The following is a 121,896-nucleotide window of genomic DNA, read 5'->3' as shown; positions in this document are numbered from 1 at the left end:
TAGTGGCATGGCTCATAACTTGGAGGGGGGCTGTTACATTTGCCCCCCATGGTACATACAATTTCTCTTGACCGAATAAAAACATGACATTGAGATGAAAACCATAGATTATGAGGGTGAAAGGCATATGAAATAAAACCCAGTAAAGGTAGCATGGTTCTCCATTCTTTAACAAGGTATATGACTGTTGGTGCCATGCACGAGCCTCTTGGATAGTAAAAAAATGCAACATGAACAATGCAAAAGGACAGCAAACATTTCCAAGATGTTAACAGGATGTCTATCCTTTAAGCAGGCACATTTTCAGCACAGTGGCTGCAGCTGCAGTTATGCCTTTTAACTGTTTTACTGCATGCTACAACGAAGTGGTACAACTCTTGCACACAGAAGGCCCAAAGCTCATCATGATCCAATTACTTCGAATGAATTCTATTATGGAGACATGGTGTCATGAAGCTATCTTTACAAGCTAAAAAAAAAATCCCGAAAATAGCAACTTGTGTTTAAACACTGCTTGATCTACAGCAGGCATTCTAGTCTTCCGTCAAAAGGCATTAATCTCTTGTAAGGCAATGCCAATCCTCGCTATGGATGCCACTATGAGAATGCTGCAAGAGGTTTTGCACCACATTCCTTATTTCCTGGAGCTAGCACAATCTGATTTTCATTTTTAAGCTTACAAGAGTGTCCTTAATTATTTGTCAACTCTGATGAGGCCGAGGCTGCAGTGCATGACTGGCTAGGAAGCCAATCTATGCAGCCCTTTTTTTTTTTTAAAATCCAACAACTCGTGTGCAGCTGGCATAGGCACATTGAATAGTGTGGCCATTATGTTAAATTCAAACTAATTTTTAGTAGTGTCTGCAATAAACCGCAATACTGCAACTTTTCTGATTCCTCTTCAGCTGCCTTCTTGCATTAAAAAAAAAGTGTAACTGTGAATAGTTCTGCAGTTTTAAATATATCAAGCAGCATCTTGCAGTGCATTTTCTGCTCTAATCAGTTTCACCTGCTACAGATAGACCTAGCATCATGGCTTATTCCTTTCTTTATTGTCTCTGCACCCATCTGCCATAGCTGTGTCCCTTATGCTTGTCAGTAGCCTAAATCACCTTACACCTGATCACTGTAATATTTTGCAAATAGTATAGCTCATGACACTAGGTTGTGCTTAGTTTGTGAAATCATACAACCACTTCTCTTACCCATTCTCCTGTACTGCAGTGTCAAAAATTGTAATTGGCAGGTGAAATAATGTAAATAGTTATTTTGAAATATTTTTTTTGTGCAATCCATTGGCGTGTTCACATTCATTTCTCTTCCTGAGATTGCATTTTGCAGCCTGTTTTGTTTAATAACATACCTGGCATCTGTACTTGCTTGGCTAGCACAGACCTGGTGCTAAACCACAGTAAAGTACGAAGCTTGTTATCAAAAATTCAAGTCCAGTCAGCCAACACAGAGCCATACGTAATGAAAGTTCGATGCATAAGCTTGGTTAGGTATCGGTGCTGCTGTGGTGATGTCTTTCAACATTGGGACATGCTTCCACTCAAAACTAGAGGTTGTACTTCCAGCCGTTGCATGAATGAGTGCCCAGGTGAGTGCTTAATCTCAAGATTATAAATACAGAAACTGGACCAGATGCATTAAAACCTTTTATGTTCCCCACATTTGGATGTAATCAAATGAATGCTGACCAGTTCAGATTTTTCACCAGTATTAAGTGTGGCATCATGTGCTTCCAAAACTGCAGTGGATTAATGCTTTTGTTCTTAACAGGAATCGATATAGCCACCCTGGTCTGTTTGTAAAAAAAAAAAAAAAGTCCTAATAATGAAGCGGTCACAATTAAAATTTTATCTGCATGCATTATTCCAAAGTGCTGCTGAAGGCAATGTATTATTTCTTGGAAGTTCACATTGCTAATGTCAAAACTACTCGGAAGGGGGCATATTGTTTCCTGTCTCAAGCACTATGCACCATCTGGTAGCCCAACTGAAAAATTCTTCTAAAACATATTTCCTTTGAGTTTCCAAAGATCCCCTTTAGCAAAACACAAATGGCTACTGTCTGCAAGACATGGGTTGCAAGACATACCAATTGATGTTCTTTATACGAACATACCTTGTTCAAAGAAGTTAGTGAGCATTTAGTGATCTTGAGGAATTAATGGGGATCAAAAACCTTAAACCCAAACCAAAAGACTGTTGCTGGGAGAAGATAAAAACAAGCAGCATACAGAAAAGCTGCAGAATTTTTTAAATGTCTTTTTTTATGGCAAACTGCATCACAATTTCAATCTGCTTGGTGTTGTTTCAGCTGGCTGGGCTCACTTTTCCATGACGAGATCTGTACAAGCATAGCAACTGGTGAACCACGTAACCAAAGTGCTAAGTTACCAAAAAACTGCAATAACTGAGATGATCTAAACAAGCCAGAGGTGAACAGAACGAATTTCTGCAAAAACGCTCAGCCAAAGTTGCAAGCCTCTGCAGGAAAATGCAGCAGGCTACTATGACTCTCATATTAGCAGCCGACACACTGCACATCTCCAAATCATTACTGACATGCATTCCTTTGTTTTTTAGCTTTGACTCATCTACATGTGAATTTAAAACAGAAAGCAAAGCTTGGGTGAAATGTAAGTTAAAGCAAAATGTTTCCATGTTTTTAAGATCTTGGTGAGTGATCACCGTAATCTTTTGTGCAACATTTTTTGTATTGAGGTGTAAATAGTATGCTGAGTATGGACGTCGTGCAGCGCCACTTGTTGATACCCTCAGATGTACTACAAACTTTCAAGCATGCCAACCTTGCAACACAACTTTGTTCTCGGCAAGCTAAATACTATAAACATGCGACATGAAACATAATCAAGATGAACCTGGAGCCATCAAGCACACAAAAGCAGTACTACTGAACATAAATGCCAAGACACGTGTAAGAGCAGCAGTTCAAGGTGTGATGCATTTTAATTGAAAGCACCATATTGTTTAAGAATTGCAAGTTCCCTTGAACTTTTCTTGTGCAGGATCGGAGTGGATGTATGTAAAGACACAACATAACAGCATAAAACCAGCATTCAGAATCCTTGGCATGTGCTCGCATGCTCCTTAATGCATTTCAGACTGGCAGTTAAATAGTACATACTAGATGTGCAAAATGACATACTTTGTTCTCAGCCTAGACTTGCTTTGCCATGCATAGTGTTAAAATTGCAATGCTGCAAATGTTAAAAAAAAAAAGCATGTGCAATTTTCAGGCACTTCTGGCTGTGAATGCAGCAACCAGTCAACCTGCATGTAATCTACAGCACGCATTGTAAAGATGCCACTTTCTGATTATTTTTATTGTGCCTTCCGTTGACTGTGATACAGGCAGCAATATCAGCCTCCAAGGTGAGGTTTCTTTTATGCTCAATTATTTGTACTGCAAATAACACCACTTAGAAGCTGCTATCACTGCTTACATCAAAACAGCAAGAAGAAAACAAGTGTGGGCTTTCATGAGACCTATATCCATGCAAGTTGTGTTGCAGGCACACTGGAGCAGTTCTGAACACATCCATTCAATTTTGAGCGGAACCAGAAAATAGGGTTATAGGTAATGAGCTGCACAAATAAACATGGATGTAGGAAAAACGACAAATATATGAGGTGAATAAAACTTAAATGTTAAGAAAATAGAATAGGGAAAGTATCAAGACTCAGTGAACCCTGTTTTTAAGTGACCATCTTGGTCAGTCTGAATTCAAAAACATGAACATACAAAGCTACTTTTAAGGCAGAACGATAACTAAATATGTGTGTACCTGCAAATAAAATTTAAAATAAGATCCTTTCTTTTTTGTAATGGCGGCCATTTATCATACTGCTTTTAATTTCTGGTTTCCCTTTTTCCGTGAAGCACTGCAACCACTTCCTTTTTCAAAAGCTGTTCACAAAAAGGAAACTAGTCATGGAAATGGGCTATGGTACAGTACTGCAGGAACACTGTGCAATGATGTGCACAATGGTATTAGTCATACCATATTGCATTGCAATGTTTCTGAATCGATGATCCATGAATCCATAATTTTTGTGTGCACTAAGTCAAATGTCACACAGCATTGGTGCCTACAGCCTCCTTTCAACAATCATTCAACTCGTCTGCTCGTGACACTAGCTGCAAAAGTTCTATGCTACTATGGACCACAACAAAAGCTACTGGTGAGAATTTCGCGAGAAAGTGTAACGCAGCACCAAAATGACTGCATATAAATCACAAAAAAGCCTGGTTCTCAAAACACCGCATTACATCATAGAAATACAGCTGTACATCTCACAACTACATTATTTTCTGTCAACTAAAAAAAGATGTGCATTTGGACGAGTGAAATTGCATAAAATAGTAACAAGGACACAACAAATATTGTAGTGAAACACTAGAGATAACATGGAAAACAGCTGCAGGAAAGCGCTGCTGGACAGTGCTAGCGTTTCAGCGTCAGCAAGGCCTCTGACTAGCTGGACCACAGAACCATAAAGATCATAGGCCTCAAGTTTACAATCACAATAAAGGAAGGAACATTATTATCCACAACCTTTCTTTGAATATAAGAACAAAAATAAAAGATCAAGGAGCTATACAAAGCTGAATGAATGGAATGTACGCGTGGCCACAACAGCCAAAATGAACTAAGCAGAACAGCAACTGCGTATCAAACTGCGGCTAACTTGCATCTTTAACAAGGCCATCTCGCAAATATGACAGAAAATGCTGTAAAGCCATTTGAACACCCTGAAATGGCTTGATACCTACTTGTGTAAATCGTGCAATATGAAACTTTTCACTAGCCTTTCCATTCCTCTTACATTCCCAGTGTAAATGCTCAAAAAGATAGAGCTAATTCAGAGCTCCAGAATAGTACACTTCTTCTGCAACACACACTATAGTTTATAAATCAAGCTTTCAGCAAAGCAGCGCTTGTTCTTATGTTGCAGTTACAGGCTGCATGACTGTCACTGGGTGCCTGAGACTATTCCAATAACCAATATACGATCAAATTTCATGAATTTTTTATAAATACGCAACTTATGCAGTGACCTGGATGAGCTGGGTACAAACTGAACTAATCTTTTCTGAATGTGCAAAGTGTGATTGCAAATGTGTTGATTTGATTTTGTAGTAAACAAGTTCACAAATATACAAAAAGAAAAGACTGGCTAATTCTACTCTCTCCATCAGGGACATCTCTGTTAAGGCACTGCTGCTGTCGACCAACACAACAGTGCTCTGCTACTACCATAAGTCATAAATTTGATTGTAGCAGACAATGACATAACAAAGCGTCAAGTCACAGTCTAGGTCAGGAAAGAAGAAAATAAGTCAATTCCTCACAAGCAATCACACTTGTTTTATAATAGCTGCAATGCTTCCAGCTTGCGTTACTATAGCCCCCAAAACATGGCACCTATACTTACAAGCTGTTTTAAAACGTATCTAAAGTGGTATTAAAAATTTCTATAATTTTGATGCACCTACTTGTTATACACAGCCAACAACCGATACAGCAGGACTTTGCCACAGTTTCCTTCTGGTTTAGATGCGCCTACATTTTATCCCGGCCCATCTCTTAGTGGGGTTCTAATCACTTTGTGTAGCTGCTCAACATGGCTTGTGAACATTGCTGTATAACACCTAAAATTCACAGTTTGGCCTGGTTAAAGACGAGGTGTTTATTTTGTCTGCGCAGCATTCTAAGTTAATGTGTCACATGCCATGAGCCAGTGTTGCTTACTTGGGTGTTTCCCACTTCTAACAGCACCAAAGGTGAGAGAAACTCATGACAAAAACTTCTGTGTGCAACAACTGTGAGGTCCTTATGTCATGACTGCTCTGCTTTTATAGCACTGAAACTGCACTGACCAATATGCGGTTAGTCTGTAATAGCATACATGTGGCTGTCTACCCAAGTGATGTTCAGTACTCTGAAATTTAACATTAACTTGATTTTCTGCGCCATGTTCTACAAGGCACCATGGAAAAGAGGATGCAACTGTCTAAAGTATGCATACCTTCAGAGCAGTATGGGGACAGGAAGCAGGCTGATAGCAAAAAAAACGAATCTGCACTCATATTTTCTGAGAATGTTTAAGACACCCACTAAAGTGCAAGTTAAAAGATCCTACTGCACATATTAGAACCAGCATCTAAATACTAAAACAACTGAACAGCAGATTGGTGTTTACCATAAATACCAGAAGTGGAAAAGAGGCAAGCAACATATGACAGAGAAAAGTGCAGCCTAACAATGCACAAGGAAACAAACCATAGCCGTTATTTAAAAAAAATGCGGAGAAAAAGAGTGCTCTCCAATAATGCTCACAGCTGCAAAGAATGCTTTTTGATTGATTGGAAATGAAAATGCCTTTAGGCCTTCACAATGTTAACAGGGCAAACTGTTTGTGGCCTACCCACAACCTGCTCAATGCTGTTTGGTTCTTGATAAATGATGCCTCAAGCAACTTGAGGCATCTGCCATGTTCTTTATGTTCTTCAATGGCATATAAACAAGACAGCACTTTTGAAATGATGAATGAGTAAGCTGCATGGTCACAACAACTTACCTCTTCAAAACACACATAGCATATACCCCCTAAAGACTTGCTAAAGCTACAATCATGTTCAACATCTCATACTTTACACAGATTAGTGTGCACGATAAAGTTGGCAATGGCTCACATGCTCGGTTTCCATTTCTAGCCAGAAAATGCAAAAGAACACTTTTTTTTTCTGCACACTGTGTTTGAATATGGCCACAACACCTGCAAAAGTGGAATGAAATACTTCGTGTATAGGCAGTATAAAACAGAATGAAGCCTTTTCTGTGTGCTCAACAACAAGCTGCTGAAAGCATAAATGCCAAGATAATGATAACCACACATGTGAACAAGATACAGCCTTCAAGGCACATTCAGTCAGGACTTGACAACTGGTACAACTGTCTTCCTGCTCCTTTGCTAGCACTAGACATGACAAAGTCCACCACAACATACAGCCAATGTAATGCTATTTGTTCTTGTAACCTGGTATAATAAACATTAACTGATAAGAATAACTCAGACCAATGAGCATTTGCAACTTTGTTAATGCTTCATTTGGCTTTACTGTGAAAAGTGTGAATGGAACGACAGGTAAGGATGAGAAACACAAGACGAAGTTAATGTCTTGCGTTTCTCATACATCTTCTCCTTGGCGTCGTTCACACTGAATTGTACATAATTTCTAGCCCAAGCTGCTACTACAGTTTGTTTTGGAGCCAGTATCTTGGTTTAAAACTTCAGCACATTGCGAGTTTTGTTAGTCTTAATGCCTGCAAAAGCACGGAATTTCTTGTAAGCAATGAAAGCAACATTTTGTATCCAGCACGTATAGCATTAAAACTTGCGTGTGTGTAGTATAATGTGGAGAATGAATAAAAATGATGCTCGCTAAGGAAAAGAAGTGTTACATGTGACCATCAATGAGGAAAACATATATTATCCACTAATGAGTTGGTTCCAAGAGCTCAACAATGCGACACAGCTATTACACGGTTATGTGGGCACATCTGTTAGCTAAACGAAACACTACACATATAGAAACTTCCACTGAAGATGTAAAAGCAAGACATTCATGCTTTACGCAGAGTTTTAAAGGGCAAAAGTCACAATTTTTATTTCTACGCAAAAACTACCCAGAAGTCCGGAAAAAAAAACATTCCCTTTAAAAACATAAGGCACCTCCCTTACACCCCCTAAAAAAACACCAGTGTTGTGATGCCAATTTATGACTTAAAAGAGCAATAACCAAGCATGCACTTGTGAACCTATTATGTCGCGGCTAGGCTATGTGAAAATTGTACGTGTCAGTTAGCTGCCATGCAACAGATGCGTTGTCGTAGCTTTTAAGAATCAAAAATGCTTTACAAGGAATGGGTTCATTTTGCACAAAAGCAAGATTTCTTATAGCTTGTGTCTTGGCAACGCACAGCCAGCACATAATACTTGTTTGAATAGCTCCAAACCAGACCTGGTGGAGTGGAAAGGTGGGAAGTGCAAATGAACAAGCTGGAACAGGGTCCTGGCTTTAGTGGTGCCTGCTCTTGCGCACTAAGAGGGCCAGGCTGGGAAGACCATTGCTGGCTTTGCTGAGCTCCGTCACCGAAAGTGTGACACGGTCGTAGTCAATCTTCTGGGCGAACTCCTGATGAGAAGAAAACAAGCCGATTTCACTGATGAAACCACAAAAGAATAATCTCAACACAATCACAGATAGTTCAATTCACAAATGCAACAAATTTTTTCGTCTTGTAGGCCTACAAATGTATTTAAATTAAAGTGAGTGATAAAATCAGCAATTATTTTTTTATTAAGTATTTTTGGTCTATAGGTTGCACCCCCTCCCCCACATATACTGCACTTTTCAAAATTTTAAAAATCTTACACATAACTCGCACCTTTGTATAAGCTGTCTTTCGCTGTGCAGGAGACTGCAATAGGACTGCACTGATAAATGTGCGTGTGCATATTGTCATCAATATAAATATGCATGAGTGAAAATTGTTTCTTTTTCACTTGCGAACTACGATGGCAATTAGAACACTGCACACGCTAGGGCCAGGCCAGAAGATGTGCCGTTTCACCAGGCCTGTGTCTGGCTTTTGATTCATTATTGCAGGGAGAAGTACACTGGAGCTGATCTAGCATAGATGCCGATTAAGGGGAGATGTGGGGACCAGATCATGAAAATCGCAGAAAAAAAATCGATTTTTGGAAACCAATCGTTTCGGTATCTGCAACGCCTAATCTATGTTGTATCACAATAGTTTAGCTGAAAACGCACCAAAAGTTTCATATTAACATGGTCTGCTGTAAAAACAAACTGGAAGCTCGAATATTGATGGCACTGTTACAGCTAGAGAGAGCAAATTAGTTCCGTGTAATTGAGCTGTATCGGCTGGAGCACATCCGAAACTTCTCGTGTCTTACACTGACCTTATGGGACGTGAAGGTGGTGTGCAAAAGCCCGATAAACCTAGCAGGACCTAAATTTAGCGCTATCTGAGCCTCTTAAAAGCAGTTTTTCTTAATATGTACGCTTGAAGTGAAACGAGATAGGATTGGATGCCGTCACTTGCCCTTCTAGTCATATATCGGGAGAAGGAACCAGAGTCATGCCTCTCTGCACATTAGGCAGTAGCAGCTCATCATCACCATTAATCATTTATTATGTCCTTAAAGGCCCCAGGTGGGTCATTGCATATGGGAGGGGGGAGTAACGCATAAAAAACACAAAAATAGATGGACAAAATGAAGCAATAATCAATTAAAAGCACTCAAGCAGTGTACACTGGGCGGTAGCCTCGAAACTCTTCACTTTGGCCAAGGCTCTTGGTTGCTGTAACAGTATTTTGGCGCAACCTTGGCACAATTTTGCCAAAAACCACTAATTTGTAGTAGCATGTAGCAGGTTTAATACAATGGCGCATGTTGGCGCAAGTGGTGCAACGCTCCCACCACTGAAGTGTCACTTCACAGTGCAGTGTCCAAGTAACTTCGGACATATATGCCCAGCCACACTGAACAATACAAGAGAAGTTAAATTGTACTTTTCAGTGATTGAAGAGCAGCAGTGAAAGACTACTTTCACAGATTCTAAAGAACAAAATCTAAATAAATAAAGCAGCAGGCTGCACTACTGCAGCATCCTTAGCTGAGCATTGTAACGCCTGGCACACGGCTCATTTGAACAAGCGTGTTTGTCTACTAAAGTACAAGGCACCACTGGCTTGGGTTGTTTCAGCTAGCAACAAGCACACGCTATCGGTTCTACCAAAAGGTGCTACCAATCGCGACGGGACACTTGATGTCTGTCTCATATGAACCACTGGAGAAGAACTCTCACTTGATTGCTTTGTTCCAACTTACACTCTGCGTCTTCACCTTCCCAACACGAATCTATAAAAAACACTATTGGGAAAGAGCATACTAGCAGTTTAGGTCACTTCGAGCCTTTTCAAGGGACACTGAGGACACCTCTATCAAATTTTTTCTGGTTAGCAAAATCCGATAGTTCGGTGTTTTGTGGCTTTGTTGTTGCTTGTTCAGTGGCAAAAAAATGCATTTATTGCGAATAGATTTGGATTCGAAGTTGAAAAACTTTTTCCCGCCACTCTCATTCAAACTTGGGGCTCTCTGATGATGATGATGAAATTGCCAAAACAAAAAGTAAACTGACGTAGATGTCGACTCCGTGATTGCTGGCAGTGAGTGATGCAGCCCAGCAGCAGCTGAATGAAAATGACCAACAGTCGCACACTGAAGGCCTCTGTCAGTCATCGCTACCATAGCTTCATTTATGTTTCCATCAGCGTTATGGTGGATCCCATTCCTAATACTGACAACGGATTTCTTGCTAAGAACTGCGGCCTGCATTTCACCAACATCAATCCCACACAGCATGCGATGCCTCTGAGGGCTAAGGCAGCAGGTCTGACAGCATAGTCCAAGCGGCGAGGAGTCGACAGCAAGCCAAGCTACTGGTGTGGCAGCTGTCACCATCGAGCCATCGTCACGACTGATGAGTAGAGACTAGCACATACGGACATATTTAAATTCTGTAATATAACCCTCACAGTGCTCGTTATGCAGCCCAGTGCCTTGATACGTTGAAGCGAACACTCTAAGTGGTGTGTTTGCTTACATAGAGACTCATGCAAGGTTAGCTAGCCACAGGTGTTTTCCTCATCAGTTGCGTGCCGCAGCAAGAACTTCGTCCGAGGAGCACTTAGAGAGACACTTGGAGGTCCTCTGCTGCTCCGCCCTTGTAAATCGAGGCGCGTCAAAAACAAAACAACACGGGCACGCAAAGTGCACAGCCGTGAAGCACTAAAACATACCGAAACTCAGCTGGCCACCTGTTGTGCCACCCAGTATAGGTTTTCGTTAGTGTCCAACATTCAGGTTGTCTTTTTTTCTGTCTTCCTCGTGGTTATGAGCTAGTATTGTGTCGATAAAAGCCAACTTTAATTTCTCCTCACTGTCCCTTGATGAAACATGGAAACCAGGCTGCAGAGACTTGGACGGTAGCAAAAAAAGAACCAGCAAAGTATGTGCAGTTTAGCTTGAGGGGAGCGAGACCGGCATGAATATGCCAAGAACTGTTCTAGAATATGCACATCTAACTGGCGACTACTAAGTGAGAGGGACTTGCTCTTTATACTGGCACTTGAAATAGATGAGCTGTTAGTGACAGACTGCAAAGACGACAATTTGGCACCTTAGCCTGAACTGATCATATCAGCTAGAGCGCAAAATAAACTTTTTTTAATGAACAAAACCAATTTGCCTGCCTTTATTTTTTGCAGGTCTGCAGTGGGTCAGTTTTTCAGTAAAATTCGTGCTGGGCAGTATGATGACAACCAACACAGATACAAACAGCCTGGGTGAAAAATGAACTGCCTTCTGCTGACACATATTTGGTAATGACAGTACGCATCTGCAGATTTATCAACACAGTTTAACTGAGACGTGTGAGGTGAATTAGCTATGTAATTTTACAGAAAAAATGGCCGCTTATGGGGTGCAACACAAACACCAGAAAATAGTAGATATTTGCTTGGTAGATTTGGCTAGCTTGAGAGATAATTTCTTTGACAAATTGAGGCATGAGTTAAAAACAGAGTTCCAGCACTATCAGGCATGTGATTGCTACAAAATACCATACTCTACATGAAGTGTCTTCTAAGGTTACCTGAGGACAGAAAGGATACTACTCTCTATGCCCAGCAGCTGCCAAGCAATGTCCATAGACAATCAGCTTTAAGATCCCATCTTCTAAAATGAATCCAGTCTATTAGATGGTTGAAAATTTTGATTACTTGGGCAGTTATGAGGCACTGCCCAAGAACCATGCTACCACAAAGATTTTTTGAAAAGACTTAATAAACCAAAAAGTTTAATCACATTTCTTTGTAGTCCTGCCCTCTCTGAAAGGGATTCTTTAATATGATGGGCAACTTGTCTCTGCAAGTGTTGTCTGCTTCCAAGGTAGGGACAGGTCTACATTACAAGTCAACGTCATGCAGCCCGCCTGCAACGTGCTAGGCATGCGTTTACACACCTGTCGCCACTAGTATGAGTCACACATCCTGCTACATTAAAGCACCACTGTTATAACAGCAAAGCTGATCAGCATGGTAAGGCTCTGGCACTAGCACATACTGCAGATGCAGTGCACTAGCGTGCATGCACTACAGCAGCTAAGCGAAAAGAAGTAAAAGAATAAGAATATACAGGCTTTATACAGAAAGGCAATGAGACTACAAAGTGACACCAAAATGCTTGCTAGTTTGCAATCGAATATGAACATTGCAAGAAAAGAATACCAACACGGTGCATAGGCGACCAGACACCAAAGAAAGCACATCACTCATCAGTCACAGTGATGGACAAATCAAAATCCTAGGGTCTCTTGGGTAGCAGCTATGGACATTTTTTCATAATAGTAAGATATAACTTAAATCTGCAGTGAAGCTCCACCGACATACAGAACCGCCGAACACAATTCCTCCACGACAAAAAAGTAGTCTGCTGTTAAAATTTTCTTGTTACCTAAACAAGACGCTAATCACAAGAAAGAAAATTATAACCTCTATATAATTTTGATACCTGGCTTGTTTAATATAGTAAAACATTAAGAAGCTGACTTTGTTTACTTTTGTAATTGGCAAGCGCAGTAGTACAGGATGCCATGGACCCTGGCCCAGTGTTAACAACTGCTGTTTTTTGAAGTTGTACCCTACTAAAGAGAATGAAGATGTGGTCGAGGCAAGTAGCTGTATTAAAGGGGCCCCGAAACACATAATCAGTGCATTGTCTTGCCTGTTGGGTTGTATAGAATGAGTTATACCGATGCTATTAGCACTGGTCGAACCGCATATACTCCCGTTTTTAATATTTTAATTAGCTCACAAAAACAAATTCATGGCACTGACACTGTCACCATACAGTGGCGGTGGTTAGCAGTGGATATGACATCACTGGGCGGGACCTTGATGATTGGACGAACAGCACGTATGCTGCAAATTGTGCTAATAAATAGAATACGTTTTGTCAAGTTTTTGCATATTATATTACATCAACAAAACCAACTTGTTTGCCTTAGATAAAAGCGCTGTAAAGCAACTAAAACAAAAATACACCGCCAGAGGCTCTGGCTATTTTTTTTGCTTCGAAGGACTTGACGCCTCTCTGTACACATCCTACAACCTAGTGCACAGCACTTAAGGCTATTCTCTATGTATCTGAGAATGGCTTTGTGGAATCGATCCGATTGAGCCACTGCACTCTACAAGCGTTCATTTCGGTCCCAAGGAAGGATGCAAACAAAAAAGTCATTCGTTTCACATTTAGCAGTGCACACTGTCGGCTTGTGGAAGATCACATGGCAGCGGCACCAGATGGCGCCATGTTCTCGCCAACAGTCGCGCGCCTTGCTCGCCATGACCAATCAGCGCGTTCCTAGTAGCTGCCATGGCACGCAGTAAGCAGTAGCGGTACACCCTATCCTAAAAGTATCTAGTATCTTGCGCAGGGCGCCACTCCGTCGCAGTATCTCGCGCTCGAGTTCGGATCCATAAGTCAAGGAACGTCACTGATCAGTGCTCCCTTCTGCAACGTCGACGTGACGATGAAGCATCACTGGGTCAATTGGGCGTCGAGTGGTTGCTGTAACCATGAAAATGACGCTACCAGCCTTGGCAGGAACAAGTTACAGCGATTAGGCAACCATAGTCTGCAAACTTCCGCGACGTGCTCAGATAGGCTGTTTTGACTGGTCCCTCCCGGTGTTGTCATTGGGAGAGTGAAATAGGAATGGGACGCCCGGCGAAAATCGAGTTGAGGGCAGCGTTTTGTTTGCTTGTATTTTGAAATTTATTCATTGAATAACTCCCATTCCTATGCATCAGTTCCTGTAATTCTTTTTGAGTCAGCATCTATGTGACATAAAGAATCCATCTGAAGTATAGCCAGCATCGGTTCAAGCAGTGTTTCGCAGCCCCTCTAAGAAGGAATGCAGGCAGACTTTGGTTTAAATTTTTGCACCCTTTAAATAACTGTGCTGACAAAAACTTACTGAAAGCAAAAGATGAAAAGCATAGCCTTCGAAGATAATTTTACTGTGGGCCTACCTGATTAGCGGTTGGAAACTCGTGCCTGTGCAGCAAACGCCCATTGATGTATAAGCAGCCTGCTGCTCTCTCCTCTGGCAAAGTCACCGTTTGGTACTGGAAGGTTGCTTCTCGCTCCACTTGCTGTAGAAAAATTCCACATACATGCTTAGTAAATGGTCGATTGATTGCTGCGGCTTGCAACAAGCAAATAATTAAATTCAATGTCTACTCCCGAGAGCAAAAGGCGCTGCAAAAATGCTTCATGGAAATTTACCTTTATTAGGCAGACAGTAGGGTGCACACAATTCTGCCTGGTAAACTATGAAAATGGATAATCTGCAGCATAAATCTATAATTCAATACCAAAACCTAGCCCTGTGTATGGTGCCTTTTACATGTATATCCCAATATGTACTGCTAGCAAATAGATCCCAAATACATGGATTGAAAAGAGGTCTTGCATACCCAAGAACATGCTTAGATAAAACAGAGAATGTAACCATATAACCTTTTTATGTCAAGTAATGAAATCAAAACAAAAACATTAAGTTCAAACATTAAGCCAGAATAAGTTTCTTTCCTGTGGCCGTCACTTGTTCACATCCTCATTACGGCTCTCACCTGCACATAACATCTGAAGCAAGCAAATGGGAAAATAAAGAAATGTGACAATGCTTAAAGGAGTATAGACACCTAACTTTTGTGTGCGTGTTTTTTTTTTTTGTAATGATGCGTAAGGCATGCTACACATGGATTACCACCTGGTATTCTCCTGCGACCACTGAATAATTTATAATCGCATTTCTTTCTCACACTCTTTCGTTTCGGTTTCAACAGCCGAATGATGACTGTGACGTCAACGTGTGCTTACAGGTCTCATGAGGCATGAAAAAACTGCAATATAATCACTGCTTCCAGATTCGTTGTCATTCCAGCTCTTGAAGAAGGCTGGCTTCAGCACTGCAGTAAATTATAACGATGAAGCAGCGATTATATGGATGTTTTTCCATGCCTCACGTGACACAAAAGTACTCTTTGACGTCACAGCCATCATTCGGCTGTTGAGACCGAAAACGAAACAGCATGACAGAAAAAATTCGATTATAAATTATTAAGCGGTCGCAGACAAATATCACATGGTGATTCATGCGTGGTAGTGTCTTCCGCATCATTGTAGAGAAAATACATGCCACCAAAATTAGGTGCCTATACTCCTTTAATGGCCAGGTCAACAGTAAACAGCCCAACAAATGCCTGGCCAAAGCTAGCACCAGGCTGTGGGGTGTCTTATACAGAGCCCTCGGTTGCCAAAAGCCGAAGACATTAATTCTTTCCCGACCGTGCCCACTGACCATCGTTTCCCTGGTAATGATTGATGCGAATGCCAAATTCAAATGCTTTCTTGCTGTTCTTGAACATACTGTGCCATAAGCTTTGAAGAATACTACAGTTTACTTTTCTTTTTAGTTCATCTCTGTTCAGCGTGGCGGTGAGTTTTGAACAGCTTTTGAAAAGAGTAGAGTGTAGGGGTTGAGAATTGCCGCTTCCACCAGCTTGGCATGCACCCTGAAATGCGCCAAATCTGATGATTCAGCTGCTTCCATGATCGATTTTGTTGATTATCCAAGTAGCAGTGACTCTAATGTTGCTGCCTCATCATCTGAGTTGTCCATCTTCTTTGTCCCGTCTTTCGTGCTGTTTCTCAAGGTCATCTGACTTTATTTAAAGGGGCAAAGAAAACCTTAGGAACCAACCCAGAAAAATGATGTCAGCACCTCGGTTAGTTTCTTATTTGGACCCATTTTGCTTGACTCAGTGGCTTTCCTGAAAAGGGTACTGGTGTTACAGATGTTATTTGTCTTATTTGTAGGGTTTCTGCATCATATGGGCAAGAATTGATGCTGCCTACGCTGCAAAGAGAGTTCAACCGATTGTTTCGCCACTGGGCATACCTAACTATAGGTCTTAAAGTGATTGTTTTCTAGCAGGAAAACTGCATGAGCTGGAACTTTGATTTCTTTTTTTTTTTCAAAAGATATACTATTGATAAGGCAAACATTTTGTACATTCGAAAGTTTCTTTAAAAAATTTCTTTCTTTATGAACACCAGCATATTTTTGCAAGTTTTGTTCATATTTTATCTAAAAACCTTGATTTCATCAATAAAATTTGGTAATAAGAGACAAAACACTTCAATGAAGCTTTATTATTAAAAGAGTGTGTTTAGTTGGCTTCATTTTGATGTATTCCATTCAATTTGAAAGGTCATAATTCTTAGACCCTAAAAATATAACAAAAATCCACAAAATACAGCCATTTTTTCCACAGCAGAGAAAGAGGGACAATCCACCACCATTCCTGGAATTTCAGAACGCCAGGAATGCTATCTGGATAGATAAGGTTAACAATTAGCAGCTTCTCCATTAAGTCAGGCTGGTGACAGTTGCCACCTAGCTAATAAATTTAACTCTAAACAAGTCTTTTTTTTTTTTCAAAATCATTATGACAATTTCCTTCTCCCCTCTGCTAAACTCTCTTCCACCCTCTATCACACCTGTTAATTTCCTTCTGCTTATTTTTACTTTCTGAACACTGCATACATATTTGCTGCTTATAAATCTCAAATCATCTTAGATCTGTGTGGTGGCCTTGAGTAGTGAAGGACGGAAAGCCTTACACTGCATAAAAATATCAATATACCCTGCCATTTCCCTGTCTTACATACGCCAACAGCAAAATCAACTTTTTTGGTACTAGCATTTTGCCCTCATGCCTTCAACCCTAGCCTCGAAATATACAGCAGTTCCCTTGATACTGCTAAAAAGATGTCTCCTAAAATTTAATCTTGAGCCATCCTGCAAAGTTGTAATGTTGATCTACGTAGCATTTTCTTTTGCAAGTGAATTTTTTTCTGAATCTTTCACTTTACTGCTTCAAAGCTATGCTATCTTGCCTTTCCCTTTGCACTTATAAACCACCAGGTTTTTCCTCTGTGCAGTGTCAAAAGCATAGTGGCACAAGTACCTGAAAACTCTTGCTGTCAATCGCCTCTCTTCCATATGCCTGAACCAATCGTCACACTCAATCTTTTTTGCCTTTTATGCCTCAACATTAATCAGCTGATTGCTTCCTTGAACTTCTTCATCACTCATGCAAACATGTGTGCTTAAAGCTAGCCTGGCAACTTTATTTTAAGCGCAGAATTAGCATCAGGACAAAGGCACATGACAGAATTTGCAAATGTCTAGTACAGCACCACTGCACCCTCACAACGACACTTTCTTAAAATGGCTGGGGACTAAGAGCCCACTTCTCACAGCTGTTTGGCAGTCAGTGTGACAAGCACCCATAAGCAGTCTTCATAGCTCGGCTGCTGACCTGAAAGATGCGGGTTCGATCCTGGCCGTGGCAGTCAAATTTCGATGAAGGCGAAATTCTAGAGGCCCGTGTACTGTGCGATGTCAGTGCACGTTAAAGAACCCCAGGTGGTCGAAATTTCCGGAACCCTTCAATATGGCATCTCTCATAGCCTGAGTCGCTTTGGGACGTTAAACCTCCATAAAAACCAAATCTTAGTCCACAAGCTATTTCCTTTATGTGGCCTGCCACTCAAGTTTACACAGAATCATTTTTTTTTTCTTCTCATCACTGTGAAGTACTCAGTGCAAAAGCCATACCCTCTTAACAGCCTGTGCTTCTGGGCTGTCTGACAGACAGATGACATCAGGTCCTGCCATGGAGAGAAGGGCCTTGAGGTGGTTCCGTTTCGGCAGTTTGACAGGTGTCACCGGGAACTCAGGGAATGCTGCAGCCAGTGCTCGTGCACCTGCCTCATTGGTCCGAGGTGATATGCCCACAAAGAATTCTCGACCTGTGCCATAAACTCTTGTTTCATCACTGAAGTCAGGGCTCCGAATATAAATGCACAGCATGCAAGAATTTGCACTCGCTGAAACTCCACATATACTGCAAGCTCAGCATCACATAATAGTTGCATCATGAGAATGATATAAGAAAATAATATAAGACAGAAGGGCAAGAAGAAACACAAGTCAAGATGTGATCATTCAATCAAGTGCTATTGTTTCTGAAACACAATGAAGTGTGCTTTAAACACAACTCTTGAAGCATACCTGTGAACAGCACATTTCCACCTTCAATGACAGCTTTTGGGTCCCGGATATCAATTACAGCTATGCCCAATTCCTTCTTAATGGTCGCCCGGATTATGTCCAACTGCAATAAAAAAAATATAACTGATATATATCTATCTATATATAAGCATACAAGAGAAGGGAAATGAAGGGCTCGTTATACATACGAAAGAAGCCAACAGCCACAGAAACCAAGAAGCACAGGGGATGCTTTTTTTTGTTTTAATTTGTGATTTTCATCAGACGCGTAATTTGGAGGTCGTGGGTCTGGATCCCACTGGCGGCATGTGGTTGTTTTTTCTTCTGCTTTTATTTATCTCACATTGACTAAAATCACAAATTAAAACAAGAAAAGGAAAGAAAAATACGTCCCTATGCTCTTTCATTTTTGTGGCTGTTGGCTTCTTTCATACACATATACAGGGTGTCCCAGCTAACTTTATAGCCAACGTTTAAAAATACACCGAGGCACTCTAAGATGACGCACCCAAAGTCACTATTTTTTTATTGTGCTTAACTGCATAATTAGCCAAGGTTAATTAACCAACTCCGCAAGCAACCAAGATAGGCGAAAAAGTCTAATAAGAAAGATGTCAAGGCTTCCGCAAAACGTCCGACTAAACAGTTTTCAGCTTTTTTTTCGCCCACTGAAAATTGAAAATTGGTTTTTGGGGAAAGGAAATGGCACAGTATCTGTCTCGCATATCGGTGGACACCGCAGTAAGGGAAGGGATAAAGGAGGGAGTGAAAGAAGAAAGAGGTGGCCGTAGTGGAGGGCTCCGGAATAATTTCGACCACCTGGGGATCTTAAAAGTGCACTGACATCGCACAGCACACGGGCGCCTTTGCGTTTTGCTTCCATCAAAACGTGGCCGTCACGGTCGGGTTCAAACCCTGGAACTCCGGATCAGTAGCCAAGCACCCTAACCACTGAGCCACTGTAACGGGTTAATACAGATGCTCGCGAAATACAGAAAATACCACGTGACATGCCCGCTTACTCGCCGCGATTGCAGTGCTCTCGAACGTTCCGTGTATGAATGAACAGATCATTTAGCCCGGTGTGTTGCCGCCTAAAAAGTAAGAGGGCAGGGACGAAGCAGCTAACTGTGCGATTTACGCCAGCGGTACGCTGCCCTCGCGGCGCTTGATGATAGCGACAAGCAGACACAGCCCTTATCGCTTGCGTTCTCGTAAATCGCATAGCCAGCGTCTGCGTCGCAGCCCCGTCACCTTTTCAGCAGCAGCAAACCCGGCTAAATGAGCTGCTGGTTTGTTGGGCGGAACGTTGGAGAGCACTGCAATCGTGCCGCGCAAGCGGACATGTCATGTGGTATTTTTCTGCATTTCGCGGGCATCTCCAGAGAGCGAAAAAAAGCCGATACGTAGTAGATAGAAAGTTCGAAACTGTTCAGTTGGACGTTTCGCGGACCGTTCTACAACTTTCTCATTGGAATTTTTCGCCTATTTTTGTTGCTTGCAAAGTTGGTTAATCAATCTCAACTAATTATGCAATTAAGACCAATAAAAAAATAGTGTGAGTTGCTCCATACAACTGCCAGCAACATGAATTTGGTCGCGTCGTCTCAGGGTGCCTCGGCGCAAATAGAAATGTGAAAATAGAAAAAGTTTTGTCGAGCACATATTCAGGGTGAAGACAATGAGATATTTGAACTGCAGAAAATGCAAAAATGATTATATCCTCCAAGCTAAAGACTGCAGGTATTATTTCTTGGCTTTTCTTAATGATGCCAGCTTAGACAATGCAGCCGCATGCAATGAAACTGGTGAAATGCGTATGAGGTGACTATCAAAGGGTGATGGAGCATTGCACTCCTGGAAAAACACAAAGACAACTCGAGAAATAGACGAGGAGTGACAGCTCAGTCCACAACGTAAGCAGGACCACCCTTTCTATGTTCCCTCACAATGCCTGGAAAGAAGCAACAACAGGGAAACCCAGCTCTAAATGCTAAATACAGAATTCTCGATGACATGTAGCCTGCTTGAGCTGTCACATTTGTAAGAAAATCAGTGTAGCGACATTAACAGCAGTTTCGTCTCAGCATATCAAGACCGCATTACTGATTTGAGCCCTTAGCGTTGGCATAGAAATTACCGCACTGTTGTAAATGGTTCAGTAGAGTGACAGTCAAATCGAATGGCATTGAAAGCTTGCTTTTTGACAGCTCCAGCAAGCTTCAGCTTAAGAAAATTTTCAGAAATTCTCTGAAGGACACTCCGGGTCATTACAGGGTGTTATTTTGTTACGTAAGACTGTTGATACATTCCATCATGCAGTGAAAAAGTGAGGCGGGTACGCACAACCTCTGGCACGAAAATGAAACTATGACGTAGTGCTCAAGCAGCGCTGTACGACATACAATAGCGTGAACTCGCTCCATGACTTTTGTTTCATTCGTCCACTTTTTGTTTCCCACCTTAAAGGATTCAGTTTCTGAATTTTAACTGATGAAAACTGTGTTTGCTGAAAGCAGTTGTTGTGAAAACATCACTGAAGTGCAAGCGTACCGCAGCTTCAACCGCTCCGCTATCCTCAGCAAGTAGAAAATAGAGACCTACAGCATAGCGCACACCGCCAGAGCACACGCGCTAATTGGTCCCAACGCAGCGAGTGCTCGCAGCTGGGCAGCACCTAACGCTCTCAAGGCGTTCTGCGCACAAGCACTGACGGCGTGCGCTACGCGGTAGCGGTACCCGCTAAGCTGAAAAGAGAGTAGAGAGTTATAGCCGGCTCGGCTACAGATCCGGAGTTCCCGGGTTCGAACCCGGCCGCGGAGGCTGCGTTTTTATGGAAGCAAAACGCTAAGGCGCCCGTGTGCTGTGGGATGTAAGTGCATGTTAAAGATCCCCAGGCGGTCGAAATTATTCCAGGGCCCTCCACTACGGCATCTCTTTCTTTCTTCCTTCCTTCTTTCACTCCCTCCTTTATCCCTTCCCTAGGCGCAGTTCAGGTGTCCAACTATATATGAGACAGATATTGCGCCATTTCCTTTCCCCAAAAACCAATTATTATTATTATTAGTTATAGCATAGCGTGATCACCTACCGCGAGGCACTGCTGGGCGCACACTGTTTGGCCCCGACGCGGATGGTGCGCACGCAGCTGACTAGTGTTCCTGTATATGCTCCCTGCTGTATATGCTCCCGCAGGGAGCATATACAGGAACACTACAGCTGACGGCACGTGGCACCACCTGGCGTCCTCAGGGCGATCTGCACATGCGCAATGGCACATCGCGGAAGCGGATCGCGCAATGTTATAGCTCTCTAGTATTAGAGAGTTATAGCATAGCGCGATGCACGATCTGCTACCGTGAACAGCTTCCGCGAGGCGCCACTGCGCGTGCGCAGAACGCCTTAAGGGCGCCAGATGGCACCACATGCACGCTATCTGCGTGCACACCTGCCACGTTGAGACCAATCAACGCGTACTCAGTGTTCACGTGTCAGTCTGACAGTGGTTCTTGCGGAACCGCAACACGGTGACGGATCGCGCTATGCTATAACTGTAATAGCGTAGCGCGATCCGCTACCGTGATCCGCTTCCGCAAGACGCCACTGCGCATGCGCAGATTGCCCTGGGGACGCCAGATGGCACCACGTGCCCGTCAACTTTAAGGACACTGAAGGAAAAGTAGATTTCAAGCGGGTAGAATAACCAAGCGAAGGTTATCCGACTGGTGGCTAAAATCAAGACAAGAGTAAAATTTCACAAGTAATGGCTAGGTGGCTTGAACCACTGCCCGATTTAAGGGGTTCAGCCTTACCCATCCATCCATCCTGCGTGCACGCCAGCTGCATTGGGACCAATCGGCGTGTACTCAGCGGTGTGCCGCGGTAGTGGATCGCAGACCGCACTATGCTATAACTCTCTAATGTCTCTTTTAGCATAGTGCGTACCACACGGCGTCAGTGCGCATGCGTAGATGGTCCTGACGCTGCAGCTGGTGGGCAAGTGGCGCCATTTGGCGCCGTCATGGCGATCTGCGCATGTCAACTGCTGGCGTGCGGTAAGCGAGAGCGGTGGCGGTATGCTAAAGGTTTCTAGCACCGTTTGCGTGCGTGCCGCGTATATCTTATCACGGTGACCAAAAACTCAAGGAGCAACTGGCGCCCATTTGTTTAGGGGATGCGTCCGCGGTCACAACGCGATGGCGTCCCGCATAGTGGTGCGCTTTGTTTTCCGATCCACTAGAGTGGCTGCCGCGGCTGTCGATCCGAGCGCGATCCACTTCCGCGGGAAGCCACTGTACATGCATAATAGAGAGAGGCGGGCTAGTTGGTGATTTTTAACATTTTTTTTTTCAGATTCAGATTCAGTAGTAGAATGCATCTTGAAACCGCGCAAACAAGACAAGAGATTCCGCGCTCTGTCCTGTTGGTTTCTTCCACGTCCCTTGTCTTTTTTGCGCGGTTTCAAGATGCATTCTACTACTGTACATGTGCAGGTCATCCTGAGGGCACCAGCCAGATGCGCGCACGCCTGCCGCATCAGGACCAATCAGCGCGTGCACACTGGCGGCGCGTGGAAGCGGATCGCGCTATATGCTAAATCTGAGACGTTACAGAGAGTTATATCATAACACGATTACAGCACTGCACGGGCTCGAGCTTACCCGAAAGCCCGGACCGGCCTGGGTACAGAGAGTTTTTGCCGGGCCTGAGCTTAGGGTTGCAGGCCCAGGCCGGGCACAGCAAGTTTGTGCCGGGCCTAGGCCGGGCTTTGGGTTGCAGGGCCGGGCTCAGGTTTATGAAGTGAACGGGCACTTGCACTGAGCGCCTGCTTATGTTTATCGTGGGGTGTACAAATGGCAGGTCAAAACAATTAGAGCCAGTTTTCAAATATTTCAGTACGAACTTATTAATATTCGGTAATATGTCATGTGATATGTTGAGCATGCAAGAAAAAATTAAAACAATGCAGAAAACAATAATACAGGCAAAACAGCATATACAGGGTGTCCCAGCTAACTTTAGCCAGGGTTTAAAAATACTCCGAGGCATTTTAAGATGACGCGACCAAATGCATGCTACTGGCTATTGTATGCAGCAAGTCACACTATTTTTGTATTAAGCTTAATTGCATAATTAGATGATATTAATCAACCAACTTCACAAGCAACGAAGATAGACAGAAAGTATAATGAGAAAGTTGTAGAACGGTCCGCGAAATGTCCAAATGAATTCTAACTTTCCATCTATTACATATCTTTTTTTTTTTTTCACAAATTGCAGATGCACGCGAAATACAAAAAGGTACCACGTGACATGCCCGCTTGCGCGCCGCGATTGCAGTGCTCTCACACGTTCCGTGTGAGTGACTTTATGTGTGAGAGCACTGCAGCGATTCAGCAGCCGACTGTGCGATATAGGCCAGCGGTATGCTTCCCTTGGGGCGCTTGATAGCGACAAGCAGACAGTCCTTATCGCTTGCGCTCACGTAAATCGCACAGCCAGCGCCTGCGTCGCAGCACTGTCACTTTTTTAAGCAGCAGCACACCGGGCTAAATGATTTGTTCGTTCCTACACTGAACGTCTGAGAGCACTGCAATCGCGGCGCACAAGCGGGCATGTCACGCGGTATTTTTTTTTTGTATTTCGCGGGCATCTGCAATCAGCCGAAAAAAAGCCGATACGTAATAGATGAAGAGTTAGAAACTGTTCAATAGGACGTTTCGCGGACCGTTCTACAAGTCTCTCATTGGACTTTTTCGCCTATCTTCATTCCTTGCGAATTTGGTTAATTAGTCTCAGCTAATTATGCAATTAAAAACGATGCAGAAATAGTGCGAGTTGCTCCATACAATAGCCAGCAACATGCATTTGGTCGCGTCGCCTTAAAGTACCGCAGCATATTTTTAAACCTTGGCTAAAGTTAGCTGGGACACACTGTATACCACTCTTTGCATAACTCAATTTCTTAAGCACTGAAAGTCTTATCAACACAGTACTTTTGCTCGCCACCTTAGCTTCGCAAAATCGCTATGCATGAAGCGTAAGTACGGCGTCCACACACAAAATGAAACATTTTGCTTTGCTTTAATCATTCGGATATAGCCTGAGACGAACAGGAAATGTGAGGCTATCTTCGCTGTTTGGGTGCGATTTGATTTTCAGCTCCGAAAGCATTACACTTATCACCTACCCCAGCATGCGCCTTGGCTCTGTAATGCTCCGCGCTCTATATTACCGAGTCGTATTTCCTGATAACCTTAGTATTATTACTTCTGTTTCGTCGTGGCACTCCGCCGGGTTTTCCGGAGTATAGCGGAGGCTGCGCGTGCGGGCAAATCAGGGCCTTGGTGGGTGCATACAATAAGTGCTTAGCTCATACCACCTGTGTAGTGTGGTTTTTGCCCTTTTGGTCTCTGGGTTTGTGCGATGCATTTTTTCATAATTATGGCACAATATTTATGAGACTTCTCTCTTTTTTGTCTGTCAATTCCTCCTTTTTTTACCATTTCTGTGCCCTTTAATTCTACAAAAGCTTTATAAACTAAATGACTAAGATAAGACAACATTAACACTCAGTTTCAGCGAAGTATGGGGCCCGCAGAAGTTGATATCTTCATTGCGCAATATATCCGAGCCCAGTTGATGTTCATGTGCTTTGCTTGTGCTTCATGGTAAGAGCCAAGCGACAGTGGGAGAAGAAGCTGTTTGAACAGACAAAAGCGGACACATTGCTGCCTTTTGGTCTCTCGTGACTTCTTGCGTGTTGGTGGCAAACCGATCGCAATGTTACAGGCTGTTTGATAAAAGGTCCATTCGATTCGATTGCACTCGCTGCACCAGTTCTGTAAAGTTCTGAAGCGGTGCCGCTCCGCGAGTGTGCAGCGCCAGTTCCGGCAGTTCCAAGTGCAGCTTGGTACTGACTGCTTCCAAAACGAATAGTCGAGTACAGGCCTGGCCGTCTGCTAGCCTTGGCATCGCCCACCTCAATGGCCGCCAACATCCCGAACCACGTAAAAAATTTCGAACACAACACCGCAGCGAAGTGCTGCCATGAACCAGTCTTGATCGATGCATGTGCACCTCGCAGCAGCTGGTGCGATACGCATGTGTGTTCTTTTACTCAACACACAGAGGTGTGCGCGCGCCGAGCGACCGTAAATAGCGGCGCTTCCGCCGCGATTGTGACGGCCGGCGGGCGGGCACTTTCCCCACTTTCGCACCGTGTTCGCGCGCCTGTCCACGAGTAATAAACGTTGCAGACGCCAAACCGCGTCTACTTGCCCGATACACCAGAGCTTTCACTCTCTAACCAGGTTCAGCGGTAGCCAAACTATACGGCTAATTGTTATTCGCTGCGTTAACCTTGCACCAAAACAGTTTAGTTTAATGGGGGTTTACCGTCCCAAAGAGACTCAGGCTATGAGACACGCCGTAGTGAAGGGTTCCAGAAATTTAGACCACCTGGGGTTCTTCAACGTGCAACTGACATCGCACAGTACACGGGCCTCTAGAATTTCGCCTCCATAGAAATTCGACCGCCGCGGCCGGGATTGAACCCGCGTCTTTCGGGCCAGCAGCCGAGCGCCGTAACCACTCAGCCACCGTGGCGGCTCCTTGCACCAAAACAGCTGGAAGACTGGTGTAAGACTATAACAGACCGCAATAAAACTTGTACATATGCTGCTATATAAGAAGAGGAAATCACATCAAAAACAAACAAAACCTCTCTTTCTGGCGACGAACAACGACAAACTATTTTTCACTGAAATTCACAGTAACAACATTTGCGCTTCTGTAGCGCGTTTACAACTTTTGTGTTGTTTCAGGCTGAGCCGGGGGCCCGCACGGTCCGTGATCCGCTTGTGCGAGAGCCACTGCGCGTGCGCAGTTATAGTGCCTAGCACATACTTCTAGGCAGTGTTGTAGGTGTTACCGCCCTACGTTACCTACAAAAAATGTAACGCGTTATCGTTACGGTTACCGAAAAAAAGTACCGCACGTACCTTTGCCGTTACTTCATGGATATAAATTTTAAGTTTTCGTCACCTTAAGAACTTACGATAACAAATTTATAAAGCTCACATTTCACATATAACATCTAGCCCAAACAACGATTTTACGCGATATCCTGATTTAACGAGAATAGTTTGCACAAGTGTGCAGGAGCTTAGCAATGTTATTGTGGCGTAAAGTTGCCTGTAGAGTTACAAGTGTTGGATTCTAGCTCTGTTGCACATGGTGAAGCCATCTTCTGAATGTGGCATTAAACACAAAATGACACTCCATCATCAATTCTAACTTCACAAAGAAAACATTGCTGAACTCTCAACAAATTTAGAGTAATTCTGAAAAATGTGATGTTCCAAAATGCTCGGCATGCTTCCACTCTGTAGAGTTGTGTGAGTGGTTTGGGAAGGGGAGGTAGGTGAAGGCAAGTGTGTGAATGCGTGTTCATGCACGTGTTTTATGGCTATTGTCTTTTTTCTAGTTATTTGCGTTGTCAAGGGCAGCTGTTTTCTGGCATGCATGCGAGCCCCAACAAGGGTTGTCGGGAGCAGCTGTACATTTTGTTTATTTACATCACTTTAGGTGCTCTGCGCTTTTTATTTCTAAAAAAGGGGGCGGAGTGGGTCACAACTGGAACAAAAAGTATCTAGTAACGTGACACCTCACGTTACCGAAAAATGTTAACGTATGTTACCCGTTACAGTTCCGAATTGGTAACGAGTACGTTACTAAGTTACCAAAAAAAGTAACGCGTTACCGGTAGCGCCGTTACCGACAACACTGCTTCTAGGCACTATAGCGCAATGGCACTTGTGGGCGCCAGATGGCGCCACGCACCCGTCAGCTGCAGTGTTCCTGTACGTGCTCCCGCAGGAAGCATTATACACTAGTCAGCTGTAGGGTGCCTAGATGGCCGGGATCAAGGCACCCTAGTCGGCTGCAAAAAACACAGGAGCCTGGTCAGCTGCGAGCACGCCTGCCGCGTCAGGACCAATCAGCGCGTGCGCAGTGGTGCCCCGCGGAAGCGGGTCACGGTAGCGGATCGCGCTATGTCAGCACGTACAGCGGAGCTCCTACGCGCCCAGCGCCGCGCCGCGACGGGCGTCGAAAAAAGGCATTCACCTCCATGCTCCCTGTGCTGGCGCGTTCCCCTCACGAGCAGACAGAAGGAATTTCAAGCGTGGAGAAAGTGGATTTGGTGGTGGGGGGGGGGGGGGGGGCGCTGAAAGGACAACTTAAACCGCGAAGAAAAGTTCCAGGAACCTGAAAGAGCTTCAAGCCATGAAGAAAAGAGTCCCCGAGAGAGCCTCGCGGTCCTCCTATTGTTGTAAACCGCACCCCTCTTCTGACGCGCGCGCGCTCAGGCGCGGATATCTGACATGTACAGATATCTGTGCCATGCGCGCGCGTCGTGCTTTGCGCATGCGCAGACAGGATCCAGCGTACGCCCGTGCGCGTAGGCGCTCCGCCGGTACGCGTAGGATGTGTCCATCGAGTTGGGGCTTTAAGCCCCAACTCGATGCACACATCCTAGGCGTACGGCGGAGCGCCTACGCGCCCAGCGCCGCGCCGTGCCAGGCGTCGAAAAAAGTCATACACCTCCATGCTCCCTGTGCTGGGGCGTTCACCCTCTCGAGCCGACCGAAGGAATTTCAAGCGTGAAGAAAGGGGATTTGGGGGGCGCTGAAAGGACAACTTAAACCGCGAAGAAAAGTTCCAGGAACCTGGGATAGGTTCAAGCCATAAAGAAAAGAGTCCCCGAGAGCCCCCGCCGTCCTCCTATTGTTGTAAACCGGACCGACGCGCGCGCAAGCGCGCGCGCTCAGGCGCGGATATCTAACATGGACAGATATCTGCCCCTGCTCGCGCCTGCGCGCGCGTCGCGCTTTGCGCATGCGCAGACAGGATCCAGCGTACGCCCGTGCGCGTAGGCGCTCCGGCGGTACGCGTAGGATGTGTCCATCGAGTTGGGGCTTTACTGTGCGTTGCCAGTGCGCACGCGCGACTGGTCCCGAGGCAGCAAGAGTGCTCGCAGCTGGTCGTCGGCACCTGGGGTGATCTAACGCGATCTGCGCATGCATACTGACGTAGTAGGGTGCCTCGATGGGCTTTCAGGGTCGAGACACAGCTTCCGCCGGGTACATGTTGGGTCCCGTTCGGCTGCACTGAAAGCAGTGCAACGACGGTCCGTTTGTAGCAGAAAGTTGCGGTTAGTTACACTCGGGGACAGGGAAGGAGGCGGCCCCATGTCCCCGAGCCGTGGGGCGTGCGTTGTTCGGGCTAGGCGGAGGGGTGAGAAGGGTATATTGGAGAGACAATGGGGGGCCCACTCATCCTCATCCTCACTTATTGTACCTTAAAGATCCCGTCTGGGACATTACAAAAGGGGGGGGGGGGCAGTGGTGTAAAGCGGTCATACAAAAGCAGCAAAACAAAAAAATATCAAGAATAACAAGTTTGACGTGGTATTAACGTCAGGTTGCATTGCTGCATTGCTAAAAAAAAAAGCTGTCCCCAAATACAGTACATGTAATTTGGTGTATTTTTTACTCCAACAAGGAGTGGTACCACCAGGCATTTTTGGAACAGTGAATTAGAGTTAGCCATGCAAAAGTAGGCAATATTTCTGTTCTTTTTCCGGGCAACTCGGTGCTCTGCAACAGTCGTACCTTCGCGTAACGAACGCAGCTGAAAATTACGAACTTTTCCAACAAACAGGACGACTGATTTCCAGCTGCAGCAAAAGCCGCGCCTCTCCCTCTTTCCTCTCGGTATAAAAGTAAAGGTGGAAAGAGGGGAAAACGGGCTCGTCGTTCACGCCACGACCACATCTCCAATGGAATTCGCCGGGCGTTTTCGTGCCGTCGTCGTTTTCTGCACCGCCGGCTGCCCCGAGTGGCAAAGTGGAGAAGTGGAAATCCTTCGCTCCTCTTTCAGGGGAGAGGCGGGATTGGGAAAGTTTGAGGGAGAGGGTGGGTGGAAAAGAGCGGAAAAAGGGAGAGGGAATGCCCTCTCTACATTCAGGGTAGAGGAGGGAGAGGGAAGGAAAAGAGAAGATGGAAGGCGACGGGTGGCCTACAGTCGGATACAATTGAAGTCTGCAGTGAAGCTCCGCCCACATTCAGGACCGGCGCACAGAATTCCTCCACGACAAAAATGCAGGCCGTTGTTAAAACTTCCCTTGTCACCTAAACAAGGATCTTACCATGAGAAAAAAGTTATAAGCTCTAGAATTTCGATATCTGGCTTGTTTAATAAAGTCAAATATTGAAAAGCTGATTTCGTTCACTTTTGTGACTAACCATGAGAAAAAAGTTATAAGCTCTAGAATTTTGATACCTGGCTTGTTTAATAAAGTCAAATATTGAAAAGCTGATTTTGTTCACTTTTGTGACTGGCTAGCGGAGTAATACAGTACGCCGCGGACCGTGGCCCAGTGCTAACTGCTGTTTTTTTTTTTTAAGTTGTATCCTAATATAGTTGCTTGGGCGTCCTCCTGGGCTGCGGGAGGTGGTTGGTTCGAAACCACGGTGTTCAAAACCCATCCCCGGACAAGGATGGGTAGTAACGACCCCCGGCCCGGCGTATTTCTTTGCTGTCATACCACAACTAACGCTCAAACATTCGCGTTTCACATTCGCAGGGACTCCGGAACTTTTTTTTTCAGTGTGTGTGTGTGTGTGGGGGGGGGGGGGGGGGCAATATTTCGAGCTTATTTTGTTATTTATTTAATGCTAATTTACATAATAGATTTTATATTTCCATTATTTTTTATTTTTCAATGTTCAATGGTTGATGCAAACTGTCACGTTGAGGACACTCCAACAGACAGGAAGACAACGAAAAGGCTTCCAGAAGAAACTGCTTAAGGGGCTGACTCGCGCCCGCTAATAACTGAATGACTTGGCGGCGGCGATAGCCACAAGCGTGCTCGGCGGTCATCGAACTGAATACTTGCAGTTTTTGGCCGCGCTCAATTTAAAGCTGGCAAGGAACCTTCGAGATAAAGAACCAAAAAGCAGCTACAACAGTCTGAAAAAATGTGGAAGCGTTTGCACGTGGCCACGATCAATGGAGATCAGTCCGGTCGCATCTCGCATTACAAAACAAAGTGATAAAGCCGCGTGCTGGCGGTTTTGAGTGCGAACGAACTAACGGTGCAAAGATTTACGGCAATATAAAACGAAATCAAATGGGAAGCTTTACGCACGAGGAGTGATCAATTGCATCTAAAATGTTTATGCATGGTTTGTTTAAATTCTGCTAATCATGATCATGTACGCGGGTCAGACAGCCGACTTCTGTTGGGACATGACTGGTTAAGGTCATTCATATACGAAATGCTTTACAACTGGCTACTAAGCCAATTAAGTAGCTCAGCCCAACTGTGCTTTGCATTAAAAGAGTCCTAGAACTGAAATGTTTCAATTGTCAGAAATCGAATCCAAGTGCAAGCAATCGGAGACGGGGGGGGGGGGGTGCTGTTCCCTCTGGAAAAATGCTGAGGGAAGCGATCGCCCCCCCCCCCCCCCTCCCACCACCCTTGTTCCGGGGTCCCTGCACACTCGTAACCATCCTCCATGTTATTTCTTCTATCAGCTGACAGCAGTGGGGATGAGAGATTTATTGCTGCGGACGACTCTGGACGACAGACGGTTCAGCGGAAGCGATCGAGGAAGGCGGCCTAGTTCCTCCAACATCCAATCCCTTTGATAGTTTAGCGCAGCGTGTTTGAAGGCCCTGCACACGTGGAGTAATGAGCCACCTCTTTGGGCTCTTTGACCGAATTCCACCGTCACGCTGCCAGAAGAAATGGGTGCCGGGTAGCACGTCTTTCACAGCCCGTGCCAATTTTGCGTCCGTGCGTTCCCACGCTCGCTGCTGGGACAAATGGCCGTTTATCGGCACCTGCGTGAGCTACGCTGCTGATCATCACTGTTCACGCTCAGGGTACTCTTTGTGCGGCGGTGTGAATGTGGATACACCAACAAACGGCGCTAAATGCGTCTGCGCGATTAAGTTTTTGGCGGGTGACAGCATCTGAGATGTCGCAATGAGTTTGGCCTGGGAATGGCTTCTTTGAGTCGGTGACCAGAACCGAAAACGCACTCCCTCACCAGAACAGGATTTGACCACAACGTTCTACGAACAAACCAATTACGGAGTGGATTCCAAAAGAAGGCAAGCGTAGCAGGGGGGCGGCAGTAGGTTAGGTGGGCGGATGAGATTAGGAAGTTTGCGGGGATACGGAGGCTGCAGCTGGCAAAGGACAGGGTTAATTGGAGAGGCATGGGGGAGGCTTTTGCCGGGCAGTGGGTGTAGTCAAGCTGATGATGATGATGAAACACTAAATACACATATTTTAGCAGTGCGAAAAACGAGGACAAGAGCCAAAAAACGTAACACGACACAGGTTACGTCTCTGGCGCCTGTGCTCGTTTTCCGCCCTGCTAAAATATGAATCCGCACCAACTCGCCCAGTTTTCGGTCCTTCCTACGTCTTGAAATATATTCGCCACGTGGGAAAGTGCTCTTTTTTCCACGATATTTGATTGGATGAATTAAAACTGCATGAGATCGAAATGAGCTAATGACAGCTGGCTATAGTGAAGGCGGGGATACTTGGGTATAGAGACCCCTTGTACTGCTTTTTTGCACTCAACTTTTGTATTATATGTTTTATGAATAAATGAAATAAAAAGAGCTTGTTATAGGCTGATTTCGCCAGGTTTCTTAGTGAATCAATGACAGTTTACTCCTTTGCGTCTTTGTATCTTCTAAATAAATAAATAAAATAAAACCTTTTGGTGAAATTGTCATCGCGTAACACGACTCGTCAGCTACGAACCACGAACACGCCATCTCATCGTATCATCTTACTTCTAGTTAACATTACCCAGCGGGGAAACGCAACTATGTGCATGATTTTGTTGCTGGACAAGCCACATACAAAAAAAAAGAGAAATTGAAAAAAAAGAACAGCGCAAAAATAGTTACTGCGCAGCTCATCCTTCGTGTAGCTCATATGCCGCGAAACTGGCCTTGTGAGCAGTCGTAACGTTCGAACAATGAGTGTAATATAACCCTACATAATTCGGCGATCCGAGCACTTATATTGCAAATACGGAGGAAAACGAAACAGCCGCGGTCAGTTTTCAATGCAGCCAGCCCGTGATAGCTTGTCGATTGCCGTGCAATCAGAGCGACTGCATCGCGCAAAAAAAAAAAAAAACAGACGGCAAACCGCCAGAACATGCGAAGCAGACATTCTGAATCGTACAGGCGCTGTCAAGGCGTACAGAGGGGATTACCCTCCCTCCCCTCCCCGCCTCCACTTGTAGGGGAGAGGAGAGAGACGCCGGACTAAGAATGGCTCAGCAAAAATGAATAAAAGAAGCGATTACGACTAGAAATGGAGTAAGAACAGAATCGGAACTGGAACGAATTGGTGAGTGAAAGACAATGGAATCAGATTTGGAATACAATCAGAATTATAATAAATTGGCGAGTGAAAGAAATATGATGGCCGATCTGCGTCAAATGCGAATTAGGTGCGCTAGCAGTTCGGTTTTCCCTCCGGTTCCGGTATTCAGATCCAGTGTTCACGGATTGGCAGTTGTTTGGACAGCGATAATATAACCATATATGGGGAGTTGGTCATTCTCTACATCCATAGATCCATTGGAGTCTTCCTACCACTTCCTGGCGCAGTGTTACAGCGGTCAAGCGATGCGCCACTGCCCTTCCATGGCTGGTTCTGCCATCGGCGGGACCGGTCGCTTGGGGTGGGTTGCGACCTAGGTTGCTCTTCTCGAATAGCCTCTCACGATTAAATGAGCTGCGCGCTTGACGCGGTAGGCAGCTTGCTAGGTATGTTGTGTGCGACAACATATATCTTGGCAGGTGAGCAGCCTGCCACAAAACAGCCTTCAGACAGAAAGACAAACACACAACGGCTAAATGCGGGGAATGGCCACAAGTGCCATCGCCCTTCCTCCGCACCAATCCAGTTGATCGCCCAGAATTTTTTCTAGACGGTGGGCAGACTGACGGCTACCAGCTCCGATGCGCCATGACGCGACATCGTGAAGTGATTAAGCGGAGAATGTATCACGATGCGCAGTTGGCACCCCGCAGAACTGAATCGTGGCATCACCAGTATGGCGTTTCGCACAGTATTGTTTTCATGAAGCGCAGCGTGTCGTGTTGCAAGGCCAGATGACGCCGGGTCATACATGCGTAGCGCCTAGGTGGGTATGCTGTACAACAATCGCGCTTGTTACGCGCCGTTTACGAAATAGGTTCAACCTGGTCCATGAAAACATGTCATAAAGTGGTTAATCGGAAAAGTTCAATGATTTAAGCTTGCGATGCCTTCGAGAAAATCACCACGGAGCTGTATTCCCGCTCAGTCAAATAGCACAGCTAAATAAGCGCAACTCGCGTACCAACCGTAGGCTTTCTACTTTTTAATCAGTATACTATTGCTAAACGGGCGAGTTGGTCCCGTCTTTTGCGCTGTTACCCTCAAGATGTGAATCAGTATCAACGCGACAGCGTTAAGGGCCCCAAGTCGCAGATAAGCCGGCGACGTCGTCGGCGCCGTTGGCCGCGAGCGAAAAATCCCTGGAGAAGTAACAGTAACGTTTGCCGGTGCTGTTGGTCCGGTGGTTTCCAGAAACTGGATACACCGCTTGAAGGTTTCTCGATGAAATGACTTGCAGGCGAAGCGATTCAGCGAGAAACGAAGAATTTTATACAGGCTCTTTACAGATGGATACACAACTATCCCCGGCCGGCCTAGCCGACCGCCTGCACGACTGGTCGCGATAGGTCACTCGGGAAGAGCAACCTGCGTCTCATTAGCCCCACCGGTGGCAGCGCCCGCCATCGCTGGGCAGTGGTGCACCGCTTAATCGCAGCGCCAGGAGTGGTGTGAGGACTCCTAGGGATGTACGAATGTAAAGTAGAGAATGACCAATTCTGCGTATACGGGCATCAACTCATTAACGCTAACTTATACCTTTAAGGCGAAGAAGGCCGAGGTGTCTATTTTATTGGTTGGTAGCCTCCAGATCCTTGGCCTTATAAGGACGGCTGCTGAGGTTACCCGACCTCCTTTCAAGCTTTTAATACTAGCCATTTATCAATCTAGTCTTCGCTCTCTATACTAGGTACAAGGAAATAACTTTTGAAACTTTGTACACCGCTTTTTTTTTCTTATCTGTAAATTCTGGCGAAAATATTTCCTATACCTTGAGCTTGGCGCATGATAGCCTTAGCTGCTTATGCGCCATTAAACCCAACACAACACAACACATTATACCTTTAAGGCGGAGCTTAAGTGTCCTTTCCAGTTCTTTTTTTCTGTATATCTGTATTATTTATTCATCTTATTTATTCAGCATCCCACAACTGGGCTGGCTGTCAGAGCACTCGTCTCGCATGCGGGAGATGCAGGGTTCGATTCCCAGTGCCGCCGGATACCTACCGGTGATAAATGTGTACAAGCTTCTGCCTGGCCTGGCGCTCAACTTCTTTGGGGCGAAATGCTTGGAAATGGGTCTTTGACCCCGCCTTGAGTATAGACGACAAAAAAAAAAGGGCCACAATGGGCTGTATTTACAGTACAAGGCGAATTTCGGTCCATCGCGGATAGATTTTCCATCGAGGGAGGGTGATGTTGTCGACATTTCACCCCAGAAGAACCAGACCAGGAGAAATCTGTACCCATTAGAAAACCGGTGGGTTCCCGGCGGCACAGGGGATCGAACCCAGCACCTCCTGAATGCAAGGCGGGTGCTTCCGAAGCGGTGGCCCTGAGGTAGAGCATCCGCCTCGCATTCGGCAAGTGGTGGGCTCGACTCCCACTGCCGGCCGGGCACCCACCTGTTTCCTTAGACAGATACAAGCCATCACCTTGCAAGGTGCACGGCTTCCAGGGGTTGGATGGCTTGGGATAGGAACCTGCGCCTTCAAATCCCGCCACTGTGTGAGCCTGGAACAGGCACTTCTCCCCACTGGATGGAAAATCTATCCGCGAGGGACAGAAATCCGCCTTGTGCGGTACAAGCCCACCGTGGTCCTTTTGAATGCTGCTGATGCTTCTGTGTACCAGCGGATCAAGGTCCAGAGAGAGCTGTGTGTTTTGTCTCACAGGCGATGGTGGGTGCGTCCAGCGAGAGGGGAGGCGTTGTCGCAAAGACACCGTGCCGCTGAGGGGAGTTGGACCACTGACGCTGCGGTCGCCATCTACTCTGCAGGTGTGGAAGAGCTGCTTGATCCTCACGGAAAAGGAGAGGCCGTTGAGCTAGTGCGTGCGCGCCCAGTGACAGCGCATCGAGGCTTTGCTCGCGTTCGAACCGCGTCTGCCGAGAGGTACCACCTTTAGCAGCCTGTGAGGTCGTTCGAAACTGGGCTTGGCCCGCGAGGGGCGCAGCGGGGGTTTACGGCGCTCCTCCAAAGCGCACAACCCTGAAGATGGCAGGGCGCCAGGATGGGGGACGCTTGTACCAGTTTTTACCGGTGGGTGTCCGGCGGCGAGTTTCGAGCCAACTACCTCCTGCAGGCGAGACGGGTGCCAAAGCCAGACATACTAAGCGCTACATCTTATCCCAACACTGCTTCACACTTATGTGCCACTAACCGGCTCCCGTTAAGGATCACGTTGAGGTACAGTTGCAAACACGCGAGGGAGTGCCGTAGTGGGCCAGTTGAGGAAGGAGTAGGTTTATGGGTCTTATTTGAACCATGTATTTGTTGGACTTTCTTTGCCGAAAAAAAAAATGGGGTTCAGCATGGTTTTCTTACGTAAATCACCCCATAAATCCAGCCCTGTACTGAGGAACGCTAGAAACTTTTCAATCGGGGGCATACGATCCCTCCCGACCCGCTTGTCGAGAGCACCAGCGACCACCACACTGGCGTTACCCGGGCGAAGGGCTTTTTTTGGCCCGCGACAAGTTTCCGCCCGCGCAGCGCCAGAGGTCCTCAGACGTGACCGAAGATGTTTCCGCCGAGCGCGGCCTCCCCTCCCCAGGGCCGCGCGACTCGTTCATCGACAGGCTGCCGCGCAGTCCGCGGCCGCAACGAGCACTGATGAGCGCGCAAGGCCGCTGCACACCGAGCGCTCGCCCAGGGGGACCCCGCACGCCCGTTCCTTTCGGCGAGACCGGAGGGCTGCGCAGCATTTCCACCAGCAAAGGTCTCAAAGGCGCCATGGCGCTGGAAAGAGCGCCGGTGTGGGAAGCTCCAGTGGAGCGGTGGAACACTACGCAGGCTGCTTTCCGCATGCCCCGGCCCATGTCTCGACCACGCCGAGATATAAACTTCTCCTGACAAGGCATTCCCCTCTGCGTTCCTGGTAATAATAAAAAGATCACGCGGATCTTAGGGTGGACATCGAGCAGGCGCGGTGACGGACCGTTACAAAGCCTACTGCGCATGCGCGCGCTTACCGCAAGCAGTCAACCATCATCCGCGGCAGTATATATGGTAGGGGTAGGGACCATGGCTATCAGCGGCGCTGTCTGCGCGCGACAGCCAGCTTTACTTGCTGCCTTGAATGGCATTACACCCGCTCGCATTACTTTTCCCTCGTGGCATCTATTCTCTCTCTAAAAAAAAAAAAAGCCAGACTGAAAAAACCTTAAGAAAGAAACAAAGAGACATAAAAAAAGCTAAAAAATAAAGAGACGTACTATGGAGCTGCAGGCTGACATTTTCCTTTCGCGGCGCGCTCAGTTTTTCTGTACCTCACAACGCAACCTTGAAACAGAGATCTAAGGCTTTCGCCTTAAAAGTGACAGCGAAATCGAATTGAAAGACTCCAGAAGCGCCACCCACCATCACGTCCCCACCCCACCTCCCTGAGTCAGGGGTAGCCCGTCCAACCACCGCCACCCTCGACTTACGTTCTCCATGAAGAAGCGCCGCTCACCAGCCTCCAGAAAAATTCTGTCGCGTGTGTGAAGCCTCGGCAAAGGCATCAGGGTAATAATAACCGAGGGTTATAAACCAAACTCGGATGTCGCGTCAGATGTCTGGTCGTCCCGTTAACCTTTTTCGTTGCTTCTTACATATATAAACAAGTGTGGGGAGGCTTATACCGGCAAGAACGCTAAGCAGTGAGCTATGACGTTTCCAGCTCTGACAAACGCGTGTGTTCGGTGTAAAACGTGAAAGGACGAAATCGGGGCGATTTTGAGTGCGCAACGCTTTGGTTGAATGGCTATTAATTTTGTCAATTTTTAGTTGGTTTTTAAGCGGACTGTTGCAACGCATTTTTTTTTTTTCAGGATAATATAATTTTAGCGGCCGGGTCGCCTATCCTGCGACTAGATTTTTCTCAGCAGCAGAGTCCTCCGGTGTTAGCCTGAACATGTAGACCGGCGGCTAAATGTCAGTGCAATTACAAGTCACGTGCTGTACCCCTTTCTTTTCTTTTTTTTATAATAAATGTACTAGGTAAGTGATATTTACGAATATTCCGAATGGCCAAAGATCGATATGCGAGAAATTATCAGGAACTATTTCCCCGTTTGCGCTGCTCTGTATCCTACCGTTTTCTCATGTTATTACGTAGTATAAAAACACTATTGATACTGTGACTGCATGAGTTATGAGGAGTGAACACGCGCATCAAACACTAACGCACTGTAGTATCCTGAATACCACATTAAAATTTCGCGCAGCTCTTCACCCACAACCTTACATCGCACAGAAACCGCTGTAAAACCGGCTTGGCGAACCAGCGCTAAGGTGAAACTGACCACGTCCTCGTTAAAAACTAAGTGCCTCCGGCAGATCTTAACGGTGCGTAAAAGCAACTTGAGATTAAGTTCCGATTTTCCAACGTACGCTGATCTACGGGGAGAAGAGGGGCAAACGCGCTGGTCAGCTGCCTCTCTGACCAACTTCTACGCACTCTTTTGAAGACCTTTCTCCGTTTCAAGAAAAGGCGGAATCCGGGGCCCTCTGCTTGGCGCAGCTGTCACAGCCCGTGGCGCCGATCAGGTGAAGCCACTTGCCCCCACATACATGCAGCGAAACACCGTGGGGCGACGCAAGAGGACTGCTCCTCACGCGTGCACCGCGCCCACGCGGCCGGAGCATGCACCACAGCTCGCACGGTGAATCGCGGCGGCGTGGCGCAAGTCTGCTTGTGCAATCGGCAGAGCCACTGCCCCTGTAAAGCTGTTACGCCAGGTTCAAACCCCGGAGCACGACGAATTTTTCTTCACCCACAAACTTTCTGTGACAGCTGCATACAGCGTTCCTTTGCAGCCGCGTGGGATGCCGAACCCTTATTTCAAATCTACTCCACCATAGGGAGTAGTAATGCACTGATAACGGCGTGAACACGGGACCGCATGGCTTCGCGCACGTTGTCGGGAGCACAAGTGTCATGCAAGCCCTGCTGCGTGGCTCCTTTGGACGTTTTGGCTCGTGCCTGCTCTGGCCCATCGAGCCACCAGGAGCGGGCACGCTCACATCCATCTAGGCAAAAGCGGATGGACAGCACTGGTGGTATACAAGAACGCACTGCGCATGTACGATGGTCCCCACGGCCCCGTAAGAATGCGCTGATGTGTTCCTATATACACCACGCGCTCTCGGTCACAGTGATAGAATATAAACTGCACCAAGCGTGAAGTGGGCTCATGCCAACAATCTTCAACACGCGCGCTCTTCCTCGGCAGCGCATACGGGTCTCCCAGTTATGCTTTATAATTGACGTCCTTGATCGCGAGGCACGCATGACAGCGACCACCTTTTTACGGCAAGTGCTTATCCAGCTGCTACGCCTAACGCCCGTTAGTGCACGGCTATCAAGAGGTCACGACGTAGAGACGCGTGTATGTTCGCCCATACTCGCTTTCCATGTACGCACACTCGAGAATCCCTGTGCTGCGCTGTCAACTTCGAGGAGGGCAGCATCTTTGGATTTCTTGGCTTAAAAATTGAGGGTCACTGCGTTTCTTTCCACACAAAATTTCTGGTTAAAAGAAAATAACGAAAGGATGGGGGTAGGTTGGCTCCCATTCCCTCTCCACATAAATCTAGCCACGAGTGACGATCCAAACGGTAGCTTAGTTCGAGTAGCACGAATATTTTGCCGTGCTTCTGCTGCAGCGTGGCGACGTGAGGCACTGCTCACCACGAAGGCAATGCAACCTGTCGTCTGGTCTCTAATGGTTTTACGGTTAAATGCAGTACAGCGACTTTATCCACGGCGAGTATAAGCAGCGCACAACAGTTGTGAACACGCATCTGCAGAAAGGATAAATTTCAGCCATTACCAAGATCACGCCGGTCCAGAACAGCCAGAAGGGCATTTTGGCTCCTACCCAACCGCCGCCTCTGTTGGGATCGGCCACCCAATCTGCGTCTCAAGCGCAGGCCACACGCTGAGTCGTGATATATGAACACAGCACAACGGAAATCTTCCTGTGGCGACGCACTCGGACTGCTCAAAGCGATTGAGCTGTCGACTTCGCTGGCGAAGAAAGAAAGAAAGAAAGAAAGAAAGAAAGAAAGAAAGAAAGAAAGAAAGAAAGAAAGAAAGAAAGAAAGAAAGAAAGAAAGAAAGAAAGAAAGAAAGAAAACGGTATGCATGCGAGCCAAGACCTCATGCGTTCTGCTAGGGTCAGGTAAAGCGGCGTTGTTGGACGATCTCGCAGGAATAGCAGTATGTATATTTCCTTAATTTTTTTTTTTGCTTCCGCGTGTCCACATAAATAACAAGCAAACATGTTTGATTTTTGGGTACACAATGGTTTATGGGGGTTTAACGTCCCAAAGCGACTGAGGCTCTGAGGGACGCTGCAGTGAAGGGCTCCGTAAATTTCGACCACCTGGGGTTCTTTAACGTGCACTGACATCGCACAGCGCACGGGCCTCTAGAATTTCTCCTCCATCGATATTCGACCGCCGCGGCCGGGATCGAACCGGCGTCTTCAGGGTGAGCAGCCATAACCGCCATAACCGCTGAGCCACCACGGCGGCTCTCTTGTACAAACAATCTAGCTCAGAATCACTAGTGAGCTTCAGTTAGAAAAAAGAATAAAAACCTCTCAGCACCCCAAAGCCCACTCAACTCATATGGGTGGCCACGAACGCGGGCCACCGCTCGAGCGTACGTCAACCGAGCAGAGCAAGCCGCCGAGCCAGGGAGCGCCCGTGACCGAATGGTCACATATATACACGAGATCTCACGCCACTGCACGGAGCGACGAATCCACTATCCTCCGTCTCTCAAATCAGTCAATAAATTTGAGCAGGTGACGTGGCGCCAGCTACAGTCTCGCACCTTCCTCTCCCCCGCCCATTTAGCACTAATTCACACAGGGCTGTTCTCTCCAGTTCTATGTGGAGCTGATTTCCACCACATACTCTACATATGCCCCGTGTTCCAGCCGCCATCAGAGTGGCTACTCACTGACCTCGAGCGATGGGTATAGTCGCGGTGTCCAGCTCCGACCCAGCTGTCCAAAAACAGCTGGTGGGCTGGGCTTTGGAAGTCGCCAAGCGTCACCAACTGCTGGCCACTCCCGAGGAACATAAGGCTCAATATTTATTAAAGTTTACCACCACTGCGATGATCGTGTTTCTTCTGTCCCTTGGTGTAATCTAGCGCTGTTTTAGTTCGACGATGAAATGCCAAATAGTCCCGGTCCTTGCTCTTTCGTCTGCACGGCGAGAGGCAGTAGTAATTTGCGGTGACAACACGCGGTTATCCAGAACTTATGATTCACATCCCAAAATAACCCACCCAACCATCGAATAGAAACGAAACGAATGGCGAAAGCAAATTTTCAAGTGTCTCCTTTTCCACCCAACCATCATCACATCTTCACACATCAGTCACTACAGCAACTAAATGTCCCAGACTTTTTCGCCGCCGCTGGTGCAGGGCAGAAGGCGCACGTTCAGCTACAGGCTCCTAGGAAGTGCCGAATGACATTACGGAGCTAAACCAAAGATAGTCGACAAAAATTTTACGCAACGCCATGCACAAGGACTCCTGGGCTGATGCTTAATGGCACATACGCGATAAAGAGTATACCGCGGTATTTCGCGTCTTCAAGCTTTCCGTTATAGTTGGATACGAGTAAACGAAAAGATTTCCCACAGCGGAACATAATTTAGAATGCAAGCGTTGTGTTTTTTTTTTTTCTTGCACATGTTCCTGCGTTGTAAAGCATGGGGCGTCCCGCAGGAGCAAACCGTGTGGAGTGCAACGCGCAGCTAGTGCAGTTGCCATTTATAGAAGCCAGACAAAATGCATCCTCTTTACTAAACTAAAACTACACGAAGAATAAGTGACTGAAGAAAGAGGACGACGGCAGGATGAAGCTTCATGCGTAATAAATGAGCGCATTTTTCTGTCTTGCTCTCTTTGCGCAGATATTCGTCGTGCAAAATTAAAGCGCTCAATTAAGCATCTTGACGAAAAATAAAGAAACAATAACATAAGGCATAAGTCGCGCCGTCAGGCCGGCCGAAAATCACACCAGGGCAAATTCTATGTGTTGTGCCCACTGGCGACAACACTTGTGCATCTACGAACGTTGCAACACTCGTTCGCGGACCACTTGTTCGAAACGGGTGGGTGGGACCATTCGCAACCGTGAAAGAGTCGCCAGTCCACACACTGCTCTCCCGTTATCTTGCGAAAGAAGAGCGTAGACTGCGAACGACGGGGGCAAACTGCCATTCGACCAACCTTCGGTCAAAACTATGCCACGTGGTGACAACGGCATACATACACTAGGGGCACGAAGAGCTTCCGTGCGCCCACGAAACTGCCCACTAACTTGGCGGCGGAGAAATTGCCAAGCACGGTCGGCCTTCGTCGAAAGGGATCGATCTCTGCTATCTCTTATTTACTCCCACCATTGCGCGTTCTACCGGTGCTTATCGTGGCAGCAAGTATCGCGACAAATAAGCGATTTCATGTCGCCAGCGCGGCCGAAAGGACACCGCTCGTCTGCGGCGAAGCCACTATAAAAATGATCTCGTGGGAATAGAAAACATGGGCCACAGAAACACGATGTGTCCCTTTCGAAGATCCTGTTCAAGCTCTCCATATGAAAAGTTGTGCCATCGTTCAACGCGGAAAAGAAAGCTGACATCGCTGCTCTTGAGCAAGGCTTTACGTGCTGCGAAGCAAGCTGTCACATTGATGCCGTCACTACCGGCGTTAGCCTACCGAGCGGAGTTGGTGGTTGGGATTAAATGTGGACATTTATAGAAACAAGGGCGCTGCGGTGGTTATGGCGCTTGGCTGCTCTGATGCGGGTTCGATCCCGGCCGAAATTACATGGAGGCGAAATTCTACAGGCCCGTGCACTGCGCGAAGTTAGTGCACGTTAAAGAACCCCAGGTGGTCGAAATTTCCGGAGCCCTTCACAACGGCGTCCCCCATAGCCCGAGCCGCTTTGGGAGGTTAAACCCCCATAAACCAAACCAGAAACAACTCAAGGTCGTCTGCAACACGTTTGCGACATGCGTCTGCAACATGCGCATTTTCTTTTTTTTTTTTGCTTTCTGCGCGAAAGAGCGTGAAGCGTGAAGAGCTGGGCGAGTGGGTACATGATTGTAGAAATAAAATCAGAGCAAAGGACGGAGACACAGAACAGCGTCGTCCTGTGGTCCTGTTCTGCGTCTGTTCTTTGCGCTGGTTTTCTTTCTGAAAATGGGGTATTTGGCCCCGACCTATGACGAAGACGCGCCTTGAACGGCCACACACTGTGCAAAACAACCGCTTCGCGGCCGAGCGCGATAACCGAGGCAAGGAGTACCGGCAAGAAAACGGCAGAGCGTCCTCCTTTCCATTTTGTCGCCATCGTGTATCGCCACAGTAGGGCTGGAGGCTACTGACGCGCACCACTGATCTGTGACGCGCACTTCTGTTCCCATTTGTCGCGCTCGCAATGGTACCCTCTCCAAAGTTTTCACCGGACACTTGGCAACCTGTAACTGTACTCCGCCGGGGGGTTTACTCCCACCTAAGCACTGATAGTCCGGACAACTTCTTCGGCTCGCTGTTACCACAAGCGTAATGCAGTGCATTCAGCGCCTGTGGATTGAGCATGAGCTGCTTGGTTACATCCCATGAAATCGGCACCGAGAATGCGATAAAAAAAATTTCTCGAATACTTTCAGAAATAAGTGTTCGATTACCTTTCCTGAGCAGTGGTCAGAATTCCTAAGAACATAGCCTAGACTCGGAATGTTGGCCCGGTGTTATGCCTCACATTCAAAAGAAACACAAAAACCATAACATTTACAGACATTCTCGACTGATTTATCAGAGAGGATTTGCGTGCAGTGCACGCTGAGCTTCGAGCCTCCTTCGAGTATTCAATCTGCTATTTAAGTAATCCTTTTTTTCTCTTGCGCTTAGTGGTGCACTAAGTAGAACACATCCTCTTCGCTACAGAATATAATTTTTGAGAGCGTTTGTAAACGCTTGAAACAAAAAAAAAGCTCAAGAAAAAAACAAAAATCCTACCATAGCCTTCCTGCTCTCCCTACAGCTTTCGCCAAAAGCTCTCAAGTCGTCGACCAGGGAGGCGGCGGGGAGGGGGGTGCTTTAATGATAACAGCACCGATAACATTCCACGTCGAGGAAGATAAAAGTGCATTCCCAGCAGGCGCGGTACGCAAGCACGTAGAAACGGTCGCCGATGTTGCGTCGAAGGCTTCAAGCACGAACCAATCGTGACTGTGCAGCTGCTACGATAACATCACGATCTATACCGTCAGCGCATATGAAAACAGCCAGTCGTGCAAGCGTGATTCACCACACCCAAATAACACGCTGAGATGTAGATGCGCGCGACTTTCGAGATGTGATGAATGGGTGTGTCACCTGGACACACGAACTGCTCCAAGGTCTAGGATATCAAACATGCGTATCACTGTAAGAAATATCACCGCAACCCGAGCATAGTACCAACAAGGTCGTTACTGACTTACTGCCAGTGACACACTGAAAACAAAATTACAGTCTACACATTCGACAACTGACAAGAGTGAGAGCTCACTGATGAGGCAGTTAGAAACGAAAAGCGACCAACGCCACTCCTGTGACCGCTCCACTACTACAACGGCAGAAATATGCTTATGTTTCTTACTTCTTTCTGGCGCTGTCCGTTGGCTGGCCTGCAGATTAAGGCAGCACCGTTGCAAATGATAGCGGTGTCATCAACGAATGCGCAGTCCGGTGTTGACTCGTCGGCCTGCAGTTCGATGACATCTAGGTCGAGGCTTCTAAGCGTCTTGCAAAATTCCTCGTGCTCTTTTCTCGCCAATTCAACGTTTATGTCGCCTATAACTCCCGACGCACATTGCTTGACGCTGTTCGGAACTCGACACACTATCGCATGCGTATACCGCCCGAACGCCATTTTGAAAGTGCTTGTGTTGGCAAAACAAAACTCGCCCAGTAGGACGCAAAGCAGTTGATTACTTACTAGTACAAGTGAAATCATATTTGTATAAGTACAAAGTATGGTGCTCACAAAAACTTGTTTGCGAGCAAATATATTGTAAAATATGCATATTTGTTAACATACCTAGGCACAATATTCATCGGCCTATGATCACAGGCAAAGGGTTTGTGGACAAGCCATCGTTATCAGCATCAATTGAATTGTGTCAAAATGGAAGCTATTCACAAAGCGCTAGTGCAAGAAGTCGAAAAATACAAGACTTTGCAGAAAGGTGAGTGATCTGCAAGACTCACAGTGTTGTAAATACGTAGTTTACACATCGCCTTTTCGAGCCAATTCGGTTACTACCTGAAGTCGGGCTGCTGTATAACATTGCTTGGGTTTGACGGAGACGTCTGCACGCGGCCGCCTCTGTGCTGCTTTGTAAGCTAGGCGTGCCAGAGACGTATAAACTCGACGACTGTCTTAGCGATCCAGAGGAGGATTCACGGCACAGTATGGCATGCTTCTCCCTAAGCACGCGTTTTATTTTTTTCGTGTGCATCCTGTGAGAGCTGAAGTGATTGTGGGCTGATGATGAGGTTCGTGGTGGTGGAAACTGATTAAAGCGAACTCGTAAACTAATAAACGCAGCTTTGAACTAATTTGCGAAAGTGCTGGGCAAGATTACATTAAAAGTGAGTTATCTGTAACCGTTGCCTATTTCTGCTTTATTCATCGTCTGTATCATTTTCTGGTGGCCGCCCACGCGGTAGTGTTGGCCGATTCCAGGGCTGCGAAAGTGATCAATTAGCCTGTCGATAAATGGACTAATCCGTTAATCAGCAGTCAAATTTGCAAGCCCGTCGAGTCATTGGACTTTTTTTGCAAGAATATTTTCAGGGTTTATCATCCTTTTGGCACTGCTACTGCGCAAGCAGCAGCTGCGTAAGGTTTGTTCGGCGGGTGTGCAACATGCCATAATAGGCAAACGAGAACGACGCTGTCTCATATATTCTTCGGAAGGTTGCATATGTTATTTCTAAGTGACTGATTAGGAGCTCGTTAATGATTTTTATTGAACGGGAGTTTCAATTATTTTTTGCTTCTCGGCTTCGTACTATGAGTTTATTTTATTGGCACTGCGTTACCGTAACACGTTACTGTATTCTGCAGTCTTGAATATGACGGCTTTGTAAAGCACCATACTAACCTTTCTTGCTGATCTGATGTCATACACTTGTATTAATTAAATAATCCTTTTCAGCGTGTCATTTCTATAGCAGTTGCTAGCACTTCCTGTCAACAAAAAAATTCTGTTCCTTGCTGTGCTCATGTACCAGCGCTGTGAACTGAATGTACGCCAGAGGTACTACTGATGGCATAATGTTATGTCATTGGTACCATGATAGTTCACCACGCATACTTCCACTAAGCTTTCACGGTGCATGTGGTGGTATATGGAGCTGCTTAAATTAACTTACCAGTTTAAAGAGCCTTTTCACATAGAGGTATTGAGATTCACTTTCCATTCCCTGTCTTAGCTTGCTTGCAGTGTAGTGGAAGGTAGAAGCCTGAGGCAACGGCCTCCACAAGTGGGCTGTTCGCGTGTGCTCACAAATCGACCATACTAGCTGGCCTCGAAGCCATCGCCTCCCACTCATAGCCTCCACCCCACTGTTGGCATGTTGCGAGATAGAGTCCACACATGTACACACACACGCACCAGTTGAATGATTTTTCTAATAATGTGTGAGGGCACTTTTATGTTTAGCACAGTGCAGAGAATAGTAGTCCAGAGTAGGTGTAAAGTTTTAACTGACGTTGTGGTACCGAATGTTGCACAAAAATTGCTAGTCTAAAGCATGTATGTTTTTATATTTTTCCTGCAGACTTCCAAAAGACATTCAATCTGCGGCAGAAGTTGGACTCCCAGTTTAATGAAAACTGCGTGGTAAAAGAGGTAACACTGTTGCTTAATTTCATTGATGATGAACACCTGTAATGTGCATTATTAATTCTGATTGATTGTTCGGTAACAGAACTGTGTTAGTTCGTTTGTGTATGTCACACTTTTTGTAGCTTTATCTACATTACGCTAGCATTTCGAGCCTTCAGCGTGGCGGTGCCATGGCAGTGGCACCGCCACCATGTGGTCATGTGGTTGGTCACGTGGTGCGGAGAAGCTGCTGGCGGCACGCTGGCGAAACCGACTGGGGCGAGTGGTGAGGGAGAGAGGAGGGGAGAGAGGGAATCACGTCCAGGGACGAAGATGAAGAAGGAACGCCCAGCGAAATGCAACGGCGAAAGACTGACTTTGCAATTCTACTGAGCGAGTTCCACTCAGCCAGCTGTAGCTATCTCGTCACTCCAGGTTTAACCAGAGCTATACCACAGCCATTTTTTTTTAATGCAGGCATGTCGAACATTACACACTCATCTGAGCTCCTGAGTAGTATGCTTCATTGCACAACACCTCCACCTGCTTGCTTTTGGATTTGAGGTAGCTTGTCTCTGGGCATACTCAGCATGTGCTCACAGTCAGTCTGTCCTGAACCCAGAAGCCAGCAGTAGGTTACACTGACACACAACAGAGCATTCTGCTTGAGCATTCTAGATGAGTGTGTCGTCGTCTGTGCTTTTGGCAGCAAAGATTACTGGATACAAAAACGTCAACTGGAATGCTTTTTGTGTGTGTGGTTATTTATACCCCTGTCAAGTGCGCAAAATAAAGTGCACTTCCAAAGAGTGTCACTTGCTAAAAGTGAACTCTAGCACTGCTAAATGGCATAATTTAAGTGCACTTGTCGGAGTGCGTTCACAGGGCACACTTTGAGGCCCTAGTGTGTAGCCTCGACGGCAGTGATTTTTTGGACATAAAATGTAATATATAACACAAGACACATGCAAGTTGATTTTACCTGTTACATATATATTTTATTTGTGTGATGGTTTTATGATAGTGACCAGCAAAACACATCCAACAAAAGTCTGTACTCCGCCATGTTGTTTGCTGTCAGAATTTTGGGTCTGCTAGGAACTTGTCTTGACCTGCTACACTATTACAATTAAATGCATTCATGGCCGAAGATTGAGTTCATTTTTATGTGCTGTGCTGCTTTAAATGAGCATAATTCTGCAGGTTACGCTTACAGAGCGTCAGTTTGAAAAATTGCGTTTTTAGCCAGCCTCTGTATTCGTATCTACAAGCACACACTGCTTTCCCATTTAGCATCGCATAGTGTAAAGTGTACTGAAGGGGCTTAAGCATGTTACTCATAAGTGCACTTTATTTTTCGGGCTTGACAGGGGTATTAGGTTCATATTTACATATATGTGCCAGGTACGTGCCAGGTTGCTTGTTCACGTACTTTAATAGAACCCTACATAATGGCTGAATGGCTTTGACATTTGTCTGCTGACCCCAGGGCCACAAGATCAAATCCTCGCCATTATGGCAACATTTAGAGTCAAGTAAAATGCAAAACATTAGCAGACACACTTAGGACTGCCTTCGTGTGGGGATGCGAAGGCATTACTGTCTCTGGGTGCATTGACACTCATCTGCACACATGCGCACATGTGCATATCACACTACCTGTAAAGCTGTGCGACAAACGGTTGCATCACAGTTTTGGTACGAAAGTCTGGGAAGGCATACAATTGAAGGTGCGTGTGTCATCAGTTCGAATCCCTGTCGCAAGCTAGCCTCCAACTTGACTATCACATGTAAGCTATAGACCAGAATCAAGAGCCGCTCTCAGGCGCGGCCATTTTCTGCCGACTGGCGCGCCGCGATGCGGCCGTTTCACTGGGGACTGCGGGTCTGCGGCAGCTCCACGGGCCGCGCCTGCATATAACTGTGAATTACTGCCCTGCGGGCGCTATAAAAACCTTTCCCAGCATACTTCCACAGCGTGGTTGTATTGCAGGAAGTCTTGGCATTATCAAAAGGATAAAAATTGATGACATTTAGTTCGGCATTCACGATAATTGTGCCGCCGCTTAGCACGCACTCGCGCTTATATCGCTACCGTCTTGGTGCTCCATCGCAAAGAAAAAATTTTTTGGTCAGTATCAAGCATTATGTGCACAGCTGGCGTGCCATTTCAGCTCTAATGTGCTCCTAATTCTTCCTGCCGGCCATAAAGCACCCACCACAAATAGGGCCTTCTTGTCGCCAACTACGTGGTGCGCCAGTTACATCAGTAATTTATTGTTGTGAGCTCAACTGACTGGCAGGGCTAACAGAAAACAGTTTGTCTTAATTTATGCTATCTGGCGCACAAAAACGTATTTTGAATCAGTATTGAATCAAGCGAATCAATATTGAAAGACTGAATCAATATCGGCAGGGATGCCAGCTTTCACTAATTCTGCGGCCTGAAGTCGCGTTTATTTTATTCGGAAGCTCTCGGCAAGTGTGACAGCGTCCCGTAGCCGCTTGGCCAAGTGTCACACAATGTAATAAAATCGTGCATATATTGCTGTGGTTCAGCAGGTACCAACAGCAGAGAGATACTACGGTCAGCCCTCCACCCGCCGATCTCTCTGCGATAGATGTGGAAATAGCAACTTAAATTGGTAGCGGTCGTGCTTACATCCCCATGCAGGAAATGTGTTTAACAGAAACAACTTCAAACAAGAGCAAGCTCAGCGCGCGGATGTTGAAGACGTACTGCTGATCGAAAACACGCGCTTTGCCTGGGCAACCTTCGGTCTGCAGCTGGCCGATCCCTTTACAGCTTGCACATCACTGCACCATCGAGTCAAATCAATAAATATACATCCTGATGCATAAAATTATCATAGGTGGAAGCGTACATATAACACGGCGACAAACGACACACCATCGCAAAATGTGCTTGTAAGTACCTGTTTTGAATCCGCACCGTACCTGCTTGACTACCCTCGGATATGTGTGTAACAATGTGTGTCAGATAACCGTTGAACGGCCTGGGGAAATCTGAGTAGTGATGCGCAGCACACATCCACATACATCAGGTGATAGAGCGCATCAGCGACGGAAGCGAAGAACACAGTCAGTATCACAGCCGCTACTAGCCGTGCCAGTAGCCAATCGTACACAAGCATGGCCACTATTTTGACCTGTGTTGTGTTGGCCGTATCTGTGTGCGGCGTGGTGTTATCGCGATGGCACCAAACAGAATATGCCACTACAGTGCCGCTTTCAAGCGAAAAGTTGTGATAGCTGCAGAGGCATTGTCGGAACTTCAAGCCGGGCGGGACTTCGGCGTCGACGAGAAAAACGTCCGTCGTTGGAGGGGACGACGATAGGAGTTTTTTGCGTGCACCGCAACGAGGATGGCATTTAGCAGACCAAAGAAAGGCCGTCACCACGAAGTGGAGACAGTTTTGGCCAACTTTGTTCGGACGCAGAGAGCAGCTGCCCTTCCAGTGACAACAGAAGTGCTCCAAGCGAAAGCTAGGGAACTTTCGAGGGAGAGAGGCCTAACGCCAAAGGATTTCAAAGCCATCCGGGGCTGGCCTCAGAAATTCATGAAGCGCTTTCGCATCAGCCTCCGATGTTGCACTTAAATCACCCAGAAGCTGCCAAGCGATTTCGAGGAAAAGCTGATAGTTATTCAGCGCTACATGCTGCGAAAGAGAGAAGCTGCAGGCTACAACCTTGGGAAAATCGGCAACACTGAACAGATGTCTGTGTATTTTGATATGCCAGTGGCGTACACCGTGAATGAAAAGGGTGCCAAGGAGGTGAAGGTGCGCTCTGCGGGCTACGAGAAGCAGTGCGCAACTGTGATGCTGTGCTGCACAGCTGATGGACATAAGCTCCCTTCTTATATGATATTTAAAAGAAGACACTGCCTGCTCAAGAAAATTTCCCAAGAAATGTCATTGTGCGGGCAAATGAGAACGGGTGGATGACGGGTGCGATGGTGGAAGAGTGGGTTAAGATTGTGTGGTGATGGTGTCCAGGAGCCCTTTTGACAAAGAACTCGCTCCTTGTCGTCGACTCTTACCGTGGGCACTTGACAGACAATGTGAAGGCTGCGCTCGCCCAAGCGAACACGGACCTTGCCGTCATACCGGGTGGCATGACGGGCCAGTTGCAACCACTTGTTGTCTGCATCAACAAACCTTTCAAGGATCGTCTGCGGAAATATTACACGGACTGGTTGACTGACGAAGACCACATGCTAACGCAAACGGGCCGCATCAAACGTGCATCGCTATCGCAGCTGGCAGGCTGGGTAGCTGCAGCGTGGGACGACATCCCAGGTTCTTTGATCGTGCGCGCCTTTGAAAAGTGCAGTATATCTAATGCGCTTGACGGTACCGAAGATAGTGCACTGTTTGAAGGTGACAGTGACAAGGAACACAGCGACGAGTCTAGCAGCGACGGCGACGTTGAATGAGCTCTGCATGTTCAGATTCAATAAATGCTGTTTGCATTTTGTGAATGCTGTCCTCGCTTTTTTTATTCAGCCTACATTCGAGGTAGTATATTTTTTTTGGTTGGCTTCGGACTTTAGGGGGTCGGCTTAGAATCGGGGTCGGCCTAGATTCAAGTAAATACGGTAGTATGAAATAGCTTCACGGATTGGATTCCTTGATAAATTTTTTATGCTGTGACATTTCTATATCTTTTAACTACTTTTTGATGTTTTTTATCCGTCACTAATTTAACATGATGATAATGAGTGCATTATGTAAGTGTTGGTATAAAAATCTGTGTGGAAAAATATCAGGCTGCTAAAAACATATGGTGAATGTCACTGCGTTGACCATTCCTTTGGTAAAGCAACTGCCGACTCCTATTGTGTATTGTTGTCACACCAGGCTTTCTGGAAGTTTGGTATAGCAATGAATGTATAAAAATTTACAATGCCAAAACTATTTGAGACTTTTCATGGAAATTTATATTTCAGCATGCAGTGGACGTTCCAATAAGCTTGCTAAATTTCATTCCTCTACGAGAAAAAATAAAAAAATTCACCTGTGTCCCCTCTTCTTTCAGCACCATCATAATTTTTAATGAATTTTGATTAAATGTTTTCAAGTTAGTAATGCTTTGAAACTTAATTGCAGGAAATTTCAGCATTATATTCATCGAACTTTTCTTACACAAATTTTTTCTCTTCTACACCTTGTGAAACGCCTACAAACTAGACTATGTCACATCATAAATCTCTATTTCCCTGATATGCAGTGCCACTTGGTGCACGAAACATTTTTTTTAGAGTAATTCCCGGTGGATTTCAGCTACGAAATTTCGGGACAGCATAGAAGACGAGGCACATGATTGGATACATCGATTAAAAAAAAAGATTTTTTTGGCCATTTATCGCGATTTGAAAGCTGCGTCCCCCATTAAGGGACACTGACGACAAATTCAGGTTTGCCTGCCTATTAGTAGACTACAACGTTCTAACGAGAAAGATGCTACTTTCACTGAAAAGGAGCTTATGGAATACATGTGTCGCCATAACTGGCTAATTTAAAAAGTATAAACCGCACTGCATTGACAATGTTATTTTATCACGGATCCCAGAGGCTAGGCTATACTGCCATTCACTTCAAAACAGTGATCGCAAAACCCTTTTCATTGTAGACATCATGAGTTTTAATTGAGTGGTAGAAAAATATTGAATTGCAATTTTCTCAGCAATATATGCATATTTTGCTGTCGGATAAACATGAACATACCAAAAAAAAGGGCCACAGAATAAACTTCTACTAAGAACAAAAACTGTGTCGAGTTGTCCTCAGTGTCAGCAGCCGTGAGTTGTATGAGTGGCTATACAAATGTGGTCACTGTAACCAAACTATATCAGTGCTACTTTGGTGTCGGTGTTACCCCCGACAGAGTTGCAATGACTGTTGAGAAAATGGTCACAAATGTTTAGTTTCTGATCTGTCTGTGTGACAATGTAATGGCCAGGGTGGCTTTAAGTTGGTGCTCTCTGTTGTAAAAAGTTTCCTAGTCACACTGCTTTTATTTCAGTCACGCTTAATATTTTGGGTTGTTACTTATGCAAGTGCCTTTTTACTTAGTGTGTTTTAAAAAACTGTGGAGTGTTCTTACTTGTGTGAGTGCCTTTTTAGCTAGAGTGTTTACAAAACTGTAGAGCGTGGTACACTAGTACTTGTTTCATAGAAAGTAATTTTGCCATGAAGTAATATTCTACTTTTCTCGTACACTCTGGTTTCTAGATATGGGCATGGCTTTATATGCAAGTTTGTATTAAAGCGTGGCATTAAATCGATGAACAATGCCTTTAGTTTGTTTGGCTAGAGTTGTGTGGGTACGTCATTGATGCCACCCTTGTGCCAAATGCGTCAAACTGCACCAAACTGTTCCAAACTGACTGCTTTCAAATTGTGTGGCGCCGTGTGCTGGTTATCCACGTAGACAACCTTAGTTGTCGCCACTGTTTTAAAACCCGAAGGTCTGCTGGAGCCCACTTATCCCTTTGTGAGGCATAAAATTATATTGTGTCTCACATGCATACAAATTAAAATTGCACTCAGAATGACTCTAATTCTGACCACTGCTTTTGTAGAACTTTATGATACGGTTGACTAGTCAGTGGAAAAGGTCAAAAATTTTGAAAACATTTTCCTATGTGTCCAACTACACGCATACACTTGTAAAAACACAGAACACCAAGGATGCCTATTAAAAAAAGATGAAAACATGCTGGATGGTTTGTTTGATAGTTAGTCTGGTAGTTTTCAGCGCGCAAGAATATGGTACCATTGTCTGTTTGCCGGCACTTGAAACAATGGGGATGCATGTGTCCTACTGTCCTACAAGGTGTTTTAAGGAATATGACCATTATGCAGTATTCGTTCGTTATGCCCCGAAGTTTGCAGTAAATAGACTAGCAAAAATGAATTCTGCAACGTGGACTTCCATGGTGTATCTTTATGGCATATGTGTGAGCCACCGTCAGTCTAGCAAAGTTTTCACACGTTTTCGAGTCGCTGCCCCAGTACACGCATCGAGATGGAGGCCAATCGATGTCTTCAGACTTGCATGTTTGTAGAATCTATCTTTTGTCGGGATATTCCAGCTGGACAGCTGATTAAATCTAGCATGAGCCAAGTGATTGAAGGTTCCATTTAGTTATGATTAAGGGTTGGCCTTTTCTGGTTATACCGAGAAAAAGAAACTGTAAGGGTATGCCGAAATCAGTTTTATAAATTTCGTTTTAACCGAAAAAGGTCAGTTTCCGTGGCATGCACGCCACAGCTTGCTAGCTATTTAGTAGGAGTTGCACTCAAGGGATAAAATTAGTAAAGTGCGAGAGCCAGAGGCATGGTAAGAGGTTGGTTCCATTGGATTGATGCAGTTGTGCATTTTGACACGTTTTCCATTGCCTTATGCGTGTGTACAGACTGAAAGGCTCCACTTTCTCGACGTCTGCTAGCAAAGCACTGCTTGTTCCCTGTCGTCACCCACTTAGGGTTTGAGTAGGTTTCTCCACTCCATGTAAGGATACTAATGCGAAACTATGCACACGCTTCAAAAAGAAATGTCATGTTCTGGCTATCATGACTGTTGAGCTGCAGTTCTGTATCTGGCTATCTCTGTGCTGCAATAACACATGTCGCGACATCCCGTCAGTTAGAAATGCAGCCCAAACTCAACCAGTGGGTGCGCTATGTGCATACATGCATTTCAGTCTCTCGGAGGCAACACCTGCACGTCACTTGCGCGCGATACTGAGACCTGACCATTGCGCCAGCGCAGGCGCGATAGTGCCATGCCTTTTCCACACCGGCAAGAAAGCACACTCCTAAAAGACAGCTTCCCTGCACTTTTGCATGAAGGTGCATGGAAGCTGTCTTGTGGGGGTGTGCTTTCTTGCACAGAAGCAGTCGATATATTCCTTTCTTTCCTTGGCAGTGCAGTGTGGACGCCTTGCATGTGCCATCACAGGGTTGCCGTGGTTCGCGGTTGCTGCGAAAGTTTGTCTTGAAGGTGCACTAAAGAGGTGGAGTGCCTTTCAGCCAATCCCGTGGTGGCTTGCCGCTCTACTATCAGCAGAGTGATAAGTAAATCAAAGAGCCCACACATATCTCCATTTCCGTGGGCCTAATTTGCGGCTATGTTGTCTGCGACTGAAACTATTTGTTCATAGAAACCTAAAAAACAAAATAAGAGCAAAAGCGAAGCCGCCACGGGGCTGGCTGAAAGGCACTCCACGCGTTGGTTGACTCCTACCTTCAGCGTTGAGTTGAAAGAAAGGCGGAAGCCGGGACGTTTAATCCGATTTAAATTAGAGAAATCGGCCGCACAGAACAATAATTCGAAGTGCCTAAGAATAATCGGAATGTGTAGACCGAGTTCCCATGGTAAAAAGATGAGTTCAGATTCCTGTTTAGTGCGCCTTTAACTTAACGGTGGACATGCGAAACAGTTATTCTTAAGCGGACTTTTTTTTCTTTTTCATTTAACCCATGTGGGAGACTAAAGTTCGTCTTAACGCGAGTCTACTGCAGTTTTGTTCCCTCCAGATATGACGAAAAAGGTGACCAGCGTCGTTGGTTCGACTTCGTTTGTTGATATTGATGTGATTTCCTTTTTAACTTAATGTGGCATCGCTGTTGCTAGGCAACGACACAACCTTCAAAGGTGACAAAATTCTTGGTCGACGTTGGTGAGCACTGCACTAAAATTTTCTACGCTCATGCACGTTCGTGGTGAAGACAGTGGCCACAAAGTGCTTTTCCGCACGTGGGCTTCTGGTGCTTACGTCTTCATCTCAACCGAGCGTCGCGTCCAGGGACGTTCGTTCCAGCCGTGATTCAGTGCCGTAGCCATAATGCACATTTAAATTTCTATGTCAACCTTATTCGTACTCAGCCAGCGTTCATTAAAAATGGATGGAACTAGTGTTGCCGCATTTGCACTTCGCTGTTCGTTTCAATTCTGCAGCGTGATGACCTCAGCACTCCAACATTTGTTTTTAAAAAAAAGCGCTATACATCGCACAGGTTTAGTGCAGGCCTGCACACTCCTGGAAGAATTGCCGAAGATGATACTTCAGCCAGCATAGAGACTGATCAGGATGGCCCTGACTCCGAAGGCTATGGAGGCAACTGAGTCGAGTTAATTGCTTCTTGGTGCAGAAAGCACAAGTGTGCAAGGGAACATCACAGACCTGGCTTACATAAATGAAAAACTGGAGAACGTCTAATGTACAGGAGATATAATAGTCTTTCGAGTTTTGTGAAGAAAGGTGAAGAGCTACAAATCAGCACGTTCGAGCTACTGTGCTCGCGAGTATATGCAGAGTATAGGCTCTTCAAATAAACATTGTATGGCATGTTTCACCAAGGCGTCTCCTCTTCAGTTACGCAGCATAACACTTAGAAATGAAGGCCTGTCAGATGTGACGTGTGTGCCATTAATAACAGACTTATGGTGTAGCATGCCTTTAAATCAGACTCAAATTTTTAGCATCGTCTCCCAATGTAAGAGATTTATAACTGAAAATCTACATGCTCCAAAGTGCTGCAGATTGGAAATTTTAGTGCTCCAAAAATTCCAAATTTAGTTTTAAAAGCACTTTCACTGAAACCTGCTCCAAAAACCCATTTTGCTGCTCTGAAACCTTCTTCAAAATGCCATGAGCCGTTAGCATCACTGAGCGGTGGCCAAGTGGTTGAGCATCCGGCTCGCATGTGGGAGGAGCGGGGTTCGATCCTTGGTGCCGCCGGGTACCCACCGGTGATACAGTGGGTACAAGCTTTCCCCTGGCCTGGTGCTCGGCTAATTTAGGGTCAAATGCTTGGGAAATGGGTCTTTAAACCCACCTTGAGAAGTCGAAACTACCTTGTGTCATGGCGCTCTTTGGCCGTAGATGCCCTTGCGCCATAAAAACCCATAGTCATCATCATCGAATATCATGGTAATGAGAACTGTATCTGTAATACACTTTTCTACATTTTTATGCATGTCATACTGTTCATAAAAAGAATGCTAACAGTTCAATGTGGCAAAGTCACCAAATTAGCTTTAATTTGGAAGCTTGCAGAGTATTAGTCACAACAGCTGAACACTGTGATCACTGAATCACTGGAACAAATGAAAAGTTAATATCATATTGAATTTTTATTTGTGTCAATATGACAGAAGCAAAGTGGGGCTCTACAGCGAAAGTCAGAGATTGCCTTTGAGGGCACTGAAATGGGCGAGAGTCTGTTACTTATGCTGGTGATTATGCTTGGAGAGCAGTGTATTTTTCAGCACATGCTAGGTTGTGCATGTAGATGGAAAAGCTTACTGTGTCATGTTTCTTAATTGAGTAGAACATTGGAATGTTTGTATTGTTGTAATATAAGAGCCGCTGCTTCCATTCAGTTGCAGATTTTTTTTTATTTTGTGGCCCCTAATATTGCTCCGCAATCCATTCGTCATCTGTGCAGGAGTTGGACCTTCTGGAACCTGAGGCAGGAGTCTACAAGCTAATTGGTCCTGTACTTATCAAGCAGGGCCTTGACGATGCCAAGCAGAATGTCAACAAAAGGCTACAATACATCACAGCAGAACTGTTAGTACTGTTTGATAACCTTTTAGTCTTTTGGGCTAATTCTAATAGTTGAAGCTACTTGTTTTTATAGTCTGCTATTTTAATTTCTAATGTTTTTTATGTGTTGCTATAATCTACTACTGTAGTGTTACACATCATGACATCTTGCCAAGGTTTCCTGGTGTAGATATAAGGTACAGGCCAACTGGTAGTAAACAGGAAGAACAGAAAAGCATTTGCTGAGGTAGGGAGGTGCACCAGAAGACTTTAAGGGTAATTGCAAATGTGTTCTCTTTGTCCAGATTGTAGCCTTACATTTAAAAATGAGCAGGCTGCTATTCGTGATTTCTTTTGTAGTGAATCTACGTGAATCAGTACCAGGAGCTTTTCATGCTCTGTGGCTCACGACACTTTTTGAGATGCCTGACTGGCAAAGTGATATCCAGTGCAGACGAAAATACTGTTGCTTCCCAGTTGCTTTCCTAGCTGCATGCCAGTTCTGGTAACAGCGCTTATTGTTGACACCCTTTTCTGCATACATGCCCAGGCGCACGCACGATTGTACATTTCATTGTAATCATCTAAAATTCCAACCATGTGACAATAGTTAAAGTTGTTGATTGAATATTTACAACCTGAAACAAAGTGCAGAGCTTAGTATACTAAAGGGGCTCAGTGTTATACCAAAACTTATATTCTTTGTTGGTTTCCCACTATTAATGAAGAGTCACAAAAGTATGGGTGTGGGCATGGCATAATGAATAGAGGTCATTGTTATTGGAAGTTAAGTTTTAACATTTAACGGGTAAACATTGAACTCTCTTTCACATGAGATGCTTTTAATGATGCTCTGGACTTGTGATGAGGGTTATTTTGACAAGTGGCAAAATTAGTAATTAATGTACTTAATATACACCTTGAGTTTGGCGCATGATGGCCTTAGCTGCCTATGTGCCATAAAACCCAACACACAACAACAACTTAATTAGTTTTGTAATTTCATTACTTGCTACTGAAAAAGTGATAACTGAAGGCAGCATAGAAATGTCACAAACTCCATTTATTTTGACCACCTCTCTCTATTCCACACCATTCAGACCTCTGGGCACTATGGATGAAATATTCTTATTTCAAGATGGCAACATCTTGTGGCAATACTAGCAGTGTAGTACTATCGTGCATTCCTGGGGTAGGGCGTTTTACAAACGAAGCTTAAAAACACTTGCATTCCTGAGGACTCACATTCCACAGGTTTGTTTGCTCGAACTCTTAAGAGCAAGTACTTGGCAGAGGTCATGCAGCTTTGATTATGTTTGGAGTCGCAAAGTAATTCAGTGATGGGAGTACTACTATACTTAATCCAGAAGTTCTCAGACATTGAGTAGGTGTTTGGTCTTGTGCACATTGTACTTTGGAGAAATCACCCATTTTCTGCAAATCTCGGCACACCATTTGAAACTCAGTTTTTTTTGTTTTTGCATCACAATATGTCGTTTTATGAGTAGTAAAGTCTGCATAATATTCATAACTTTGTTCGGAAACTCACTGCTAAGTGTAGCTAAAAATAGAAATGGCTTTTATATATGACTGTAAGTACTAGAAAAGCCAGGTTGCACCTTAAAACATATGACAGAATTACACTGTAAGTGAAATTCGTAGTGGTTCAAAAATTCACAATAATATGTTAATAAACTACGATTTTAAGAATGGCATATGTGGCATATGTACATTTTTCACCAGCAGATGTTTAGGAAAGGGTCATGAAGTACTTCCCAAGCCCTAGCTGTATTCACTGTCAGGAACATGTTTCCTAGCGTTGTCAAGGGGCTGTACTCTTTATTACTTAATTCCTTATTGTTACGCAACTTAAGAGGCTCTTAATTGCATAGTTTGCTTCAACCACAGTAATCTATTGGGTGTATTGGTTTTAGTTAGGCATGTTTTTACTTAAAAAAATCTGTGCTTTGATTTCTAAATGCAAGCAGCCAGTCTGCAATACATACATGTAGTTCCTTTGTAATCGTTTGCCAAAAGTTGTTGTAATGTTGTTCGAAAAGAAGTTCCATCGTTGTGTCTGAACTTAATCTTAGTCTGCTTGATAATTGAAGTGTATGATGGCCTTCGGGCTGTGCTTAATTGTGTAAATGTTTTAAGCCTGCAACATGACCTGTATTTTTTCTCTCTTCCTGTTCAATTACATCTCAGGAAAAGGCATGACACACTGCTTAAGGACCTAGAGAAGAAGCAGGAAGCTCAGAGAGAGGCCATCCACAAGTTGGAACAACAAATCCAGCAATCCCAAGGAAAAGGTGCTATCAGGATGTGATTGACTTAAATTTGTATAAATTTTTCTGCCTGTGGAACTTATGTTGAGTTATTAAGACTGTGTTTTGCGATACAAAACTGTAAATCCCATTTACACATTTCTTTTGAAATAGGAACATCTGAAAATGAAATCAGAATTTTACTCGAATGGCAGAAACCTTGAAGTGTAAAAGGGTTTCCAATAAACCCACACCACTGCTAAATTAAATTTTAAGTAAATGCCTTGTGCTGTATTTCACTAGTGTGCCTCCTCAGTTTGTACCTCATTGCATGGTTATTCTCAAATAGTATATAAATTTTAAACAGTCCCAGAATACCAACATCCTCAGGGGGGGCACCACTCTGCAGCTGAGCTGCACACACTGTGATGCCATTGTGCTGTACACCTCAACCTATCCCAAAACATTTCTTAATGGTTGTGACCTGAGAACCCTGACCACACCCTGGTTCAACCGAATTTGTGTCCATCATTACTGTGCCTTGCCTTTGGTTTGCTTAAAAAACATTTTTGCATTTTCTCTGAGGTGCTTCTGAGCTCTGAAACTTCCAATACACTGTTACTAGGCCTGAACAACTCTTAATTGTATTCGCAATGTCCGTAGACCGTATCGCCGCCTGGTCGTGAAAGCGAGAAGCGCCGGGAAGAGGGTACTGCGGGCGGCTGGACAGCAGTATCAGTGCGTTTCTCGCTTGGTCAGCGGCATGTGGTAATCCTTATTTCTTCCTAAAAGCATGGAGATGAAATGCGAAATCAGACGAATGCATTGGTGCCTCAGTGTGCAGATTGAGCTGTCTACAACAAAAAATTTTCTCATTATTTGCCGACAGATACCCAGCATAAGTTAGAGTGCATGGTAAAGCTTCAGGTTGATGTATATACGTGGTGCCACCAGTCAAAGTCTGCAGTGGACATTTCGCTGCTAGGGATTTATTCTGGAGCAGCACGACTAATCAAAACGCAGCTGCTTGGCCTGCTCAGAGAACATGCGAGTCAATTTGCTACGAGGTGTTCGCACCAATGGAAATTGTGCACCTTGCAAAAGCAGTGGCTCTAGAATTACAAAATCAGGGTGAATCATAAAACAGTAGAATTTCCTTGCAGCACTGTTACTTTGAAAACTGGCAGTTTCAAATGCAATGAGTAACATGGCGGCTGTATTACAAGAGCTGCCAAGATCATATAATACCATGGAGAGAACTTGTGGTACAATTAAAAAGCTTATACGGTGTGATATATACCTGGCCTTCGGCGAAGGTTGCATGTGCTTGGGGGGAGGAGCTAACGTGAGCGATCCTATTTAGCTGCTGCATGCTGCCAGCATCACACTGGTTAAAATCCACTTACTAACTTGGTCAATCGTCACACAATCAAACTCGTTTTTATGGCCTTTGTATTTCAAAGATTCATTCGACTAGTGCTGTTGTGTCATGCAAGCACTAACTAGGCAAATGTACATTCTCGCAGAAGTATTCGAACCATGGAAGCAGAGAATCTCAGTTTTTATTTTACCAAGAAGGGCACTGTGCAGGTTGCGCCGGGAATGCAGACTGCAGCATTCACTTCAGAGCTGCATGTTTAGACCGCCAGGAGCTGAACTTTTTTGCGTTTTCCATGTTCCATGTGCGCAGCTGTGAATGAAGAGCATTTTTTTATCTCCTAAATCCTATTGTCATACACCACACTCCGCACCGACAGACACTGAAGTACTTCCTTGAAAGTGCTCCGCATTCCACGAACTTGGCACACATCCTCGATTCCACGATGCCATGTCGTACACGGAACAAGTCAAGCTATGTGCATTTTAGCAAAGCACGGCAAGCGCAATTACAGCTTCTATGTGTGCACGGAACCAATCTAACACAGTGAAAGCCTTCACGCCGTAGCAAATGATGTGACATGCACCCAGTCAGCACCCACCCTCAATTAAACATTGAATCCTGGCCTGGCCCGATGCAATGTGTCTCATTATGTGGGCAGAAATTAAAATTATTCACATTTTCGTGCTCTGTATCAGATATGCAACATTGGGCAATTATTTGTTAATATAGTGAAAGCCTCCGGAAAACCGTGATGTGTTTCCGTCTCCAACTCAATTTTGTTTGTAACATTACAATTTACAACTAACAGAACTGATGGACGGCCAAGTTGGTAAAGATCAATGGTGAAATACTGCGTGCAACAATAACGTACATGCTCAGGAGAATGAAGAAATAACACACAAGCATAGTTACTAGCAGCTGAAGTTTATTCAGCAATGCAGATGGAATTTATACTGGACAACAGAGAGCAAAAGAAGGGGTGTGTATGCAAAGCCCCAGTCACAAAGGAGACACAAGAAATTGTCTTGCTTCGTCATTACGTAATGAAAGCAAAGTCTGGCTGATTTTTTTCAGCAATGAGAAATGCTTCTAGTATAACCCATTGAATGGATCTGTCAAGATGCAAAACAAGATCGCGCCAGAAAACACAGGCTCACATTTGCATGTGCGACAGCGCTCTACTACATGCAAATCTATGTCATTTTCTCTTGAGTGATTTCCTATGTTCCCCAGGTCTTTCGTTACGGCAGGTTCCAATTTGGCCCACATAAACATGGTTGAATGACAAAGGCAGCTCATAAACCACTGTGCAACGGCACGGAACAAAAACGGACCTGCGCTCAATATTGCACTGTAACTCGCTACAATGATGCTACTTCTTTGTGTGGCATTTTGACCCGGTGGCTGTGGTCTATAGGTGTGCATGATATACCTTATAAACGCGTGTAAGGGCCGCACTTTTTTTCCCAGATTCGGGGGGAAAATTTCGAGGTGCGGCCCATACACGCGATTTTCGAAAAAAAAATTTTTTTTTTAAAGTGAAAGCAAACCAATCTGGAATGCGCCGCATTTATTTACCGTTCAGGCATCACTCACGGAGTCTTCAGACTCCGAGCTGGTGCTGTGTTCAGGTAAATGTTCAGCCCACAGAAAGTCGTCTTCGGTCCCGTCTAAACTGTTTGAAATTCTGGTCACTTTGAAACTCCGGGTTACAATGTCGATCGACACGGAATTTCACGCGGACAAAATCCATCCAAGCACAGTCGCGAGCGGTGCCCTCTTAAGCCGCCCTGTCGGCTTCTCGTCGTGATTGCCATTGGCCATCCATTCCGAATACTGCCTTCGAAATTCAACCTTAAAAGGCCGATTGACGCTTACATCCAGGGGTTGCAGCATGCCGGTGAGGCCGCCCGGTATCACGGCCATGTCTGTGCGGATACCGTGCAGGCGTTCCTTAACCCTACCCGTCAAGTGACCGCGGAAGCTGTCCAAGACGAGGAGCGATCGTCGGGCCAGCATGGCGCCTGGGCGCTTCTCCCAAACGCTTTTTACCCAGTCGAGCACAAGGTCATCGTCCATCCAGCCCTTTTCTTGGGCGCAAACTACAATTCCCTTGGGGAAAACGCCTTTAGGAATCGTTTTTCTTTTCAGGATGACATAAGGGGGCAGCTTCCGCCCGTCCGCGGTGACGCACAGCATAACGGTACACCGTTGGTGCTCCGCGCCGGTTGTCCGCACGAAAACACTCTTCTTTCCTTTCAGTTCAACTGTGCAGCTCTCGGGACAGTCGAACCACACGGGGGTCTGGTCGGCGTTCGCTATCTGTGAAAATATATAGTTGTGCTCACGACGCAGACCGATGACATACTTCTGAAAGCTGAGCACCTTGTCGGTGTAGTCGGGGGGCAGCCGCTGGCATAGCGTGGTCCTTCGCCGAAATGATAGGCCCTTCCTGTTCAGAAATCTTCGTACCCAGCCGGCACTAGCCTTGAAGTCCTCGTTTGGTATGCTTTTAGCACGCGCCAAGGCTTGTGCCCTCACGCGCAGCATGTCCGTTGTCAGCGCGTAGCCGTTGTTCCGCACTTGCCGTGTTCGAGAGCGAACTCCACTTCTTTCAGTTTAAAGCCCGCCGTGTAGCTGTTGAGGTGCTTGCCCATCGTGCAACAGTGACAATGCTCGGAGGCAGTTCATGAAAAACTGAAGAACGACAGCGCACGAGAGCAACAACTATGCCGAGCGACCACGCTAACACAACCACCAAAAAACGCATACTTTGACAGCCAGAACAGAACAAAGTTAGACCTGGCGATACTGATGCCGATACGGATAGCGGAAGTACAGTAGCAGAAGCTCGCGGCAGAAGAAAAGATGATGATGATGACCCGCGGCCTCGGGCGCCATCCATGGGCGGCACCTCGAAGCTCCTGTGCGCATGTATTTCGAAGGCTATTCTTGCGTGTTTCCTGGAAAGTTTGGGTGCGGCCCTTACACGGATTTTTTTTTTTTTCAAATATTTCCTTTGGGAATACGGGGTGCGGCCCTTACACGCGTTTATACGGTAGTACTCGCTGCCACTGTGCTGGATGCTGCACTGAAGTTGCATGGTCTTGATTACTTGACGCCATTCAGAGGCTGTGTTGTTGGAAATTCTGTTTTGCTCCTTTTAGTCACATGGTTAGTGAGCTGACAGTGCCTGTACCTTAAGCTCCTGGCATGACTGTCCACACATCTTTAACAGAATATATATAGAGAGATGGGGGTGGCAGTACTAACCATATTTTCTCAGGAGGGCACCTTGCTTCATAGGCTGTGACTGTCAGATGGCGCATCTTGCGCCAAGGACATGTGCAAGCACTGAATATGACTTGCAGTGCTCTTATGGAAGCCCTGTTCTTCTGGATGGCATTTCTGTGCTCAGCACATCCGAGAATGTGCTACTTTGTGAAGCGAGTTCATACCACATTATGTGTTGCAGGTCATCTAGTGCAATGTAGAGCATTCCTCTAGTACCCATAATATTTCACCAGTAGGGTGGCCCTCGGATTTCATGAGGGCTGGTTTTTCCTTGCACAGTTTACTTTTGCCAACAAGTCTTGCAAGTACTATTTTCTGCAGGAATTCCTAAGTCTGTGCCGCCCATTTAGCTGGAGTGGGATCACATTCGTCTCTGCATGTCTGAGCTCATCGGATAAGATGGGCACCTCAACAAGGGGGGGTTTGGAATGGGATGAGAGAAGGCAGTAGTCATCCAGGAGTTCTTGAATACTTATGCTGCATGACGCTTCAAAGTTTTGTTATGTCACACACTAGCTCTTCGTTAGAGCAAAATCTCGGCAGAAGGCACTTTTTAGTCTACCTGTGCGCTGGTTGTAAGTACTGCCCAACATTAAGAGCTTATGTTATCAATGCGAATACACCTACAATGGTTTAATTTTTCTTTCTGACTGAATTCGTGGTATTTAATGCCACCGTGGTGGCTCGGTGGTTATGGTGCTTGGCTGCTGACGCGAAAGACGTGGGTTCGACCCCGACCGCGGCGGTCACGTTTCAACGGAGGCGAAATGCAAGAGGCCCATGTACTGTGCGATGTCAGTGCACGTTAAAGAACCCCAGATGGTCGAAATTTCTAGATCTTTTCACCACGGTGTCCCTCATAGCCTGAGGCGTTTTGGGACGTTAAACCCTCACAAACCACAAACTGAACTCGTGGTATTTGTGTGCTAAAAAGCCCATTAGCACACCCTTCCCTTTGCATCAAAAAGAGCAGCTTCTTTATTTGCGGATGTCACTCTCCTCTCTGCTTAGCTGGCATGCTGGGAACTCCAAGACTCCTGGCGCAACCCGTGCCAGGCTCCTCCCGATTCGAACTCGATCATTCTGTCATCTTTCTATCTTATTTTTCATGATGCAGTCATGAACATCCACTTTTCCTGTCATGAAGGAGGCTTGGAAATTATGGCATTTTAATTTTTAGTGATGCTGCGGGTAGCATACATATTGCCATGAAGGGCGTTGAGAGCCGAGAGGATCGCACAAAGGAGCTGACAAGTGTGGCCGCAGGTGCCAACTGATATTTACGGCTTACGCGAAAAACTGATTCCCCTGCTCCTTGCACTTCATTGTTCGCATATCACAATCCCTTCCTCTTGCAGACAGTACGAGTACTTGAAAACAGCCTGTAGTTGGGCTAGTTGGTGAATCGTAAGCACAATGAAAAACAGCTTGTGGACGGGGGACATGAAATAGGCTGCACACACAGGACGCTGACTGACAACTGATCTTCATTCTACAAAGCAGCAAAATACGAGACAAGATGGGTGAGGAGGAAAAAAGCGATTATAAATGGCTTATAGGAGCAGGGAGGCCAAAATTCATTTTTTATCGAAGATTTCATGTTTTCAGCTACAAAAAAAGACTTCGTTGTCACAAGACATATATGGAGACTTCCATTTATCTGTCTGGATTTTAAAGATATCTGTGCGCCAACTGGTTACCTATTCGAGAGCAAATACCGCTCACAAGGCAGCATAGTATTGTCTATGTTCCTTGAGATATAATTAAACTTCGGTACTTGCCTGATATTCTGTAAATACTGAAATACTGGTGCAGCCAACGGGTATAGTTTTCGGGACGGCTCTCTGGGCAGCCAAAACAAGAGGCTGTGCCCCCTGCCGGTTGGAGGAGCAACTGGTGGCCTGTGGGCATAGCCTCCTTGCTGTGAGCAAGTTGTGAGATTCCTTGAGGATGCTGTTTTTTCAGCTCGTTAAAATTAAAGACAAAAGGAAGAGCCATCGCTCCTCCAAAACACCACAAAGATGCAGCAAAGCTTGAAAACAAATGAGCAACTCGACCGCTCACCGAGCCGGACTTTCCGTTGCTGCTTCATCTAGCAGGTGTAGCAGCCTGTTGGATCAGCTTTGGGCTCACATCTGCAAAAACTGTGCCCGCAGCCGACAACAGTTTGTCTTTCATTCCATAATTCTATAAAAAATGCAGGCTACGGGTACAGTTTTTGCAGACGTCAGCCCAGTAGCTGGTCCAATAGGATGCTCCATTTGCTGGACTTGTATCTGCATATAGGAAATGCAGGTAAGTACCAATGTCTAATTACAGCTCAAAGAACATAGACCATAACATGCTAACCTTTTGAGCGATGTTTGCTCTCGATTAGGCCAGCACTTTGCGCATGGGAATTTTTCAGTATTGAACAGATTCATACTCTGGTTGAACCCGGCAACAGGCCGGTTGTCATGCCCTTCGGTAAACAGACTCTGTGCAGATGTGCTGCCCTCTTTCGGAGACTAATCGCAACCTGCAGCTGGACTCCATATTCAAGGGCTGCTGTGCTCAAGGGGTGCGTGCATAAGGTTGCGCCAAACAACTCTGGACCATGGCTGCAGTGGCCACAAGCAAGCAAATAGACCATAGTTTGATAATATTGACAACTACTACTGGGTGAAAAAGATGGAAACTTGCATCCGAGAAACAGTTACAATCCGATCTTTCAAGGGCATTGGGCTCTCATAAAAGAAGTTGAGCTAACACTGAGAATTGCTGGAAATCAGCTGTGTACTCTGCTCTTCGGCGAGACTCTTAAGTGAGCTTCAGGATGCACTGGCCCAGACTAACACTATATGGGGCTTTCTGGTCAAAAGTCATGTCCCAGTCCTTCCTCCAAACCAGGCAGGTGCTCGCCACTCTCCCTTCCCCACACCCCAGTATCTCTATTTCCCAGGCTCATACCTTTAGTGAAATTCGGAACATACTCGTTGCACCAGAGACGATTTATACTGCTTCCTCTCTGACCCCATCCTGCCCTGAAATCTGAGCTGATCTTCTAATTTTATGTCGCTCTTCCGTCCTCTTAATTCCACCCCCCTCCCTCATCTCCAGTCCTCTCTTGCCAAATCTGGCTGACTTCTTTTTGTCATCTCTGCCTGGTATGGCAGGCAATGCACATTTGGAGTGCCGGATTTGTGTTCCGAGACAGTGTTTTAGTACTACTACCGCTAGCAGTAGGGTGCCTCGTGGCCACCTCCGCATCTAAGCTGCATCGAGGTATTCCCTCTTGTTAAATCACCAGTAAGCGCAGTCAAGAATGCACTTAGTTTGGAAGAAAATAAGGCGACAGCACTCTTTCCTGTCCTAACCCTCAGAGGCATGTCGCCTTAAGGGCAAGAGGGCGGCTGTGGATAAAGGGCACAGCGCGCCTTAGTGCCCCGCACATTCCTCTCATTTGTCAACAGTGTATGTAATGTCCGTCTCTGCTTCCTCATCTGCTGGACCCTTGTAACTGTAAATACTGGGTGCAGTTCTAGCATGAAGGAATCAGTGAAAATCAGTGCCTGCCGGTTGTTGATGGTGGGAGCACGGGACGTTCTTTGAGCACATATAACACCTGCATGAAAGCTTCCAAGAGGCGCCGGGAGGAGCACGGAAAAGACATAAAAGCTGGACATAGATCCCTTGTTTCCCAACATGGTATTTCTTCATGGCCAGAAAAGACAAAGGTTTTTTTGCTGGCAGAAAGAAAGATGAGCCTGTTGTGGAATTGTGTACAGATTTCGTGCAGGGATTCGTTCTTCGTCACATCATCTTGGGATATGTTTCCAGTTCAGTGCTATATCGAGGAACCAGGAGTTACTTGAGGCGCTCTTTCGTGTTCGTGTATAAACGTGCATGCTATCTATACGAAAAGTCGACCGCTCCTTGGTCACATTACATTTGAATGCATGCAGTAGCTTTTGGTGATGTTGCCTGCTGTGCCTTCCCTTTCTTTAATGAGCTCTTACTGGAAGGCATGGACCAGTCGTCATTTATTTACTCTATATACTGCAAACCAAACCAGGGTCCAAGTAGGACAGGCGCATTTTAGTAAATCTACAAAACGAATACAGAACACATTCACAATAACGAAACAGATGTGGGAGAAAAAGAATTATTCAGTGCTGTTTGACAGATCTGTAAGGCAGTTCCACTCGGATATGATGCACGGAAGAAAAAATTTATAGGAGTCAATTTTCGCAAAATATGGTGTTAGTGAGTGCATGTTATGATGTCAGGTATGCGAGGTGGATATAGGCAATAAGTACTTGGAGGAGTCTAGTGCTAATTATGATTAAGCAATGAATAAAGGAAGTTCACGTTGGACTCGATTGTCACATCCTAACAGAGACGATCACACATGTTTCGCACTGAATGGAAGGTGTTCCAACAACCTTGGGTGCAAATTACCCATGCCCAACTCAACTCACCCGTAACAGGCAGCGATGGCTGCTCCAGATGACCTGCCTGGTCGGCCACTGAGGTCTTGGACTGAGGCACCCGGGAATTGATGACACTTTGTATCTAAATAAAGTTGTTTTCCTCCTTCCCACCTGCGGCACCAAAGCCAGGAGCAGTAGAACGTTTAGGTCCGTGCACAGCGAAGCTTGCCTGCGGCGCTGCCCCATCACCTCGGATGTTGGAGCAGCAATGGTGGCTTCCTTCGAGGACCATCACCTTGGAGCGTTATTAGCGGCAGGTGGCTTGCACTTCCCTTCCTTGGTGATTGCATGCGCATAGCCCGCAGCTACTGCGGCACATGTACACGCTCTACACTTGCAGGGGTGTTCTGCCGCAAGTGGCCTATAGGCTCAAGTGCAGTGGCGTTTGCTACATAAACACCTTAGAGTGGAGCGTGCACCTCGCATTATGACAGCAGCACGCGGAGCGAGCGCGCGGGAACTTCTTCCTGAGATGTGCACGCCTCGAGAGGTTCCGCGGGAGCTGATTCCTGAGCCGCGTAAAAGGTGCACAGCCACATTTTAACTGCGAAAGAAGAAGAGTGCCATTGATCTCCTTTCCTTTCTGTCATGGCAAGCAGCTTAGCGAAGGGTGTCTCTAATTATCAACGGGCCTTGCTCTCCTATCGTTGAACATCGAGGCACCCCGCTCGAGTCTCCTGTCCACCCAAGCCACTGCACTTAGAGCAGGATGTGACTAGATGCGACGCTTCTCTAGAGTCATTGGTTATACACCCTTTTCCTCCCAGTCGCGTTTCCTCCCAGTCATGGTGGAGTGAGCCTACACACGCAGCCGTAGCAATCAGGTCTGGTTTCATATGTGTAGTAGATATCGTAGCGTGTGGTCTTGATGAGCTGACAACCTCTGGCTTCACAGCATGCGGGATCCCTCTTTGGGTCCATGGTGGTGAGGGGAAAAAGGTCTGCAAGGGGTGAGAGGTGAGGAGTGCTGTACCCTAGCGTTTTCAGTACGATGGCCTTGGCGGGAGGCGGTAGTGCTGAGCTTCATAATGTGCTGTGCTTTTCTCCCTGGGTGTGTTGTGCAAGGCGATTTGTTGAATGTGATAGAGACATCTAGTTCCGTTCGCAGGCGCTTCCCAATGGTGGTTTCAATTTTCTTGAGTTAGGTGGAGTACTTGGCTTGGGAAAATATGGTCGCTTCGGCAATATTGTGAAGCTCTTGTGTACTGAGCCCGGGGTTCGTGCAGGTAATGCGATTGAGCATGTTGTGGAGTTTTGTAGTTTTTTGGAGAATGCCTGATGTCTACACCATACTTTTGCCCTCCTGCTGTCAGACTAAACCAAGGATGTCAACAGGTGCTTGGCGGGGTACAGACCATCCTGCTTTTTTAAAAATTGGATGAGTGCACATATGTTTTAGGCTGTGCCGAGCATGCGCACTAAACTGCCTATGAAATGAGAATACAGTTTCCACAGTCGAGAGGCAGTATGACTGCTCCCAGAAGGTTGAATATGAAAGGAAGTCATTGATTTTCACGGTGAGGAGGGAGTTGTAGGTATTACAGCGGCCCTCTTCTTCTCATTGAGAACAACAGTGGAGCCGAATTTTTTGGCGCAGTTTTCGAAAACCGTCCCGGCGGCGTGGGCTTCAATGATTACAGACTGCTGGGCACTAGTTGACTTATTGTGACAAAGTAGCACAGTGCAAGGGCGAGACACGAGAGAAAAGATAGAAGGTGCTGTAAGAAAAAAGCTAAAAGAGGGCAAGTTATCGCCTTATAAACCCATCAGATTTCGCACAACCTAAAAGAAAATCTGAAGACAGGTTGGCATTGACGTTGCTTTCAATGCTTTTGATAAGCTGTCGTGCCTTAGTAGGATGGTGAACGCCAGCAATGATCGATAAGCATATACTCGAAGAAGCATCAGACGCGCCTTATGTCGTGTGTAAAAAAAAAAGCACCGTGTACCATAGGGAACAGTGTGTGGGGCAAATGGGGCATTGCATCAGTGAACGCTTGAAAGAACACAAATACAATGTACACAAATCTGTATTGGCACATCCATGCTTACAGTGTCGCATGTATGCGAGTGTCCGCCCCTGTTTGGTGTGCTGAAAAAGCCAGGGGACAAGCTTATGGGTGAACTCATGGAAGCACACGATACTGAACGCCGCAAAAATGCTTGTATATAAGCGCTGCGTTGTTCACTGTAAACTGGTGTTTGGAAATGGCCAAATGATGACCACGAAGTGTTGTAGCATGCTTTCAGTGAACTTTGCAATATTTTCTTTCTCTCTCATTGTTGAGAAGGTGATACTTATACTGTTTTATGAGAGCAATAAAGTTTGTAAGTAGGCCGTGGACTTTACAGCCTTTTTTTTTTTAGAAAAGTTGGCGGATATTTTTTGGAGTTTATTTTTATTCAGAAAGTGGCGTTTTTTGATTAGTTGCCCAGTTAAAATGCTAAACGCTGCGATTATCACTGAAAAAATTCTCGAAGCCCAAAAAAAGAGACAAAAGGCACTCATTTTACTGACATTATTTGGGACAGTTGGTCATAGGTAAGCACATGCATACTTTAACTGTATCAGTAATACCTGCGCACTCCTTTGTGTTTGCTTGTTCAACTTTAGCATTTGAGAGAGCCTCAGGATATTATGGGCCAGTTTAATATGTATAGTATAACTTCCAAAACCAACGGGGAGGCGACGACAGCACTTACCGTGTACCAGTGGTCACTTGGAACTCTGACTCGAGCTCTTTCAGACTGCGTTCATCCTTCAAAACAAGCCGGTAGATCTACTCGTGTATGTGAATTCCTCCGACAACTCCGTTTAGAACACGGGTCAACTATTTGGACATAGTACTGTCCAAATATTCAATTTGCAAGTCATTCAAGATGTTCCTCTGTATGGTCTGGAACCTATTGTCTTTAAAGCACCTTGTAGAGTGCTGTAAAAGGTGCCATGTGTTTCATTCCCAAGTCACCGTCTACCATGTTCACTAGGCTGTTTGCACTTCCGTACCTGCCTGAGCCACTACTCTAGGAAGGCGACAAGTTTCATGTCATGGATAAAGCCATGGATAGGGCAGTGCTCGGCTAGCTTCCACACCTATGCATTTCCCGAGTTTGCTGTTATGGCGCTGTATCCCGAAAAGTCGTACTAGAGACCTGAGCGCTTCCTGCGTGTCGAGTAGGTGGCTATCGATGTCTGGTGCCTCTAAGGGTGGTTTCTCTATAGAAGCTGGTTGTACTCGCTCTGTCCATTCCTGTATGTCCTCAGCTTAACTGATCTCGAGGCCCTTTTTGACGGTAGTTTTTTGAAACCGCATGCTCACCAGCATGATGTCATCCGCGTAAATGGTATGTTGAAGGTTGGGTACGGCGGCAGGTGTAGCACAAAGATTTTTTCACTGCACAGTTAATCAACGCTGGGGTAAAACAGCGCCCCGGGATTTTTCTTCGTTTGATGAGGACAGGTGTAAAGGGCAGATTATCCAAGCCAGTGAGCCTTATATACAAAGGAAATTCTTTATGTAGTTGAAGGGGATGACTCGTGTTGCGTCTTGTGAAGCTTGGTTAGGAGCGCACTATAATTAAGAGACGTTGTCGAGCGCGTCGAACATTTTTGTTTATAGATCGAAGGCCACCAGTGAAAAAGGAACAGGCTTGGTAAATAGAGAAAATAAAACAGAGAAAGGAAGCCTACGAAATCTGGACAAGCGTTTCTAGTTTGTGCGGCTGCCTCCATGTACAGCATCGTGCGAGCAGAAAAAATTGCGGCGAGAATTTTGATTGATTCGCCCCCATTGATTTCTTATGACCGTCGAAACTCTTCAGGGCGAGCGCAGCAAGCATTTTATAAGCCAGATTCTGCAGCGCGTAGGAAGAGTAAGCCATCAGGATCTTCCCATACCATTTCATAAGACGCTTTAGTTTCCTCTCGACAAATGAAAATATTCCCATTCAGGTACGCGCCGTTCGCTATTGCGGCCGACAGATACCGCCAGTTATGTCCGCTAGAGTTCCTGTAATGTATACATCCAAGGCACCCACCGTTCCACTCAGAAAAAAAAAAGTGTTCTCAAGGAATAATATATCCCTCTTGCTTCATTTGATGTTTACCTTTAGTGTCCTTTCAAATATGCCTCAGAATACTTGGGGCGTATAGAGCCTATTCTGTGCCCTTACGCAGTGCCCCTTATATTGCTCCTTTACTATATACCTAGCAACGCCATCCTTAATCAGCAGCCTGACCATTGCTCCTTTATGGTCTCCACAGTCGAGGAAAGTAATATAATGATAACTGGTTATGACGAAGGGCAGTAACTGTTTCACTCGAATACGAATCGAACAGTTAAAGAACCGAGTGGAGTAAGAATGGAATATTTTTTAGGAACATTCCGCCCTTGCGCGATCATTCGTACAAAACGAATAATCGTGCAATAGCTGAAAATGCTACGATGGCAGCGATGCGGTAAGACACTATAACTTATGGAGTCTATAGCTGTCAAAAGGTTCAGCATTGACCTCCATTAGTGGGTACGCAACACGAAGTCGGTATATAAACTTTATGACCGTCATGCACACAAATATAAGAAAACTATACCTTTCGCTACTGGTGACGACAGCAAATAAACTGGCGCCACATCTGAACAGATCAGAGGGGCGAGAGCTCTACGTATGACTCGTATCCAAGATCTTGCATGAAGACAGGGTTTGCTAAACCTGCCTGGGCCCAACCTTGCTGGTCATGTATGTGCTTTATGAACGCCTCCTCACGAATGGGCCGTGTCGCGACGCTCAATCCTCGTTCCCGAGCAGACAAATCGTGGCAACATTCTGTGAGGCGTCGGTGTGCGTCGTGTTTTTGAAACAGTCGTAGAAGAAAACTACGTATAGCTTTACTCGAACTTCGCGCCAATTATTCGGAAACTATCTGAAAACTTAAAAACATTCAATTAGACAATATTGAAAATATGTTATTTCATTTGTCCAGCGCATGGAATATATATTCTATTCCCTATTCGAAAGTTCCGAATATTCGCGCACCCCTAGTTTCGGCTATCTGCTGGGTCTATTTAACATGCGTGGACATTGCACAGTCGATAGTGGAATATCTGATACGGGTCCCATTTGAACCCAACATATACTTATTTTTGGAAATGTGGCGGAGTGATTGAAGGTTGCTTCACTTCCGTCACCGGTTGGCCCGGTATTGCACTGCCTCCGGGATCGGCCTGGGACATTATAGCGCGCGTCTTTTCTATCCTATCTATCTTTAAACTCTCCTACTTTCAGCACGTGGTAGCGACTGTGGCTCAGCTTGAGCCAGTGGGCAGGCCTGTGCACTTTCCTTTTCATCCTTCCTGGCCACAACAGAAGAAGAAAGCACGAAGTCGCCTTTCAGTTCCACAGAAACCCGCGGCCGGGATTCGATCACGCATCCTTGGTCTCAGCAGGCAAGCGCTGTAACCGCTGAGCCACAGTGACGGGTCGCGGAAGGGGATCGATTCCTGAAACCCTAAGAGTGAAAAAACGTCATGGCCCAGAAACGCAATTCCCTCGGTCCGTACAATTCGAGACAGCCGTTTTTGGTCTTGGGATTTCTCGCCTTTGTGTAAAGCTTAGAAGATGCAGACTGCCTCCCGTGGGTCCCGATAATCGCAGCTCCACGCCGAATACACAAACGCGGCTCAGACAAGCTGCAATAATACGGTATTTGTCTCGTTTTCCCTCTCCCCGTTTGTATCACCTGTGCTTCTTGCACCATGCATACCGATTTCTGGGACCCTATTTTCTAAGGCTCGATTTCGTTTGACCGGCGTCAATCGCGACGAAAGCACCAGAAGGTGAGGCGGCCAATCACGTGACACAGCACGTCTGGTCGCGGCGCCGCCGCCGCATGCAAGTCTGCAGTGAAGCTTCGCTCACATTCAGGACCGCTGAACAGAATTCTTCCACGGGAAAAGAAGTAGTCCATTGTAACTTTTTTTATTATGTACAAAGGAGAAGCTAATCACAAGGGAAAAAATTATAAGCTCTAGAATTTTGGAACCCGGCTTGTTTAATATATGAACAAACGCTAAAAAGCAGATTTTATATACTGTTGTGATTGGCCAGTGTAGCACTTTTTGGCATTCGTTTTGCCAGTGCAGCGCTCGCCCCCGTATTCGTTTTGCAAAAGTTCCAGCCTCGTGCAGCTGTAGTGCAGCGTGTAGGTTGGAGAAGCGAAGATGTGACAGTTCTCTTAATCAAATGATTACTATTCTTTCTTGAAAGGAAGGAGGTGAGTAATTGTTCGTGGCGTCATAACTGTAAACCTAAGCGGACAAGTCGAGCAGCACTTCAGCGCGTATTCGCAAATCGTCCGTGCGTATAGTACATGCAATGACTTTTTTTTTTTCTTTTTCTGTGAAGCGGCGAATTTCTGAGGCTGGTTCATGGCAACACTTCAGTGCGATTTGCTGCTTGAAAATTCTTCGCGCAGTTCGGGATTTTTGCGCCCGTTGACGCCGGCCTCTCAGCTTGATGGCGACAGTAAGCTTAAGGCTAGCAGACGACCAGGCTTGAACTCGACCATTCGTTTTGGAAGCAGTGAGTGCCGAGCTGCACTTCAACTGCCTTAAAGGGACACTGAGGAGAAATTGAAGTTGACTTGTATCGATAGAATACCAGCTCCTGATCACAAAAACGCCGCTCTTACTGAAAACTGAAAACAAAGCTCTTGTAAGGTAGAAAATAGCAAGAACCAAAATACAGGTATCGCCACCACAGGCCAATCTCGCAAGTACAAGCGTGGTGACGCCATAGGACAAGAGACGCCACCTTGGAGGAATTTTCCATCCTACTTGGTGTCGCGAATCTCTGAGGCTGACAAAGGTAGGTTGCGCATATCAATATTGAAGTAAGTTTTGTTTTAAAACCAATAGTGCACTTTTATCAGACAAGGAAGGCAGGCAAAAGACAACCTGAATGTTGGAAGCAAAGAAAACGGATGCTTGGCGGCGCCACAGGCGGCCAGGAGAGTCGATTTTTTATGGCGCTTCGCGTCTATGAGCTTTGCGCGCCCCGTGGTTTTGTTTTTGACGCGCTTCGATTTACAAGCGCCGAACAGCAGAGGAACTCCAAGTGCCGCTTCAAGTGCTAGTTAACCTTTGAAGGAGCCTGTTAAGGCTTGTCAGATGATCGCCACGGTCGATGTAAAGCTATGATGGCACGATGGTCGGTGATCGTACAAGGCAGCACTTGTGTATTCGCACGCTTGCCATGCCGGCACACTCAAATCTTGATAAGGTGCAGAGCAGTGCAAGAGGAAATTGCCCGGCGAAACATTCCCGGCTGTGCCAGTCAACTTCAAACTACTTCACGGAAATCGTTTATTAGGGACGGGAGACAAGGTACAAGGCAGTTCAGAAAAATTGCTGATGGCCTAGCTCTGTTAGGCCAGGATATACCTAGCGAATACGCGGAGATTTCTGGATCAGAAGAGTGCATTCACTAGATGCGCCTTTATTGACGGCTGTAACATGAGCCTTGAGCCGTCGTGGCGGAGCGGTAGCGTTTCCGTCTCAAACGCCGAAGGCCCTGGTTCGATTTCGAACCTCGGCACCGGATATCTTTTCTTTTATTCAGTGAGTGGGCGGGGGGTTTCAGTGGCTCCCATGGATGCCGCCGCTGAATACGTTGGTTAGCGGTTAAGCGCAGGCTCTGTTAAGGCGCGTTTATGCTGCGGCGAGGGGCGCGCGCGCGCTGCACGGCGAAGTCGGTCAAAGCGAGACCCTCTATACTCCAACTGCGCTTGACTGCCGACGCGTTCGGCGGCTTCGGCGCACTCTGACCGCACTGGCGGGGAGATTGGAGCATGTATCTATTTCGCGCCGAGTGCGCCAGCCGCCGCCGGACCGGCCAGACTGATTTGGCTCCGCGGCGAGGTGCGCGTTATATTCAATAGCTGCGGCAGTTGGGCGTAACTGTTCTTTTCGAGCTCGAAAATTTTAATCCATTCGCAGTACATATCTGAAGGTACATGTAAGTTGGCGAGAGAGCCAGATCCAGTGGACCCGTTGGATCTAGCGGAAGCTGTTGAAGCGTCATGCGCTGGCTTTGGTTTCAAGCCGCCGACTTTAAACGCGACCGCCCTCGAGCGCCCATTTGTTTTTTATGGCAAAAAATAAATAACTTGGCCCTTGCAACCGTGGGAGACCTCGACGCCGCCTGCTGCGCTGTGCAACCGCGCCGTTCAAGGAATCACAATCCGTTGGCCCCGAAGCCCCGGCCAGCCTCCGATGGGCGCAAGGCGCCGACCTTGTCCTGGCCCCTTGCGACTCCCCGCACTGCGGTTATGATATTTAGTTTGCAACGGCTGCTTTCTGAGGAAGGGGGAAACCACCCGCCGGCGCCTAACCTAACCGTGCTCCCTCAAAAGCAACGCACGCTCTGTGGGGCGGAGGTCGCTGAAATGCAGGCCAGAGTTTTTGCGAGAACTACGTCGTCGGGTTCGGGAACGGGATACATCGTAACGCTGGCAAGACGCCGGTGCAAACGTAAACGAAGCGACGGTAGCGACCCCTGATAGATGCCTTCAACGTGCGGCGGCGGTAGCTTTCATTTCGGCAGCTGCTAGACCGCACCGCTAGCTGCCAGAAATCACGGAGTCTCCGTTTACGTCACGTTTCACGTCACTCCGTTCTGTGTCGTCATAACAGTTCTGCGTGTCGTCATAAGAGTTCTCGAGTTTGAATCGGAGCGGCGGGAAAAAATTTTTCAACTTCGAATCCAAATTTCTTTGAAATAAATGCATCTTTCGCTCCCGGACAAGCGTCAACAAAGCCATGAAACGCGGAACTATCAGATATTGCTAACAAAAAATTTTTGATAGGATTCTCCTCAGTGTCCCTTTAAAGGGACTATGCAATAAATAAATTAATAATAATAATTGGTTTTTGGGGAAAGGAAATGGCGCAGTATCTGTCTCATATATCGTTGGACACCTGAACCGCGCCGTAGGGAAGGGATAAGGGAGGGAGTGAAAGAAGAAAGGAAGAAGGAGGTGCCGTAGTGGAGGGCTCCGGAATAATTTCGACCACCTGGGGATCTTGAACGTGCACTGACATCGCACAGCACACGGGCGCCTTAGCGTTTTTCCTCCATAAAAACGCAGCCGCCGCGGTCGGGTTCGGACCCGGGAACTCATAAATTGAGATTACGTAAAACAGACGAGAGATAGGCATGCGATCACTCGTTACCCCAGCGTAAGAATTTTTGAGCTAGCATCAATAACAGCGAAGATATAGACGATTAAAAATTTCGCTCCTCCTCAACTCGTACACGAGAAGCACCAGAAAAAAATAAAAAAAACAGCTCTGAGACTGGGCCCCGCCCATGAATACGTCATCCGCTGACGTTTATTTTGCAACTTCCGGTTGTCGCTCCTAGCACCCCAGGTGGATACTTCTCCGGACCTCACCCTCAGCAGAAACATTACTAAGGCAACCTGGGCCACCACAGGGCAAACCCTAGGTAGCGACCACAGCATCATACCCTTCTCATTAGGAAAGGGCATCACGGTGAGGAAATATAAGAATCCAACCATCACAGAGTGGGATAAATTTAGGGTCCTAAGGGAAGCAGAGCACATGGGTAGCATAACCGATATATGCGAGTGGACCACCCTGCTGAAGAAACACGTAGAGGACACTACAGTTGAAGTAGAGGACAAGGACGCCCCACAAAATGTGGACAGCAGGCTCCTCAATCTTTTAAAGCGGAAAGCGACCCTCGAGGAGAGGAAAGGGAAAAATAAAGACAGGAGGATAACCAGGGACTTAAGCAGACTTAACAGGGAAATAGAAAAGCATGCCTTTCAGGTATGCGAGCAAAACTGGCTAAGCACTTGTGACCAGATGGAAAAGGGAATGAGTCTCGCAAAGACGTGGAATATAATTAGACATTTATTAGACCCAGACAAAACCAAATCAGAAGCAAAAGTTAGACAAACGAAAGTCAGACACAGTTTCAACGGCACAGATGAACAACTGTGCGAGCGTCTCGCAGAAATATATATCAACCAGGTGTTGTAGCGGCGGGTGCCGCTCAAGTACACGAACTGCTAGCAACCAAGACCATCCCGGTTTATTGCCACATACAGTCATATATATACACATAGAGACACTGGTGCCTCTGGCGGCAGGTGATCCCCAAACCGAAACCACATATACAACATATTCCCTTCCTTATAAAAAAAAGACAGCTACATGGGTTAGGGATTTAGTAGTGGTAGTACGTTAGTGCTCTTTTACATAATTATATTTACAGTAACAACAATGTGCTTGTCTTATGCACTTAATACAAAAATATAAAACAAAAAGAGGAAAACAAGATACAACTCCATTTATGTCCATATTTCACAACGTCAGCAAACTCAACACTCGTGCAGATTGTGACACGTTCATGTTCACTGCAAAACGTGTCTTTCTGTACTTAGTGTCCATAGCGGTCTGGAGGTCGTCTATTCCTTGATGGCTGTACCCTACGCTGAGGTCCCGATGCTTCTGAGAAACCACTGGCGGCAGGCGAAGTCTCTTCCGGCTCACAGCCGGTCACTGGTGACATAGGCGGCTGCTTCGCAGCAGCCACAGATGAAGTTCCGGTTGGCGCTTCTGAAACGGGTCTCTCCAAGGCAGGCGGTGAGCTGCTTTCCCTAGCGGTGTCATTTGTCTCTTCCGGCTCACAGCCGGTCACTGGTGACATAAGCGGCTGCTTCGCAGCAGCCACAGCTGAAGTTCCGGATGGCGCTTCTGAAACGGGTCTCTCCAAGGTAGGCGGTGAGCTGCTTTCCCTAGCGGTGTCATTTGTATCACTCCTTTCCCCCCACCCACAGATAGATGCAGAAGCTCGTGGCATCCTTGACAACTGTGAAGCGTTCCACGTTTTTCCATCATCAAGTTGGAAGGACGATTGCCCCTGTTTTCTTATCACTTTTCTTGGGCGGCTAAAAGCCAGGTCACCTTTAAAAGCAGTTTGTCTGCGTACTCGTACAAGGTCACCAACATTCACTTTGGTTTCCCTTGCGGCCCTGCGAGCGTCTGTGTATAGTTTACTGGATTGCTGCTTTTGCTTCACCCGCTCGCGTAGGCGGTGGAGCTCTGAAGTAGGGTCGGTTGCAAATATTGCTGACGGATACCCAACGACATCGAGCCGAGTCCTTGGTAGACGTCCATGCAGGAGAAGTGCTGGAGCAACTGCAGTTGTGGCATGCGGCGTACAACGGTAAATGCCCAAGTATTCTGTTACCGTTTGGCGTAAGGGACGCTGCTCGAGTGTAGCCACTTGAACAAAGCTTTTAAAAACTCTGTTGAACCGTTCTACCTGTCCGTTTGCTTGCGGGTAGTATACGGACGAATGCCGCAAGCGGATGCCGCGATCCTGCAGAAAAGCTTGGAACTCTCGAGATGAAAACTGTGGCCCGTTATCGCAAACAATTTCCTCTGGGTAACCTTCACGTGCGAACACTGACACCAAGAAGCCTGTTACTGTGCGTGTTGTGGCTTGGTTGCAAAAGTATACTTCGGGCCACTTAGAAAAGTAGTCGACCAGCGTGATCGCATATCGACAATCGTGTGGTGCTCTCTCAAATGGGCCAACAATGTCCATGCCAAGCTTTAGCCACGGTTCCTTTGGTAAGGGGACCGGGTTCAATGGTGCAGCCATAACCTTCGTGCTCTTGTCCGCTGCCTGGCATATACTACACGTTTGAATAGCTAGCTCGACTTGCCTGTCCATGGCTGGCCACCAAAATTTTTCTCGCAGACGTGCTTTCGTTCGTACAATTCCAGGGTGAGCCTCATGAGCAGCGGTAATTATCCGCGCTGTAAGTGATGCGGGAACCACAAGGCGTTCGCCACGCAAAATCAAATTGTCCACCACTGACAGTTCATCGCGAAGTTTGAGGAAAGGTTGAAGCTCACCCGGCAGAGATTTTTGCGCAGGCCAGGACGATTCAATGTAGGCCTTGATTCGTTGCAGTGTGCTGTCTTCCGACTGGGCCTGTTCAAACTCTTCCCTGGTAATGCAAGAAGATATAAGGGCAACTGATACAGTTTCGTCTGGTAAAGTCTCTTCTTCCTGAGGAGGTGACGCAGGGAGGCGAGAGAGCGCATCTGCTACTCGATTTTGCGAACCCTTCCGGTACTTTACTGTATAGTTGTACTGCAGTAGGCGCTCCGCCCACCGTGCTATCCGCAAAGGACGCCTTCCTGGCCCTTGAGTAGACAGCAATGCGACCAAGGCTTGATGGTCAGTAAGCAACGTGAAATGGCGTCCCCACAAGTAAACATGCCACTTCTCGCACGCCCAAACACACGCAAGCGCTTCGCGTTCTCCTACTGAATATCTCCTCTCTGCAGATGAAAGCGCTCGAGAAGCAAAGGCGACAGTGTGTAGTTTCTCTCCCTCCACCTGTTGGAGAACCGCTCCAAGCCCACAGTCTGAAGCGTCAGTGGAAACAACAACTGGAAGAGATGCATCGAACATCCGCAGGACTATGTTGGACGCAAGTGCCTCTTTGGTCTTTCGAAAACTGGAGTCTACCTCGCCAGACCAAACAAATGGTTGCCCCTTTCGAAGCAGAACGCGCATCGGTTCAACCATATCGGCAAAGTTGGGAACGAACCTAGAGTAGTATTCGACCAGTCCCAGGAACGATCGAAGGCTGGCTGTATTGGTGGGTGCCGGTGTATCCTTGATGGAAGCAACCTTTTCCTCCAGCGGAACAATACCACTTGCTGTGATCCTGTGACCCAAAAATGAAAGTTCCTGTGTATCGAAGATACATTTGCTGTTCAGTTTGAGTCCTGCCTCTTTAATGCGTTGAAGTACTGCTGCAAGGTTATCTATGTGCTCCTGCCGGCCCCGCCCGAAGACTATAATGTGATCTATATAGAAGAGCACGCCCTTACATCCTTGCAGGACTTTGGACATCATACTCTGAAATGCAGAAGGCGCGGAAGCCAGTCCGAAGCACACTCGTTTAAAACGATAGAGGCCTTCGTGAGTTATAAATGCGGTCAAATCGCGACTCGCAGGGTGAAGCATGACCTGGTGGTAAGCTGATGCGAGGTCTAGCTTAGAAAAATTTGTAGCCCCTACTAAACTATGCAATAGCTCTTCTGTATGAGGAAGGGGAAAGCTGTCTATTACGACAGCTTTGTTTGCTTGTCGAAGGTCTACACAGAGGCGAATGCCTCCCTCTTTCTTCTTGACGACCACAATGGGTGACACCCATTCAGATGCCTCCACCCTCTCTATCACGTCCAGATTTTCCAACCGATGGAGCTCTTCCGAGACCAATGGTCGTAGCGAGAGCGGAAGGCGCCGAAGTTTGGATTGCACTGGCTGCACCGTGGATCGCGTTTTGACGTGATGCACAAAACCTTTCGCGAGGCCAAGGCCTGGATCGAAAAGAGATCCAAACTCGCCAACTAATTCCTTTGGGAGGTTAATATCCTGCACGGCTTTCGTCGGGTCAGGGCGCTGTTCCCTTCGAGAATTAGAAGTTAGCGTCGTTTCAAGGCATTGCAGAGATGACCCATCAATCTGTAGACCGAGGGCCTTGATGGCATCGATACCCAAGAGTGAGGTGCCTTGTTCTACGACGTAGAAAAGAAGGCTTGTTGTGCTAGCTTTGTACGTACGTAACGTCAGCGAAGAAACAGCCACGAACCGGAATTGGCTCTTTTGAATAGTCCAGTAACCGAACAGTCGGGGCCAAAAGTACTTGGCCTTCAAAATACTGCTTAAAAAGATCGTGTGCAACAATGGAAACTGACGACCCAGAATCTACAAGGAAAGTTATGTCCGCACGGTCAATCGAAACTGACGTAAACAGCGGAGCGAGCGGCCGTCGTCACAGCCAGAATGCTCAAAACTTCCTCGCTAGGAGAGTCTTGGCTGTCTACCTCACGCACCGGAGCGGAGCCTCGTTTCTGGCAAACAGAGCGGAAGTGACAAGCTTCTGAAATAGAACGGATGCTAGAGATGGGGATTATAGTTCTGTCAGACAGTGAATATACCTCTCCCCTCATGCAGGTGCAGGTGCCTGGCAAGGACCCGAGACCTTGCATTGATTACCGCCGGCTAAATGCTATAACACGCGACCAGCTGTACCCAATTCCTAATTTGGAGGAAAGAGTCGAGACGGTTGGCCGGGCCACCTATGTGTCAACCCTTGACTTAACGCGGGGATACTGGCAAGTGCCCCTGACAGAAAGAGCGAGCCGTTACGCGGCGTTTATCTCACCCATGGGTACCTTCCGACCGCTCGTGATGAGCTTTGGGCTAAAAAACGCCCCCTTTTGCTTTTCCCGCTTAATGGATCGTGTTCTCAGGGGGACGGAAGACTGCGCTTCCTTACCTCGACGACATAGCGGATTTCTCGCACAGCTGGGAGGAACATTTGCGTCATTTGCGGGAAGTATTGACCCGGGTGCAGAACTCCGGCCTCACGATCAGGGCTGAGAAGTGCCAGATGGGAAAAGCTGAGGTAGAATACTTAGGGCATGCTATCGGATGGGGAGCCCGAAGGCCGCTGGACGCAAAGGTGCAAGCCATTCAGGAGTACCGCCGACCTGTGACTAAGACCGATATCCGAGCATTTCTAGGTCTAACCGGATATTATCAGAACTATATCCCCAGTGTTGCAAAAGGGTTGCAAGCCCCAAGGGTGCGTTGGCCTGGCGGCCTGGGGCAAAGCTGGAAACATCCGAAGGTCCCGGCAAAGGATGAGTCGACTGGCAACAGAACAACTTGTTTATTCTGGCATCGCAAAAGAGCAGCCGGTCAGGGCGACCACGTTACTCGAAGGAAGAAATCGAAGTCTCTCTAGCGTCCGGCGCAGCTGCCCTTTTATACCCTCGGAGTCGAGGGCAAGAAGGAACGGCTTGGGATGAGTCGCACAAGACGGCGACGCATGGACATGTACAGACGTGACGGGCGCGTCCGCCGGGCCGGCGCCGGTCAGTCCTCCTCGCCTCCCAGTTGGGGAGCTCCTCTCCCCGGCTGCCGCGCTTTGACAAGCGTGGGCACCAACATGCACACACACACACACACGACGACACGTGGCATTGAAACCTGCCTGGACGCGCTTGGCGGGAGGCGTTACGGCAGCAATGAACGGACCGCCACTTTGAACGAAGCCCCGGCGTCCGTTGCATCCGCGCCGGCTATACCGCGCGTCGTAGCCGAAACGTAACAGACCGCCCCGCCGGGAGAAGGAGATCCCGATGGTCAGGGGACTGCATCCGCTGTCCAGAGGGATGTCGCTCGATGATGCTCATAATCGAAATCGGTCGTCCCTCGGCGTTGCATGAGCGCAGCGCACAGAGAAGGCCTCGTTCTCAGGTTCAGGATCACACAGGACACTGCAAAGTCACTTCGGGAGAGTTGCCATTTTTGTGCTCGTTCCCAGCAAGCGTTAGAACTACGCCGAAACGCAACCGCTCAGTCAGCAAGCACGAGACAACCCTCTTTAAGCTCTGCCAGGCTCTTTCCCCTTTAATACTACTGCCTAGTTCCTTACAGTAGTCAAGCAGCACTCAGAACGCGTCCACAAATTGGAAAATTGCACTAGAAAGCACATAATCACTTTTGAAACACTAAACAAAAGCAATATGTTAAAAATCCTGCCTCAGGAAGAAAACATCAGTAACAAACAACTTTGAGGCGGATTCCTACGTTAGGAGCTTCGACTTAAGCCATCGGCGTTACCGTTGAGACTCCCCTTTTTGTAACGCACCTCAAAGGAATATTGTTGCAAAGCGAGGCTCCAGCGCAGGAGGCGGCCATTTTTGGGAGAGATGGTCTGCAGCCATTGGAGAGGGCAGTGATCCGTCTCAATGATAAACCTCGAGCCGGCTAGGTAGCATGACAATTTCTGAACGGCCCACACGAGACACGCACACTCTTTCTCGGTGGCGCTGTACGCCTGCTCACGACAGGTCAGCTTACGACTAGCATACAGGACGGGGTGTTCCACTTCTCCATTGTCCCTTTGGCACAGTACAACGCCCATGCCTCGCTCACTAGCATCGCACTGAACAATGAACCCTTTTGTGTAGTCTGGCGATCGTAGCACAGGCTGGCTTGTTAGGGCGCTCTTTAGGGCGCTAAAAGCTCTTTCCTTTGTCTCGCCCCAGACGACTGTTTGGGGCTCTGTTTTTCTTAGAGCATCCGTCAGGGGAGCCGCGATATCGGAGTACCTGGGGATGTACCTCTGATAGTAGCCGGCGACACCTAAGAACGACCGAATATCGGTCTTCGTGCGCGGTTGCGGGAAGTCTCGCACAGCGGCCACTTTTATTTCAGAGGGGCGGCGACGACCTTGTCCAATCACGTGACCGAGGTAGACAACCTCGGCCTGTGCTAATTGGCACTTGGGAGCCTTGACTGTCAAGCGCGCTTCGCGCAGCCGGGTTAGCACTGCCCGCAAGTGTGCCATATGCTCAGACCAGGATGCGGAGAATATCGCTACGTCGTCTAAATACGGTAAAGCGAATTCTTCCTGTCCCCGCAACACTTTGTCCATGAGGCTTGAAAAGCAGTATGGCGCGTTCTTCAAACCAAAACTCAAAACTTTAGGACGGAATGTTCCCATTGGTGAAATGAACGCCGCATACCTACTAGCCTCTTCTGTAAGTGGAACCTGCCAATAACCCCTGACAAGATCTAGGGTGGAAATAAACTGAGCGCTACTAACTTTCTCAAGGCGCTCCTCGATGTTAGGGATCGGATAAATTTGATCCTTAGTGATGGAATTAAGCCTGCGGTAGTCGACGCAAGGACGAGGTTCCTTGCCCGGTACCTCAACTAAAATCAAAGGGGAGGTATAATCACTCTCACCCGCCTCAATAACACCGAGCTGTAGCATTTTCTTTACCTCAGCCTCCATAATATCGCGCTGGCGGGGTGACACCCGGTACGCCTTGGATCGTACTGGCTCTGGGGAGGTAAGTTCTATATCATGAGTAAGGACAGAAGTCCTACCAGGCCTCTCTGAGAACTGACCTTGAAACTCTTGTAAGAGTTGGTGTAGTTCGGTTTTCTGCTCAGCCGACAGCGGTGCTTTAATGATTAAGTCACTAATGACCTGATCAGTGTCTTCCCTGTTCGTCACTGAGCCTAGTCCCGGAAGCTCTTCCAACTTTCCCGTGTCGGTCATTTCCTCTCCAGTACCTGGTGCCTTCAACGCTACAGGCTCAATTTTATTCAGTTCGGACGTGCTCGGAATATCAGCTTGCTGCGCCTCCGACCCTTTTTCATTCGACAACGTCGGCCCCGCAACTACCGCCTTTGCAGCGAGCTCCCGAACTCTCGATCTGGTTAAGGCCTGAACGCTAGCCTCACCAAACAAAAGCCCCTTCTCGCGCAGGAGGTGATCGGACCTGTTGGAAAATAGGTACGGGTACTGAGGGGGCAGCATAGATGACACTACGGCCTCCGTCTCAAGTGCTCCGAAAGGTCCTTCAATAAGCACTTTTGCTACAGGCAGACACACGCTATGAGCTTCCAAGGCTTGCTTGATCCATGCGCACTCGCCCGTGAACATATCGGGTTCTACGTAAGAGGGGTGAACTACATCCATTGTAGCTGCGGAATCACGAAGCACTCGGCACTCTTCCCCGTTCACGAGGAAGTCTCGCATGTAAGGCTCGAGAAGCTTCATGTTCTCGTCAGTGCTACATAATGACAAACACACGACTTCTCTTTTTGTTTCTGGACACTGCGCCGAAAAGTGACCCGGCTTCTGGCACGTATAACACACGCGCGCTTGCCTCCTCTCGAACCGCTTTCTGCGTTCGGCTTCGGCTGCCGCCGTCTCCTTACGTTCGGTCGGACTGCTTTCACTCGCATCCGCACTACGTGTTTCCCCCCTTGCTCTCATGGGTGTGAACTTCGGCCTCTCAGACTTGGAGCCAAATTCACCCTTTTGACCGTCCTTAGCTCCGCGAGCCCGACGCGTCACAAACTCCTCGGCTAGCTCGGCGGCTTTAGCCACTGTACTAACGTCTGGCCTATCCAAGACCCAGTACCGCACGTTCTCAGGTAACCGACTGTAAAACTGTTCCAGCCCGAAACACTGCAGAATTTTCTCGTGGTCACCAAACGCTTTCTCTTCTTTGAGCCACTCCTGCATGTTTGACATAATAAGCCTGTAGGCAAACTCTGTATATGACTCACTTCTGCCTTTTTCATTTTCCCGAAACTTCCGACGGAACGCCTCCGCTGACAGCCTGTATTTTTTTAGCAGACTCGATTTCACTTGGTCGAAATCCTCTGCCTCCTCTCTCTTCAAGCGAGCGACTACGTCGGCCGCCTCGCCGGGTAACAAAGTGAGCAAGCGCTGTGGCCACGTTTCCCGAGAGAACCCCTGCTTCTCGCACGTTCGCTCAAAGTTAACCAGGAACAAACCAATGTCCTCTCCAAGCTTAAACGGCCGCATCAGGTCAGTCATTTTGAACGATACCCGTTCTCCTGCACCGTGTGCCTGACTTCCATTACGAGCGCGTTCCATCTCTACCTCGAGACGCTTCATTTCCAAAGCGTGTTGACGGTCGCGCTCTTCTTTCTCTTTTTGCTCTTTACGTTCGCGCTCCTCTTTTTGCTCTTTACGTTCGCGCTCGTCTTTCTCTTTTTCTTTTTGTTCTTTACGTTCGCGCTCGTCTTTCTCTTTTTGTGTTTGTTCTTTACGTTCGCGCTGGTCTTTCTCTTTTTGTTCTTTACGTTCGCGCTCGTCTTTCTCTTTTTGCTCCCTCTCCTCAATGGTCTCAAGGCATTCCGACAGCTCGTCATCCTCAGCCTCCAACTCAAGAATAGCCCTTAGCAGTTCTGGTTTTCTGAGTTTGTCTGAGACATCCAGACCCAACTCTCTTGCAAGCTCCAGCAATTTCGGTTTGCGCAACGACTTCAAATCCATGGCTGCTCCGAATGCTGCTTTCTCTACTGCCTACTATTGTCTTGCCGCAAACTAACCCGGCAGCAACGACAGCACAATTACCAGCTCTGTTTCTGACACTAACAAAAGCCTGGCAAAACTCAGAAGAAGAAAGTCCCGCACTCACCAAACCTCGCAGCCAAGAATTCAGCGCAGTCGTTCCGCTGCAGGCAACCAGTCATCACACAGGGCTCGTTGCACTGCTCCCGGATGGTCGTTGTGCTGCTCAGCATACAGTTGACCGCATATCTTCGCTGCTGGCCTCCGTTGTCGGGATCTCACCGCTGGCAACCAGTTGTTGCATTTGGGTTGCAAGCCCCAAGGGTAGCGTTGGCCTGGCGGCCTGGGGCAAAGCTGGAAACATCCGAAGGTCCCGGCAAAGGATGAGTCGACTGGCAACAGAACAACTTGTTTATTCTGGCATCACAAAAGAGCAGCCGGTCAGGGCGACCACGTTACTCGAAGGAAGAAATCGAAGTCTCTCTAGCGTCCGGCGCAGCTGCCCTTTTATACCCTCGGAGTCGAGGGCAAGAAGGAACGGCTTGGGATGAGTCGCACAAGACGGCGACGCACGGACATGTACAGACGTGACGGGCGCGTCCGCCGGGCCGGCGCCGGTCAGTCCTCCTCGCCTCCCAGTTGGGGAGCTCCTCTCCCCGGCTGCCGCGCTTTGACAAGCGTGGGCACCAACATGCACACACACACACACACACGACGACACGTGGCATTGAAACCTGCCTGGACGCGCTTGGCGGGAGGCGTTACGGCAGCAATGAACGGACCGCCACTTTGAACGAAGCCCCGGCGTCCGTTGCATCCGCGCCGGCTATACCGCGCGTCGTAGCCGAAACGTAACACCAGCTACTCGGAAATCGCTAGTCCGCTGACGGACAGTCTAAGAAAGGCAGAGCCAGTTCGGGTCATTTGGGACGATGCTAAGGAGAGCTCGTTTAGGGCCTTAAAGGCGGCATTAATGGGGCAACCTGTGCTAAGAGCCCCCGCGTATGACCGCCCCTTCATCCTTCAGTGCGATGCTAGCGACAGGGGCATGGGAGCAGTGTTAAGCCAGCACGACGATCTCGGAGCAGAGCATCCGGTTTTGTTTGTGAGCCGAAAATTGACCGCAAGGGAGCAGGCTTACAGCGCGTCTGAGAAAGAATGGGCTTGTTGGGTCTGGGCCACCCAGAGACTGAGGTGCTACCTGGCAGGTCCGAGATTCACCACAGAAACTGATCACTGCCCCTTAACCTGGCTGAGAAATATGTCGCCAAAGAATGGGAGACTTTTGCGCTGGAGTCTAGCGCTTCAAGAGCACAACTTTGAGATCCGCTACCGAAAAGGGCGGGAAAACGGGAATGCCGACGGTCTCAGTCGTAGCTTTTCTGCATAATCTGGCGTAAAATGCCCTAATGCTCGAGAAAAGCTACCGTATCATTTTTTTTGTTTTTTTCTTGCTTCTCCGTACCTACCTTATTGCCGAAAAAAAAGTTTCTTACCAAATTTCAGACGCATGTCATTTGCGAAAAAAGGAAAAACAAAGAGGAACTAGTTTTGGTTCAGACTTCCGGGCGTGAGCTGTTGGCGAGGGTTAGGTCATCCAAAATTTGCAGCCATATTGCTCTGTATTAAAGACCTGGCAATGTTCTGAGGCTGGCCGCGTGCTGCCTAGCCGGAGGTAGGGGCTGAGCTCAGATCTGATCGCTAATGCTCCGTTGAGGACCCTTGCCAGCTGTGCAGGTCAAGTGGACTGACTACTACGAGGCCGACTGGGACTCTGACGCCCATTCGTGGTGCACCGACCAGCTGCAACCACTTCGTGGCGTCTTCTTGGCGGCGGACGGATTGTTGTGATCGGAGGCCCCGACAGCGGGAACAGACGAGCCCGGCAGGCGCCATCGAACTATGTTTGACCAAAGGTGCTGTCGTCCTGAGAAGAGGATTAGGAACGGCTCCTGGCGACGGTGAGCTGTGACGAAAGGCCTCTCATCCCTTCGTCCGGAGTATGGAATGCGGCATTTCTCCCGAACTGCGCCCTCACGTGGACCGGCAGAAAGACCCGAACAAAGGCGCCGGACCCGCCTCGCTCGCTTGCACCTGCGCGGCCAGACAAAGCGGGGGCGGACACGGCTGATTCATCTTACCCTCTGGAATTCCCGGGGCTGTCAGGACGCATCTTTCCCACGGAGGGGATCACCGCCTGCAAAGCCAACGACCTTATGCACCTGGTCAACCCATCGGAAACCACATTCCAGGACCTCAAGGCGCCAGGATTCCTTATCGCCTGTGCACGTGTTTGTGAGGGCGGAGCGGTCACGGGGTTAGGGAAGAGACTATGAAGAGTGTGTCTGCCCATTGGACGCTTGATCAGCCACCGATTTCCCTAGCTAGGTGCCTAGGGAATATCCACTGTATTTAAGCCGCGATTTGGCTGGTTTCACGGCACTTCATCTCTGACTTTTGGTCTCCCTGCTTCTGTTGTAAATATGTAAATAAACCTTCAAATTTACCAACCCTTCTGAAGGCTTCCCTCCGTCGTCTCAGAGTTCATCGTCATGCGGTGAAGACCTCGGTCCCGATACCCAAGCATATCAACCCCAAAGTATAATCCGAATCTAAAAAGTGAAGGCTGCAGACGACACTGCTAGCAGACTTGTCATTTGGGAAAAAATCTTTTCTTGATATGGCCTTCAGCCATGCTTGGTGGCGATCATCATTCGCGGGAAATTCGTGAAAAATTATTCCGTTTTTTTTTTCAGTCAGAGTGGCAGAATGGTACGCAGCAGTACATTTATGTGAAAAATACAGAAGCAGATAGGATTGTGGTGCGAAGCTCATGACAGAGAACCGATGCAGTTTTCATCACAGAGCAAATAATTAATTTAATTGCGCGATCACATTAGCTGCAGAAACCACTCGCTCTTACCAGGAACACATGCAACATAGCAAAACAAAGCCCAGCAAAAAGTTCTCGCTTCAAGAGCAAAAAAGCAGAGCTCAGAACTTCTGACTCTCGTGGTGGCGTATAAACAATGCACGAGCGCTCATCGTAATTATGTTGTTCTAGCCAGAGAGAGCTTCGCTATAAAGTAGCTGCCCAGTACTTAAAAATCGAGTGAAAGGCACAAAAAGCATACCTGAGTTTTGTCATACAGCGCGGAAACTTTTCCAACAAAAAAAAATCCATTCAGCACGATGGCATGCAATCTGGACGAAATGTTGCCCCAGTCCGCTTTTAGACGACCACTAAAGCTGCATGCAAAAGCAGTCCGTAACTGTTTAACAACGTACCTCGACTTCTTTGCAGCTACAAGAAGGAGTGGAAAGAAATTGACTTCGTAATCACTGTTATTCTGCGTGAAAACGTGCCAACAAGGTTGATCTCGCCACTGAAATCGCAGGCAGTGCCGGCCAGGCGAGCGCCGTTTGAGCCTTGGGCTAAGGTCGCCACCTCGCGGCGGTTACGGAGTTAGCATAATTACACTTCTCCGCTGCGCTACGCGCCGAATGGGACTGCCTGAGCAACGGCGCGCCGCCGTAGCTGATCGCGGAGGCCACGATTGTAGCGTCAGTGCTCTAACGACGAAAAAATGAACTAAGGCAGGCGCTGGAGCTAGAGGCGTACGTCGCGTCGGTTTCGAACGGCGGCAGCGTTGCGGTCGTTTCTAGTCTAGGGTGCCTCGATGGCGGCGCTGGCATCGAGGCTCCCTATTCTAGTCGGCGGCGTCGGCGGCGCAGCGCCGGGTATTTACTCGGCGGCGGCGCAAAGTCATGCTTCGACGGCGGCGCCGGCGGCGTGGCAAGCTAAACCATATACATTTAAAAAGCTGTTTCGCTACAGCCTTCTTTGCTAAACTGGTAGAAAACTTAGGGCATTTCGCACTAATGGATGAGATGACAGATTACAGAGGGGTTGAAGGGTGAGAGAATTGCAAAATGTTCTGGAAATATTGTTTTTTTGGTGCCACATTAAAAAAAAATGAGGCACATATCTCAAGCGCGTATGTTGTGTTTATATATTTCTTGCTCCACGAACGTGCAGAACCTTTCTTGTTTTCTGCGTCGTAGTCGGAATTGTTTTCTTTTTTTTGCTATGCTTCTGTTATAGTTTTCCATTGCGCAAAGGTTCAATCAACTCGTCTATAATTGTAAAGCCGGCACCGATGCGCGAGACACTCGATATGTTAATCGTACTTCCACTTATTCTGAATGAGATTGTGTTTATACAATATTCTTTACGAAAAAAAAGAGACCTCTTCTACGCCCACCTCTTTCTTGGTTCAGCCCTTTACCAGTCAACCAATTAGGTGATGTTATAACACCAACATTTCCGACTGGACAGTTTGTGAAATCACTTGTTCTGAATATTAGTCACCATTTGTTTTAAGTAACTTTTATGTTAACGGCCTTTTCCCGGAATAAGAAAGAATTAAAGTAGTTTTTTTTTGCAGCAGGTGAACAGTTTTCCAGCTGAGGGTATAAAACAAATTTGCATGCTTTGTTAGCTCATCAATAGCTAGGTTGGATAAACTATTTTCGGATTAGTATGAATGCAGTCATTGCTCATATACAATGTTTCCGAAAAAAAGTTTTTACCTGCATATGTAAACTGTTCTATAGTTCAGTAGAGCTGTCGGTGTCAGTTGCATTCGATTTTTCACACACACACACACACACACACACACACACACACACACACACACACACACACACACACACACACACACACACACACACACACACACACACACACACACACACACACACACACACACACACACACACACACACACACACACACACACACACACACACACACACACACACACACACACACACACACACACACACACACACACACACACACACACACACACACACACACACACACACACACACACACACACACACACACACGCACGCACACACACACACACACACACACACACACACACACACACACACACACACACGCACACACACAGACAGACACACACACACACACACACACACACACACACACACACGCACGCACGCACACACACACACACACGTATATATATATATATATATATATATATATATATATATATATATATATATATATATATATATATATATATATATATATTAGCAGACAAGGCAATTGACATGAGGGGCTCGTTTGACAAACATATTAAGGAAGCCAACAGTCACCGAAACCAAGGTGCATAGGGGAATGTTTTCTATTTTTTTTTAAATTTATAATGCCAATCAATTGGTTTAAAGAAAATTACTTATAAACAAGCAGAAAAAACAACCATGCCGCCGGTGGGATCCGAACCCACGACCCATATAACAGCCCCATGCAGTAGACATGTAGAAATGTTTTTATTTGCGAAACCCAATGGACGTTTCAAATTTGTGCAAAAATAAAATAACAGACACACAAATTGAATGTTTTCAAATAGTTCTAACATAATGAACCGCGTGACAGCATATATCCAAGTTCAAGAAAAGCGCGAGCCAGAGATGAACATGAGAACGATAAAAAAATAAAACACAACCACAATTATCACCATGTGTCGAACATTTGACCGCAGTCTGGAATTGTTGGAACTGACAAACCAACACTATACGGTCCATGAAAGTAGAGGAAGAAAGTAGATAAAAGGCTGCGTGCCGAACACAACATAAACACATCAGAAACTAACAAACTGGCAACAAAACAATAACTAGACAAAACTTCGTTCAGAGGCAAGATTTGCAAAGACTGCGGTTGCCATGAATAAACAAGAGTTTATCTACCGTGAGTCGGCGCAAATTGGCTCTTCGAGATCAGATCCAGGACCAGACCAGCCACCGAGAACACTCACTCGCTCGGGGTGCTCGTGGCTGGGATACATGAATGAATGAATAAAACTTTATTTTCGTTTCTTTGGGTTTAACGGATTCCGGACGTCTTCATCTTCCGAGTTCCAATGGTCGGTGCCCTCATTCCAGGGCCCCGCTGAGCTTTGCCACCTCGCTTGCGTGCCGCACGAGTCCTCTCTGGACCGCCAGCTCGATGCTGGTGAGCAGGCCCTCCCACTGTTCCGCACTGGGCTTTTCTAGTTTATGGAATGCATAGTTGTGTCTACATTCCCATGTAATATGATATAGCGTGGGGGTTGCCCCGCACCACGTGCATTTATCATTGTATTGTCCTGGATACATCTTATGTAGTGTGTGTAGGTTTGTAAAGGTACCTGTTTGTAATCTTCGCCATCCCACTGCCTCGTGCTGTGTCAGCAACGGGTGAGGTGGAAGATACATAGAATTTTTTTAGCCAGGCATGAAAGCCACGGTAGCTCGTTCTGAGTCCCTTTCCAAAATTTTAACAAGTCGTTCACTTGCGCGCAAGGTTTACTTAAAAGTGCGTGGCACTCCGCATTGATTTCGTTGGTCCACTGCTGTGGCGCACTAGAATGGCGTCGTGCTAAGGACGTCAAAGCGTCGTTAGGGCGCGTGTCGCATTCAGTCGGCTTTGCGACGTCGCATTCCTTGATATAGCGACGCACCTGCTTCGCTAGAAACTCAAGTTTCGGTGTACCCCTTTCTGTCACATACTCTTCAAGAGCTTTTGGATTTTGAAATCTGTGATCGAGAAGCGATGCCGTGACCATGAGGTCTGTCAGAGGAAACCTTTGTTCAATGTTCAAATCTCTTATGCATCTCTCTTTTGATTTCTTGAACTACGCTGCTTCCGGACATGTCTTGCAGTGAGGCGAGAAGCTCGGTTCGAATAACGATGAGCACATTAAACGTGCTCGATTATTGCTGGGAGAGCAGCTCCACCGCGCATTTAAACTGGCTCAGGAAGTCTCTTCAATAAGACACCATTCTTCGACACCAGGGAACTGGCGCCGTATCCGAGCCAACAACTTCCTGAGCGCAGCCTTATTCGCGACGAGGCTCTCAAACACAGCTAATATGCTATATGCCACCTAGTTGGTGTGTACAGTTTAACTGTGACTGCCCCTCCCCGTGCTAGTGGAGCAGCGTTGTATGCGTGGTCGCTGTTTTGACAGCCTTCATCAAGTACAGGATCATTTTCGTCATGTTCAAGCGCTTCGGCTGTGCTGACCAACGATTGCACTGCCGCATATTCAGTTCGGAGTCCGCGATCTCCTCCCGGTCGGAGGCCCGGTAGTGCACAGTTTTCACAATGTCACGGCAGTTGAATAGCAAACTGTTGAGTTTTGGGACACTTCCAAATCCGTCCTTGATGACGAGGTTGTGTAGGCCGTGGCCAACACACAGGTGATGTTCCGTGTGCGCGAGATTCGCTGCACGCCTCATGTTCGAGCCGGCGTCAGTGTCTGCACACACTTCCTTTCCCACCATGTCGAATTCTTCAAGGCACCTTTGAAACTCATTCATGATGGCAGCGCCTGCAGCTGTATGTCTCTCGGTCATGTGCCTCGTGCTCAGAGTTAATGACACGAGCTCGAAGTTCTCTGAAATAATAAGAGCAACGATTACAATCTGAAACAGCGTGGTACGCCGCTTCCCTCACCAACAAAATTCTTCTTCTTGTAGATTTATAGTAACAAAAAAGGAAAAGACGTGCCAGCCGCGGCATCTGTTATCGAACTCTGATGCACCTGAGGTGCGGCGAGCTTAAATAATAAAGGGTCAGGGAGTGGAAAGGAAATAAAAAAGGGGAGCGATAGGGAGAGAGGACATGGGTAGAGGTATAGTTATAAAACACTGTACAAAAAACGCGACGCCCGCCCGCGATTGTCCGAGCAACGAGATAGCTTAGCACTGCAGGCGGGCGTCCCCTGACTGCATAGCGCGCGCGCGCGCATGTCCGAGATTTCCCGGCGCTCGGGCGCAAATACACACACTGTTACGACCGCTAGCGCGGGCTCGGCAATACATGATACTCACAAACCGCGCGAGCGGCGCACACAGAGTCCGTTTGCAGGTGGTGGGCGCCGAAGCACGCACGTCATGCCGTCAATCGGCGCGTGGGGACGCGCGCACACACACGCAGCCACGCATCGCACTCACGCGCAAAACATTTACAAGCCGCGTGCGCGACGTCTCCTATCAAGAAAAATAAGCAACGCGCGCGGTACACTGTACTATAACGGCTGCCCGATCCGCCGTGGATCGAGTGGTCGTTGCACTGTACGGCCGTAGTACTGTACGGCCGTGGTACTGTACGACAGCCACAGTGGGGGCACCCGGCTGTATGCAATCGTCTGTGGTGGCACGCGCAGAGCGTCCTGTCGCTCCTTGCAACTAGCTGGAGAGCAACACAGAATTGAATACATTTCAGTGTTCGCTACACTCGTCCAGTGTTAATGCAATCAGTTAATACTTTAGTGATACAATAAATATATTTTTAGACATAGAAGCACAAACGAAGCTTTTTTTTTGCGTTGTCTGAAAGCTAACGTCATTTTAAGGCAAATGAAACTTTAGAAAAGCACTTTGGAAGCGCACGCTGAAATTTAAAACATGGGTTGAGGCACGCGCTTATTGGTATCACGAGTCTGAACGCACCATGCTAAGCATACCATAAATATGGTGACAAGTGAACGTAATGTAGGCTCGCCGCCTGTAACTGTCAGTCCACAGATCGTACGTGACGGCACAGAACCTTGACCCCTCAGTCACCATTTTCTTCACCTGTCCGTGCATGGCACGGTACACATCATGCAGCGCTGCCCTCGACAACGTCGTTCGTTCGGTGAGGGAGTTCTTGGAGCTCTCTGATCATTTCATATTTTATGAAGAAGTCCTACAGAAGAGAAATAGTCAATCTTCGTTCACACTTACAGTAATATTATAAAAGAAAAACGTATAAACTGCGTTATAGTTGTCACCCACCTGTAATCGTTCGCCAATGACTCTGTTAAACGGCGACAGGTCTCTGGCGATCAAGAGGATCAGGTCTCTGGCGAGCAACCTCTTTCTTGATGACGCTGTCGTCTTGCGCCTGGGAATCGTTTGGAAAAAATCCGTCACCGTCGCGGCAGCCCTAGCTGTCCCCTTCTTGCATTTGTCTTGTAGTGTGATGCGACTTTAAATTCGCCATACGCAGTTATGCGAGGGGCATAATTTCTCAGGCAGCAATGAACATATTAGGTCAAACAAAAACTTAGACAGAATTGAGTTGATATGGGTCCCGGCTCAATCGGGGAATCCTGGTAACCAAGCGGCACATGTCAAAGCTCGAGTATTCGTCAGCTGAGCAGGGGACGCGGTAGTTACTGAGAGTTTCTCGAAGGACGGACTAGCATCATATTACGATGTTACTAATCACTTTAAACTAGAAAGGAGGATCTTCCCTCTTCCAGACAAAACCTTAGATAAGGGGCAGAGACTACCAGGAGGGGACTCCAGACGCGATCCTTAATTACTCATTACTTACTATCAAAATTCTACCCCGGTGATTACGATCAGGAATATGCACTATGTGGCGAAATAGCCACTTACGATCACATATTGTGCAACTGTAAAGAGGAGCCGCCACCGGAACCTCTAATACAAGTTCCTACTCTCGAGAAATTTGAGGCCATGTTGGTCAGCTCAGACCTACGTGTTCAAACCCGGGCCATTGAATGGGCTACTCAGGTCGCTATCAAACGCGTGGGCTGATAGCCACCTAGCACATAATCATAATTATAATTGGTTTTGGGGAAAGGAAATGGCACAGTATCTGTCTCATTTATCGTTGGACACCTGAACCGCGCCGTAAGGGAAGGGATAAAAGAGGGAGTGAAAGAAGAAAGGAAGAGAGAGGAGCCGTAGTGGAGGGCTCCGGAATAATTTCGACCACCTGGGGATCTTTAACGTGCACTGACATCGCACAGCACACGGGCGCCTTAGCGTTTTGCCTCCATAAAAACGCAGCCGCCGCGGTCGGGTTCGAACCCGGGAACTCCGGATCAGTAGCCGAGCGCCCTAACCACTGAGCCCCCGCGGCGGGTCCACCTAGCATGGATCATCTTCATTTTGCCTTGTGACGAAATAAATGTTTTGCAATCCAACACGCTCAGCACGCTATGTTGTTGTTGGCCTCTGGAGGAATGGCCAGGGTGTCTTGCTCGTTCAAACATTGGGAACATTTAAGATTGACGTAGGAGAAGTTTTGTTGTACCTGAAAAATTTAGATAGTTATAACTAACGAAGGAATCTCCCTGACGCAATGATGTAATTATGAAGATAATCGCACACTGATTTTAAGCCATTCCCCTGACGTTTGTACCAAATGAGAGAAGAACCGGAATAGAACATGAGAGCCCTAATCGAGCGAGGGTAATCTCCGGATAAACTCTTCTCAGAGAACCGAACCGCCGACAGGAGAGGAGAAAGTGATCAAGTGATTCAATTTCGCGACATGCTTCACAATGGTTCGACCGGTAGAACCCCGATCGGCGCAAACAAAGATTCAATCGTGGTATTCTGCACCGCAAGAGAATCATGGACACTTCGCATTGCCTTGAACTGAATAAGCGGACACTTCAAGGGTATGCCAAATGCTGAAAATCCAGCAAGGAGATACTCATGACTAAGGAGTGCAGTTGCAAGAAACGCTGAAATCGGGCTATTGTCAAATGCAGAGTGTTAGGAATTAATGGCACCACAGGTCCGCAGACTATATGGTTATGCGAACGTATGCGCTAAGAGCGACAAAAGAAGACAATACACACACGACACAAGCGCAAACAAGTTCGCGCTTGTGTCGTGTGTGTATTCAAGTTCGCGCTTGTGTCTTGTGTGTATTGTCTTCTGGTGTCGCTCTTATCGCATACGTTCGCATAATGATGAACCTACTGGCCCTGGTATTAGCTTTGCAGGCTATATGGCACGGCAACAGTGCTTCCGTGGCCATCGCATGAATGAGTGTCGCGAGTGCCGCATTTAAAAGCATAAGCAGCAATTGCTAAATTGGTTGTTGGGGAAAGGAAATGGCGCAGTATCTGTGTCACATCTCGGCCGACACCTGAACCGCGAACGTTCGAGTGCGGTGGGATCGTGCGGGGACGCAGGGGCCTGAGAGGCCCGAATTCCTCTGCACAATAAAGTTTCTCTCTCTCTCTCTCATGTCATATGAATTACTTCGCATCGCATAGAAACGCTACGGAAATGTCACATTAATTTCAACTCGAAATATGTTGCCACAATTTCCCATCTTAAAGAGGCAGTTCGTAACTTAAGTATGCATTGAAGCGCAGCCAGTACCGTATAACATACGCAGCAAATAAACGCATTGCCTGCAAAGTCTAGCAGAAGAGACTGACAATGTACACAAGCTATTCGGAGGCTTTACTGAAAGTTCCCTAAGGAAATTCGTCCGAAATTTCTCATATAATGCAGCGCGTCACTGATCCCATCAAAAGCCCGCAAGCATGGCAAGGTGCACTAGAAATGCCTGGTAAAGTGCCGAGAAAAAGTGTTCTCGCTGCCGAATCGCCACACAGACAACCAAGGTAGCCAGCACGGTGTCTCGAGCCCGGTTAGGCGAAAAAAATTGGTTTTTGAGGAAAGGAAATGGAGCAGTAATTGTCTCGCATATCTATGTGGACACCCCCAACCGCGTTGTAAGCTAAGGGAGGAAGCTGGGAGTGAAAGAAGAAACAGAAGTAGGTGCCGTAGTGGAAGGGTGTGGAATAATTTCGGCCAAATGAAATTAAAATTGGTTTTTAGGGAAAGGAAATGGCGCAGTATCGGTCTCACATATCGGCGGACACCTAAACCGCGCCGTAACGGAAGGGATAAAGGAGGGACTAATAGAAGAAAGGAAGAAAGAGGTGCCGTAGTGGTGGGCTCCGGAATAATTCCGACCACGTGGGAATCTTTAACGTGCACTGACATCGCACAGCACACGGGCGCCTTAGCGTTTCGCCTCCATGGAAACGGAGCCTCCGCGGTCGTGTCCGAACTCGGGAACTCCGGATCAGTAGCCGAGCGCCCTAACGACTGAGCCACCGCGGCGGGTAGCCGTAGAAAATGGAAAATCCCCAGGCGCTCGAAATTATTCCAGAGCCCTCCCCTACGGCACCTCTTTCTTCCTTTCTTCTTTCACTCCCTCCTTTATTCCTTCCCTTACGACGCGGTTCAGGTGTCCGCCGATATGTGAGAAAGATACTTCGCCATTTCCTTTACCCAAAAACTAATTTCATTTCCCTCCATGTAATCATTCACTGCACGGTTGAGGTGTCCACCGAGAAGTGACAATGAGGCCTCCCTTTCCTCAAAAGCAACTTTCTTTTCTTTCGGCCACCGCGGTGGCAGAGCTTCGGCTGTCTATATACAACAAAAGTGCGCCGGATCGAGTGGTTGAGGTGTCTACTGAGTGTGGAATTACTGCGCCTTTGATATGCTCAAAGGCACTTTTTGTTTATTCATCCTTTAGGATGACTGAGTGGTTAGGCGCTCGGCTATCGAACAAAAACACGCCGGATCAAATATCGCCCGTTTCGATGGAGGTGGAATGAAAAAATAAAAAAAATGAAAATTGGTTTTCGGGGAAAGGAAATGGCGTAGTACCTGTGTCACATATCAGCGGACACCTGAACCGCGCCATAAGGGAAGGGATAAAGGAGGGACTAAGAGAAGAAAAGGGTGCCGTAATGGAAGGCTCCGGAACAATTTCGACCACCTGGGGATCTTTAACGTGCACTGACATCGCACAGCACACGGGTGCCTTAGCGTTTCGCCTGCAGCGAAACGCGGCCGCTGTGGTCGCGTTCCAACCCGGGTACTCCGGATCAGTAGCCGAGCGCCCTAACCACTGAGCCACCGCGGTGGGGTTGGCACCGTTTTGATTTTCGAGCATCCACCCTTTTGTTTTCGTTTTGAGTTTGACTTGGCTTCAATAGATCTTTTTAATAACGTAGAGGTGTGATCAAGTGAGAAAGAATTGTAGGTAAGCTCTTTTCTATATGCGCTTATACTAGACTCTTTTCAGTTAAATGTTAATTGCTAAATTAAAAACTAAATGCTAATTAGGTGGTTTTTTGGTGGTGACTACAGATAAAATTTCGTTGTTCTCCTATCTGATGCGTTAAAGGACATAGCGTGTTATCTTTCAAGTGATGCATTAGACAGTAATATACATGAATCACCGCGTGATATTCGCTTACGACCGCTAAATAATTTATAACTGAATTTCTTCTTTACGCTGTTTCGGTTTCATCAACCCATAGAGTTTCTAAATATTATCTAGAGGGAAAGCTGGCGCCACAGTCAATGCCAGTTTCATAAAGAGCATTCATAAAGAGCATTCATAAAGAGCATTCATGTACTTCTGTTCAACTCAACCCCATCAGCTGGGTTTACCCTTGGTCAACCATGCCCCACATGTTTGCAAATGTTTAACATATTGCTTGTTATTGACTTTGATCAGCTTGGTATACTGTCTTGTTCAGCTGTTCATTCATTTATTTATTTGTACATACTGCGAGCCATAACTTTGGCCAAAGCAGGAGGGCGCACAATTATAAAAGCCATAAAACCATTAGCCGCAACAGTCACAAGTCATTTAAAGGACATAAAATCCAACATTCATCACGACACCAACACTAGGAGCCGTACAAAAATCCTCCAACTCCTTCACAAAATATTTCGAGTCACATAATCCCAAAGGAAGGCGACTGCACTGCGCAACAGTATCCAGGAAAAAACCACTGAACCCATTGGTTCATGTGAAAGTTGGGGCTAGGGAATGCTGATGTATATGTCTGGATCTTCATATATCTATTTAGTTGTGTTCAGGAAAACAAAAATTTGAACCGCTGCCTTCTTTCCAGTTTGGCCATCACAAGTTTGTGTTTTTGTAATATATTGTGGAAGCGGATGATTGCATTACATTCGGACACATTTAACCTCTTTTCTGAGATGACATGTTGTCTTGTATGTTTCACCATGTGCAGCTGCCATTTGTCAATGAGGCACCAGACGGCTCAGAAGAGACGACCTCTCACAACTTGCGGGCAGTTCCCCCATTTGCAGTGCCAGTGCTGCAGTACCTGTACTGCAAAGCACAGGCAACAGCAGCAGCGACAAAAGCAGAGCCAGTGCTGGCATAAGCAGCAGTGCCACAGCAGGGGCAAGCAGCAGTGCCAGTGCTGGCACAAGCGCCAAAAGAAGGGAACCCCAAAAGAGCCGCCACAAGCGACAAGGATCTGCTATAGAGCAGCTAGTTGCCCTCCATAAAGGAGAAAGCGAGGCAGCAGCAAAGGCCAACCGCAAGGCACACAAAATACGCAAGATAATGGTGCGCCTCCAGAAAAAAGCGAATGCCATAAATGCAAGCATGGTGCAACTGCTTGCAAAATTTCTAGACAACAAAGAAAATAATGACTCGCTCAATAAAGAGTGACCAAAACAGCTGGAAGTTATTTGATATTACAGCCTGTGATGAGATGAAAGATCTTTTACAGCTGAAAGTTTTGTATTGTGTTTTAAACAGTGAATTGTATTGTGTGGGCTGGCTATCGCGGTAGCTTGCAGTATTAGTTATTACCAGAGCCCATGCTTACACTGCAGGGTTACACAAGTGCAATAATCAAACAAGTCTGTTGCATGCACATTGCTGCTGCTCTCGCAGTAACACTCCACCTGCTTCTCCACTCAGAACCAATGGCTGTTGCATGTTCACCAGGAACTGTTGGCTACAAGGCTGCTATTTTTCTTGCAACATAACTGGTTGTCTTGGGGGGGGGGGCAAGTTATAGAACAGTGGGAAATTTTGACAACAGCAAAATAGTAATGACATGAAATTGTTCACAGAAAGCGTACTTTGGTTTAACAAGTTGGGATGGGAATGTAATGAAATTTATCACACTGCAAGTCTTTCATCAAAAGGTAAAAACGTATAAAAAGAATTGTGGGGACCTGCCCTGCAGCCCCCTGAGTTTGCTTTCCCGCGAGGCACCGTGCAGCGGCGGTCTCACCTCGAGGCTGAGCGCATTCCCTTGTGAGTTACATTAACTGGCAAGAGAGGGCGCCAGCATCGCTGCGCGGAGACTGCCAAAGCCAGCGCGCGGGAGAGGGGGCAGGGGGGCTTCGGCTGGGATCGTCGGCCTGAACGGACGCGTCGCTCGCGGCTCCGCTCTTCGCCGGCGGGGCGAGGAAGCGACGGGAAGACAGGCTCCCGTACTCGTCCCGTCCGGCCTTCGGAGTATATATCCCTTGCCCTAGCGCGGGCGAACATTCGCTCGGAACCTTGCTGGTGAGTCGGACGACCTCGATTCATTAGCGTACCTTGTTGCTAGCTGGCGTTATTGTTTCTGTAGCGATAAATGCCTCTTTGTGTCAGCCAATGTGTCCTTCCTTTGTTCCCTCAGAGCAAGGCTCGCCGTGGTCGGCGAGCGCTCGGTAGCGTACGCGATCACGGGGTGGGGTTCGGGCGGCTTTGAACCGTGTCAGCCGCGATTGAGTGGGGAGAACGTACTTATCTCCCCATTCAAACCCCACAGAATGCAGGCTAAAAAATGAACACAGCCAAAAATTAAATGGGTCTAACGCAACACAAGTAACAAAAATAAGGCAATGATAACAGCCAAGAAATTCGATGAGGTGCTAAAAGCAGGTAAAAATAATGGCGTAAGTGAGGCAACAATTAACAAGCCAAAAAAAAGAGATATGATGAGCGCTTAGATGGGGGAGGAAAGGGTTTAAGGTGGATTCGAAATCGGTGCAATCAATTGATCCAGACAGGTATGTCATCTCTTTTTTTAGGAGGGCTACTGAAGGCACGCTAACGCAGCCTATTTTCATGTTGTTAATTATGGCTGCTTCAATTACTTCCTGAGTCAACTGGTTTTTGTTTTTTGCCAATACTCTAGGGTTAGAAAAGATAGGAGGGCGGCTTTTGCAGAGTGAGCAGTCTCGACAATGGATGGCCAAGTCGCATGATTTTTTATTTCTCACGTTCAAGTTGTGCTTCTGCAGTCTTTTGTTCAAGCAACGACCTGTCTGTCCAACGTATTCTTTGCCGCAGGACAGAGGAATAGAATAGACGACTCCCGTGGCGCATGACACATACGGGTCCTTATGCCTTATTGTGCATTCTTTGCTTCGTTCGATTGGCTTGTTTACGCGTCTACACAGTCTGGAAAGGCGGTGAAGAGCAGAAAAATAACCTCCACTCCTGCTTTTCGCAATTCTTTTTAAATTGTGAGAAACCCGGTGAATGCACGGAATGACTGTCAGTTTTTTTGTTCCGATCTCTTTCGTTCGATGTTGTGGGTTTGTTGCTTTGCATGGCACTGAGCATTTTTCGGCTATTGAGGAGAGAAGCATTGCCAGGTACCTGGAATGAAGCGTTCTCTGGGCTTGATTCTGAAAACTTGTCTCTAGAGAGTGTTGACAAGACTTGGTTAACGCGTTATTGAAGGCGGCTTGAACAATGTTTCTATTTATTAGCTTTGAATGCGCGGAGTCGTAGGGTAAGACAGGCTTGTTGGCCCTTGCCTCAAAAGACCAGCAAACGTGTTTTGGTGAAAGCTGCAACCTGAGCTCGAGAAAGCGAATGGACCCATTCGGGATTTCATGGGTTAAAATAAGGGGTGACAAGCATTGATTGAAAATGGCCAACACACCGTCAACCTGCTGCAGGAAATCATGCTCGTGGCTGTCTAAAAATACAAGATAATCATCCGCGTACCTAAAGATTTTAAAAACCGGTAAAATTTTCAGCTTTGTGCTGAGTGCTCTGTCCTGTTTGGCTAGGCTCAGAGCGTATAACTCCGAACTGGGTACTTTTTCAACGTTCTCGCACTTATGTGTGGTGCCAGTGATGTTTTTTTCGACAGATTTAAGAACTGGTATGATTCTGTATCCTGACCGAGAATGCGTCATATGCATCAAAACTTGATAGGATTTGGGGTCAGCGAGGCATGCCCCCTCCCGTTTAGTCACGGTTTCACTTGTGTGATGGCCACGTCGAAGGGTGATAAATCGGCAGTTTGAATCCGCCACTAAGAGAGCGCAAAAGAGCAGTAAAACGTACAGTGCTTCCATTTAGCATTTAAATGATCTTAGCATACAGGCGATGAATGACAATCTCACCTATATAAGGTGATCGAAGTTAAGCTTTACAGATGTCATGAAATTAAGCACTGAGTGGTACATTAAATCCACCTCACTGCACATGAAACCAGGAGCCAGGGGGACACAAAGTGAGGTGAGAATTGTCACCGTCAGGCACCTAAACAACTTAAATACGTTAACAAACTTTTAATTATCTGCGACTATCCTGAATGTTTATACGTGAAACACAGAGGCGGTCGCACTTCAAGACTGTTACTCTATTTGGTAGATTTCCAAAGCACGCGTGTTCCTAGATATTCGCCTCCAAAGTTTCCACTGATTTCGCGTAATTACGCATACAAGGCGGTGGCAGTAGACGTGAAACTCCTTCCTGGTGATACGCAGCTGCTGCGTCGGGCGTTTATTTCATTTCGATAGCCGGAAGTGAATGCCAGCTTCACCGCGTGCTTTACGCCGTTGGCAGACGAAACGCCGAATCACGCCCGCCGAGTAGAGAGAAATCATATATACATCAAGAACGTTTTTCAGGAGTTATTTTATGTCGTATACGCACTGGACACACACACGCGCGCGCGCGCGCGCGCACGCACACACACACACACACACACACACACACACACACACACACACACACACACACACACACACACACACACACACACACACACACACACACACACACACACACACACACACAACACGCGCGCGCGCGCGACTTCTTACTGACAAAAGAAGACAAACCTATGCGCGAAATGTGTGGTTGTGAACTCACCGTAAACCACATTTTCATTTCATGTACAAAACTTGAAGGGCCGAGGATAAAAATATATTTCATCATATTAAAAGAATACATCCCATTAGACTCCATGTTGCTTTTAGCTGATCAAAGACTTGTTGATTTTTCACATATTTTAAGGTTTCTTAAGGAAGCCAGAGAGAGAGAGAGAAATGAAGAGAAAAGCGAGGAGGTTAACTAGGCGACGCCCAGTATGGTACCCTACACGTGGGAAGGAGAACAGAGGCAGAGATAGAAAAGGAAGAGAGGAAAGGGGGTAACCTCTTCACGTGTCCGTAGGGCGTTACTAACAGGGTACGCAGGGCACACACTGAAAGTTTATAACCTTGAACTCAATCCGAGACATTCAAGAACTTGAGAAGCGTTTTCACAGCTGTCCTTTGCGATGAAGGCTTAGTCCAAGGACCCGGATTTTTGACTTCTGTAAGGGGACGGGGATCTAAGCGGCGGAGCGTTGCAGCCAGGAGGACACGCTCACGCTCAAACCGAGGTCAGTCACAAAGTAGGTGCCTAATTTTCTCGTCACACCCGCAGTTCTCACACGCAGGAGACTCTGCCATTGCGATTAAGTGGAGTGGGAATTTTTAAACGCCACTCCCAGCCACAGGTGACACAAAAGTGTAGCATTGCAGTGAGAGAGGCTGGATGGTGGATTGAGTTGAAGTAAGGGGTCGAGGTGGTGTAAACGGCATGCCGAGTCTCCAGGGACAGACCATGACGCTAGTGTCTCGTTTCGGCCAAGGACTCGCAGATGACTTGTTGTGTCGGCTCTTGTCAGTGGTATCGGGACAATGTTGGCACGGCCGTGGGCCGATCGAGCTGCAGTTTCGGCTGCATCGTTTCCGACAGTGACAGTGTGTCCTGGTAGCTACTGGAAGATGATGTCATGACCCACTTCCAGTGTCTGGTGTTATCTTATTTCGTCTGCGAGTTTCTCGTGATCGTCACGACGTAAAGCAGAATTAAGACATTGTAGGGAAGCTTTAGAATCGCAGAAAACAGCCCATTTGTGGGGTGTTTGTGCACGGATGTGCCAGCATTTTAAATACATACATTTTAATCCTGTGTTTTGAGCATCATAGCCTTAGTCGCTATTGATCCATAAAACTCAATATAGCAACAAACTAACAAAGAACGGAGGAAGCCTAAAAGCGGAAAAGAGAAAATTATCCATGGCTTAAAATAGATGCACGCACTAAGAAACAAAGATGACAAAACAATTAGTGACAAGGATTGTTAAAGTAGCCAAGGAATTCTGCACAAATTTGTACAGTAATTGATACAATCAAGACACTAACGCCAGAGGCAAGGGAACCCTGGAAACGAATACCCGACAAGTAACCAGAACGAAAGTTCTGAGGGCCTTGCAAACAGTGCAGAGAGAAAACCTGCCAGAAAACATCAGGTAACTGCATGCATGCAGATGAGTTAAATGATGGAGGAAGCATATATGGGCTGGAAAAGCTTTCCATCCTGTATACGCAATAACATTACCTCAAGCGGAACCGAATCTTAGTAGAACGCCAACGTTATCCTTGTACATAATGCCACACTGCTCACATTCTGCGGTTTCCGCCATGTGGCCGAGCGGCATGGCCCTTGACGGAGCGAAGAATACGACGCTGCCGGTCCGATGCGCGCTGCTGGTCTACTTGCCATTCGATTAAAAGCCCCTTTTGAGTCGCGCTACGTTTATCGGCGACAATAAGAAATGGGCTCTGAAAGTCTTGAAAGATTACAGACCGGTCAGCCTACCATCCGTTGCTTATGAGGTATTTACAAAGTTCATCGATAGAATGAGAGGACCCTTCGACTTCTGTCAACCAGTGGATCAGGATAGATCCCTGAAACTGTACCCGACAATGGACCGCATTCATACCATCAGTCAGGTTGCAGAGACATGTGCAGAACATAATATGTAGATTTCCTTCATAGATTACGAGAAGGCATTTGATTTTATAAAAATGTCGGTAGTCATGCTGTCACTGCATAACCTAGGTGTGGAAGAAGAATATTGAACTAGAAAATATCTGCAGGGAATGCACAGCGACCATAGACCTCCACAGGGAAATGGACAAAATACCGACCAGGAAGGATGTCAGACAAGGCGAGAGAATCTCAAGTGTTTACGCGTTGTATTCAGACAGTTGCAATGGAGAGCACCTTAGTAATCTCCAATTTTCTGATTACATTGCTTTGTCAAGTAGCTATGGGGACAGATTAGAGCGCATGATTGAACACCTAAACAGGCAAAGGAGAACGATGGGTAAAAAAACTGATATGAGTATACAGCTAAAGTCATGCTCAACAGTATGGGAAGGAAGCGACAGCTCACGGCAGGCGGCGAGGCCTTGTAAGGGGTAAGGGAATATATCAATGCGGGGCATGTAGGGACCACATTTGGGCCGCAAGACGGCAGCTATGAGAATAACAATGCAGTGGAATGCATTTGGCTGCTGCTCTCAGCTTATGAACAGCTGCTTTCCATGCAGTACCCCTCAAGCGGAAAGTGTGCAGGGCGTTTCACCTAAGACTGTCAGCAATTTTAAAATATAGGCTTTTTGAATAAGAATAGCGCTTTTCGGCATATAAGTGTCAATGGTGTAGTGCATCAGAATACAGCTAAAACATGCTAACTAATGGGAAGCTTAATAATATGGAATAGATAACTTTTACACTCAGACTCCTTAATTATTTCAAGGCTTGTAGACCACCGTAACTATCGCAAATATCAGTTTTTAGATTTTTAAGAAATCCATTACCCGTCGTTGCTGCAGCGCAAGCAATTGTGTGAACGCACACGTGCGAAAGCGAAACCGAGCGGCCAGTAAGAGCACTGGCCACGCCTACGAGTTGACGTCATCCAGCGGCGTGGGTGTGACGTGCTCTTTTCACAGCACCGGAATGGGAGCGGCGAGCAGGCAGAAAGCACGTGAGAGCAACGCCGCTGGGTGGCGCCCACTCGTAGGTGTGGCCAGTGCTCTATTGCTGTATTTTTGTTTGGCACAACTCCTGGTATTTATATTTTTTGCTTAGACCATGTGGAAGCCTGAGCATAGTAATCAGTTCTGTGAATGCGCAGTTATTAGCGCTTTATGAGACAGAGGACTAAACACATGTGGGCAAGAGAGGCGTGTCTTTCACAACGGTCACATGTGAGGTAACTTCCATCAAATAAGGCCAATAGATCACACTATAAATGGCGCCAAGAAACGTGTCCTCTCAAACGCGGCATATAGGCTTGGCAGTGGCTTTGATTTATGTGCAGGGACTCCGGGACTTTTTTTTTGAGGGGGAAGGGGGGACTTCGAGTTAATTTTGTGAGTTATTTTTTATGTAATCTTTAATTTAAATAATAATTTTTATATTTATTGTTTATATTTTCCCAATTTCGCACTGTTCAAAGGTGTACGCGTAAGTGCATATAGAAGTTAAACTAAAACGAGCAGCTTTATAAGGCTCCCCATGATGTACAAACGAGGAGTGATTGGCTGCATTTAAAAAGTTTGCGCATAGTCTGTAAACAATGCTTCAGTTCTGCAAACAATGCTCATGAGCAAGGGTCATACAGTCAACAACTTCTGCTGGGACATGATTGGCTTAGGCTATTGAAACGAAATATTTTACGACTGGCTATGAAGCCCATTAACTCCCTCAGCCCCACTGTGCATCATGTTAATATAGTCCTAGAATTGAAGTTTTGTTCGATATCTGATCTGTGTGCAAGCAGCTGAAAACTGTGTGGGAGGTCACTACCCCTCTGGAGGAGAAATGTTGGGGGAGGGGATGACAGCCCCCCATGGCCGTCCTGTTCCGGGGTCCCTACACTGTAAACATAAACGAGCCCTTTTAGGATTATAAATGGCTACCGTTCGCTTTTAAACTCTTTATCGAAAATGGCGCGACCGGCTGTAAGTGGGGAAAACGAGGAAATCCCCCTTTCTTACTGCTGTCACGAAAGCAACGAGTAAAATAAAGCTGCGGGCCTTTAAACACTCCTTAGCATCTGTGCGCCCCTAGTGGCAGCTTCCTGTTCGCTGCACTTGCAGGTGACGACGCCGGCTCGCTCGTCGCTGCTTGCTTGCTTCTCGCCTCTGCTCTTGCTGCTTCGTGCACGTTTGTCATGCTACTAGACACCGGATCGCCACCGCCTTGCGCAGCAATGTGCTGCACAGACTTTGACTCTGAAGCCTCCAGCGTGTTCGCGGAATGCTTGGTGTTGCATCGCCTGCGACGGCAGTCCGCGAGAGGCTTAGCCAGCCTAGCTCAGTCCAGCCAACATGGCGCTGTGTGACGCGTCGACCTCTCTCCCTCCCAGCAACCGCCAGCTTACCGCTCGCTCCTTTGCGCGCGCTTACGTGACAAGAGACTGGACATTATCGACCTTGGCAGCAACATGCTGCATTGAACGCCTCACACAAGCCGGCAATACGTGCAGAAGCAACGACTGATCGTTCCTTGTCTACGCAGCATACAAATGTTGGCGGCTGCTGTTTCGCCGCGTTGACATGGCGGTGTGTGTGTGAAGCATCAGTTTTCTCGATACTGACGACCCCTGGTTCGTACGCTGTTACAGAGATACAAAAGACCGGATTATCATCGTCGTGTATAGGGGTAAGCAGTTTTGAACTTTCCTTTGATATGCACTTAACGCCACTCCCTCTTCAGTGTGCGAAGACTTGCTGTGAACGCCGGGTATACAGAGACGAAATGCTTCATCATCGCCCCAAAGAGCCAACTCACGCAGCGCTTACTAATGTTGAATTCCAATGGCAGATCGAGAGCGCTCCGTCGGATCACAAACGGAGCGCGTAGTTCAGGCGGAGATCACTCTCTCCCATTTTGCCAATGGAATGCATGCGCTCCCGCGGGGGCACTTCAGCGCAAGAATAGCTCCAAGTTCAGGCAACATGGCGGCGCCCATTGAAGCGCGGCCTCTCGCTTCACCAGCGATTCGTCCTTGTCGCCACTCTGTCTCTCACGTTCACGGCAAACAAAAGGCGCACGAAGCTTTCGCTTTGTGTGATGATGCCCGCACCACAAAATTCTAGTGATGAAACGCGCCAAATTTTCAGATTGCTTCCTTATTTACAGAGCTGCTAGGCTTAGAGAGTACGCGTCGTCTGACGTCGGAAAGCGCGGGAGGTTCAAACAAGTAAACGATTTTGGTCTAAAAAGCGGTCACAAAGAATTGACCGCGATGGAATTGACATCCTGTTAAGAAATTTTTTTTTCTTTTAACTTGTGCGGACGCGAACAAAACGAAAAATTATTACATTTGGGAGAATTCAGTTTTTAAAAAAGTCAAAAGTACTGCTTGTACGTTGCCCGTATCACCGCGTAGCGACGACAGGAAGGCAGCAGCCGGTGGTGACCGGAAGCAGACGCGGGAAAGTAAAACGTCGCGCGGGGTTCCGGTCAAATCTGCCGATTTCGGCCGATTTGTGCGCACAAGGCGCGCTTGGCCTCCTGGAATGCCAAGCGTGGAATTTGTCCTTTGGAACTGCAACCTTTGTGTGGTGGGCTGCCGCTGTCCAAGAGCCATAGCCGCAGGATATGCCGCATCCTTTCTGCAGAATGGTGGCGTCATTCCCGCTTTTACAAGGATTGCTTGCGTGTGGCCTGCGGGGATCTTCCGAGCCATCACAGACATTATCGTGAGTGGTGCGACCTGGCGGACAAGAATATCGACTTCCTATGGAACGCTGCTCGCCCTTGGGTGCATGACAAAAAGAAAACTTCTCCCCTTGGAGGGAAAGTGCTGGTCTTAGGAGGAGGCCATCTTCCTGATGTTCATCGCAAGGTGCTGGAGCTCGGACCGAAGTTTTGCCTACATCCAAACCTTCATAAGGTGGAAAAGATTTCAACTGCAAGAGGCATTTCGAGGCAAGTTCCTGAGGAGGACCGTTCTAGGCGCATAGTGGAATGTGTAGATGCGATGAAAAGATGTGGGGGTGGGAAAAAGAGCAACCGTTGCCTGAAGCCTATGGTAGATTTTTTGACATCCAGTGAGCAGCGGGTAGTTGTGTCCGACAAAGAGGGGTACTTCGTTGTGTTACCCGAACACTTATTTAAGAAAAAGGCTTATTCGGCAATGGAAGCACATTTTAGACCTGTTAAAGTCGAAGCTACAAAGGTCAAGGAAAATGCTCTGAAACTCTTGTCGCGTTTAAACCTAGAGAATTTGCGCTCTAGCGTTAGAAAGGCTGAAGGCCTAAGGCTCGAAGTCTTCTTTTCAGCCAAAACGCATAAGGACGACATACCCTTCCGTGCTATTGTCACTGAGCGGTCGACTTGGCAACATGCAGTTTCATGCTTCCTGCAAAAGCACCTAAAAGGCCTTACCTTAGCGGACCCATATCAGACGCCAAATTCTTTGGCTGTTGTCGACTACCTTAAGAATCATAATCCTAAAGGAGCGTCTGCATTTAGTATTGATGTTAAGGACCTCTTCTACTCGCTGCCACATGACACACTGATGAAATTTGTTACTGATTGCATTACCGAGGATAATGATGAACAATGCTTTGCCAATGCCTGTGGTATTTCCGTTCCTTCGTTTTTAGAAGTGCTGTCGTTTTATCTGGCTTCTACTTTTGTGGACTGGAATGGGCATTTGTTTATTCAAAAGACAGGTGTTTGTATCGGATCCAAAGTAGCGCCCGTCCTCAGTGATATCTTCCTGTCTGGAGTTGACTCTTATATTGAAAAGAATCAGAGTGGCCTTGCAAAAAAGATTTTCAGGTATGTCGATGATTATCTGGTGTTTGTTGACCAACATGAATTTACAAGGAGGGCGGTGGACATTATTAAGATTTTTAAAGAATATGGGCGTGGATTACAGTTCACCTTTGAAACTCCTACAAACGATTGCCTGCAGTTCCTTGACACAAAACTTCATTTCGTGCAGGATCATGTGTGCTGGAGGTATTCTCCGAGGTCTGATAAACCACTCTTAAATTATCAATCAAATCACTCAAAAATTGTGAAGTGCGGCATTGCTGTCTCCTGCCTAGGATCGTCTTTGCTCAAGTCGTGCCCCCACGAAATGAAGGAAAGTTTCTGCGAGCAAGTGAACAGACTAAGATTGGCTGGATTTCCAGAGGACGTGCTGTTTCTAGCTTCTAGCAAGGTGCTGAAAAAAGTAAAAGAGTTCAATAGGTCACTTTTGAAGGGTTCTGAGGAGAAAAAGAAAAATATTGCAGTCATACCTTATGTTCATCGGTTTTCTCATCAACTAAAAAACGTGGGTAACAGATATGGTGTTAATGTTCTCTTCTCTGCCCCTCAGAAAGTTAGTAGTGTTTGTGCGAAGGTTGCTGCGCGCTCTAGCAGCGGTGTATGTGATAAACGAAAGCGGTGCTGCACTGTGAATCACAAGAACCGCTATGTCAGATGTTCAAAAGGAGTGGTGTATCACATTCCCTTTTCTTGTGGCCGGACCTATATCGGTCAAACGGGCCGCTGCCTTAATGTGCGCTTGCAAGAGCATTTTTTGTCATTGAATAAGTCGCCTTCATCTAATCTCGCTAAGCACTGTTCAAAATGCAGCGGCTGCAAGCCTTTGCTTGACCAAACTAAAATCTTGTTCCGACACCCTAATCAGCTAACCAGAGAGATTTCAGAGGCCTATCACATCCGTAAGAATCAGCACACGTGTAATGCCGACCCTATGGTGGTTTTGCATGAAAGAGAGTTTTGTTATCTTGACGCACCTGTATGAGCACTTTTCCTGTCACGCCTGCGCGATGGCTTTTGTTTTGTTTGTGATTGTTCTTCCTTTTGTGTGTTTCTCGAATAAACGCGCAGTTGCGAGTAAGCGCTTGTGTGGTTTGGTCTCTCTTGTCTGTTGTCCTAAGTGCGCTTTATAATTTTTGAAAAAAAAAAGGAGCAAATATCGCTGTTCCACGGAGCGATCCGGGATCGACGTCTGATCCCGATCTGCCATTGGAACAGACAACTCGCACTCCCATTTTGCCACTGGAATACGATTGCTCCGAACAGAGCAGAAAAACTTGATCCATATCTGCCATTGGAATTCAACATAAGTAAGTTCCTGAGAAATTTGTTCAATTGTGGCCGCGTTTGGGCGAGTTGGTTTTCCACGCTGAACGTAAAAGCGCAAAAAGACAAGGACACGGAGTAAGACAGAAAACACGAGCGCTTACTTCCAACTGATTTTATTTCATGCAAGAAGCGGAATTTTATACTCACGATATTGCCTGCGCATGCTTACAAGGCATTAGCACAGAGTGGTGAAAGACAACAGTTATCGAGCGACACACATGAACGATGTAAGATATGCCATCTCTTTTTTTTTTACAACAGAATTGACAGAGCACTTACGCAGTCATCGCCAGCTCAGGCTATCTCCAAAGCCTCAACAATTTCTTGCGTAATTTGACATTTGTTCTTATAAAGGACTTTGCACTTGTGAAAGAAAGGACGACAGCCCTTTCTTCTTATGCTTTTGCACTTGAGACAATGAATGCTCAAGTGGCCCCTTTTATTGTTGTTCACAACGTGTTCATGCTCACCCAATCGCATATATATATATATATATATATATATATATATATATATATATATATATATATATATATATATATATATATATATATATATATATATGTATTAATTTTATTACTGGCAATAGGAAGGCACTTACTAAGGTGCATAGGGAAATATTTGTAATTTTTTTTAAATTTGTAGTGCCAATAAATCGGTTTAAAGAAAATTACTTATAAAGCAGCAGAAAAAACAACCATGCCGTCGGTGGGATCCGAACCCACGACCTCCGAATATCGCGTCCGGTGCTCTTACCAACTGAGCTACGGCGACGGCTGTCCAATATGCTGCTTTTCGTGGGTATTTATGTTTACTGGGTGTAAGCGAACCCTGAGAGTGTTCACCAGCGTGTGTGTGTATATATATATATATATATATATATATATATATATATATATATATATATATATATATATATATATATATATATATATATATATATATATATGCCCCTTCCAGCGCAGGAAACCAGCCAAAGGCAACAGGAATGCACAAATGTCTTCCTATGGCTAGTAAGAAAATTTTATTTCTTTCAGGTTTAGTGCTTTATTGTGATAAGGTTCCGGATCAACGCTACTTTCCATTCGCCGTATTGCCTTAACGGCTACGAAAGCAGCTCTCTGCACCTCGTGATACCCTGATCACCATGTTCAGCCGCTGTCATCTGTCATCATGTCATCATGTAACAGGAACCAAGAGTTCACAACTTTTTCATCTTAAGCGCCATATGAGCTTCACGCTTATATACTCCTACACAGGGGTGTCCGTATCTGCGCAGGTAGTGGCCTGCCGATCAGCAAAGTTATATCAGTTATTACAGTTACTATTTATTTATTTTGTTGTGTTGCAGAAGTAATAAACTTCACATGCGATGTTCTGTTAGTTGAAGACCGTGATTCATTCATAAACAACGGAAATAAAGCACTAATTAAGCACCCTTTTTATGAGCGCACGTACAAATCCTCCAAATAATGTATGTCTGAAAGAGCATATTGCACCACTAGCACTTTTTTCTGTGCAGGAAAAGTCTTAACAGGTGCTGAATGCTTTCTTAGTTTTCCTACTGCCATGAAACTTGTTAGGGTGGCCGTAATTTTTAAAAAGGGAGACAGAAATAATGTAAGTAATTATAGGCTAACATTCGTTTTGCCCTTGCTCTCTAAGGGGCTTGAAAGTGTAATTTATTTCCGTGTTCACAATTTCCTACAAAAACACTCTAGTATAAATGACTGCCAGTACGGGTTCACCAAAAATAGATCAACAGAAAAGACATTAATTGATCAAAAGGAGTATATATTAAGCAATATTGAATCCCAGAAGCTTACATTAGGAATTTTTGTAGACTTTAGTAAGGCTTTTGATACGCTTAATCATAATACTCTGTTTGTAAAGCTTGAACATTACGGTATACGCGGTCATGCCCTTAATCTTTTCAAATCATACTTGTGCTCGCGATGACAATATGTTTCCATCAATAATTGCCATTCTGAAGTTCTACAAATTTCAAACGGTGTACCCCAGGGCAGTCTTCTAGGTCCTATACTTTTCAATATATATTTAAACGACATAATCAACATAAGCAAAGAGATAAAATATATTATTTATGCTGACGACACCAGTTTATTCTGCTCCTCCTCAGATATGAAACATATGACAGATATGACAGACACCGCGAACACAGCACTGGATAACTTGAGGGAATGATCTTAATTGAATTCATTATTAGTATTCGAGAGAAAACAAAGGCAATAATATTTCATTCCATGGGCAACTTAGTCGCGAATCCTCCACCAATACTTTTCAGCGGCACAGAGCTACAATACGTCGAGGCATTCACCTCCCTTGGTATAGATTTTACTCTCACAATGTCATGGAAAACCCACATTAGCAAGATATGCATCACCCTGTCTAAATTCATAGGTATCATCGCTCGTAATAACATATTTTGCCCGTGAAAACGAAGCTCGACCTTTATTACGCTTTTTTATTCTCATATATAGGTTATTGTTACTTGGTACGGGGAAATACTACTGTGTCAAATATTAAGAAACTTTTTACACTACAGAAAAAAATGCTACGGATCATTACAAATGCTTCCTTTGACGCCCCGACTCTCCCCTTAAGACAAAAATATAAAATTATTCCGGTTAATAAGCTATTTGATTACAGGTTTGCCTGCTTTTATAAAAAATCACGGCACGAAATGACCCTTTTTTGAGCCGCATTGTTCCTATTGTACCATATACCACACCCTATGGAACTAGAGACCATGGAATGTTTGCAATACCCAGAGGCAGAACAAACTACGGTTGTGCGATGTTAAAATATATTCTTCCGAAATGTTTGAACACCTCTCTCTGTAGCAATTTAACAAAAATGACTTCTGTACTTAGGGAACTGTTCATCGATTAGGTTGTATTTTGTTACCTTGTTGAAATGTTTTTACCTCTCATTTCTCTTTTTTTTTCTTTCTCTAACAATGTATAATGACTCTCCTGTGTAACTGTCTCCGCTAATGCTGCCGACTTGTACGGGTGACGAAGCTTGTCAAGTGGTCATTGCGAACCGCTTTTTTTCGTCACCCACTGTTTTTGTATGACAAAATCTGAAAAATGAACTTGAGTTGACTTGAATATTGAATAATATGCTAAGGTCCTGTTTACACGACGCATGTCAAAGTTATTCCTGATTTCATTTAGTTAGGCTTAGACACGACTGCCGCGATTCAACACGATTCAACATAAATTCAACAGAAATTACTCAACAATTAATGTGTTGACTACATTCTACAAAAACTTTGTTGAAATCGGCATGACTATGGTCAACAGCCTGCTGGCTTCGGTCACTTCCTAATGAAATGCAGAAGATGCTATAGTGCTGAGAGAAATCGTGGAAGTAGAGCATGCGTGATCTGCTTGATTTTTCTGGCGACCATAGAAGACATTGCTTTTCACATCATCTTCATCATCAGCCAATTCCTGGTAATTTGCTGCTCACAGAGTATCTAAAAGGAAAGCCGAAAACAGAATTAAAGCTACAGTGGAACGTTCTTGCGAGCTAGTTGCTTCATTTCGAGGAAACGTAAGAATGGCCAAGTAAAACATGGAGAAGAGGCAAGGAAACGAACACTACGCCAGCGCACGCGTGATGTTGTAATCGTTTCTTTGACTCTTGTCCTTGTCCTGTTCGCGCAGACTTAGCTTAACTAAATTAAGATTTTCAAGGCTTGCCATTACATTACCTGAATTATAGTTAGCTAGCAAAAGATATTAATGGGTGGGCTTCCACAGGATTTAGAAAACCGAGAGCTGCATATGCAAGAAGCAAGATATTTTCTCTATTGGAGAAACCCGCTCATTATGAACAGCTAGATGATGCCACGTGTTAGCACAGAGCATTCTCATGTTACACAGTACTTATAACTATCAGAGCATATTCGGTTTTCGCGTAACTTCTCAGTTATGTGAGATCGAACCCCTAATCTATTGAAATATGCAATGCAGAGGAGTACTTGCCCTATCTAATACTTTCTGAAAAGAGTCCATTCCAATGCTTCGGCTAATGCACCTATACGCCTAAATTTACTATTTGTATGCTCTGCAAAAGCTGTTAAAGCTGAAAAAAACTTTAGTTCTCCGGTATAAACTATGCTGAGTGTAACCAACCAAAATTTTGTTTAGCAAATGTTGAGTAGGCTCAACATGCATTGGGTTCGTGTTAGTTTCCTGTTGATTCAACAAAAGTTCAACAAGGAGTCAACTGAATCTCAATGTAATTTTTGTAAGGGATGCGCAGCACGGCTCTCCAGGAGCCACGCGAAACTGCTCCACCTCGGCCAGTGTAGCTCACGCTACAAAAAGGACGTAAAGAAAAGAAACCTTGACCTTTCAGCCGAGTGAGTGCACTGCAGAAAGCGCCAGCTATTGAGGCACGTTTACAGTCGCAGTCTTCATTTTGGAAAACAATTTGACGCGAAAAGTCTACAAGTGAAATTCTCCGACGAAGAGCCGGGCTACCGTTGCGCGACCAGCCGTAGCCTGTTCACTAATAACCATAGAGGTATAGCTGCACCGAACTCGACAAGCAACGCCACAAGCAAAATAACAGCCGGCGATGGCCAATTTGCTCGACAACAGACCGCAGGTTGGGTCAACGCCACGCAGCTGCCACTCAGCCCGGCGCTGGCACGCAAGCACGATGAGCCATCGAGCATGCGATGCACATCAGTGTCGGGGGCTGTGCATGCGTTACGCGGCGGCGGTACTCCTCGACTGCTAGTAGACCACCACGGACGTCAGCAGCGGCGCTGACGCAAAGCTGCTTTTACTGTGTGATCTGACACTCATGTAGCCCACACTGGGGCCTGGCTACGCACGCGAGTTAGTATACGGTAGGTTCTGTACACAGCAAAATTGAGTCGTTCGCGCTCGTCACATACTGCAGCCCGAGCTGTACGCGACTGGCGCCCCGTGGGGTAAAGCGCATGACGCATGCGGCCCGGAGAAACAACAATGCAGGCAAAGCAAGTGTCCGTCCCTCTAGAGATGAGCGAACCGTAATTAGCGTTCTGTCAAATCGCTTCGGCCTTTTTCTTTCCTTTTTTTTTAAAACATCGCAAACGGTCGCGATTTGTCAATCATCTAATATCACGACATATACCAGTACCCCAAGGATGCATTCGAGGCAAAGCCTGCCAGTCATCTTTTAAAGCACAGGTCGCTGAGCCGGTACCTCGTGGCCTGATATTTGACTGCTGTTGTCCCGTTCAGCTGCTGCGACACTGCAGGGAGCGCTGCCTTGGCATCTCGAATTGTCTGCGCTCGATTTCACTGTCCCCGGGCATTCACAGAAATCTTCTGAAAATAACATTTTGCCCTGTCCCTCGGTTCTTTTGTTTTGAGGGGAGAATTTTCTCGCCATGGCGTTCGAAGATTGTCTTCCTAAAGGGCTGCACGTGCCCAAGAAGGCCAGTGTTACAGTGAAAATTGACAACGGGGTCGTTGTGGCACACGCGCAGGGGGTGACAGTTCCGGCCGTCGACTTTTCAACTTTTTTTAGGCATGTCTTTGGCACATACAAGGAAGAAACTGCTGTGGTGAGTATCTAGATTTATTTGCTAATCGCGTGTAGTGTCAATCTTCTGTGTCGTCTCCGGAACGACTGCATTTTATGCTACGGTTGTCTATGCATTCGGGCCTTCAATAGCGACGGCAGCCGCTTGCGCTGTGGCTAGTACAAGTTATTGAAGAATGAAAATGACTTTGCCTTTCTGTGAACGGTGCATTGAATGGAGACTCAGATAATTTTGAACTGCTTTCCAGCAGCACGTTGCGTTTAGCTCTTGATGGAATGTCACGGAAGGAAGACGTGAAACAAAGTGAAATGGCAGTCGTACTTAACTAGAACATTATCGGCCAGTACCAGATTATGATCTCGGAAATACAGCAAGTTCTCCACGTCTCACTCTAGTTGAGTAATGCCGCGAAACGCATTTGCTTCCAGCTTTAGCAGCGGATGGCTTGAAAAATGCGGCATTTTTATTGAAATGGAGTCTTTTAAATTCTTGTTTTTTCCCCCTTGTTTAATGTTTAGGCTGTGGTGTTTTATTTAGGAGGGAAATAAAACAGATCTATGACTTGCGTACTGGCCGTCAGTGCGCACCTGACGGCCAGGATGTAAGTAAACAGAAGCGAACAGTCACGCTTCGATGCATTTATGATGGCCAGGCCTTGGTTGGTCCTGGGCAGGCCGACTTCACAGCTTAGCGTCTTTAACATGAAGTTGAATGGCTCAAAGGAACAAATACAGGAAGACACAGAGACGGAAAGAGCGCCTACTACCAACTGAGTTTATCGCGGAAAACACCACCTTTATACGCCAGTACATTATCACCATCAGTGTGTTATCATAGCCAGGACAAGCTAACAAGAAAAATATATGCACAGAGAAAGATTACATTTATGTATAAAAGCCAGAGAACTGCTACTCACAGAACAAGGCATGGAAAATTACGAACATGATAAAAAGATGGAATGACAAGATCTACACATGACCATATAAAAAATCCAGTTCCCGGCTGCTGAGTTTGACCGACGAAGTGCTTATGCCCGTGGGCCCACCTTTCTGTATGTGAAATGCTTCGATGAGTTCCCTTGCATCTCGCTCTCTGCCTTTGCCGATAAACTTTTCCTCTTCCAGCACCGGTCCGCAATCTTTGCAATCTCTGCAGTGATCAGGGAGGTTCCCCCTTTCATTGTTTTTTATTGCCCGTTCGTGTTCACTCGCTCTCTCGTTGAAATAACGGCCGGTCTGCCCAATGTAGACACGCCCACACAAGAGCGGTATCTCGTAGATGACTTCCGACTTGCATTCCGTATAACGCTGCCTATGCTTGATAGCGCACCTCGGGGGCCGTTTTTCCATCATGGAGCATATCTCGCCAAGCTTACACGGTGCTGAAAACACCACATTCGCGCCATAACGACCCCCTATCTTCTTGATGTTGTGCGCTATTTTGTGCAAATACGGAATCATCGACACAGGCCTCTTCTCTCGCGGCTTTCTTGGTAGAGCACCACTCGGAGAGAGTTTAATCTTCTGCAGCAAGGCTTCACAAACAGCGATTATCACAAGGCAGGGATAACCAGTGTTGTTTAATCTCTGAAGTTGCTTTCCAAAGCCAGCCTGCACACAGTGATCACATGATTGAGAGAGAGCGGCGTGTAAGCCCGTCATGGCAATACTTCGTCTCACCAGTTTAGAATGCGCACTGCTGAACGGCAGGAGGCTTTTCTTGGAGCGGGCGTTAAACACCCAACAAACATGTGTAGGCTATCTTTGTGTTGGGGCGCGAATTAGCGGCAGGATGCCTTATTACTTTTTCAAACTGTTTATTAACAAGGTTACGTTTAGAGCGATTACATGGGTGCGTACGGTCCAGCGTCCATCTTGCGTCTCCTGTCTTCCTCCCCGGGGTTGCTAGCCGCCTGCTCGCCCAGGGTTGCCGGACAACTGCGCTTTTTCCGCTGCGCGCGCTCGCCGCGCATCGGAAGGTCCGCTAACATTCGGCCATTCTGGCATCAGAAGCGCCCTCGCTTTCGTCCGAAGGCTCCTCAAAGTCTTCAACGTCTTTGTTCGACGTGGACCATGTTTTTAGCGAACCGATGTGAGCCGTTGTTGCGTAGTGCCTGCTTCGTGTCCCCTTCAGTGCTGCGACTCCATATGTGTCGTTTGGTTTAACTTCGGTGACAATCAGCGGCCCTTTGTAGCGAGGCTGCGTCTTTGTCGGCTCGCCGGTGTGCTCGGGCGCACATCGCATGACGACTACGTCGCCAGCCTTGAGCGTGTCTCCACTGCAGTGACGCATGTCGAACCTTTTCTTGCCGTTTGCCTCTGTTTCGCGAAACAGTCGTCCCTCCTTCAGCACGAAGTTCTGTGCCAAGGCGCGTTCTTCTGCAGTTCGATCGCATGACTTTTTCTCTAGAATTGTAGCTATCAGACGAATTTCTTCGTCTGACCTTTGAATTATCAAAGCTTGGTCGTGCAAACTGATTGTCATCCACATGTCCAGTTTGTCGGCGATGACGTTATCCCACGGATCGCTTGGGTCTTCAACGGCAGCGCGACTCATTGCGTCAACGTGCTCCATCTTCGAACCTGGTCGATGGCGTATGTCGAAGGTATACTCTTGAAGCATGTCAAACCATCTGGCTATCTGTGGCTTGAGCGTCTTTGTGGCATTCAGGTAGACGAGAGCCTGACAGTCAGTCACAAGGGTGAACTCGATTCCAATCAAGAACGGTCTCAATCTCTC

General features: G+C 46.6%; 2 protein-coding genes across 2 annotated transcripts; one reads left to right on the top strand and one right to left on the bottom strand.

Annotated features, from left to right (window-relative positions):
• Positions 1-1,807: 1,807 nt before the first annotated feature.
• LOC144114541 (N(G),N(G)-dimethylarginine dimethylaminohydrolase 1) lies at positions 1,808-44,789 on the bottom strand. Its single transcript, XM_077648345.1, has 5 exons — positions 44,484-44,789; positions 18,334-18,436; positions 17,878-18,071; positions 14,219-14,341; positions 1,808-8,229 (listed from the first exon to the last, which is right to left on the bottom strand). The coding sequence occupies exons 1-5, from the start codon at positions 44,754-44,756 to the stop codon at positions 8,113-8,115; spliced, it is 810 nt and encodes a 269-aa protein (XP_077504471.1). The 5' UTR covers positions 44,757-44,789; the 3' UTR covers positions 1,808-8,112.
• A 127-nt stretch (positions 44,790-44,916) lies between these two features.
• Positions 44,917-59,862, top strand: Pfdn6 (prefoldin 6). The gene is made up of 4 exons (XM_077648346.1): positions 44,917-45,072; positions 46,673-46,743; positions 57,201-57,325; positions 59,510-59,862. Exons 1-4 carry the CDS (start codon positions 45,012-45,014, stop codon positions 59,628-59,630), a joined length of 378 nt encoding a protein of 125 aa, XP_077504472.1. The 5' UTR covers positions 44,917-45,011; the 3' UTR covers positions 59,631-59,862.
• The last annotated feature ends 62,034 nt before the right edge of the window (positions 59,863-121,896 follow it).

This window comes from Amblyomma americanum, chromosome 1 (genome assembly GCF_052857255.1).
Source record: "Amblyomma americanum isolate KBUSLIRL-KWMA chromosome 1, ASM5285725v1, whole genome shotgun sequence".
Lineage (NCBI taxonomy): Eukaryota > Metazoa > Arthropoda > Arachnida > Ixodida > Ixodidae > Amblyomma > Amblyomma americanum.
Note: the sequence above shows the minus strand (reverse complement) of the source record. Positions and strands in the feature narration are given on the sequence as shown.

Coding starts and splice junctions, on each gene's coding strand:
- LOC144114541 (XM_077648345.1), bottom strand. CDS start 44,756: ATGGCGTTCGGGCGGTATACGCATGCGATAGTGTGTCGAGTTCCGAAC. Junction 18,437..44,483: donor ACGGACAGCGCCAGAAAGAA/GTAAGAAACATA, acceptor TTTTTATTGCAG/TTGGACATAATCCGGGCGAC. Junction 18,072..18,333: donor TGGAAATGTGCTGTTCACAG/GTATGCTTCAAG, acceptor TTTATGGCACAG/GTCGAGAATTCTTTGTGGGC.
- Pfdn6 (XM_077648346.1), top strand. CDS start 45,012: ATGGAAGCTATTCACAAAGCGCTAGTGCAAGAAGTCGAAAAATACAAG. Junction 46,744..57,200: donor AAAACTGCGTGGTAAAAGAG/GTAACACTGTTG, acceptor TCATCTGTGCAG/GAGTTGGACCTTCTGGAACC. Junction 57,326..59,509: donor CAATACATCACAGCAGAACT/GTTAGTACTGTT, acceptor ATTACATCTCAG/GAAAAGGCATGACACACTGC.